A 142,545-nucleotide genomic window follows, 5' to 3' on the forward strand; every position below is an offset into this window, starting at 1 on the left:
CTGGCAAACAAATCCATTACATTAGCTAACTAAATGTGAAGTAAACTGAACTGAGTAATGGAGACTTTTAACTTGAAAACGTGCAGGATACCTCTTCCCGTCTACTCACAGGAGGATTCAGGAGCCTGCTCTCAATGAGTTTATACAGGCTGCTACTGCCTGCTGCCGCTCAGTTAATCGTCAGATGGGGAGGAGAAGAGGTGGTAGGGGGCACAAGTGGGTAAATCGGGGGCCCTGCATTGATTTGGTAACTACACTGAACAAAAATATAAACGCAACATGTAATGAATTGGTCCCGTGTTTCATGAGCTGAAATAAAAGATCCCAGAAATGTTCCATACGCACAAAAAGCTTATATCTCTCAAATTGTATGTACAAAAGTGTTTTCATCTCTGTTAGTGAGTATTTCTTCTTTGCCAAGATAATCCATCCACCTGACAGGTGTGGCATATCAAGAAGATGATTAAACAGCATGATCGTTACACAGGTGCACCTTGTGATAAGGACAATATAAGTAACTCTAAACTCTATAACTCTAAAAAGTTTTAAGGGAGCGTACAATTGGCATGCTGACTGCAGATATGTCGACCAGAGCTGTTGCCAGAGAATTTAATGTTACGCCTCCAGCATCATTTTAGAGAGTTTGGCAGTACGTCCAACCAGCCTCACAACCGCAGACCACGTGTCACCATACCAGCCCAGGATCTCCACATCCTGCTTCTTCATCTGTGGGATCGACTGAGACCAGCCACCTGGACAGTTGAGGAAACATGTGAGTTTGCACAACCAAAGAATTTCTGCGCAAACTATCAGAAACGGTCTAAGGGAAGCGCATCTGCGTGCTCGTCGACCTGACCAGGGTCTTGACCTGATCGCAGTTCGGTGTCCTAACTGACTTCAGTGGGCAAATGCTCACATTCGATGGCCACTGGCACGCTGGGGGAGTGTGCTCTTCACAGATTAATCCTCATTTCAACTGTATCGGGCAGATGACAGAGTGGTACTCGCGTGGGCGAGCAGTTTGCTGATGTCAACGTTGTGAACAGAGTGCCACATGGTGGCGATGAGGTTCTGTTATGGGCAGGCATAAACTAGGGTCAACAAACACAATTGCATTTTATCAAAGGCAATTTGAATGCAAAGAGTTAACCTAACGAGATCCTGAGGCCCATTGTCGTGCCCTTCATTCACCACCATCACCTCGTGTTTCAGCATGATAATGTATGGTGGAAAATAAGTATTTGGTCAATAACAAAAGTTTATCTCAATACTTTGTTATATTCCCTTTGTTGGCATTGACAGAGGTCACATGTTTTCTGTAAGTCTTCACAAGGTTTTCACACACTGTTGCTGGTATTTTGTCCCATTCCTCCATGCAGATCTCCTCTAGAGCAGTGATGTTTTGGGGCTGTTGCTGGGCAACACAGACTTTCAACTCATTCCAAAGATTTTCTATGGGGTTGAGATCTAGAGACTGGCTAGGCCACTCCAGGACCTTGAAATGCTTAAATACATAAATTAGCAAACATTTCTAAACCTGTTTTTGCTTTGTAATTATGGGGTATTGTGTGTAGATTGATGAGTGGGAAAAAAACAATTTATTCAATTTTAAAACAAGGCTGTACGTAACGAAATGTGGAAATAGTCAAGAGCTCTGAATTAAAATGCACTGTAAATGTCAATGGAAAACAGCTAAAACAAATTTAAAGGGACTGTTCGCTGTCATTTCAGAGTTTGATGTGACTGGGTTAGTTTTTGTTAGCTATTCAATTCTAAAATCCCTATTACACTCTGGGGTAGGGATTAGAACCCTCACGGTTCTTTGCCTTAACTGGATATATATAATAATAATAATAATAAATAATAATATATGCCATTTAGCAGACGCTTTTATCCAAAGCGACTTACAGTCATGTGTGCATACATTCTACGTATGGGTGGTCCCGGGGATCGAAACCACTACCCTGGCGTTACAAGCGCCATGCTCTACCAACTGAGCTACAGAAGGACCTCTGCAACTCAAAAGAGTAAGTTGCGGTCACCAAAAACCATCCCTTTCTCTCTCTCGCTCCATAACCTTGAAAAGATTAGTTTATTTGTGGGGGAAAAACATCACGTATGTCCAGAAAATGCTGAGGGAACCTGCCAAATGGGAAACGACTGGGATGAATCACCGTTAGAAGTCATTTCCAGTAATATGCAGAGGCCCTTTTTTTCTTCACAGAGTAAGGTCTCCTTGGAGACGTGTAAACAGTGCCCTCATTCCCTGGCACCATAAAACGTTTGGCAGTGAAGTGTTCCCTTGCTTCTTGTCCTCCCGGAGTTCACTGAGGGCAGCAACCAGCGTTCTGGAGGTGATGCTGTGGCAATGCGAAATATGTTGACTCTCTCACTCAATGTAGTGCATGATACATTTTTTTTCACTCTCAGGGGATACTGTACATGACTTGTGGGCTGACTTCATTACTTTTGCCCCGATAAAACCACATTATGTCTTTGGCGGAGGAGCTGGCAGCTGGATCCGAGGTGCCCAAAAGAAAAATGTATATACAAAACTGATGCAACGCTGGAAAAGTTGGCCAAAAGCCTCCAGAACCGGAAGATCAGGTCAATCCATGTCAGTACAGTAAGGAACAGTGTAACAGAAGCATAGTAAAAGCAGCGTACTAAATATCTACAGTACAAAAATAGAATAATAGACCTAATAACTGGGTGTGATAATGGTGGAGCGACAGGCGCAACAGGCAGGCATTTCTATGTCGAGAGTACCACCCCCCCCCCCATCTCAAATTGAAATTTTCCACATAGTGTATATATAGCCTTTTTTAGTAAATGGTCCTTTAATCTCGTCCAAAGAACCCAACGATTATATAGAACCCTAAAAAAAATGTGTAAGCACTTCACGATCAAGGGATACTACCGTGTGGAGTAGAGGATACTACAGAATTATATGGTAAACTAGTATTTGTGGGTAGTGATTCAGTTAAGTCTGTCCCTTATTTTAATGTCAACCCTGTTACGTGAACTGAAATCTCATTTTAATATGGTGAAACTTTAAAAATATATATTTTACAATGAAACATTGAACATCTAATAGTACAAATAATGTAAAAGCAGGTGAGCTGGTTCTACTATTTTCAGCTATTATCTGTTTTTTTTTGTGGTTGATAACTGAGCAGGTCGAACATAATCCTTTAGATAGACAGGCTAGAATGTTTTAACAATACAAATGTTTTGTGAAGCTTGCATTCAATTGCCGCTTCCTGTTGCACACAAGTTTCCATTCACCCTGTCACAATGGGATGTATGGCTGATTTAAGAATTGTCAACCCTGTTACCTTATATGGCACTTAATCGGCACTTACTATGGTATTTTTTTATTTTCAACCTCTTGAGATGGGAAAACATATTTTTTTATGAAGTTGAACATGTGCTTATGACAGAATGTTAAAATCCAACCACCCCCCAATCGAATTGGTGGAACGACCCATCACTGGAAGCATTTTCAGAGGTCCTCTATTCAATGATAATAAGTGCTGTCCTTCTGCTGAATACCCTTAATAGCATGGCTCAGTTAGAGCTCCTCTACACATTTGATATTTCAACAGTGATATCTGATGATTGGAGCTGCTTTACACAAGAAAGCAAAAAAGAGACCATCTTTATATGCGGCTTTATTAACTCAATGATAATGAGCTTTCATTGTCTTCTTATATGCCCCCTTTATTTATCCTACAGTTCAGACTTGGTGTACAGGGAGAATACTGTAAGAATGGCCCATTTTCTGAAATCTAGTACATATAGTTACAGTTGAAGTCGGAAGTTTACATACACCTTAGCCAAAGACAATGAAACTCAGTTTTCACAATTCTTGACATTTAATCCTAGTAAAAATTCCCTGTCTTAGGTCAGTTAGGATCACCACTTTATTTTACGAATGTGAAATGTCAGAATAATAGTAGAGAGAATTATTTATTTCAGCTTTTATTTCTTTATTCACATTCCCAGTGGGTCAGAAGTTTACATACATTCATTTAGTATTTGCCTTTAAATTGTTTACCTTGTGTTCATCGTTTCAGGTAGCCTTCCACAAGCGTCCTACAACAAGTTGGGTGCATTTTCGCCCATTCATCCTGACAGAGCTGGTGTAACTGAGTCAGGTTTGTAGGCCTCCTTGCTCGCACACGCTTTTTCAGTTCTGCCCACAAATTTTCTATAGGATTGAGGTCAGGGCTTTGTGATGGCCACTCCAATACCTTGACTGTGTTGTCTTTAAATCATTTTGCCACAACTTTGGAAGTATGCTTGGGGTCATTGTCCATTTGGAAGACCCATTTGCGACCAAGCTTTAACTTCCTGACTGATGTCTTGAGATGTTGCTTCAATATATCCACATAATTTCCCTACCTAATGATGGCATCTATTTTGTGAAGTGCACCAGTCCCATCCGTAGATACACCTCTAATTGACTCAAATTATGTCAATTATCCCAACAGAAGCTTCTAAAGCCATGACATCATTTTCTGTAATTTTCCAAGCTGTTTAAAGGCACAGTCAACTTAGTGTATGTACATTTATGACCCGCTGGAATTGTGATACAGTGAATTATAAGTGAAATAATCTGTCTGTAAACAATTGTTGGAAAAATGACTTGTGTCATGCAGAAAGTAGATGTCCTAACCGACTTGCCAAAACTATAGTTTGTTTAACAAGAAATGTGTGGAGTTGTTGAAAAACAAGTTTTAATGACTCCAACCTAAGTGTATGTAAACGTATGACTTCAACTGTATATTGACTACATCCGTCTTAGCTCGCTCATTAATGTCTTAATTGAAATGACAGATATTGCCTCTTATCTGCTCGTCTTCCCCTTATGTCATAGTCTGTACATCTCAATTGTCAGTAGAAACCACATTTTTAAGCAAGTCAGCCATATCAGCTATGTTTTTTTTAAAGGCAGTAATGTCTGAATGAACTGTTTTGCTACCAGACAAGTCTCCGCTGATAACCAGGTGTAGCGGTGGTAACAATTCACTCCATGGTGCTGAAAAGAAAGACAGCTTTATGTATTGCCCTAACAGTTTCTGTGCACCGTTATAGTGCAATTAATTTAATGTTTAGTGTTTTGTTGGGGCTTTGCTGGCATGCCTCTAAAAAAGAAATGATGAGTTTGTCCCACCAAGATTTACATGCTAAAATCGTCACTGTTGTGTTCACATTATTATTTTGCAAGTTCTGGGTTGGGGACTTCGGGTTGTCTGGCACCATGCCAATCAAAGGGCAGAAATGGACCCCACCCTTATCAGAGAGGGCCAGACTAAGGGCAAGATGCGTATTAAGATATTTTACCACCCCTGCGTTGCCTTCCAACCAATCAAACGGAAGCTCACTTTCTGTTATATTTATCCACCTTCAAATTAAGTGGATACCAATGGTGTGGAAAGAGAAGATATCAAATGTTTATGAAACCTCTGCCTAGTTGCTTTCTCTGGTATGACTGCAAAACCTACACCAACACCACATCGGACAATTAAACGGAATAAATTCTACTCACAAATCGGTGACTACTAAGGTGAGTTGTTGTTTTAATTGACTCAGATAAGATACTATATACTTTATTGGTACATTCTAGATGGAAAAGTGTCTTCTGCTTTTCCCCCAACTCCTCTGATATGACATACTGTAGATTATCTACCAATACACCAATATGTTAAATATTATAATCTATAAAAAATGTGTACTACAAAAAAAATTGAACCATAACCTTATAGAGAAAATTCAGGGACATACAGTAGGGAGGACAGAAGTGAGAAAGTTGTTCTTTGAAAAAAAGAAACAGTCGAAAAACGCAAGGTCTCTAAAGGTGTTATTTTTTGGCACATCAATATGTTTTGTAAATGTGAAATTTGAAACCTATTTCTCATCTTGTCATGATATTTTTGTGTGAATCATACTTATGTCTATATGAGTATAAATATTTGGGGTGTATGCACGCGCGCGCGTGAGCCTGCCTGCGTGCGTGTTCAAACTGAGTTTGATAACATAAAGCCACCTTATCCATTTCAACCAGGCCAGTGATCTCATGGACAGCAGCCCTCTAAGGAACATTGGAAGAGGCAAACATGGCAAAATCAAGAAACCACGGTACAATTTGCGTTCTGAAAAACAGTATATACACTTTTGCTCTTCAGGATTGAGTTTTTCTTCTTATTTATATATATATATATATATATATATATATATATATATATATATATATATTTTATATATATAAAATAATTCAGCCATCATTTTCTTTCTAGTGAGTGATAAATTATAGTATTATATTGTTTTAAATGATTCAAAATTAAACTATAATTCTATTTTGTGACATCTTTCGATATGTGTTTGTGATTGACAGTTCACCCTTGGCATGTGTGTGTGTGCATTGAATCATATAATAATGACATCTAGAGCAAGTAAAAATGACCATTTATTCAGTTTGTACTTATCAGGAGTCGCCTGTAACTATATAAAATTGTATAGAATCTTACAAAAATCTTAACCAGTTATACTTCAAATAAAGCTACATGATAATGAATTAATTAATACATTCAGCAACTCATTGAAATTAATTGATTTAATCCTAGTGGGGGACTTCTTGGAGGAGTTCAGAGAGCAGATCATTGCGCAGGTGAGATTATCTGGGCCCATAGTAGACGCTGTGATCTCACAACATCTTATCCCAGAAGAGCTGGCACACAGCGTCCGTGCAGCCCAGACCACACAAGACCAGATGAGGGCTCTGTTTGAAGCCGTAGAGAGAGAGACACCACAAACCAAACTTGCATTCCATCTGATATTGAGACAGAAAGAGCCTGAACTCATGGACAAGCTAGGTAAGATGAATTCATATTTCTAATCTTCGGTCCACTTTATTATAAAATTGTTGGAACATTCTAGGCATGCTCTTCACCATAAATGTATCCGCCATAAAGTTGTTATTAAACAAACAAACAACACTGTTTTTTTAAATGAAGACGAGTAAGATTTTGTTGACGGCGGTTTTAAACTTTTTATCATGAGGTGTAAAGAAAATATTGCTGTTTTAAAGAACGTTTCTGAAAATTCTGAAATGTTTATACAAATTTCATGCAATTCTACAAATTTTGCCATGGATCAGTGATCTTTTTGTTGTTGCTGTTTTACAGCTAATCTCCTGCAATTCTACCCATTTTGCCATAGGGTGTAGAGAAATCTTTGTAAATTTAAACAGGGGTTGGAACCGGTTCAGGGAACAAAACCTAAAACCGGAAAATAGTAAACATTTTCGAGGAACGAAACAGAAGCGGGCATGAAAGAGATCTCTAGTGTTCCGGAACAGAAACATTATTTTAAAAGCATAGGAACTGGTTAATAATGTTCCAAGCATTTTTTTTCAGTCCCTCAAAAAACTCAATCAAAGCACCTAAACAAGCACTCATTCTGTCACTCAGAAACGTCTCCTTCCAGTTTCTGCCTACTTGTTTTCTAGGCTAGCTAAGGATACTATAGTTATCACGTTTCACGTTGGATGTATTACCTACAAAAAGGTAAGACGTGTTTTAAATTCCAGCGTTGCTGGGAACACAAACCTGTTAGCTATCTCTGGTCCAGGGCGTTGATCTAGCCTTAGCGTTGAGCCAACTCGCAGACGTGCAAAGTTCCTCCATAATAGCTGCTCCTCCGTAGGTATCTAGCTAGTATTTAATTATAGAATTCAGTGAAGTAATGATAGGCCTACTAATATCGTAAACACATTATAATGCATGTGAAATCATGATGCCCAGCGCTTCAAACCAAGCCTCAACCATTTCAGTTACATCTCGCGCCCTACACTTGTCTGTCCATCAAGCATGTAAAGAACTACCTTGCTCGTCCATGGAAAGCTGCTCTATCTGCACTGATTGGTGGACTAATAATGAGCTAAATGTAAAAACAACGTCAATTTCACAAATACTGGTTCCTTGTCAGAATGAAACGATAAGGGAAATGATTTTGGTTCCAGCCCCTGGACAATTTCCTGCAATTCTACACATTTTTCCATGACTCATGCCATGTAATATTACATCTGAATTGGAGTGGCAAACAAAATCAATGACCTCCCCGGAGGTCAGGGTCCTTGGTCACCTGCCCTGCGTGCCTGGTCAGTATTTGGGGGGGGGGGGGCAATACAAAATCACATTCTAAAATGCAGAATTTGTATTTGACAAGATGGGAAAACTGCACTTTCCCTCTCTTCCATCGGCATCGCTAAGAGGCGTGGTGGTCATGTCCTCCTCGAGCACAACGAACAATGGCAGCCTGAGGAAAGTGGTCAATGTAGAAATAGTTTCCTGGTTGCAAAAAATGTCCTGCTTGCTAAAATTCTACACTCTTCACATACATACATTTCAGTTTATGTGAGAAGAGAAAACAATACACACTGTTCAATACATACCATCCAAGAAGGCTCAAGGTCATTACCCACTGATAAAATGATGTCAAATCACGTTATGTCTACAGTTGCTTTGATTGGACTCAAGATCATACTTTCAAAATCTTAGCTAGCTGTTATCATCATGAATCAAGCTAACAATCTACTGGCAAATCCTTTTCAATCCTTGTCATATGAAGAGAAATTGGACATAAACATACACAACAAGACGGAAATCGCAAATTCAACAATGAGTAGTTTGGAAGGAATCAGTGGCTAACTGCATGCATTGCAATGCAATCACTAGCCTTAACATTTTTTTTCCAAGCATAAATTATAAACATTCAACATTGGCCAGGCTCTCAAATCTGACTTCAGTGAGTTCAAGACAACTGGGAAATCGGGGGAAAAACGCAATCCGACTGGGAAAATACATTTCCAACTCGGAATTGTATGTCGGGAACTCGGGCCTCTTTCTAGAGCCAATACTTGTTTTCTCCCCAGTTCCCAGTGTCTTGAAAGCATCATAAATCCAGAGAATGCCAGACTTTGATGACAAAGTTTCATGACAAAATTTGTCCACGAAGGACCGTCGCGCCACCTTCCTGTTCAAGTGAGTCCAAAAATGTATTGTATGCTGCTGCTATAATGATGTAATATGCCAGAGAGATACTGTATGTATACTGTAGCTAAGAAAGTAATACTAAATGTATGTTGTGTAGTAAGCTGTTAGTAGCCCATGTGCCTCACCCTAATAATTTGGCCTATTATCCCCTCTTAATTTCGCCTACTGTTCTGACTTGGTGGTGCACATGTAGTCTAGAACCACTTTTAGAGAAATGTAATCATCAAATATTTTAAGAGCTTTCATTGTCTTCTTTTATACCCCCGTTATTTATCCTACGGTTCTGACTTGGTGTACAGGGAGAATACTATAAGACCGGCCCATGTTCTGAATTCTGTCACTGTATATTTCAAAAGTGCTGAACAAATACTTATATTGACTACATCCGTCCTAGCTCGCTCATTAATGTCTTAATCGATATTGCGTATTGCCTCTTATGCACTTGTCGTCCCCTTATGCCATAGTTTGTACATCTCAATTGTCAGTAGAAACAACATTTGTTTAAGAAAGTCAACCATATCAGATATGTTTTTTTAAGGCAGTAAATGAGGCTGAATGAACTGTTTCGCTGCCAGAAAAGGCTTGGCTGGTGTAGCAGTGGTATGGTATTGGGACTCCTGTTGGGGCTCTGCGGTTGGGACAGCTTAAGGCCCTAACAGTTTGTGGGCACCGTTTGCCACCGTTATAGTAGAATTAATGTATTGTTTAGTGTTGTGTGTGTGTGGGGGGGGGATAGTTGTTGTTGCAATTCATCTAGCTTCCACATGGGTGAGACATTCTGCATGTAGCACCTTTAAGATAGACTGCTTTAAAGAATGGCCAGGTGTTCTTTATCTGAAAAAGTGCTCACCTTTTTATGAATGCTCTGCTCACTGGTTTGCTTTGAGAAAACTCTGATGTATTGCTCTTCCTCACCCACAACAGAGCAGAGACAACGAAACAGTAAGATGACACAGACAGGATTGGATCAAAGGTATGGCGATACCACAACATTAGAGGATAAGACCACACCAAAACTTGGCATACAGACAAAAAAGGAATCTCTTAAGAGACGAAGACAAGAAACAATGCAAGCAATTGAGGAGATTGAAAAACTTTGGGAGGGGTCAAGAAGGGAGAGAAATGAAACTAACTACATGAAAGCAAAGATTAAGCAACAACAAGAGGAAATAGAAAGGCTAATGGCTGAGAAACAAGAACAAAACACAAAGATGGAGCTGATGAGGATGGAGATCCAGAATGTGAATGAAAAACTGAAACAGAACATGGAGGAAATAAATATAGAGAAAGACGGAATACGACAAATGTGGGCTGATGTCCAAATGGAGAAAGACATGCTGGAGAGAAGACACAATGAGATCATTAACGAGAGACGGAGTTTGGAATGGATCAAGTATGAGACGTTGAGAGCAAAAGAGGAGATGGAGCACTGCAAGGAAACAACAAAACAAGAGCAGGAGAAAATGGAACAGATTAAGGCTGACATTCAGGGACAGATAGAGGACATGGAAATAAGAATTGCAGAAACCAATCAAGTAAAAGAAAAAATGGAAGCGATGAAGGCCGATGTACACAGGGAGCAAGGTCAGCTGGAGACAAAAAGAGATGACATTAAAAGACAAAAAGAACAGTTTGAGCAGATTAAATGTGAGATAAACAAAGTAAAAGAAGAGATGGATCGAAGGTGGTATGAAACGGAGAAAGAAGAGCTTGAGCAGAGAGTTAGGATCCGGCAAGAGAAAGAGGAACTTGCCAACGTAAAAGCTGAGCTGCAGAGAGCTAAAGAGGAGGTTGATCAAAACAGGGAGAAGACGAAGCAAGAGAAGGACCTGGTCAACAAAATGAAAGCAGAGATTCTTCTCGAAAAGGATTCACTTGAGAAGGACAAACAAGAAACATTACGAAAACAAAAGGAGTTGGAGCAGATCAAGTATGCGATTCAAATGGACAAAGAGGAGATTGAGCAAAACAGAGAGGAAGCAAAGCGAGAGAATGATAAGATGGAACAGAGGGAAGCTGAACTGCAGAGACAAGTGGAAACGATTGAGAGAAACATTGAGGAGACAAAGCAAGAAAATGACAGAATGGAAAACGTAAAAGCAGAGATACAGAGAACGAAAGAAGCACTGGAGAAACAAAGAGATGACACCAGGCGAGTGAAGGAGGAAATGGAGAAAAGAAGGTATGAGACTGTCAAGGAGGAGCTGGAGCAGAGAGCTGAAATACAGAGACAGAGAGAAGAAGTGGAAATGCTCAAGTCTGAAATGCAGAAAGCCAAGGACGTTGAAAAAACAAGAGGAAACCGAGAGAGAGAGGAAGCCAAAAAGTGGAGTGAAGAAGCAAAGCGACAGAGAGATGGGATCAAACAATTGAGAGCTGAAGTTCAGAAGGAAAAAGACAACGTGGAGAGGAAAAAGCAAGAGACAATGAGAGAGAGACAAGAATTGGAGAGGATTCATTTTGAAACGCTGAGAATGAAAGAGGAGAATGAGCAAAGCAGGGAGATCACAAGAAGAGAAAAGGAGCAAATGGAGCAGATGAAAGTTAATATACAGAGACAGATAGAAGATATAGAAGAAAAAGTTACAGAGACAAAACAAGCAAAAGACAAAATGGAAGAAATGAAAGCGGAGATACAGAGACAACGTGAAGATTTGGAGAGTAGAAGGGAAAAGACAGAGAAAGAGCGAGAGCATTATGAAGAGGTTAAGTGTGAGATAATTCGATTGAAAGAGGAAATGGAAAGGAAATGGTGTGAAATGGAGAAAGACGAGGTGGAACAGAGAGCAAGAGCGCAGCAAGAGACGGAAACACTTGAGAGGTTGAATGAGGAAAAACAGAAAGTGCGAGAGGAAATAGAAAGAAACAAGGTGGAAACGCAACGAGAAAGAGAGAACCTAGAGAAAATGAAAGCCCGTGTGAAAGACGAGAAGAACACTGCAGAGAAAATATCAGAAGAGGCCAAAATAAAGAATGAGGACTTAACGGAAATGGAGCGTAACCTTCAGGAAGAAAGGGAAGAGATCGAGAGGAGCAAGCAAGTCACAAAGCAAGAGAAGGAAGAGATCGTAGAGATGAAGGCTGAACTCCAAAGACAGATGACAGAAATAGAGAACCGTGTGAAGGAGACAAACAGAGCAAAATATGAGGTGGATCAGGCAAAGCTGGTCGCACAAAAAGTGGAGTCCCAGCTGAAAAAGCGAAGAGACGAGGCTGGAAGAGTAAAAGATGAAATTGAGAAACAGAGATATGAAGCAGTGAAAGAAGAGCTTGAGCAACGAGCTGAAATCCAACGAGAAAGAGAAATGTTGGAGAAAGTAAGAGACGAGATACGGAGAGCCGAAGAAGACTCCGAAGAAACACAGCTTCAGAGCAAAAGAGGGGACTTACAAAAGAAGATGGATGAAACGAAGCAAGAGAGGGAGATGCTTGAGCAAATTAAAACAGAGGTTTTGTCAGAAAGGGCCATGTTGAAAAGACAAATCCATGAAACCGCAAGAGAAAGAGAGGACTTGGAATTGCTTCGGTGTGAGACCCTGAATAAAAAGCAGGAGCTTGAGAAAAAGAAGGAGGAAGCTGTCAAGGAAGAGCTTGAACTGAGAGCTGAAATGCAGAGAGATAGAGAGGAGATAGAGAGAACCAAGAAGACAATAGAGAGGGAGTTAAAACAAGGCAGGGATGCCACAAGTCTAGAGAGAGGCGAAGTGGAACGGATGAAGGTTGAAGTACAGAACCAGCATGAGGAAATGATTAGATCCATTGAGAGGACAAGGCAAGCCAGAGACGTGATGGAACAGATGAAGGATGAAATTCAGAGAGAAAAACAACTTTTGGAGAGAATAAGGGAAGAAACAATAAGAGAGAAAGAACCCTATGAAACGGTCAAGGATGAGCTAAACAGAGTAAAAGAAGAGATGGAAAAACTCTGGGACGAGGTACAGAGGGACGAGCAGGAAGAGAGAGCCAAGCTGCATCGAGAAAATGTGGAGCTGAATAAGAGAATGGAGGAAATTAAGACAGAGATTAACCAGATAGAAACAATTAAATTTGACCTAGAGAGACAGAGAGATGAGATTGAATCAAGGATGGAGAGGACAAAGAGAGAGATGGACAAGCTGGAACAAACAAAGGCTGAAATACAAAGACAGAAAGAGGACATTGAAAACAAGATGACAGAAACAAAGAGTGAGAAAGAGGAGATGGAAAGGATCAAATCTGAGATACAGGAGCAGAAAGAGGAAATTGAAAACAAAATGCAACAAGCAGAGACAGAAATGGATGAGCTGAAAAGTGTGAGGGAAGATATTCAGAGGCAGAGACAAGAGGTCGAGAACATGGTGCAGAAGGCCAAGAGAGAGGTTGGAGAGATGGAACTAGTGAAGGCTGAGATGCAAAGGAAGAAAAAGGACCTTGAACAGATGATGAGAAAGACTAAGAGAAAAAAGGAAGAAATGGAAAAGATGAAGGATGAAATAGAGAGAGCGGAAGAAGAGATGGAACAAAGAAGAGAAGAGACCAAAAGGGAGAGAGATGCAATTGAACAGGCGAAGGCTGAAATAGAAAGAGCAAAAGAGGAACTGGAGATTCGTCTGGAAGAGGGCTTTAGAGATATTGATGAGAAGGAACAGATGAACGCTGAGATACAGAGATTAATCCAAGAGGTAGAGCGAACCAGAGAAATGCTACGACAAACAAAAGTGGCAATGGAAAACAGGATGGAAGAAAGCAATATGGAGATGGGTGACAAAGACAGAGTGAATGCTGTAATCCAGAGGTTGATTCTAGAGGTGGAACAAACCAGAGAGGTGTTAAGAAGGGTGAAAGAAGAAATGGAACTGAGCAAGGGGGAGATAAAAGGGGAAAAGGACAAAATCAGACTGATGAAGACGGAGACACAAAAAAGAAAAAAAGAGCTGGAGCAAAGGATGGAGAAGATCATGCGAGAGAGGGATGAGTTGGAACTGGTGAAGTCAAAGATACAGAGACAACGGGAAGAGCTGAAACAGAAGATGGAAGATGGAAAGGCTGAGAGTGAAAAGATGGAACAGATGAAAGATGAAATTGAGAAACAGAGATATGAACAACGAGCTGAAATCCAAAGAGAAAGAGAAATGTTGGAGAAAGTAAGAGACGAGATACGGAGAGCCGAAGACGATTCTGAAGAAATACTGTTTCAGAGTGAAAAAGGGGACTTACAAAAGAAGATGGACGAAACAAAGCAAGAGAGGGAGATGCTTGAGCAAATTAAAACAGAGGTTTTGTCAGAAAGGGCCATGTTGAAAAGACAAATCCATGAAACCGCAAGAGAAAGAGAGGACTTGGAAGTGCTTCGGTGTGAAACCCTGAAGAAAAAGCTGGAGCTTGAGAAAAAGCAGGAGGAAGCTGTCAAGGAAGAGCTTGAACTGAGAGCTGAAATGCAGAGAGATAGAGAGGAGATTGAGAGAACCAAGAAGAAAATAGAGAGGGAGTTAAAACAAGGCAGGGATGCCACAAGTCTAGAGAGAGGCGAAGTAGAACGGATGAAGGTTGAAGTACAGAACCAGCATGAGGAAATGATTAGATCCATTGAGAGGACAAGGCAAGCCAGAGACGTGATGGAACAGATGAAGGATGAAATTCAGAGAGAAAAACAACTTTTGGAGAGAATAAGGGAAGAAACAATAAGAGAGAAAGAACCCTATGAAACGGTCAAGGATGAGCTAAGCAGAGTAAAAGAAGAGATGGAAAAACTCTGTGACGAGGTACAGAGGGACGAGCAGGAAGAGAGAGCCAAGCTGCATCGAGACAATGTGGAGCTGAATAAGAGAATGGAGGAAATTAAGACAGAGATTAACCAGATAGAAACAATTAAATTTGACCTAGAGAGACAGAGAGATGAGATTGAATCAAGGATGGAGAAGACAAAGAGAGAGATGGACAAGCTGGAACAAACAAAGGCTGAAATACAAAGACAGAAAGAGGACATTGAAAACAAGATGACAGAAACAAAGAGTGAGAAAGAGGAGATGGAAAGGATCAAATCTGAGATACAGGAGCAGAAAGAGGAAATTGAAAACAAAATGCAACAAGCAGAGACAGAAATGGATGAGCTGAAAAGTGTGAGGGAAGATATTCAGAGGCAGAGACAAGAGGTCGAGAACATGGTGCAGAAGGCCAAGAGAGAGGTTGGAGAGATGGAACTAGTGAAGGCTGAGATGCAAAGGAAGAAAAAGGACCTTGAACAGATGATGAGAAAGACTAAGAGAAAAAAGGAAGAAATGGAAAAGATGAAGGATGAAATAGAGAGAGCGGAAGAAGAGATGGAACAAAGAAGAGAAGAGACCAAAAGGGAGAGAGATGCAATTGAACAGGCGAAGGCTGAAATAGAAAGAGCAAAAGAGGAACTGGAGATTCGTCTGGAAGAGGGCTTTAGAGATATTGATGAGAAGGAACAGATGAACGCTGAGATACAGAGATTAATCCAAGAGGTAGAGCGAACCAGAGAAATGCTACGACAAACAAAAGTGGCAATGGAAAACAGGATGGAAGAAAGCAATATGGAGATGGGTGACAAAGACAGAGTGAATGCTGTAATCCAGAGGTTGATTCTAGAGGTGGAACAAACCAGAGAGGTGTTAAGAAGGGTGAAAGAAGAAATGGAACTGAGCAAGGGGGAGATAAAAGGGGAAAAGGACAAAATCAGACTGATGAAGACGGAGACACAAAAAAGAAAAAAAGAGCTGGAGCAAAGGATGGAGAAGATCATGCGAGAGAGGGATGAGTTGGAACTGGTGAAGTCAAAGATACAGAGACAACGGGAAGAGCTGAAACAGAAGATGGAAGATGGAAAGGCTGAGAGTGAAAAGATGGAACAGATGAAAGATGAAATACAGAGAGCGGTTGCAGAGATAGACCTGGCAAGGGAGGAGATACAAATGGAGAAAAGGAAGATTAAAGAGGACAATGCAAGGAAAGAGAAGGTATGTACCGAATTATTGTGTTACATATTTTTTACAAGATTTATAGGGCCAACATCCCAAAGATTGGTTGTCAAATTTGTTGAGGAAAAGTCTCTGATTCACACACAAAAATCTCTGATTTATGCACAAAAAATGCAGGCCTGCTAATTACACAAGTCCAACCTCAAAATAAATCAGAACAGGAATTGAAGTAAACAGAGACTTGCAATTTTTAGAATGCCATCAATAAAATATACTGGAAAAAAAATATGAACGCAACATGTGAAGTGTTGGACAAAAAACATATTTCTCTCAAATGTCGTTTCCCTGTTTGTGAGCATTTATCTTTTGCCAAGTTAATCCAATAAGTTGATTAAACAGCACGATCATTACATAGGTGCACCTTGTGCCGAGGACAATAAAAGGCCACTCTAAAATGTGCAGTTTTGTCACACAAGACAATGCCACAGATGTCTGAAGATTTGAGGGAGCATGCAATTGGCATGCTCACTGCACGAGTGTCCATCAGAGTTGTTGCCAGATAATTCCAATTTGTAAGTCGCTCTGGATAAGAGCGTCTGCTAAATGACTTAAATGTAAATGTAAATGTAATTTAATGTTAATATCTCATAAGCTGCATCCAACGTCATTTTAGAGAATTTGGCAGTACATCCAACCGGCCTCACAACCGCAGACCACATGTAACCACGCCACCACGTGTAATCCGACTATCCACCTGCGTGTTGGTCGGACAGCCATCCGGACAGCTGATGAAATTGTGGGTTTGCACAACCGAAGAATTTCTGCCCAAATTGTCAGAAACCGCATCAGGGAAGCTAATCTGCGTGCTCGTCATCCTCTCCAGGGTCTTGACTTGACTGCAATTTGGCGTCATAACCAACTTCAGTGTGCAAAGGCTCACCGTTGATGGACACTGGCACGCTGGAGAAGTGTGCTCTTTACGGATAATCCCGGTTTCAACTGTACCGGGCAGATGGCAGATGGCGTTGTGTGGGTGAGCGGTTTGCTGAGGTCAATGTTGTGAACAAAGTGGTCCATGGTGGCGATGGGGTTATGGTATGTGCAGGCAAACACAATTGCATTTTATCGATGGCCATTTGAATGCACAGAGATACCGTTCCAAAATCCTGAGGCCCATTGTCATGCCATTCATCCGCCACCATCACCTCATGTTTCAGCGTGATAATGCACGGCCCCATGTTGCAAGGATCTGTAAAAACAAATCCTGGAAGTTGAAAATGTCCCAGTTCTTCCATGGCCTGCATACTCACAAAATATGTCACCCATTGAAACATGTTTGGGATGCTCTGGATCGACGTGTACGACAGCGTTTTCCAGTTTATGCTAATATCCAGAAACTTTGCACAGCCATTAAATAGGAGCGGGACAACATTCCACAGGCCACAATCAACAGCCTGATCAAGTCTATGTGAAGGAGATGTGTCGCGCTGCATGAGACAAATGGTCACACCAGATACTGCCTGGTTTTCTGATCCACACCCCTACTTTTTTTAAGGTATCTTTGACCAACAGATGCAAATCTGTATTCCCAGTCATGTGAAATCCATAGATTAGGACCTAATGAATTGATTTAAATGGACTAATTTCCTAATATGAACTGAACTGAAATTGTTGCATGTTGCTTTTATATTTTTGTTCGGTGTATATTTCAAAATGAATCAGAGAAGAACTTTAAGTAACTATGTATATGGAGCTCTCCATCCTCATTACCGTTATCCACAGGGTCAAACTGTGAAATTGATTCATTAAGACATAATGTAGTTTCTATGTGAAGTGCCCAAAAGGCAAGTTTCTATGCTGAAATCAATTTTCTGCTTTGGAAAGGATATGATGGAGTCTATGAAAGCTGAGTTTGACAGACAGAAAGAGGGAAAAAACGGAAGGAAAAAAGAAATGCCAATGATGAAGACCCCGGTCCAGAGGCCACAGGATGAAACAGAGAAAACCTACCTTGGAGATACGACAACTGAGATACCATTTGAGTCACAAGAGCTAAGAACCGCCATTGAAAAAGAAAGAAGAGACTTGGAACGCAGAGAGAAAATGATTATGAGAGAGAAGTATGACCTGGAAAAGTCAAAAGCCGAGTTTGAGAAGGAAAAGGCGGAGATGGAGAACATGATCACAAAACAACGAGAGGAGGGCAGACAGATTATTGAGGACATAGAAAAGAAAAAAGAAAATCTCGAGCAAATGGATGCAGAGATGCAAAGGAAAAGACAGGTCATCGTAAGGGAAATGCAATATAAAACACAAAAGATGCGGGATTTAAAAAAAGCAAAAGATAAATTTAAACAAACGCAAGTTAAATTTAGCAAAGAGAAAATTGAAATGGGAAACATCAAAAAGGCTACCGTGGCGGAAAGAAATAAACTAGCAGTAGAGCAAGCTTACATAGAGAAACGTAAGGAGGAGATGGAAGCCATCCTGGAACTGACAAGGAAGGAGAATGAAGATCTGCTGAACTTAAAAGCTCAAATAGAGGGATGGAAAGAAGACAGAGACGAACAGGGTGAACGCCTGAACAGGGAAAGAAAGGAACTTGAATATCTGAAAAGTAAGATGCAAAAAGAGAAAGAGGATACGATAAGAAACAGGGACATTTCGGAAAAAGAGAAAAAGGACTTGGAGCTGATGAGATCTGAAACGCAGCAAGAAAAGGGGAAGATGGAACAAGAGAAGCTGAAGGTACAAGTTGAGAGAGAAAAGCTTGAACAAATGAAACTGGAGTTACAGAGAAAGTCCAACGACCTAGATATGATCATAGAAGACACAAAGAGGGAGAAAGTCAGTGCATCACAAATGCCTGTCCAAATACAACAACAAAAGAACCAAATTGATTGTTTTGTGGAAGAGACAAAGAAGAGTAAAATCGAAGAAGAATTGATGAGCGCTGAAATAAAAAGACAGAAAGAGGAGATAGACAGCAAACAAGACATTCTATCAAAGGAGAGAGAAGATCTGAATAAACTCAGAGCAGAGGTAAACAATCAGAGAGAAGAGATTGAAAAGATCACGCAAGAGCAAATTAAAGAAACATTTCTAATTAATCAGACAAAGACAGAGATGGAAAAAGAGAGATGTGAGATGGACAGAAAAAAGAAAATGATAGAGCAGAATATGGATGAGATAGAGCAGAGAAAGTGTGAGATGAGAAAAGTAGAAAACATAATTATCGAACTGAGAAAAGAAGAAGAGAGCATAACGAATGAGATGAACAGGATGAGAAAGAACACAGAGCAGAAAAGTTTTGAAATGCAGAGACGTTCTGAAGACATGAATCAGCTAATGGATGAGACAAGACGGGAGAGGGGGAAGGTTGAAGAACTGGCTATCCAAACTCAAAAACAACGAGAAGAAATGGTGGGTTTTATGGAAAAGAACAAACAAAAGCAGAACGAACTGGAACTCATGAATGACAAGATTGAAAGAGAGAAACAAGACATCGAAGAAAGGCAGGATGTGCTAACAAAGGAGAGAGAGGAGCTGGAACAAATGAGGAGTGAGATACAGCAACAGAGAGAGGAGACAGAATCTCACATGGAAGATCAAAGGAAAGAGAAAGAACATTTGGAACAAATGACGACGGACATGAAAAAACAGTTGCTAGAGGTGGACAATGACAAGGAAATGATAGAAATCTCAATGGGTGAACTGAGAGTGAAAGAGGCAGAAATGGTGAGAGAAAAAGACAACATGGATGACAAGATGGCTCGGCTCAAAGAGGAAGAGGATAGAATGCGGGAAGAAATAGGAAAGAAGATGGACATCTTAAAGCAGGAAAGTTGTGAAATCAAAAGACTGAGAGATGAAATTGACAGTGAAAAGGACCAGCTGAATGCAAAATTGCTTGAGTTGGAAAAAATGAGTGAAGAACTAGATAGAGAGAAGAAGGAAGTGAAAGACAGGAAGGATGAAACACTGAAAGAGAAAGATCAGTTGGAAGAGAGGCGATGTAAGATAAGTAAGGAGAAAGAGGAATTGGATATCAGTCTTGAACTGATGAAAAGACAAAGGGAAGACTTGACGAGCTTGAAGGCTGAAGCAGAAGCACAGACCGAGCCTATGGAAATAGTCTGGAAGGAAAAGCTCACGAGGGAAAGACAACAACTTGAAGATGTAAAGGAGGAGATACAGAAGGAAAAAGAAGCCTTTGAGAGAAAGAAGGGATTGACCATGAAAGAAAGAGATGAGTTTGATCTGATGAAGTCTGAAACACAGGGACAATTGGAGGAAATAGAACAAAACAAACAAGACATTCGTGTGGAGAAGGAAAAGCTGGATCAGATCAAAGCTGAGTTAGAAAGACGGTCTGAAGACGTAAATCAGATCATGGACGAGACAAGACGGGAGAGGGGGAAGGTTGAAGAACTGGCTTTCCAAACTCAAAAACAACGAGAAGAAATGGTGGGTTTTATGGAAAAGAACAAACAAAAGCAGAACGAACTGGAACTCATGAATGACAAGATTGAAAGAGAGAAACAAGACATCGAAGAAAGGCAGGATGTGCTAACAAAGGAGAGAGAGGAGCTGGAACAAATGAGGAGTGAGATACAGCAACAGAGAGAGGAGACAGAATCTCACATGGAAGATCAAAGGAAAGAGAAAGAACATTTGGAACAAATGACGACGGACATGAAAAAACAGTTGCTAGAGGTGGACAATGACAAGGAAATGATAGAAAGCTCAATGGGTGAACTGAGAGTGAAAGAGGCAGAAATGGTGAGAGAAAAAGACAACATGGATGACAAGATGGCTCGGCTCAAAGAGGAAGAGGATAGAATGCGGGAAGAAATAGGAAAGAAGATGGACATCTTAAAGCAGGAAAGTTGTGAAATCAAAAGACTGAGAGATGAAATTGACAGTGAAAAGGACCAGCTGAATGCAAAATTGCTTGAGTTGGAAAAAATGCGTGAAGAACTAGATAGAGAGAAGAAGGAAGTGAAAGACAGGAAGGATGAAACACTGAAAGAGAAAGATCAGTTGGAAGAGAGGCGATGTAAGATAAGTAAGGAGAAAGAGGAATTGGATATCAGTCTTGAACTGATGAAAAGACAAAGGGAAGAATTGACGAGCTTGAAGGCTGAAGCAGAAGCACAGACCGAGCCTATGGAAATAGACTGGAAGGAAAAGCTCACGAGGGAAAGACAACAACTTGAAGATGTAAAGGAGGAGATAGAGAAGGAAAAAGAAGCCTTTGAGAGAAAGAAGGGATTGACCATGAAAGAAAGAGATGAGTTTGATCTGATGAAGTCTGAAACACAGGGACAATTGGAGGAAATAGAACAAAACAAACAAGACATTCGTGTGGAGAAGGAAAAGCTGGATCAGATCAAAGCTGAGTTAGAAAGACGGTCTGAAGACGTAAATCAGATCATGGACGAGACAAGACGGGAGAAGGGGAAGGTTGAAGAACTGGCTATCCAAACTCAAAAACAACGAGAAGAAATGGTGGATTTTATGGAAAAGAACAAACAAAAGCAGAACGAACTGGAACTCATGAATGACAAGATTGAAAGAGAGAAACAAGACATCGAAGAAAGGCAGGATGTGCTAACAAAGGAGAGAGAGGAGCTGGAACAAATGAGGAGTGAGATACAGCAACAGAGAGAGGAGACAGAATCTCACATGGAAGATCAAAGGAAAGAGAAAGAACATTTGGAACAAATGACGACGGACATGAAAAAACAGTTGCTAGAGGTGGACAATGACAAGGAAATGATAGAAAGCTCAATGGGTGAACTGAGAGTGAAAGAGGCAGAAATGGTGAGAGAAAAAGACAACATGGATGACAAGATGGCTCGGCTCAAAGAGGAAGAGGATAGAATGCGGGAAGAAATAGGAAAGAAGATGAACATCTTAAAGCAGGAAAGTTGTGAAATCAAAAGACTGAGAGATGAAATTGACAGTGAAAAGGACCAGCTGAATGCAAAATTGCTTGAGTTGGAAAAAATGCGTGAAGAACTAGATAGAGAGAAGAAGGAAGTGAAAGACAGGAAGGATGAAACACTGAAAGAGAAAGATCAGTTGGAAGAGAGGCGATGTAAGATAAGTAAGGAGAAAGAGGAATTGGATATCAGTCTTGAACTGATGAAAAGACAAAGGGAAGACTTGACGAGCTTGAAGGCTGAAGCAGAAGCACAGACCGAGCCTATGGAAATAGACTGGAAGGAAAAGCTCACGAGGGAAAGACAACAACTTGAAGATGTAAAGGAGGAGATACAGAAGGAAAAAGAAGCCTTTGAGAGAAAGAAGGGATTGACCATGAAAGAAAGAGATGAGTTTGATCTGATGAAGTCTGAAACACAGGGACAATTGGAGGAAATAGAACAAAACAAACAAGACATTCGTGTGGAGAAGGAAAAGCTGGATCAGATCAAAGCTGAGTTAGAAAGACGGTCTGAAGACGTAAATCAGATCATGGACGAGACAAGACGGGAGAGGGGGAAGGTTGAAGAACTGGCTATCCAAACTCAAAAACAACGAGAAGAAATGGTGGGTTTTATGGAAAAGAACAAACAAAAGCAGAACGAACTGGAACTCATGAATGACAAGATTGAAAGAGAGAAACAAGACATCGAAGAAAGGCAGGATGTGCTAACAAAGGAGAGAGAGGAGCTGGAACAAATGAGGAGTGAGATACAGCAACAGAGAGAGGAGACAGAATCTCACATGGAAGATCAAAGGAAAGAGAAAGAACATTTGGAACAAATGACGACGGACATGAAAAAACAGTTGCTAGAGGTGGACAATGACAAGGAAATGATAGAAAGCTCAATGGGTGAACTGAGAGTGAAAGAGGCAGAAATGGTGAGAGAAAAAGACAACATGGATGACAAGATGGCTCGGCTCAAAGAGGAAGAGGATAGAATGCGGGAAGAAATAGGAAAGAAGATGGACATCTTAAAGCAGGAAAGTTGTGAAATCAAAAGACTGAGAGATGAAATTGACAGTGAAAAGGACCAGCTGAATGCAAAATTGCTTGAGTTGGAAAAAATGCGTGAAGAACTAGATAGAGAGAAGAAGGAAGTGAAAGACAGGAAGGATGAAACACTGAAAGAGAAAGATCAGTTGGAAGAGAGGCGATGTAAGATAAGTAAGGAGAAAGAGGAATTGGATATCAGTCTTGAACTGATGAAAAGACAAAGGGAAGACTTGACGAGCTTGAAGGCTGAAGCAGAAGCACAGACCGAGCCTATGGAAATAGACTGGAAGGAAAAGCTCACGAGGGAAAGACAACAACTTGAAGATGTAAAGGAGGAGATACAGAAGGAAAAAGAAGCCTTTGAGAGAAAGAAGGGATTGACCATGAAAGAAAGAGATGAGTTTGATCTGATGAAGTCTGAAACACAGGGACAATTGGAGGAAATAGAACAAAACAAACAAGACATTCGTGTGGAGAAGGAAAAGCTGGATCAGATCAAAGCTGAGTTAGAAAGACGGTCTGAAGACGTAAATCAGATCATGGACGAGACAAGACGGGAGAGGGGGAAGGTTGAAGAACTGGCTTTCCAAACTCAAAAACAACGAGAAGAAATGGTGGGTTTTATGGAAAAGAACAAACAAAAGCAGAACGAACTGGAACTCATGAATGACAAGATTGAAAGAGAGAAACAAGACATCGAAGAAAGGCAGGATGTGCTAACAAAGGAGAGAGAGGAGCTGGAACAAATGAGGAGTGAGATACAGCAACAGAGAGAGGAGACAGAATCTCACATGGAAGATCAAAGGAAAGAGAAAGAACATTTGGAACAAATGACGACGGACATGAAAAAACAGTTGCTAGAGGTGGACAATGACAAGGAAATGATAGAAAGCTCAATGGGTGAACTGAGAGTGAAAGAGGCAGAAATGGTGAGAGAAAAAGACAACATGGATGACAAGATGGCTCGGCTCAAAGAGGAAGAGGATAGAATGCGGGAAGAAATAGGAAAGAAGATGGACATCTTAAAGCAGGAAAGTTGTGAAATCAAAAGACTGAGAGATGAAATTGACAGTGAAAAGGACCAGCTGAATGCAAAATTGCTTGAGTTGGAAAAAATGCGTGAAGAACTAGATAGAGAGAAGAAGGAAGTGAAAGACAGGAAGGATGAAACACTGAAAGAGAAAGATCAGTTGGAAGAGAGGCGATGTAAGATAAGTAAGGAGAAAGAGGAATTGGATATCAGTCTTGAACTGATGAAAAGACAAAGGGAAGACTTGACGAGCTTGAAGGCTGAAGCAGAAGCACAGACCGAGCCTATGGAAATAGACTGGAAGGAAAAGCTCACGAGGGAAAGACAACAACTTGAAGATGTAAAGGAGGAGATACAGAAGGAAAAAGAAGCCTTTGAGAGAAAGAAGGGATTGACCATGAAAGAAAGAGATGAGTTTGATCTGATGAAGTCTGAAACACAGGGACAATTGGAGGAAATAGAACAAAACAAACAAGACATTCGTGTGGAGAAGGAAAAGCTGGATCAGATCAAAGCTGAGTTAGAAAGACGGTCTGAAGACGTAAATCCGATCATGGACGAGACAAGATGGGAGAGGGGGAAGGTTGAAGAACTGGCTTTCCAAACTCAAAAACAACGAGAAGAAATGGTGGGTTTTATGGAAAAGAACAAACAAAAGCAGAACGAACTGGAACTCATGAATGACAAGATTGAAAGAGAGAAACAAGACATCGAAGAAAGGCAGGATGTGCTAACAAAGGAGAGAGAGGAGCTGGAACAAATGAGGAGTGAGATACAGCAACAGAGAGAGGAGACAGAATCTCACATGGAAGATCAAAGGAAAGAGAAAGAACATTTGGAACAAATGACGACGGACATGAAAAAACAGTTGCTAGAGGTGGACAATGACAAGGAAATGATAGAAAGCTCAATGGGTGAACTGAGAGTGAAAGAGGCAGAAATGGTGAGAGAAAAAGACAACATGGATGACAAGATGGCTCGGCTCAAAGAGGAAGAGGATAGAATGCGGGAAGAAATAGGAAAGAAGATGGACATCTTAAAGCAGGAAAGTTGTGAAATCAAAAGACTGAGAGATGAAATTGACAGTGAAAAGGACCAGCTGAATGCAAAATTGCTTGAGTTGGAAAAAATGAGTGAAGAACTAGATAGAGAGAAGAAGGAAGTGAAAGACAGGAAGGATGAAACACTGAAAGAGAAAGATCAGTTGGAAGAGAGGCGATGTAAGATAAGTAAGGAGAAAGAGGAATTGGATATCAGTCTTGAACTGATGAAAAGACAAAGGGAAGACTTGACGAGCTTGAAGGCTGAAGCAGAAGCACAGACCGAGCCTATGGAAATAGACTGGAAGGAAAAGCTCACGAGGGAAAGACAACAACTTGAAGATGTAAAGGAGGAGATACAGAAGGAAAAAGAAGCCTTTGAGAGAAAGAAGGGATTGACCATGAAAGAAAGAGATGAGTTTGATCTGATGAAGTCTGAAACACAGGGACAATTGGAGGAAATAGAACAAAACAAACAAGACATTCGTGTGGAGAAGGAAAAGCTGGATCAGATCAAAGCTGAGTTAGAAAGACGGTCTGAAGACGTAAATCAGATCATGGACGAGACAAGACGGGAGAGGGGGAAGGTTGAAGAACTGGCTTTCCAAACTCAAAAACAACGAGAAGAAATGGTGGGTTTTATGGAAAAGAACAAACAAAAGCAGAACGAACTGGAACTCATGAATGACAAGATTGAAAGAGAGAAACAAGACATCGAAGAAAGGCAGGATGTGCTAACAAAGGAGAGAGAGGAGCTGGAACAAATGAGGAGTGAGATACAGCAACAGAGAGAGGAGACAGAATCTCACATGGAAGATCAAAGGAAAGAGAAAGAACATTTGGAACAAATGACGACGGACATGAAAAAACAGTTGCTAGAGGTGGACAATGACAAGGAAATGATAGAAAGCTCAATGGGTGAACTGAGAGTGAAAGAGGCAGAAATGGTGAGAGAAAAAGACAACATGGATGACAAGATGGCTCGGCTCAAAGAGGAAGAGGATAGAATGCGGGAAGAAATAGGAAAGAAGATGGACATCTTAAAGCAGGAAAGTTGTGAAATCAAAAGACTGAGAGATGAAATTGACAGTGAAAAGGACCAGCTGAATGCAAAATTGCTTGAGTTGGAAAAAATGCGTGAAGAACTAGATAGAGAGAAGAAGGAAGTGAAAGACAGGAAGGATGAAACACTGAAAGAGAAAGATCAGTTGGAAGAGAGGCGATGTAAGATAAGTAAGGAGAAAGAGGAATTGGATATCAGTCTTGAACTGATGAAAAGACAAAGGGAAGACTTGACGAGCTTGAAGGCTGAAGCAGAAGCACAGACCGAGCCTATGGAAATAGACTGGAAGGAAAAGCTCACGAGGGAAAGACAACAACTTGAAGATGTAAAGGAGGAGATACAGAAGGAAAAAGAAGCCTTTGAGAGAAAGAAGGGATTGACCATGAAAGAAAGAGATGAGTTTGATCTGATGAAGTCTGAAACACAGGGACAATTGGAGGAAATAGAACAAAACAAACAAGACATTCGTGTGGAGAAGGAAAAGCTGGATCAGATCAAAGCTGAGTTAGAAAGACGGTCTGAAGACGTAAATCCGATCATGGACGAGACAAGATGGGAGAGGGGGAAGGTTGAAGAACTGGCTTTCCAAACTCAAAAACAACGAGAAGAAATGGTGGGTTTTATGGAAAAGAACAAACAAAAGCAGAACGAACTGGAACTCATGAATGACAAGATTGAAAGAGAGAAACAAGACATCGAAGAAAGGCAGGATGTGCTAACAAAGGAGAGAGAGGAGCTGGAACAAATGAGGAGTGAGATACAGCAACAGAGAGAGGAGACAGAATCTCACATGGAAGATCAAAGGAAAGAGAAAGAACATTTGGAACAAATGACGACGGACATGAAAAAACAGTTGCTAGAGGTGGACAATGACAAGGAAATGATAGAAAGCTCAATGGGTGAACTGAGAGTGAAAGAGGCAGAAATGGTGAGAGAAAAAGACAACATGGATGACAAGATGGCTCGGCTCAAAGAGGAAGAGGATAGAATGCGGGAAGAAATAGGAAAGAAGATGGACATCTTAAAGCAGGAAAGTTGTGAAATCAAAAGACTGAGAGATGAAATTGACAGTGCGGACCAGCTGAATGCAAAATTGCTTGAGTTGGAAAAAATGCGTGAAGAACTAGATAGAGAGAAGAAGGAAGTGAAAGACAGGAAGGATGAAACACTGAAAGAGAAAGATCAGTTGGAAGAGAGGCGATGTAAGATAAGTAAGGAGAAAGAGGAATTGGATATCAGTCTTGAACTGATGAAAAGACAAAGGGAAGACTTGACGAGCTTGAAGGCTGAAGCAGAAGCACAGACCGAGCCTATGGAAATAGACTGGAAGGAAAAGCTCACGAGGGAAAGACAACAACTTGAAGATGTAAAGGAGGAGATACAGAAGGAAAAAGAAGCCTTTGAGAGAAAGAAGGGATTGACCATGAAAGAAAGAGATGAGTTTGATCTGATGAAGTCTGAAACACAGGGACAATTGGAGGAAATAGAACAAAACAAACAAGACATTCGTGTGGAGAAGGAAAAGCTGGATCAGATCAAAGCTGAGTTAGAAAGACGGTCTGAAGACGTAAATCAGATCATGGATGAGACAAGACGGGAGAGGGGGAAGGTTGAAGAACTGGCTTTCCAAACTCAAAAACAACGAGAAGAAATGGTGGGTTTTATGGAAAAGAACAAACAAAAGCAGAACGAACTGGAACTCATGAATGACAAGATTGAAAGAGAGAAACAAGACATCGAAGAAAGGCAGGATGTGCTAACAAAGGAGAGAGAGGAGCTGGAACAAATGAGGAGTGAGATACAGCAACAGAGAGAGGAGACAGAATCTCACATGGAAGATCAAAGGAAAGAGAAAGAACATTTGGAACAAATGACGACGGACATGAAAAAACAGTTGCTAGAGGTGGACAATGACAAGGAAATGATAGAAAGCTCAATGGGTGAACTGAGAGTGAAAGAGGCAGAAATGGTGAGAGAAAAAGACAACATGGATGACAAGATGGCTCGGCTCAAAGAGGAAGAGGATAGAATGCGGGAAGAAATAGGGAAGAAGATGGACATCTTAAAGCAGGAAAGTTGTGAAATCAAAAGACTGAGAGATGAAATTGACAGTGAAAAGGACCAGCTGAATGCAAAATTGCTTGAGTTGGAAAAAATGTGTGAAGAACTAGATAGAGAGAAGAAGGAAGTGAAAGACAGGAAGGATGAAACACTGAAAGAGAAAGATCAGTTGGAAGAGAGGCGATGTAAGATAAGTAAGGAGAAAGAGGAATTGGATATCAGTCTTGAACTGATGAAAAGACAAAGGGAAAACTTGACGAGCTTGAAGGCTGAAGCAGAAGCACAGACCGAGCCTATGGAAATAGACTGGAAGGAAAAGCTCACGAGGGAAAGACAACAACTTGAAGATGTAAAGGAGGAGATACAGAAGGAAAAAGAAGCCTTTGAGAGAAAGAAGGGATTGACCATGAAAGAAAGAGATGAGTTTGATCTGATGAAGTCTGAAACACAGGGACAATTGGAGGAAATAGAACAAAACAAACAAGACATTCGTGTGGAGAAGGAAAAGCTGGATCAGATCAAAGCTGAGTTAGAAAGACGGTCTGAAGACGTAAATCAGATCATGGACGAGACAAGACGGGAGAGGGGGAAGGTTGAAGAACTGGCTTTCCAAACTCAAAAACAACGAGAAGAAATGGTGGGTTTTATGGAAAAGAACAAACAAAAGCAGAACGAACTGGAACTCATGAATGACAAGATTGAAAGAGAGAAACAAGACATCGAAGAAAGGCAGGATGTGCTAACAAAGGAGAGAGAGGAGCTGGAACAAATGAGGAGTGAGATACAGCAACAGAGAGAGGAGACAGAATCTCACATGGAAGATCAAAGGAAAGAGAAAGAACATTTGGAACAAATGACGACGGACATGAAAAAACAGTTGCTAGAGGTGGACAATGACAAGGAAATGATAGAAAGCTCAATGGGTGAACTGAGAGTGAAAGAGGCAGAAATGGTGAGAGAAAAAGACAACATGGATGACAAGATGGCTCGGCTCAAAGAGGAAGAGGATAGAATGCGGGAAGAAATAGGAAGAAGATGGACATCTTAAAGCAGGAAAGTTGTGAAATCAAAAGACTGAGAGATGAAATTGACAGTGAAAAGGACCAGCTGAATGCAAAATTGCTTGAGTTGGAAAAAATGCGTGAAGAACTAGATAGAGAGAAGAAGGAAGTGAAAGACAGGAAGGATGAAACACTGAAAGAGAAAGATCAGTTGGAAGAGAGGCGATGTAAGATAAGTAAGGAGAAAGAGGAATTGGATATCAGTCTTGAACTGATGCAAAGACAAAGGGAAGAATTGACGAGCTTGAAGGCTGAAGCAGAAGCACAGACCGAGCCTATGGAAATAGACTGGAAGGAAAAGCTCACGAGGGAAAGACAACAACTTGAAGATGTAAAGGAGGAGATACAGAAGGAAAAAGAAGCCTTTGAGAGAAAGAAGGGATTGACCATGAAAGAAAGAGATGAGTTTGATCTGATGAAGTCTGAAACACAGGGACAATTGGAGGAAATAGAACAAAACAAACAAGACATTCGTGTGGAGAAGGAAAAGCTGGATCAGATCAAAGCTGAGTTAGAAAGACGGTCTGAAGACGTAAATCAGATCATGGACGAGACAAGACGGGAGAGGGGGAAGGTTGAAGAACTGGCTATCCAAACTCAAAAACAACGAGAAGAAATGGTGGGTTTTATGGAAAAGAACAAACAAAAGCAGAACGAACTGGAACTCATGAATGACAAGATTGAAAGAGAGAAACAAGACATCGAAGAAAGGCAGGATGTGCTAACAAAGGAGAGAGAGGAGCTGGAACAAATGAGGAGTGAGATACAGCAACAGAGAGAGGAGACAGAATCTCACATGGAAGATCAAAGGAAAGAGAAAGAACATTTGGAACAAATGACGACGGACATGAAAAAACAGTTGCTAGAGGTGGACAATGACAAGGAAATGATAGAAAGCTCAATGGGTGAACTGAGAGTGAAAGAGGCAGAAATGGTGAGAGAAAAAGACAACATGGATGACAAGATGGCTCGGCTCAAAGAGGAAGAGGATAGAATGCGGGAAGAAATAGGAAAGAAGATGGACATCTTAAAGCAGGAAAGTTGTGAAATCAAAAGACTGAGAGATGAAATTGACAGTGAAAAGGACCAGCTGAATGCAAAATTGCTTGAGTTGGAAAAAATGAGTGAAGAACTAGATAGAGAGAAGAAGGAAGTGAAAGACAGGAAGGATGAAACACTGAAAGAGAAAGATCAGTTGGAAGAGAGGCGATGTAAGATAAGTAAGGAGAAAGAGGAATTGGATATCAGTCTTGAACTGATGAAAATACAAAGGGAAGACTTGACGAGCTTGAAGGCTGAAGCAGAAGCACAGACCGAGCCTATGGAAATAGACTGGAAGGAAAAGCTCACGAGGGAAAGACAACAACTTGAAGATGTAAAGGAGGAGATACAGAAGGAAAAAGAAGCCTTTGAGAGAAAGAAGGGATTGACCATGAAAGAAAGAGATGAGTTTGATCTGATGAAGTCTGAAACACAGGGACAATTGGAGGAAATAGAACAAAACAAACAAGACATTCGTGTGGAGAAGGAAAAGCTGGATCAGATCAAAGCTGAGTTAGAAAGACGGTCTGAAGACGTAAATCAGATCATGGACGAGACAAGACGGGAGAGGGGGAAGGTTGAAGAACTGGCTATCCAAACTCAAAAACAACGAGAAGAAATGGTGGGTTTTATGGAAAAGAACAAACAAAAGCAGAACGAACTGGAACTCATGAATGACAAGATTGAAAGAGAGAAACAAGACATCGAAGAAAGGCAGGATGTGCTAACAAAGGAGAGAGAGGAGCTGGAACAAATGAGGAGTGAGATACAGCAACAGAGAGAGGAGACAGAATCTCACATGGAAGATCAAAGGAAAGAGAAAGAACATTTGGAACAAATGACGACGGACATGAAAAAACAGTTGCTAGAGGTGGACAATGACAAGGAAATGATAGAAAGCTCAATGGGTGAACTGAGAGTGAAAGAGGCAGAAATGGTGAGAGAAAAAGACAACATGGATGACAAGATGGCTCGGCTCAAAGAGGAAGAGGATAGAATGCGGGAAGAAATAGGAAAGAAGATGGACATCTTAAAGCAGGAAAGTTGTGAAATCAAAAGACTGAGAGATGAAATTGACAGTGAAAAGGACCAGCTGAATGCAAAATTGCTTGAGTTGGAAAAAATGCGTGAAGAACTAGATAGAGAGAAGAAGGAAGTGAAAGACAGGAAGGATGAAACACTGAAAGAGAAAGATCAGTTGGAAGAGAGGCGATGTAAGATAAGTAAGGAGAAAGAGGAATTGGATATCAGTCTTGAACTGATGAAAAGACAAAGGGAAGACTTGACGAGCTTGAAGGCTGAAGCAGAAGCACAGACCGAGCCTATGGAAATAGACTGGAAGGAAAAGCTCACGAGGGAAAGACAACAACTTGAAGATGTAAAGGAGGAGATACAGAAGGAAAAAGAAACCTTTGAGAGAAAGAAGGGATTGACCATGAAAGAAAGAGATGAGTTTGATCTGATGAAGTCTGAAACACAGGGACAATTGGAGGAAATAGAACAAAACAAACAAGACATTCGTGTGGAGAAGGAAAAGCTGGATCAGATCAAAGCTGAGTTAGAAAGACGGTCTGAAGACGTAAATCAGATCATGGACGAGACAAGACGGGAGAGGGGGAAGGTTGAAGAACTGGCTATCCAAACTCAAAAACAACGAGAAGAAATGGTGGGTTTTATGGAAAAGAACAAACAAAAGCAGAACGAACTGGAACTCATGAATGACAAGATTGAAAGAGAGAAACAAGACATCGAAGAAAGGCAGGATGTGCTAACAAAGGAGAGAGAGGAGCTGGAACAAATGAGGAGTGAGATACAGCAACAGAGAGAGGAGACAGAATCTCACATGGAAGATCAAAGGAAAGAGAAAGAACATTTGGAACAAATGACGACGGACATGAAAAAACAGTTGCTAGAGGTGGACAATGACAAGGAAATGATAGAAAGCTCAATGGGTGAACTGAGAGTGAAAGAGGCAGAAATGGTGAGAGAAAAAGACAACATGGATGACAAGATGGCTCGGCTCAAAGAGGAAGAGGATAGAATGCGGGAAGAAATAGGAAAGAAGATGGACATCTTAAAGCAGGAAAGTTGTGAAATCAAAAGACTGAGAGATGAAATTGACAGTGAAAAGGACCAGCTGAATGCAAAATTGCTTGAGTTGGAAAAAATGCGTGAAGAACTAGATAGAGAGAAGAAGGAAGTGAAAGACAGGAAGGATGAAACACTGAAAGAGAAAGATCAGTTGGAAGAGAGGCGATGTAAGATAAGTAAGGAGAAAGAGGAATTGGATATCAGTCTTGAACTGATGAAAAGACAAAGGGAAGACTTGACGAGCTTGAAGGCTGAAGCAGAAGCACAGACCGAGCCTATGGAAATAGACTGGAAGGAAAAGCTCACGAGGGAAAGACAACAACTTGAAGATGTAAAGGAGGAGATACAGAAGGAAAAAGAAGCCTTTGAGAGAAAGAAGGGATTGACCATGAAAGAAAGAGATGAGTTTGATCTGATGAAGTCTGAAACACAGGGACAATTGGAGGAAATAGAACAAAACAAACAAGACATTCGTGTGGAGAAGGAAAAGCTGGATCAGATCAAAGCTGAGTTAGAAAGACGGTCTGAAGACGTAAATCAGATCATGGACGAGACAAGACGGGAGAGGGGGAAGGTTGAAGAACTGGCTATCCAAACTCAAAAACAACGAGAAGAAATGGTGGGTTTTATGGAAAAGAACAAACAAAAGCAGAACGAACTGGAACTCATGAATGACAAGATTGAAAGAGAGAAACAAGACATCGAAGAAAGGCAGGATGTGCTAACAAAGGAGAGAGAGGAGCTGGAACAAATGAGGAGTGAGATACAGCAACAGAGAGAGGAGACAGAATCTCACATGGAAGATCAAAGGAAAGAGAAAGAACATTTGGAACAAATGACGACGGACATGAAAAAACAGTTGCTAGAGGTGGACAATGACAAGGAAATGATAGAAAGCTCAATGGGTGAACTGAGAGTGAAAGAGGCAGAAATGGTGAGAGAAAAAGACAACATGGATGACAAGATGGCTCGGCTCAAAGAGGAAGAGGATAGAATGCGGGAAGAAATAGGAAAGAAGATGGACATCTTAAAGCAGGAAAGTTGTGAAATCAAAAGACTGAGAGATGAAATTGACAGTGAAAAGGACCAGCTGAATGCAAAATTGCTTGAGTTGGAAAAAATGCGTGAAGAACTAGATAGAGAGAAGAAGGAAGTGAAAGACAGGAAGGATGAAACACTGAAAGAGAAAGATCAGTTGGAAGAGAGGCGATGTAAGATAAGTAAGGAGAAAGAGGAATTGGATATCAGTCTTGAACTGATGAAAAGACAAAGGGAAGACTTGACGAGCTTGAAGGCTGAAGCAGAAGCACAGACCGAGCCTATGGAAATAGACTGGAAGGAAAAGCTCACGAGGGAAAGACAACAACTTGAAGATGTAAAGGAGGAGATACAGAAGGAAAAAGAAGCCTTTGAGAGAAAGAAGGGATTGACCATGAAAGAAAGAGATGAGTTTGATCTGATGAAGTCTGAAACACAGGGACAATTGGAGGAAATAGAACAAAACAAACAAGACATTCGTGTGGAGAAGGAAAAGCTGGATCAGATCAAAGCTGAGTTAGAAAGACGGTCTGAAGACGTAAATCAGATCATGGACGAGACAAGACGGGAGAGGGGGAAGGTTGAAGAACTGGCTATCCAAACTCAAAAACAACGAGAAGAAATGGTGGGTTTTATGGAAAAGAACAAACAAAAGCAGAACGAACTGGAACTCATGAATGACAAGATTGAAAGAGAGAAACAAGACATCGAAGAAAGGCAGGATGTGCTAACAAAGGAGAGAGAGGAGCTGGAACAAATGAGGAGTGAGATACAGCAACAGAGAGAGGAGACAGAATCTCACATGGAAGATCAAAGGAAAGAGAAAGAACATTTGGAACAAATGACGACGGACATGAAAAAACAGTTGCTAGAGGTGGACAATGACAAGGAAATGATAGAAAGCTCAATGGGTGAACTGAGAGTGAAAGAGGCAGAAATGGTGAGAGAAAAAGACAACATGGATGACAAGATGGCTCGGCTCAAAGAGGAAGAGGATAGAATGCGGGAAGAAATAGGAAAGAAGATGGACATCTTAAAGCAGGAAAGTTGTGAAATCAAAAGACTGAGAGATGAAATTGACAGTGAAAAGGACCAGCTGAATGCAAAATTGCTTGAGTTGGAAAAAATGCGTGAAGAACTAGATAGAGAGAAGAAGGAAGTGAAAGACAGGAAGGATGAAACACTGAAAGAGAAAGATCAGTTGGAAGAGAGGCGATGTAAGATAAGTAAGGAGAAAGAGGAATTGGATATCAGTCTTGAACTGATGAAAAGACAAAGGGAAGACTTGACGAGCTTGAAGGCTGAAGCAGAAGCACAGACCGAGCCTATGGAAATAGACTGGAAGGAAAAGCTCACGAGGGAAAGACAACAACTTGAAGATGTAAAGGAGGAGATACAGAAGGAAAAAGAAGCCTTTGAGAGAAAGAAGGGATTGACCATGAAAGAAAGAGATGAGTTTGATCTGATGAAGTCTGAAACACAGGGACAATTGGAGGAAATAGAACAAAACAAACAAGACATTCGTGTGGAGAAGGAAAAGCTGGATCAGATCAAAGCTGAGTTAGAAAGACGGTCTGAAGACGTAAATCAGATCATGGACGAGACAAGACGGGAGAGGGGGAAGGTTGAAGAACTGGCTATCCAAACTCAAAAACAACGAGAAGAAATGGTGGATTTTATGGAAAAGAACAAACAAAAGCAGAACGAACTGGAACTCATGAATGACAAGATTGAAAGAGAGAAACAAGACATCGAAGAAAGGCAGGATGTGCTAACAAAGGAGAGAGAGGAGCTGGAACAAATGAGGAGTGAGATACAGCAACAGAGAGAGGAGACAGAATCTCACATGGAAGATCAAAGGAAAGAGAAAGAACATTTGGAACAAATGACGACGGACATGAAAAAACAGTTGCTAGAGGTGGACAATGACAAGGAAATGATAGAAAGCTCAATGGGTGAACTGAGAGTGAAAGAGGCAGAAATGGTGAGAGAAAAAGACAACATGGATGACAAGATGGCTCGGCTCAAAGAGGAAGAGGATAGAATGCGGGAAGAAATAGGAAAGAAGATGGACATCTTAAAGCAGGAAAGTTGTGAAATCAAAAGACTGAGAGATGAAATTGACAGTGAAAAGGACCAGCTGAATGCAAAATTGCTTGAGTTGGAAAAAATGCGTGAAGAACTAGATAGAGAGAAGAAGGAAGTGAAAGACAGGAAGGATGAAACACTGAAAGAGAAAGATCAGTTGGAAGAGAGGCGATGTAAGATAAGTAAGGAGAAAGAGGAATTGGATATCAGTCTTGAACTGATGAAAAGACAAAGGGAAGACTTGACGAGCTTGAAGGCTGAAGCAGAAGCACAGACCGAGCCTATGGAAATAGACTGGAAGGAAAAGCTCACGAGGGAAAGACAACAACTTGAAGATGTAAAGGAGGAGATACAGAAGGAAAAAGAAGCCTTTGAGAGAAAGAAGGGATTGACCATGAAAGAAAGAGATGAGTTTGATCTGATGAAGTCTGAAACACAGGGACAATTGGAGGAAATAGAACAAAACAAACAAGACATTCGTGTGGAGAAGGAAAAGCTGGATCAGATCAAAGCTGAGTTAGAAAGACGGTCTGAAGACGTAAATCAGATCATGGACGAGACAAGACGGGAGAGGGGGAAGGTTGAAGAACTGGCTTTCCAAACTCAAAAACAACGAGAAGAAATGGTGGGTTTTATGGAAAAGAACAAACAAAAGCAGAACGAACTGGAACTCATGAATGACAAGATTGAAAGAGAGAAACAAGACATCGAAGAAAGGCAGGATGTGCTAACAAAGGAGAGAGAGGAGCTGGAACAAATGAGGAGTGAGATACAGCAACAGAGAGAGGAGACAGAATCTCACATGGAAGATCAAAGGAAAGAGAAAGAACATTTGGAACAAATGACGACGGACATGAAAAAACAGTTGCTAGAGGTGGACAATGACAAGGAAATGATAGAAATCTCAATGGGTGAACTGAGAGTGAAAGAGGCAGAAATGGTGAGAGAAAAAGACAACATGGATGACAAGATGGCTCGGCTCAAAGAGGAAGAGGATAGAATGTGGGAAGAAATGGGAAAGAAGATGGACATCTTAAAGCAGGAAAGTTGTGAAATCAAAAGACTGAGAGATGAAATTGACAGTGAAAAGGACCAGCTGAATGCAAAATTGCTTGAGTTGGAAAAAATGAGTGAAGAACTAGATAGAGAGAAGAAGGAAGTGAAAGACAGGAAGGATGAAACACTGAAAGAGAAAGATCAGTTGGAAGAGAGGCGATGTAAGATAAGTAAGGAGAAAGAGGAATTGGATATCAGTCTTGAACTGATGAAAAGACAAAGGGAAGACTTGACGAGCTTGAAGGCTGAAGCAGAAGCACAGACCGAGCCTATGGAAATAGACTGGAAGGAAAAGCTCACGAGGGAAAGACAACAACTTGAAGATGTAAAGGAGGAGATACAGAAGGAAAAAGAAGCCTTTGAGAGAAAGAAGGGATTGACCATGAAAGAAAGAGATGAGTTTGATCTGATGAAGTCTGAAACACAGGGACAATTGGAGGAAATAGAACAAAACAAACAAGACATTCGTGTGGAGAAGGAAAAGCTGGATCAGATCAAAGCTGAGTTAGAAAGACGGTCTGAAGACGTAAATCAGATCATGGACGAGACAAGACGGGAGAGGGGGAAGGTTGAAGAACTGGCTTTCCAAACTCAAAAACAACGAGAAGAAATGGTGGGTTTTATGGAAAAGAACAAACAAAAGCAGAACGAACTGGAACTCATGAATGACAAGATTGAAAGAGAGAAACAAGACATCGAAGAAAGGCAGGATGTGCTAACAAAGGAGAGAGAGGAGCTGGAACAAATGAGGAGTGAGATACAGCAACAGAGAGAGGAGACAGAATCTCACATGGAAGATCAAAGGAAAGAGAAAGAACATTTGGAACAAATGACGACGGACATGAAAAAACAGTTGCTAGAGGTGGACAATGACAAGGAAATGATAGAAAGCTCAATGGGTGAACTGAGAGTGAAAGAGGCAGAAATGGTGAGAGAAAAAGACAACATGGATGACAAGATGGCTCGGCTCAAAGAGGAAGAGGATAGAATGTGGGAAGAAATAGGAAAGAAGATGGACATCTTAAAGCAGGAAAGTTGTGAAATCAAAAGACTGAGAGATGAAATTGACAGTGAAAAGGACCAGCTGAATGCAAAATTGCTTGAGTTGGAAAAAATGCGTGAAGAACTAGATAGAGAGAAGAAGGAAGTGAAAGACAGGAAGGATGAAACACTGAAAGAGAAAGATCAGTTGGAAGAGAGGCGATGTAAGATAAGTAAGGAGAAAGAGGAATTGGATATCAGTCTTGAACTGATGAAAAGACAAAGGGAAGACTTGACGAGCTTGAAGGCTGAAGCAGAAGCACAGACCGAGCCTATGGAAATAGACTGGAAGGAAAAGCTCACGAGGGAAAGACAACAACTTGAAGATGTAAAGGAGGAGATACAGAAGGAAAAAGAAGCCTTTGAGAGAAAGAAGGGATTGACCATGAAAGAAAGAGATGAGTTTGATCTGATGAAGTCTGAAACACAGGGACAATTGGAGGAAATAGAACAAAACAAACAAGACATTCGTGTGGAGAAGGAAAAGCTGGATCAGATCAAAGCTGAGTTAGAAAGACGGTCTGAAGACGTAAATCCGATCATGGACGAGACAAGATGGGAGAGGGGGAAGGTTGAAGAACTGGCTTTCCAAACTCAAAAACAACGAGAAGAAATGGTGGGTTTTATGGAAAAGAACAAACAAAAGCAGAACGAACTGGAACTCATGAATGACAAGATTGAAAGAGAGAAACAAGACATCGAAGAAAGGCAGGATGTGCTAACAAAGGAGAGAGAGGAGCTGGAACAAATGAGGAGTGAGATACAGCAACAGAGAGAGGAGACAGAATCTCACATGGAAGATCAAAGGAAAGAGAAAGAACATTTGGAACAAATGACGACGGACATGAAAAAACAGTTGCTAGAGGTGGACAATGACAAGGAAATGATAGAAATCTCAATGGGTGAACTGAGAGTGAAAGAGGCAGAAATGGTGAGAGAAAAAGACAACATGGATGACAAGATGGCTCGGCTCAAAGAGGAAGAGGATAGAATGTGGGAAGAAATGGGAAAGAAGATGGACATCTTAAAGCAGGAAAGTTGTGAAATCAAAAGACTGAGAGATGAAATTGACAGTGAAAAGGACCAGCTGAATGCAAAATTGCTTGAGTTGGAAAAAATGAGTGAAGAACTAGATAGAGAGAAGAAGGAAGTGAAAGACAGGAAGGATGAAACACTGAAAGAGAAAGATCAGTTGGAAGAGAGGCGATGTAAGATAAGTAAGGAGAAAGAGGAATTGGATATCAGTCTTGAACTGATGAAAAGACAAAGGGAAGACTTGACGAGCTTGAAGGCTGAAGCAGAAGCACAGACCGAGCCTATGGAAATAGACTGGAAGGAAAAGCTCACGAGGGAAAGACAACAACTTGAAGATGTAAAGGAGGAGATACAGAAGGAAAAAGAAGCCTTTGAGAGAAAGAAGGGATTGACCATGAAAGAAAGAGATGAGTTTGATCTGATGAAGTCTGAAACACAGGGACAATTGGAGGAAATAGAACAAAACAAACAAGACATTCGTGTGGAGAAGGAAAAGCTGGATCAGATCAAAGCTGAGTTAGAAAGACGGTCTGAAGACGTAAATCAGATCATGGATGAGACAAGACGGGAGAGGGGGAAGGTTGAAGAACTGGCTTTCCAAACTCAAAAACAACGAGAAGAAATGGTGGGTTTTATGGAAAAGAACAAACAAAAGCAGAACGAACTGGAACTCATGAATGACAAGATTGAAAGAGAGAAACAAGACATCGAAGAAAGGCAGGATGTGCTAACAAAGGAGAGAGAGGAGCTGGAACAAATGAGGAGTGAGATACAGCAACAGAGAGAGGAGACAGAATCTCACATGGAAGATCAAAGGAAAGAGAAAGAACATTTGGAACAAATGACGACGGACATGAAAAAACAGTTGCTAGAGGTGGACAATGACAAGGAAATGATAGAAAGCTCAATGGGTGAACTGAGAGTGAAAGAGGCAGAAATGGTGAGAGAAAAAGACAACATGGATGACAAGATGGCTCGGCTCAAAGAGGAAGAGGATAGAATGCGGGAAGAAATAGGAAAGAAGATGGACATCTTAAAGCAGGAAAGTTGTGAAATCAAAAGACTGAGAGATGAAATTGACAGTGAAAAGGACCAGCTGAATGCAAAATTGCTTGAGTTGGAAAAAATGCGTGAAGAACTAGATAGAGAGAAGAAGGAAGTGAAAGACAGGAAGGATGAAACACTGAAAGAGAAAGATCAGTTGGAAGAGAGGCGATGTAAGATAAGTAAGGAGAAAGAGGAATTGGATATCAGTCTTGAACTGATGAAAAGACAAAGGGAAGACTTGACGAGCTTGAAGGCTGAAGCAGAAGCACAGACCGAGCCTATGGAAATAGACTGGAAGGAAAAGCTCACGAGGGAAAGACAACAACTTGAAGATGTAAAGGAGGAGATACAGAAGGAAAAAGAAGCCTTTGAGAGAAAGAAGGGATTGACCATGAAAGAAAGAGATGAGTTTGATCTGATGAAGTCTGAAACACAGGGACAATTGGAGGAAATAGAACAAAACAAACAAGACATTCGTGTGGAGAAGGAAAAGCTGGATCAGATCAAAGCTGAGTTAGAAAGACGGTCTGAAGACGTAAATCAGATCATGGACGAGACAAGACGGGAGAGGGGGAAGGTTGAAGAACTGGCTTTCCAAACTCAAAAACAACGAGAAGAAATGGTGGGTTTTATGGAAAAGAACAAACAAAAGCAGAACGAACTGGAACTCATGAATGACAAGATTGAAAGAGAGAAACAAGACATCGAAGAAAGGCAGGATGTGCTAACAAAGGAGAGAGAGGAGCTGGAACAAATGAGGAGTGAGATACAGCAACAGAGAGAGGAGACAGAATCTCACATGGAAGATCAAAGGAAAGAGAAAGAACATTTGGAACAAATGACGACGGACATGAAAAAACAGTTGCTAGAGGTGGACAATGACAAGGAAATGATAGAAAGCTCAATGGGTGAACTGAGAGTGAAAGAGGCAGAAATGGTGAGAGAAAAAGACAACATGGATGACAAGATGGCTCGGCTCAAAGAGGAAGAGGATAGAATGCGGGAAGAAATAGGAAAGAAGATGGACATCTTAAAGCAGGAAAGTTGTGAAATCAAAAGACTGAGAGATGAAATTGACAGTGAAAAGGACCAGCTGAATGCAAAATTGCTTGAGTTGGAAAAAATGCGTGAAGAACTAGATAGAGAGAAGAAGGAAGTGAAAGACAGGAAGGATGAAACACTGAAAGAGAAAGATCAGTTGGAAGAGAGGCGATGTAAGATAAGTAAGGAGAAAGAGGAATTGGATATCAGTCTTGAACTGATGAAAAGACAAAGGGAAGACTTGACGAGCTTGAAGGCTGAAGCAGAAGCACAGACCGAGCCTATGGAAATAGACTGGAAGGAAAAGCTCACGAGGGAAAGACAACAACTTGAAGATGTAAAGGAGGAGATACAGAAGGAAAAAGAAGCCTTTGAGAGAAAGAAGGGATTGACCATGAAAGAAAGAGATGAGTTTGATCTGATGAAGTCTGAAACACAGGGACAATTGGAGGAAATAGAACAAAACAAACAAGACATTCGTGTGGAGAAGGAAAAGCTGGATCAGATCAAAGCTGAGTTAGAAAGACGGTCTGAAGACGTAAATCAGATCATGGACGAGACAAGACGGGAGAGGGGGAAGGTTGAAGAACTGGCTTTCCAAACTCAAAAACAACGAGAAGAAATGGTGGGTTTTATGGAAAAGAACAAACAAAAGCAGAACGAACTGGAACTCATGAATGACAAGATTGAAAGAGAGAAACAAGACATCGAAGAAAGGCAGGATGTGCTAACAAAGGAGAGAGAGGAGCTGGAACAAATGAGGAGTGAGATACAGCAACAGAGAGAGGAGACAGAATCTCACATGGAAGATCAAAGGAAAGAGAAAGAACATTTGGAACAAATGACGACGGACATGAAAAAACAGTTGCTAGAGGTGGACAATGACAAGGAAATGATAGAAATCTCAATGGGTGAACTGAGAGTGAAAGAGGCAGAAATGGTGAGAGAAAAAGACAACATGGATGACAAGATGGCTCGGCTCAAAGAGGAAGAGGATAGAATGTGGGAAGAAATGGGAAAGAAGATGGACATCTTAAAGCAGGAAAGTTGTGAAATCAAAAGACTGAGAGATGAAATTGACAGTGAAAAGGACCAGCTGAATGCAAAATTGCTTGAGTTGGAAAAAATGCGTGAAGAACTAGATAGAGAGAAGAAGGAAGTGAAAGACAGGAAGGATGAAACACTGAAAGAGAAAGATCAGTTGGAAGAGAGGCGATGTAAGATAAGTAAGGAGAAAGAGGAATTGGATATCAGTCTTGAACTGATGAAAAGACAAAGGGAAGACTTGACGAGCTTGAAGGCTGAAGCAGAAGCACAGACCGAGCCTATGGAAATAGACTGGAAGGAAAAGCTCACGAGGGAAAGACAACAACTTGAAGATGTAAAGGAGGAGATACAGAAGGAAAAAGAAGCCTTTGAGAGAAAGAAGGGATTGACCATGAAAGAAAGAGATGAGTTTGATCTGATGAAGTCTGAAACACAGGGACAATTGGAGGAAATAGAACAAAACAAACAAGACATTCGTGTGGAGAAGGAAAAGCTGGATCAGATCAAAGCTGAGTTAGAAAGACGGTCTGAAGACGTAAATCAGATCATGGACGAGACAAGACGGGAGAGGGGGAAGGTTGAAGAACTGGCTTTCCAAACTCAAAAACAACGAGAAGAAATGGTGGGTTTTATGGAAAAGAACAAACAAAAGCAGAACGAACTGGAACTCATGAATGACAAGATTGAAAGAGAGAAACAAGACATCGAAGAAAGGCAGGATGTGCTAACAAAGGAGAGAGAGGAGCTGGAACAAATGAGGAGTGAGATACAGCAACAGAGAGAGGAGACAGAATCTCACATGGAAGATCAAAGGAAAGAGAAAGAACATTTGGAACAAATGACGACGGACATGAAAAAACAGTTGCTAGAGGTGGACAATGACAAGGAAATGATAGAAATCTCAATGGGTGAACTGAGAGTGAAAGAGGCAGAAATGGTGAGAGAAAAAGACAACATGGATGACAAGATGGCTCGGCTCAAAGAGGAAGAGGATAGAATGCGGGAAGAAATAGGAAAGAAGATGGACATCTTAAAGCAGGAAAGTTGTGAAATCAAAAGACTGAGAGATGAAATTGACAGTGAAAAGGACCAGCTGAATGCAAAATTGCTTGAGTTGGAAAAAATGAGTGAAGAACTAGATAGAGAGAAGAAGGAAGTGAAAGACAGGAAGGATGAAACACTGAAAGAGAAAGATCAGTTGGAAGAGAGGCGATGTAAGATAAGTAAGGAGAAAGAGGAATTGGATATCAGTCTTGAACTGATGAAAAGACAAAGGGAAGACTTGACGAGCTTGAAGGCTGAAGCAGAAGCACAGACCGAGCCTATGGAAATAGACTGGAAGGAAAAGCTCACGAGGGAAAGACAACAACTTGAAGATGTAAAGGAGGAGATACAGAAGGAAAAAGAAGCCTTTGAGAGAAAGAAGGGATTGACCATGAAAGAAAGAGATGAGTTTGATCTGATGAAGTCTGAAACACAGGGACAATTGGAGGAAATAGAACAAAACAAACAAGACATTCGTGTGGAGAAGGAAAAGCTGGATCAGATCAAAGCTGAGTTAGAAAGACGGTCTGAAGACGTAAATCAGATCATGGACGAGACAAGACGGGAGAGGGGGAAGGTTGAAGAACTGGCTTTCCAAACTCAAAAACAACGAGAAGAAATGGTGGGTTTTATGGAAAAGAACAAACAAAAGCAGAACGAACTGGAACTCATGAATGACAAGATTGAAAGAGAGAAACAAGACATCGAAGAAAGGCAGGATGTGCTAACAAAGGAGAGAGAGGAGCTGGAACAAATGAGGAGTGAGATACAGCAACAGAGAGAGGAGACAGAATCTCACATGGAAGATCAAAGGAAAGAGAAAGAACATTTGGAACAAATGACGACGGACATGAAAAAACAGTTGCTAGAGGTGGACAATGACAAGGAAATGATAGAAAGCTCAATGGGTGAACTGAGAGTGAAAGAGGCAGAAATGGTGAGAGAAAAAGACAACATGGATGACAAGATGGCTCGCTCAAAGAGGAAGAGGATAGAATGCGGGAAGAAATAGGAAAGAAGATGGACATCTTAAAGCAGGAAAGTTGTGAAATCAAAAGACTGAGAGATGAAATTGACAGTGAAAAGGACCAGCTGAATGCAAAATTGCTTGAGTTGGAAAAAATGCGTGAAGAACTAGATAGAGAGAAGAAGGAAGTGAAAGACAGGAAGGATGAAACACTGAAAGAGAAAGATCAGTTGGAAGAGAGGCGATGTAAGATAAGTAAGGAGAAAGAGGAATTGGATATCAGTCTTGAACTGATGAAAAGACAAAGGGAAGACTTGACGAGCTTGAAGGCTGAAGCAGAAGCACAGACCGAGCCTATGGAAATAGACTGGAAGGAAAAGCTCACGAGGGAAAGACAACAACTTGAAGATGTAAAGGAGGAGATACAGAAGGAAAAAGAAGCCTTTGAGAGAAAGAAGGGATTGACCATGAAAGAAAGAGATGAGTTTGATCTGATGAAGTCTGAAACACAGGGACAATTGGAGGAAATAGAACAAAACAAACAAGACATTCGTGTGGAGAAGGAAAAGCTGGATCAGATCAAAGCTGAGTTAGAAAGACGGTCTGAAGACGTAAATCAGATCATGGACGAGACAAGACGGGAGAGGGGGAAGGTTGAAGAACTGGCTTTCCAAACTCAAAAACAACGAGAAGAAATGGTGGGTTTTATGGAAAAGAACAAACAAAAGCAGAACGAACTGGAACTCATGAATGACAAGATTGAAAGAGAGAAACAAGACATCGAAGAAAGGCAGGATGTGCTAACAAAGGAGAGAGAGGAGCTGGAACAAATGAGGAGTGAGATACAGCAACAGAGAGAGGAGACAGAATCTCACATGGAAGATCAAAGGAAAGAGAAAGAACATTTGGAACAAATGACGACGGACATGAAAAAACAGTTGCTAGAGGTGGACAATGACAAGGAAATGATAGAAAGCTCAATGGGTGAACTGAGAGTGAAAGAGGCAGAAATGGTGAGAGAAAAAGACAACATGGATGACAAGATGGCTCGGCTCAAAGAGGAAGAGGATAGAATGCGGGAAGAAATAGGAAGAAGATGGACATCTTAAAGCAGGAAAGTTGTGAAATCAAAAGACTGAGAGATGAAATTGACAGTGAAAAGGACCAGCTGAATGCAAAATTGCTTGAGTTGGAAAAAATGCGTGAAGAACTAGATAGAGAGAAGAAGGAAGTGAAAGACAGGAAGGATGAAACACTGAAAGAGAAAGATCAGTTGGAAGAGAGGCGATGTAAGATAAGTAAGGAGAAAGAGGAATTGGATATCAGTCTTGAACTGATGAAAAGACAAAGGGAAGACTTGACGAGCTTGAAGGCTGAAGCAGAAGCACAGACCGAGCCTATGGAAATAGACTGGAAGGAAAAGCTCACGAGGGAAAGACAACAACTTGAAGATGTAAAGGAGGAGATACAGAAGGAAAAAGAAGCCTTTGAGAGAAAGAAGGGATTGACCATGAAAGAAAGAGATGAGTTTGATCTGATGAAGTCTGAAACACAGGGACAATTGGAGGAAATAGAACAAAACAAACAAGACATTCGTGTGGAGAAGGAAAAGCTGGATCAGATCAAAGCTGAGTTAGAAAGACGGTCTGAAGACGTAAATCAGATCATGGACGAGACAAGACGGGAGAGGGGGAAGGTTGAAGAACTGGCTTTCCAAACTCAAAAACAACGAGAAGAAATGGTGGGTTTTATGGAAAAGAACAAACAAAAGCAGAACGAACTGGAACTCATGAATGACAAGATTGAAAGAGAGAAACAAGACATCGAAGAAAGGCAGGATGTGCTAACAAAGGAGAGAGAGGAGCTGGAACAAATGAGGAGTGAGATACAGCAACAGAGAGAGGAGACAGAATCTCACATGGAAGATCAAAGGAAAGAGAAAGAACATTTGGAACAAATGACGACGGACATGAAAAAACAGTTGCTAGAGGTGGACAATGACAAGGAAATGATAGAAAGCTCAATGGGTGAACTGAGAGTGAAAGAGGCAGAAATGGTGAGAGAAAAAGACAACATGGATGACAAGATGGCTCGCTCAAAGAGGAAGAGGATAGAATGCGGGAAGAAATAGGAAAGAAGATGGACATCTTAAAGCAGGAAAGTTGTGAAATCAAAAGACTGAGAGATGAAATTGACAGTGAAAAGGACCAGCTGAATGCAAAATTGCTTGAGTTGGAAAAAATGCGTGAAGAACTAGATAGAGAGAAGAAGGAAGTGAAAGACAGGAAGGATGAAACACTGAAAGAGAAAGATCAGTTGGAAGAGAGGCGATGTAAGATAAGTAAGGAGAAAGAGGAATTGGATATCAGTCTTGAACTGATGAAAAGACAAAGGGAAGACTTGACGAGCTTGAAGGCTGAAGCAGAAGCACAGACCGAGCCTATGGAAATAGACTGGAAGGAAAAGCTCACGAGGGAAAGACAACAACTTGAAGATGTAAAGGAGGAGATACAGAAGGAAAAAGAAGCCTTTGAGAGAAAGAAGGGATTGACCATGAAAGAAAGAGATGAGTTTGATCTGATGAAGTCTGAAACACAGGGACAATTGGAGGAAATAGAACAAAACAAACAAGACATTCGTGTGGAGAAGGAAAAGCTGGATCAGATCAAAGCTGAGTTAGAAAGACGGTCTGAAGACGTAAATCAGATCATGGACGAGACAAGACGGGAGAGGGGGAAGGTTGAAGAACTGGCTTTCCAAACTCAAAAACAACGAGAAGAAATGGTGGGTTTTATGGAAAAGAACAAACAAAAGCAGAACGAACTGGAACTCATGAATGACAAGATTGAAAGAGAGAAACAAGACATCGAAGAAAGGCAGGATGTGCTAACAAAGGAGAGAGAGGAGCTGGAACAAATGAGGAGTGAGATACAGCAACAGAGAGAGGAGACAGAATCTCACATGGAAGATCAAAGGAAAGAGAAAGAACATTTGGAACAAATGACGACGGACATGAAAAAACAGTTGCTAGAGGTGGACAATGACAAGGAAATGATAGAAAGCTCAATGGGTGAACTGAGAGTGAAAGAGGCAGAAATGGTGAGAGAAAAAGACAACATGGATGACAAGATGGCTCGGCTCAAAGAGGAAGAGGATAGAATGCGGGAAGAAATAGGAAAGAAGATGGACATCTTAAAGCAGGAAAGTTGTGAAATCAAAAGACTGAGAGATGAAATTGACAGTGAAAAGGACCAGCTGAATGCAAAATTGCTTGAGTTGGAAAAAATGCGTGAAGAACTAGATAGAGAGAAGAAGGAAGTGAAAGACAGGAAGGATGAAACACTGAAAGAGAAAGATCAGTTGGAAGAGAGGCGATGTAAGATAAGTAAGGAGAAAGAGGAATTGGATATCAGTCTTGAACTGATGAAAAGACAAAGGGAAGACTTGACGAGCTTGAAGGCTGAAGCAGAAGCACAGACCGAGCCTATGGAAATAGACTGGAAGGAAAAGCTCACGAGGGAAAGACAACAACTTGAAGATGTAAAGGAGGAGATACAGAAGGAAAAAGAAGCCTTTGAGAGAAAGAAGGGATTGACCATGAAAGAAAGAGATGAGTTTGATCTGATGAAGTCTGAAACACAGGGACAATTGGAGGAAATAGAACAAAACAAACAAGACATTCGTGTGGAGAAGGAAAAGCTGGATCAGATCAAAGCTGAGTTAGAAAGACGGTCTGAAGACGTAAATCAGATCATGGACGAGACAAGACGGGAGAGGGGGAAGGTTGAAGAACTGGCTATCCAAACTCAAAAACAACGAGAAGAAATGGTGGGTTTTATGGAAAAGAACAAACAAAAGCAGAACGAACTGGAACTCATGAATGACAAGATTGAAAGAGAGAAACAAGACATCGAAGAAAGGCAGGATGTGCTAACAAAGGAGAGAGAGGAGCTGGAACAAATGAGGAGTGAGATACAGCAACAGAGAGAGGAGACAGAATCTCACATGGAAGATCAAAGGAAAGAGAAAGAACATTTGGAACAAATGACGACGGACATGAAAAAACAGTTGCTAGAGGTGGACAATGACAAGGAAATGATAGAAAGCTCAATGGGTGAACTGAGAGTGAAAGAGGCAGAAATGGTGAGAGAAAAAGACAACATGGATGACAAGATGGCTCGGCTCAAAGAGGAAGAGGATAGAATGCGGGAAGAAATAGGAAAGAAGATGGACATCTTAAAGCAGGAAAGTTGTGAAATCAAAAGACTGAGAGATGAAATTGACAGTGAAAAGGACCAGCTGAATGCAAAATTGCTTGAGTTGGAAAAAATGCGTGAAGAACTAGATAGAGAGAAGAAGGAAGTGAAAGACAGGAAGGATGAAACACTGAAAGAGAAAGATCAGTTGGAAGAGAGGCGATGTAAGATAAGTAAGGAGAAAGAGGAATTGGATATCAGTCTTGAACTGATGAAAAGACAAAGGGAAGACTTGACGAGCTTGAAGGCTGAAGCAGAAGCACAGACCGAGCCTATGGAAATAGACTGGAAGGAAAAGCTCACGAGGGAAAGACAACAACTTGAAGATGTAAAGGAGGAGATACAGAAGGAAAAAGAAGCCTTTGAGAGAAAGAAGGGATTGACCATGAAAGAAAGAGATGAGTTTGATCTGATGAAGTCTGAAACACAGGGACAATTGGAGGAAATAGAACAAAACAAACAAGACATTCGTGTGGAGAAGGAAAAGCTGGATCAGATCAAAGCTGAGTTAGAAAGACGGTCTGAAGACGTAAATCAGATCATGGACGAGACAAGACGGGAGAGGGGGAAGGTTGAAGAACTGGCTTTCCAAACTCAAAAACAACGAGAAGAAATGGTGGGTTTTATGGAAAAGAACAAACAAAAGCAGAACGAACTGGAACTCATGAATGACAAGATTGAAAGAGAGAAACAAGACATCGAAGAAAGGCAGGATGTGCTAACAAAGGAGAGAGAGGAGCTGGAACAAATGAGGAGTGAGATACAGCAACAGAGAGAGGAGACAGAATCTCACATGGAAGATCAAAGGAAAGAGAAAGAACATTTGGAACAAATGACGACGGACATGAAAAAACAGTTGCTAGAGGTGGACAATGACAAGGAAATGATAGAAAGCTCAATGGGTGAACTGAGAGTGAAAGAGGCAGAAATGGTGAGAGAAAAAGACAACATGGATGACAAGATGGCTCGGCTCAAAGAGGAAGAGGATAGAATGCGGGAAGAAATAGGAAAGAAGATGGACATCTTAAAGCAGGAAAGTTGTGAAATCAAAAGACTGAGAGATGAAATTGACAGTGAAAAGGACCAGCTGAATGCAAAATTGCTTGAGTTGGAAAAAATGCGTGAAGAACTAGATAGAGAGAAGAAGGAAGTGAAAGACAGGAAGGATGAAACACTGAAAGAGAAAGATCAGTTGGAAGAGAGGCGATGTAAGATAAGTAAGGAGAAAGAGGAATTGGATATCAGTCTTGAACTGATGAAAAGACAAAGGGAAGACTTGACGAGCTTGAAGGCTGAAGCAGAAGCACAGACCGAGCCTATGGAAATAGACTGGAAGGAAAAGCTCACGAGGGAAAGACAACAACTTGAAGATGTAAAGGAGGAGATACAGAAGGAAAAAGAAGCCTTTGAGAGAAAGAAGGGATTGACCATGAAAGAAAGAGATGAGTTTGATCTGATGAAGTCTGAAACACATGGACAATTGGAGGAAAAAGAACAAAACAAACAAGACATTCGTGTGGAGAAGGAAAAGCTGGATCAGATCAAAGCTGAGTTAGAAAGACGGTCTGAAGACGTAAATCAGATCATGGACGAGACAAGACGGGAGAGGGGGAAGGTTGAAGAACTGGCTTTCCAAACTCAAAAACAACGAGAAGAAATGGTGGATTTTATGGAAAAGAACAAACAAAAGCAGAACGAACTGGAACTCATGAATGACAAGATTGAAAGAGAGAAACAAGACATCGAAGAAAGGCAGGATGTGCTAACAAAGGAGAGAGAGGAGCTGGAACAAATGAGGAGTGAGATACAGCAACAGAGAGAGGAGACAGAATCTCACATGGAAGATCAAAGGAAAGAGAAAGAACATTTGGAACAAATGACGACGGACATGAAAAAACAGTTGCTAGAGGTGGACAATGACAAGGAAATGATAGAAAGCTCAATGGGTGAACTGAGAGTGAAAGAGGCAGAAATGGTGAGAGAAAAAGACAACATGGATGACAAGATGGCTCGGCTCAAAGAGGAAGAGGATAGAATGCGGGAAGAAATAGGAAAGAAGATGGACATCTTAAAGCAGGAAAGTTGTGAAATCAAAAGACTGAGAGATGAAATTGACAGTGAAAAGGACCAGCTGAATGCAAAATTGCTTGAGTTGGAAAAAATGCGTGAAGAACTAGATAGAGAGAAGAAGGAAGTGAAAGACAGGAAGGATGAAACACTGAAAGAGAAAGATCAGTTGGAAGAGAGGCGATGTAAGATAAGTAAGGAGAAAGAGGAATTGGATATCAGTCTTGAACTGATGAAAAGACAAAGGAAGACTTGACGAGCTTGAAGGCTGAAGCAGAAGCACAGACCGAGCCTATGGAAATAGACTGGAAGGAAAAGCTCACGAGGGAAAGACAACAACTTGAAGATGTAAAGGAGGAGATACAGAAGGAAAAAGAAGCCTTTGAGAGAAAGAAGGGATTGACCATGAAAGAAAGAGATGAGTTTGATCTGATGAAGTCTGAAACACAGGGACAATTGGAGGAAATAGAACAAAACAAACAAGACATTCGTGTGGAGAAGGAAAAGCTGGATCAGATCAAAGCTGAGTTAGAAAGACGGTCTGAAGACGTAAATCAGATCATGGACGAGACAAGACGGGAGAGGGGGAAGGTTGAAGAACTGGCTTTCCAAACTCAAAAACAACGAGAAGAAATGGTGGGTTTTATGGAAAAGAACAAACAAAAGCAGAACGAACTGGAACTCATGAATGACAAGATTGAAAGAGAGAAACAAGACATCGAAGAAAGGCAGGATGTGCTAACAAAGGAGAGAGAGGAGCTGGAACAAATGAGGAGTGAGATACAGCAACAGAGAGAGGAGACAGAATCTCACATGGAAGATCAAAGGAAAGAGAAAGAACATTTGGAACAAATGACGACGGACATGAAAAAACAGTTGCTAGAGGTGGACAATGACAAGGAAATGATAGAAAGCTCAATGGGTGAACTGAGAGTGAAAGAGGCAGAAATGGTGAGAGAAAAAGACAACATGGATGACAAGATGGCTCGGCTCAAAGAGGAAGAGGATAGAATGTGGGAAGAAATAGGAAAGAAGATGGACATCTTAAAGCAGGAAAGTTGTGAAATCAAAAGACTGAGAGATGAAATTGACAGTGAAAAGGACCAGCTGAATGCAAAATTGCTTGAGTTGGAAAAAATGAGTGAAGAACTAGATAGAGAGAAGAAGGAAGTGAAAGACAGGAAGGATGAAACACTGAAAGAGAAAGATCAGTTGGAAGAGAGGCGATGTAAGATAAGTAAGGAGAAAGAGGAATTGGATATCAGTCTTGAACTGATGAAAAGACAAAGGGAAGACTTGACGAGCTTGAAGGCTGAAGCAGAAGCACAGACCGAGCCTATGGAAATAGACTGGAAGGAAAAGCTCACGAGGGAAAGACAACAACTTGAAGATGTAAAGGAGGAGATACAGAAGGAAAAAGAAACCTTTGAGAGAAAGAAGGGATTGACCATGAAAGAAAGAGATGAGTTTGATCTGATGAAGTCTGAAACACAGGGACAATTGGAGGAAATAGAACAAAACAAACAAGACATTCGTGTGGAGAAGGAAAAGCTGGATCAGATCAAAGCTGAGTTAGAAAGACGGTCTGAAGACGTAAATCAGATCATGGACGAGACAAGACGGGAGAGGGGGAAGGTTGAAGAACTGGCTTTCCAAACTCAAAAACAACGAGAAGAAATGGTGGGTTTTATGGAAAAGAACAAACAAAAGCAGAACGAACTGGAACTCATGAATGACAAGATTGAAAGAGAGAAACAAGACATCGAAGAAAGGCAGGATGTGCTAACAAAGGAGAGAGAGGAGCTGGAACAAATGAGGAGTGAGATACAGCAACAGAGAGAGGAGACAGAATCTCACATGGAAGATCAAAGGAAAGAGAAAGAACATTTGGAACAAATGACGACGGACATGAAAAAACAGTTGCTAGAGGTGGACAATGACAAGGAAATGATAGAAAGCTCAATGGGTGAACTGAGAGTGAAAGAGGCAGAAATGGTGAGAGAAAAAGACAACATGGATGACAAGATGGCTCGGCTCAAAGAGGAAGAGGATAGAATGTGGGAAGAAATAGGAAAGAAGATGGACATCTTAAAGCAGGAAAGTTGTGAAATCAAAAGACTGAGAGATGAAATTGACAGTGAAAAGGACCAGCTGAATGCAAAATTGCTTGAGTTGGAAAAAATGCGTGAAGAACTAGATAGAGAGAAGAAGGAAGTGAAAGACAGGAAGGATGAAACACTGAAAGAGAAAGATCAGTTGGAAGAGAGGCGATGTAAGATAAGTAAGGAGAAAGAGGAATTGGATATCAGTCTTGAACTGATGAAAAGACAAAGGAAGACTTGACGAGCTTGAAGGCTGAAGCAGAAGCACAGACCGAGCCTATGGAAATAGACTGGAAGGAAAAGCTCACGAGGGAAAGACAACAACTTGAAGATGTAAAGGAGGAGATACAGAAGGAAAAAGAAGCCTTTGAGAGAAAGAAGGGATTGACCATGAAAGAAAGAGATGAGTTTGATCTGATGAAGTCTGAAACACAGGGACAATTGGAGGAAATAGAACAAAACAAACAAGACATTCGTGTGGAGAAGGAAAAGCTGGATCAGATCAAAGCTGAGTTAGAAAGACGGTCTGAAGACGTAAATCAGATCATGGACGAGACAAGACGGGAGAAGGGGAAGGTTGAAGAACTGGCTTTCCAAACTCAAAAACAACGAGAAGAAATGGTGGGTTTTATGGAAAAGAACAAACAAAAGCAGAACGAACTGGAACTCATGAATGACAAGATTGAAAGAGAGAAACAAGACATCGAAGAAAGGCAGGATGTGCTAACAAAGGAGAGAGAGGAGCTGGAACAAATGAGGAGTGAGATACAGCAACAGAGAGAGGAGACAGAATCTCACATGGAAGATCAAAGGAAAGAGAAAGAACATTTGGAACAAATGACGACGGACATGAAAAAACAGTTGCTAGAGGTGGACAATGACAAGGAAATGATAGAAAGCTCAATGGGTGAACTGAGAGTGAAAGAGGCAGAAATGGTGAGAGAAAAAGACAACATGGATGACAAGATGGCTCGGCTCAAAGAGGAAGAGGATAGAATGCGGGAAGAAATAGGAAAGAAGATGGACATCTTAAAGCAGGAAAGTTGTGAAATCAAAAGACTGAGAGATGAAATTGACAGTGAAAAGGACCAGCTGAATGCAAAATTGCTTGAGTTGGAAAAAATGCGTGAAGAACTAGATAGAGAGAAGAAGGAAGTGAAAGACAGGAAGGATGAAACACTGAAAGAGAAAGATCAGTTGGAAGAGAGGCGATGTAAGATAAGTAAGGAGAAAGAGGAATTGGATATCAGTCTTGAACTGATGAAAAGACAAAGGGAAACTTGACGAGCTTGAAGGCTGAAGCAGAAGCACAGACCGAGCCTATGGAAATAGACTGGAAGGAAAAGCTCACGAGGGAAAGACAACAACTTGAAGATGTAAAGGAGGAGATACAGAAGGAAAAAGAAGCCTTTGAGAGAAAGAAGGGATTGACCATGAAAGAAAGAGATGAGTTTGATCTGATGAAGTCTGAAACACAGGGACAATTGGAGGAAATAGAACAAAACAAACAAGACATTCGTGTGGAGAAGGAAAAGCTGGATCAGATCAAAGCTGAGTTAGAAAGACGGTCTGAAGACGTAAATCAGATCATGGATGAGACAAGACGGGAGAGGGGGAAGGTTGAAGAACTGGCTTTCCAAACTCAAAAACAACGAGAAGAAATGGTGGGTTTTATGGAAAAGAACAAACAAAAGCAGAACGAACTGGAACTCATGAATGACAAGATTGAAAGAGAGAAACAAGACATCGAAGAAAGGCAGGATGTGCTAACAAAGGAGAGAGAGGAGCTGGAACAAATGAGGAGTGAGATACAGCAACAGAGAGAGGAGACAGAATCTCACATGGAAGATCAAAGGAAAGAGAAAGAACATTTGGAACAAATGACGACGGACATGAAAAAACAGTTGCTAGAGGTGGACAATGACAAGGAAATGATAGAAAGCTCAATGGGTGAACTGAGAGTGAAAGAGGCAGAAATGGTGAGAGAAAAAGACAACATGGATGACAAGATGGCTCGGCTCAAAGAGGAAGAGGATAGAATGCGGGAAGAAATAGGAAAGAAGATGGACATCTTAAAGCAGGAAAGTTGTGAAATCAAAAGACTGAGAGATGAAATTGACAGTGAAAAGGACCAGCTGAATGCAAAATTGCTTGAGTTGGAAAAAATGCGTGAAGAACTAGATAGAGAGAAGAAGGAAGTGAAAGACAGGAAGGATGAAACACTGAAAGAGAAAGATCAGTTGGAAGAGAGGCGATGTAAGATAAGTAAGGAGAAAGAGGAATTGGATATCAGTCTTGAACTGATGAAAAGACAAAGGGAAGACTTGACGAGCTTGAAGGCTGAAGCAGAAGCACAGACCGAGCCTATGGAAATAGACTGGAAGGAAAAGCTCACGAGGGAAAGACAACAACTTGAAGATGTAAAGGAGGAGATACAGAAGGAAAAAGAAACCTTTGAGAGAAAGAAGGGATTGACCATGAAAGAAAGAGATGAGTTTGATCTGATGAAGTCTGAAACACAGGGACAATTGGAGGAAATAGAACAAAACAAACAAGACATTCGTGTGGAGAAGGAAAAGCTGGATCAGATCAAAGCTGAGTTAGAAAGACGGTCTGAAGACGTAAATCAGATCATGGACGAGACAAGACGGGAGAGGGGGAAGGTTGAAGAACTGGCTTTCCAAACTCAAAAACAACGAGAAGAAATGGTGGGTTTTATGGAAAAGAACAAACAAAATCAGAACGAACTGGAACTCATGAATGACAAGATTGAAAGAGAGAAACAAGACATCGAAGAAAGGCAGGATGTGCTAACAAAGGAGAGAGAGGAGCTGGAACAAATGAGGAGTGAGTTACAGCAACAGAGAGAGGAGACAGAATCTCACATGGAAGATCAAAGGAAAGAGAAAGAACATTTGGAACAAATGACGACGGACATGAAAAAACAGTTGCTAGAGGTGGACAATGACAAGGAAATGATAGAAAGCTCAATGGGTGAACTGAGAGTGAAAGAGGCAGAAATGGTGAGAGAAAAAGACAACATGGATGACAAGATGGCTCGGCTCAAAGAGGAAGAGGATAGAATGTGGGAAGAAATAGGAAAGAAGATGGACATCTTAAAGCAGGAAAGTTGTGAAATCAAAAGACTGAGAGATGAAATTGACGGTGAAAAGGACTATCTGAATGCGAAATTGCTTGAGTTGGAAAAAATGCGTGAAGAACTAGATAGAGAGAAGAAGGAAGTGAAAGACAGGAAGGATGAAACACTGAAAGAGAAAGATCAGTTGGAAGAGAGGCGATGTACGATAAGTAAGGAGAAAGAGGAATTGGATATCAGTCTTGAACTGATGAAAAGACAAAGGGAAGACTTGACGAGCTTGAAGGCTGAAGCAGAAGCACAGACCGAGTCTATGGAAATAGACTGGAAGGAAAAGCTCACGAGGGAAAGACAACAACTTGAAGATGTAAAGGAGGAGATACAGAAGGAAAAAGAAGCCTTTGAGAGAAAGAAGGGATTGACCATGAAAGAAAGAGATGAGTTTGATCTGATGAAGTCTGAAACACAGGGACAATTGGAGGAAATAGAACAAAACAAACAAGACATTCGTGTGGAGAAGGAAAAGCTGGATCAGATCAAAGCTGAGTTAGAAAGACGGTCTGAAGACGTAAATCAGATCATGGACGAGACAAGACGGGAGAGGGGGAAGGTTGAAGAACTGGCTTTCCAAACTCAAAAACAACGAGAAGAAATGGTGGGTTTTATGGAAAAGAACAAACAAAAGCAGAACGAACTGGAACTCATGAATGACAAGATTGAAAGAGAGAAACAAGACATCGAAGAAAGGCAGGATGTGCTAACAAAGGAGAGAGAGGAGCTGGAACAAATGAGGAGTGAGATACAGCAACAGACAGAGGAGACAGAATCTCACATGGAAGATCAAAGGAAAGAGAAAGAACATTTGGAACAAATGACGACGGACATGAAAAAACAGTTGCTAGAGGTGGACAATGACAAGGAAATGATAGAAATCTCAATGGGTGAACTGAGAGTGAAAGAGGCAGAAATGGTGAGAGAAAAAGACAACATGGATGACAAGATGGCTCGGCTCAAAGAGGAAGAGGATAGAATGTGGGAAGAAATAGGAAAGAAGATGGACATCTTAAAGCAGGAAAGTTGTGAAATCAAAAGACTGAGAGATGAAATTGACGGTGAAAAGGACCATCTGAATGCGAAATTGCTTGAGTTGGAAAAAATGCGTGAAGAACTAGATAGAGAGAAGAAGGAAGTGAAAGACAGGAAGGATGAAACACTGAAAGAGAAAGATCAGTTGGAAGAGAGGCGATGTACGATTAGTAAGGAGAAAGAGGAATTGGATATCAGTCTTGAACTGATGAAAAGACAAAGGGAAGACTTGACGAGCTTGAAGGCTGAAGCAGAAGCACAGACCGAGCCTATGGAAATAGACTGGAAGGAAAAGCTCACGAGGGAAAGACAACAACTTGAAGATGTAAAGGAGGAGATACAGAAGGAAAAAGAAGCCTTTGAGAGAAAGAAGGGATTGACCATGAAAGAAAGAGATGAGTTTGATCTGATGAAGTCTGAAACACAGGGACAATTGGAGGAAATAGAACAAAACAAACAAGACATTCGTGTGGAGAAGGAAAAGCTGGATCAGATCAAAGCTGAGTTAGAAAGACGGTCTGAAGACGTAAATCAGATCATGGACGAGACAAGACGGGAGAAGGGGAAGGTTGAAGAACTGGCTTTCCAAACTCAAAAACAACGAGAAGAAATGGTGGATTTTATGGAAAAGAACAAACAAAAGCAGAACGAACTGGAACTCATGAATGACAAGATTGAAAGAGAGAAACAAGACATCGAAGAAAGGCAGGATGTGCTAACAAAGGAGAGAGAGGAGCTGGAACAAATGAGGAGTGAGATACAGCAACAGAGAGAGGAGACAGAATCTCACATGGAAGATCAAAGGAAAGAGAAAGAACATTTGGAACAAATGACGACGGACATGAAAAAACAGTTGCTAGAGGTGGACAATGACAAGGAAATGATAGAAATCTCAATGGGTGAACTGAGAGTGAAAGAGGCAGAAATGGTGAGAGAAAAAGACAACATGGATGACAAGATGGCTCGGCTCAAAGAGGAAGAGGATAGAATGTGGGAAGAAATAGGAAAGAAGATGGACATCTTAAAGCAGGAAAGTTGTGAAATCAAAAGACTGAGAGATGAAATTGACGGTGAAAAGGACTATCTGAATGCGAAATTGCTTGAGTTGGAAAAAATGCGTGAAGAACTAGATAGAGAGAAGAAGGAAGTGAAAGACAGGAAGGATGAAACACTGAAAGAGAAAGATCAGTTGGAAGAGAGGCGATGTACGATTAGTAAGGAGAAAGAGGAATTGGATATCAGTCTTGAACTGATGAAAAGACAAAGGGAAGACTTGACGAGCTTGAAGGCTGAAGCAGAAGCACAGACCGAGCCTATGGAAATAGACTGGAAGGAAAAGCTCACGAGGGAAAGACAACAACTTGAAGATGTAAAGGAGGAGATACAGAAGGAAAAAGAAGCCTTTGAGAGAAAGAAGGGATTGACCATGAAAGAAAGAGATGAGTTTGATCTGATGAAGTCTGAAACACAGGGACAATTGGAGGAAATAGAACAAAACAAACAAGACATTCGTGTGGAGAAGGAAAAGCTGGATCAGATCAAAGCTGAGTTAGAAAGACGGTCTGAAGACGTAAATCAGATCATGGACGAGACAAGACGGGAGAGGGGGAAGGTTGAAGAACTGGCTTTCCAAACTCAAAAACAACGAGAAGAAATGGTGGGTTTTATGGAAAAGAACAAACAAAAGCAGAACGAACTGGAACTCATGAATGACAAGATTGAAAGAGAGAAACAAGACATCGAAGAAAGGCAGGATGTGCTAACAAAGGAGAGAGAGGAGCTGGAACAAATGAGGAGTGAGATACAGCAACAGAGAGAGGAGACAGAATCTCACATGGAAGATCAAAGGAAAGAGAAAGAACATTTGGAACAAATGACGACGGACATGAAAAAACAGTTGCTAGAGGTGGACAATGACAAGGAAATGATAGAAATCTCAATGGGTGAACTGAGAGTGAAAGAGGCAGAAATGGTGAGAGAAAAAGACAACATGGATGACAAGATGGCTCGGCTCAAAGAGGAAGAGGATAGAATGTGGGAAGAAATAGGAAAGAAGATGGACATCTTAAAGCAGGAAAGTTGTGAAATCAAAAGACTGAGAGATGAAATTGACGGTGAAAAGGACTATCTGAATGCGAAATTGCTTGAGTTGGAAAAAATGCGTGAAGAACTAGATAGAGAGAAGAAGGAAGTGAAAGACAGGAAGGATGAAACACTGAAAGAGAAAGATCAGTTGGAAGAGAGGCGATGTAAGATTAGTAAGGAGAAAGAGGAATTGGATATCAGTCTTGAACTGATGAAAAGACAAAGGGAAGACTTGACGAGCTTGAAGGCTGAAGCAGAAGCACAGACCGAGCCTATGGAAATAGACTGGAAGGAAAAGCTCACGAGGGAAAGACAACAACTTGAAGATGTAAAGGAGGAGATACAGAAGGAAAAAGAAGCCTTTGAGAGAAAGAAGGGATTGACCATGAAAGAAAGAGATGAGTTTGATCTGATGAAGTCTGAAACACAGGGACAATTGGAGGAAATAGAACAAAACAAACAAGACATTCGTGTGGAGAAGGAAAAGCTGGATCAGATCAAAGCTGAGTTAGAAAGACGGTCTGAAGACGTAAATCAGATCATGGACGAGACAAGACGGGAGAGGGGGAAGGTTGAAGAACTGGCTTTCCAAACTCAAAAACAACGAGAAGAAATGGTGGGTTTTATGGAAAAGAACAAACAAAAGCAGAACGAACTGGAACTCATGAATGACAAGATTGAAAGAGAGAAACAAGACATCGAAGAAAGGCAGGATGTGCTAACAAAGGAGAGAGAGGAGCTGGAACAAATGAGGAGTGAGATACAGCAACAGAGAGAGGAGACAGAATCTCACATGGAAGATCAAAGGAAAGAGAAAGAACATTTGGAACAAATGACGACGGACATGAAAAAACAGTTGCTAGAGGTGGACAATGACAAGGAAATGATAGAAATCTCAATGGGTGAACTGAGAGTGAAAGAGGCAGAAATGGTGAGAGAAAAAGACAACATGGATGACAAGATGGCTCGGCTCAAAGAGGAAGAGGATAGAATGTGGGAAGAAATAGGAAAGAAGATGGACATCTTAAAGCAGGAAAGTTGTGAAATCAAAAGACTGAGAGATGAAATTGACGGTGAAAAGGACTATCTGAATGCGAAATTGCTTGAGTTGGAAAAAATGCGTGAAGAACTAGATAGAGAGAAGAAGGAAGTGAAAGACAGGAAGGATGAAACACTGAAAGAGAAAGATCAGTTGGAAGAGAGGCGATGTAAGATAAGTAAGGAGAAAGAGGAATTGGATATCAGTCTTGAACTGATGAAAAGACAAAGGGAAGACTTGACGAGCTTGAAGGCTGAAGCAGAAGCACAGACCGAGCCTATGGAAATAGACTGGAAGGAAAAGCTCACGAGGGAAAGACAACAACTTGAAGATGTAAAGGAGGAGATACAGAAGGAAAAAGAAGCCTTTGAGAGAAAGAAGGGATTGACCATGAAAGAAAGAGATGAGTTTGATCTGATGAAGTCTGAAACACAGGGACAATTGGAGGAAATAGAACAAAACAAACAAGACATTCGTGTGGAGAAGGAAAAGCTGGATCAGATCAAAGCTGAGTTAGAAAGACGGTCTGAAGACGTAAATCAGATCATGGACGAGACAAGACGGGAGAGGGGGAAGGTTGAAGAACTGGCTTTCCAAACTCAAAAACAACGAGAAGAAATGGTGGGTTTTATGGAAAAGAACAAACAAAAGCAGAACGAACTGGAACTCATGAATGACAAGATTGAAAGAGAGAAACAAGACATCGAAGAAAGGCAGGATGTGCTAACAAAGGAGAGAGAGGAGCTGGAACAAATGAGGAGTGAGATACAGCAACAGAGAGAGGAGACAGAATCTCACATGGAAGCTCAAAGGAAAGAGAAAGAACATTTGGAACAAATGACGACGGACATGAAAAAACAGTTGCTAGAGGTGGACAATGACAAGGAAATTATAGAAACCTCAATTGGTGAACTGAGAGTGAAAGAGGCAGAAATGGTGAGAGAAAAAGACAACATGGATGACAAGATGGCTCGGCTCAAAGAGGAAGAGTATAGAATGCGGGAAGAAATAGGAAAGAAGATGGACATCTTAAAGCAGGAAAGTTGTGAAATCAAAAGACTGAAAGATGAAATTGACAGTGAAAAGGACCAGCTGAATGCAAAATTGCTTGAGTTGGAAAAAATGCGTGAAGAACTAGATAGAGAGAAGAAGGAAGTGAAAGACAGGAAGGATGAAACACTGAAAGAGAAAGATCAGTTGGAAGAGAGGCGATGTAAGATAAGTAAGGAGAAAGAGGAATTGGATATCAGTCTTGAACTGATGAAAAGACAAAGGGAAGAATTGACGAGCTTGAAGGCTGAAGCAGAAGCACAGACCGAGCCTATGGAAATAGACTGGAAGGAAAAGCTCACGAGGGAAAGACAACAACTTGAAGATGTAAAGGAGGAGATACAGAAGGAAAAAGAAGCCTTTGAGAGAAAGAAGGGATTGACCATGAAAGAAAGAGATGAGTTTGATCTGATGAAGTCTGAAACACAGGGACAATTGGAGGAAATAGAACAAATCCAGAAAGAAAGGGAGGAAATGAAAAGTGTTATTGAAGATATCAAGAGAGCAAAAGCTAATCAGGAAGTGTTGGAATTTGAGATTGTGACAAAGAAACGAGAAACAGATAATATCATGGAAATGATCTCAAAAGAAAAAGACAACATGGACAAAATTAAGATTGAAATGGAAAGAGAGAGGGACGAATTTGAGATCACCAAGTGCAAGATGGTGACGGAGATGGATGAGCTGGGACAGAGAAAAGCTGAGATCGAGAATGATAAATATGAAGCAGAAATGTTCATGGCTGAACTGAAAGAGGAAGAGCAAAGAATGAAGGAAGTCATTTGCAAGATGAAAGACAGTCTCGAGCAGATCAAAGCTGAAATACAACCACAGAGTGAAGACATTGGAAGCAAGATGGAGGAGCTGAATGTCCAAAAGGCTGAGATGGAAAGTGCTATGACAGATATCGACAGACAAGAAAAGGACATGCAAAACCAAAGACAGCAAATTGAACAAGACAAACAAAAGATGATCAAGGAAAAGGATGATCTGGAAAGGATTAAGATTGAGATAGAAACACGATCAGCACATCTAGAAAACCTTTTGGAGAAAACAAAGAGGGAGAAAGAAGATGCTGAGATAATGACTATTCAAGTCCAGAAGGAAAGGAAGGAAATTGAACGTGTTGTCGAGGAGAACAACAAACGGACAGAGAAACTGGAATTCATGAAAACTGAGGTGGATAAAGAGAAACGAGAAACAGAAAACATCAAGGACATGGTAACAAAGGAGAAGATTGAATTGGAACAGATCAGGATGGAGTTAGAGGCACGATCTGAACATCTAGACAACATCATGGATGAGACAACGAGGGAGAAAGAGAATGTTGCTGATATGACTGTCCAAATGCAGAAAGAAAAAGAGGACATTGAAAACTTGATAGTCAACAACAACAGACAGAGAGAGGAACTGGAATTGATGAAAGCTGAACTAGAGGACGAGAGATCGGAGACTGAAAGTGTCAAGGATGTGCTATCAAAGCAAAAGAATGATCTTGAACAAACGAAGATTGAGATGGAGAGAGAGAGAGAAGAAATGGATAACACCAAGGACAATATTGCAGTTGATATGAATGAGCTGGAACAGAGAAAAGTTGAGATGGAGGATCGAAAATATGAAGCAGAAAATTGGGTGGCTGAACTAAAAGAGGAAGGGCAACGAGTGAAGGAGGAAATCTGCAAGATGACGGAGAACCTGGAACAGATCCACACAGGAATACAAGCACAGAGAGAAGACATTGAAAGCAAGATGGAGGAGCTGAATATAAAGCAGGCTGAGATGGATAAGGCTACGACAGATATCAACAGACATAAAGAGGAAATGCAAAGTCAAAGGGAAGGAATAAAACAAGACAAACAAAAGATGCAAGATGAAAAGGATGAACTGGAACAGATCAAGATGGAGTTACAAACACCATCAGATTTCCTGGAAAACCTCATTGAGGAGACAATGGGGAAGAAGGAGGACATTGAAAGTATGGCTTTCCAGAGTCAGAAGGAACGGGAGGAAGTTGAAAGTATTGTTGAGGATATCAAGACAAGGAAAGCTGATCTGGAATGGATGAAAGCAACGGCTGAAGTAGAGAAGCAAGAAACAGAAAAAATCAAGGAAATGATCTCCAGGGACAAAGACAAACTAGAACAAATGACGATTGAGATTGAAAGAGAGAAGGAAGAAATGGATATCACCAAGGGCAAAATTGAAATGGATATGGATGAGCTAGAAAGTAGAAAGGCTGAGGTAGAGAATGGAAAACATCAATCTGAAAAACGGATTGCTGAATTGAAGGAGGAACACCAAAGAATGAGGGAGGATATCGGGAAGATGAAAGAAAACCTAGACACTGAAATACAGCTGAAGAGAGATGATATTGAAAGCAAAATGGAAGAGTTGGATGTCAAAAAGAGAGAGCTGGAAAACATGTGGACCGATATTTACAGAGAAAAGGAGGAACTACAAAACCAGAGAAAGGAAATAGAAGAAGACAAACAAAATATACTAGATGGAAAGGGTGGGCTGGAACACATCAAGGCTGATTTACAGATGAAGAGCAAAAAGGAGAATGTCCAATTCCAGATGGAAAAGGAGGAAATTCAAAGTGTCATGGTAGAACCCGCGATAAGAAGACAAGTACTGGAATTGACAAAAGTGGAGGTAGAGAAGGAAGAAACAGAGAACATCAAGGACATTGCATTAAAGGATCAGAAACATCTGGAACAAATGAAGATTGAGATGGAAAGAGAAAGAGAAGAAATTGATAATACCAAGATCAAGATAGCGATCGATATGGAAAGGCTGGAAGCGACAAAGGTTGTAATAGAGAGACAACTGAAAGAAGAACAACGACAAATGAGGGAGGATATCGAGAAGATGAAGGACAACCAAGAGCAGATCAATGCTGAAATACAATTACAGCGAGAGGACATTGCAGCCCAAATGGCTGAGTTAAATGTCAAAAAAGCAGAGTTGGAAAACATTCAAGCTGATCTAGACAGACAGAAAGTAGAACATGATGACATGAGAAAATACATATTTGTGGGAAAGAATCAACTGGACGAGAGGAATGCTGCCTTGCAAAAACAAAGGGAGGAGATGGATAAAATCATGGAACCAACAGCTGTGATAAAGGCTGAAGTACAAACACAGACAGAGCCCATGGAAGACAGCTTGGAGGAACAGCTCAAAGGGGACATGGAAGAAGTTGAAGGTCATGACATAGACAAAGAGAAAGAGGACCTGGGACAAACCAACAGGCTGGCAATGATAGAGAGGGATGAGTTGGAATCCATGGAGTCTGAAATAGGAAAACAAAGACAGGAAATAGAGGAGAACAATCAAAAGATACAGGATGAGAAGGCTGAGATTGAAAAGATCAAGAATGATTTACAGAAACGGTCAGAGAATCTAGACAACCTCGTGGAAGAGACAAAGGGGGAAAAGGAGAATGTTAAGGACAGGACTGCTCAAATCCAGAAGGGCCAGGAGGGAATTGAACGTGTTATTGAGGATACCAAGACAAAGAGCCCTGAACTGGAAATGTTGAAAGCTGAGATAAAGACAGAGAAACAAGAAACATTCAACCTGAAGGACATGACATCAAAGGAGAAACGTGACTTGGAACAAATTAAGGTGAAAATGGAGAAAGAAATACAAGAACTGGAGAACACCAAGGACACGGCAGAAATTGATATTAGTCAGCTGGAACAAAGAAGGGTTCAGTTAGAAGGAGAAGAAGATGGAATGAAAAATCTGATGGCTTCGCTGAAAGAGGAAGAGCAGAGTATGAAAGAGAATATTGGGAAGATGAAAGACAATTTTGAGCAGATTAATGCTGAAATACAAGTACAGAGAGATGACGTTGCAACACAAATGGAAGAGTTAAATGTCAAGAAAGAAGAGCTGGAAAACATTCAAATGGACATCGACAGACAAATAGAACAGATGGGCAAAACACAAAATGCTATGATCATGGAAAAGAATGAACTGGAAGAGAAGCTTGCTGGCGTGCAAAAACAAACGGAGGAGGAGGTGGAAGCCATCATTGAAATGACAAAGAGGGGGAGGGAGGATGTGGCGAGGATAAAGGCTGAAACAGAGGAACAGAAAGATCAAATGGAAGACAACCTGATGGAAACTCTGAAACACGACAGGGAGGAACTTGAACGCCTGAAAGAAACAGAAAGAAAGGAGGAAACTAAGGGCATTAAAGAGAAGACAGGGAGGGAGACGGAGGGGTTCGAACGGGTTAACATAGAGGCCCAGAAAGTGCTGCAAGATCTGGAGAACGTTGTGGAGGAAACCATGGAGAACGAGGGTGCAGAGGAAATGGCTATCCAAATACAAAAGCAAATGGAGGACAATGTGAGAATCATTGAGGAGATGGAGCAAGAGAAGGCGTATTTAGAGCTGATGAACGTTAAGATGCAAAGTGAGAGAGAAGAAATAGACTCTAACAAGGCCATTATTGAAAGGGAGAAGGATGACCTGCAACAAATGAAGTCTATGATTACACGGCAGAGATGCGAAATTGAACAAATTACAGCCGTCTTAAGGGACGAGAGGGACACTCTTGAGCAATTTAAGACTGATATGGAAAGACAGCGACAAGAGATGATGAACAATATGGACTTGGTGGAAAGAGAGAGAGATGAACTGGGAAAGACGAGGTCGGAGATGGATGAGTTGGAACACATGCCAGCTGAAACAGAAAGACCGAAGGAGAAGATGGACAAAAGAAAGGGTGCAGCAATGATGGAGACGCCTCCGCTGGAGGAAAGAGAAGACAGCGTTCAGAAACAGAGTGTTGAAGTTCTCTTCATCTCAGATACAACACAGACAGAAAAAATAAAGGATGAACCCGAACAAAGCGTGGTTGAGACACTTCAGACACAGGGCGAAACGATGGACTCAGTCAAGAAGGACAGAGATGATATCGAACAAATGAGAGCAACAGATGAAAGGCTCCCAAAGAGAGATCATTTGGAGAAAATCCGTCAGGAGGCTCAGGCAGAAAAGGAGGAGATTGAGAAGATTAAGCACAGAGTTCATGAGATGAAAGAACATCTAGAGGGAAGACTGGCAGTGATTCAGAGACACGAGTTGGTACAGAGAACAAGGATACAAAGGGAGAAAGAAGAGCTAAAGAAGATGAAGGAAGAGTTGGAGAGAGACAGCCAAGCTCGGCAAACAGAGTGGGACAGAGGCAGGAGGAAACTTCAGGAGAAGGACCAGGAGCTTGAGATGCTAAAAGTGGAGATGTTCCGAGAGATCGAAAGACTGCAGGTTCATATGGAAAAAGAGATGGAGACACTGGAGACAAGTGACAAAGGTGTCCAAACCTCAGACGTGGTATTCACCATAGAAGAAGAGAGAATGTGGTTGATGGAGGACTCAATGACAGAGGAGTACAGTATGCTGGCAGAAATAAGTCAAGAAACAGAGCAAACCACAGTGGATATGACATTCGCCAGTTCATCACTGGAGCTCCAGGGTCAATCAGAGGAGCACACAGCGATAGAGGATGCTCAGATGAGCGTAGTAAGAGCAGAGGCTTCTCCATTCAGCAGGTTGCTACGGTGGCTTTGGCGCTACTGCTGTGGCTGCTGCCGCTGTTGTGACTGCTGCGGAAGGGAGTGTGAAGAAGAAGAGGAGGAGAACATAGTATAGTCCCAACTATATCAGTGGGGCTTAAAATAAATACATTTGCTATGTAAAGGCTGTGTGGGGAAAAAATATGGTTCAGTAATATGAATTGTGAAACAAAACCATCAGGTATCATTCATTCAGTTACATCACGTATGATCTCTATTCTACGATGCCCAAGTGATAAGAAATCATGTGGAGATGATGATATGCAACAACCTGATTTATATGCCGTGTTGTAAGGGTTGTGCAGTATTGCAGTGCTATGTATTTACAATGATGGTGAACTAAGTTTGCACTGAATATTAGATCTAGAGAGAGCAACATGTACCTTTATTTATTTGTTATATTTATAATGAAATATGTATTTATTATATCTCTTTACAGCTTTTGTTGAAGGTGCACTGGATGCTGAATGGACTCTTATCAAGATTTGTCAAAACAAATGATTTCTATTACATTTAGTTTTCTTATTTTTATACACACAGAATTTGCAGTAAAACAAAGCGCTATTCTTTCATTTTCTCAGGGACAGCTGTTGTTCTTTAAGCCAATATTTTGTAAGTGTAAAAGCCTTGTAAATTAATTTATAAGCGTGTCATTCTAATGTATTAAATTTGGTTATTTCTGCATCTCTTTCTCTATACATCCACAATTACAACAAACATGTGCAATTATGTTCTCAGATGGGATGAATTCACAGTGCAGTAATGGATACTAGCAGTGACTGAAGAAGTACAAAATACACTTGATTATTTTGATATGAGCAATGGTTCCTGGTTCATGAACTTCAGTGGGGTCTGGGATTCACTCAGTCAAGCATTTACATTGCAAGGTTGGGTCAATAATCAGCAATGACAGTAACCCAGACACAGAGGGTTAGGTTGGCCTCAGCAGACCTAAACCATTGTTGTCGGAGGCAGCTGAAAGGGGACACTAATAAAGTAGTCATTACCCAGGAAATTGCTTATAACCTGTTCCTTGTCGTGACTGGCAAGGAAAGTTACTCAAAGTTGGCACAGGAACTTGGCAGTTCACACTTGCCCAACAACAGTGGTCTATGAGAGCTGAGTTTGAATTTTTGAGAAAGCTTCATGTCAAAAGAATCAATGCACTATGGGCCGGTTTCCTGGACCTAAAAGGATACTCTATGGAGACTATCCATACTTTCGTTTTTTAGTTCAGGAACAGGTTTAACTAAATGATTTTCTCAAGAATAATTTTGACCCAAAGACTGATGGTGGAGATGCAGGAATAAAAAGCAATTCTCACTCACAATTTGACAGCCACTATTAAAAGTGCGGGAGTACGCCAATACAAAAAGTACGTTTCTGACATTGGATGGAACATTCATATTCCTGTGGAAAAGCCCTCATACTGGTCCCTCACAACATCATAGCTTATCAGTGAATTTATGCTTCGCATTATCGAATGTATTAAGCTCCCCATGTCTGGTAAAAGGACTAACAATTGCATCGGTGGCAAGAATGCATCTGTGGCAGGCTATCTCCTAGCCTACATATTATATTTTGAGAGATTTGCAGGCAGTGGTTAACTGTATGTGCCTGGTTAACTACAATGCAGTGCTGCAAACAGATGCCATTTCCTGAGTTTCTGAACTCACCTCACTCCTCTGGGGTACAGGTCGACCTTTGTTGACACAACTCAAAGGCAAAAAGAAAAAGGACATTCGAGAAGGCGAAGGAGAAACTATTATATAGCTAAACGTCTCAAGAAACATTACGTTTACCTTTCTGATGCCGTTACAGTAGTAGATCAATTCACGCAAGTCATTAGGCTACACTTAAGTGACAGACTCCTTTCAAACAGACTCGATCATTTCTATCCCTGAAACATTGATGTTATATGGCTTGTCCTGATCATTTAGCGTGGTAACTACCACTTAACTACCCAAAAACATACATTTCTTAGTCTGCAACATAGAAATAGAGGACTCAACTTTATATCGGTGCCATTATAGCGTCTGTGATAGCATGGGCAGCGGCTATTGAGGCTACAACCCATAGGAAGTCCCAACCAATTGGCTACTTTAAAAAGGGCAGAAGCATGGTGGAAGCCCTCAATGGCCCTTTGGGCCACTAGAGGCCTCTATCATTCTCTATGGTCTGCACTGCAGAAGTCTGCACAAGAGACGGACACATGCACGCTTTGGATGTCCCCAATTTCTTGAACGATACGATGTGATGCACAGTTCACAGGCCAGAATAATACTACCATAACCATTCCACAAAAACACTCAACTCAAATGCACTGTTGTTATTTGCATCATTTATTCCACACATACAGGTGTCTTGGGAAAAATCAAATAACCTGAGGGACAAACAGTCGCTCAACATGTTTTAGCCAGTCAAATTAACAGACAAAGATGAGATGACAAAGTGACCAAACACATTGAGACAAAATGACAGATCAAAATGAGTCACAACCGTAACAATTCAAACAAAGACAAAGTACAACTCAGGAGAACATATGAGACACTTTATCCAACCTTCTCCCACATGGAATTAGGTGATAGGATGGGACTAGAAGGCAAAAAAGGGATGGAAGACAAATAAAAGAGAAAGGAACAGAGAAAATACTAAATGTAGCCCACTTGTACAAGTGAAAAGTAACAACAGATGTGTTGGGTCAAGGAAGGTGACATGGGGAAAGATGTCATAAGAGACAAATTAGGGAATAAGAGACATTCATTAAATAGCAGAACAATCAATACATATTGTTTTATTCTCCAATGTCTACCCTTTTAAATGATGTTTCAGTAACACAGAATAGGTCATCATAAAGAGAGAAAACATTGACAAAAGGAAAAGACAGAACATCTTATTTTAGCACACTAACTCTGATAAGTCATACACCCAAGAGCCACAAGTTGTTCAAGATGAATGCTTTTTAAAAATCACCCTTCAATTAAAAGGAACAGCTTCTTTATATCAAAGCCTTCCCAGTGTATAACCATTTTCAGAGTTAACTCTGACCTTTTCACACTTTACCAGTGGGTGCCAGTAAGTTGTCAAATGAGTAAATGGTTTTGTTCCGACAGTAAAAATGACCTGTCAGCGTGAGAGCCGAGACTGATTTGTGCTGGACACATGGATGGAATGGAACTTGGCTCACTGGTCAAATGCTAGATGCTGAGAGGGAACAGCTAGGAAGAGCTGCAGTCAAATGAGTCCAGTTGTGTCTACTACACTTTACATCCTGGTCTGGTTCCATCTGGTGTGAGACATGAGCAATCTAGGTTTAGCTTTCATTTCTAGGATTTTTTAAAGCCCTAAGCCATTTAAGGTGCATGTAATTCAACATTTTAATCTTTATCTTTGTCAGTCAATACATTTTTATGAAATCCTGCCACTTCATTTTTGTTATCATTCATGTCAAACAAAATAAATCATAAAATGTACACTTTATCCACATCATCAATAGCCCTAAATTGCGGTAAAGAACAGAAGATGGTGGCAAAAGTAATGATCCATAGGTTTCCTTTATTTATTTATTTTAATAATAATGTCAGATATTTGAATCAGCACAAGTAGGGGCACCCAGGAGTAACAGGGACATCCCATGGGTAGCCGGGGTGTGACCACAACCCCACCAGTGGCCGTGAACCCGTTGGGAACAGCATGCAGAGCAGCGTGGCACCAGAGTCACTCCAGACGGCACCAGTCACTCCAGACGGCACCAGAGTCACTCCAGACGGCACCAGACCTCGGGGCCTAAGGACCAGAACCACAGGCTGCTGAACCTGAGCCAGGATCTCTGACACTGGGTGGCATCTAGCAACAGGGACACCTGCACACTAACTGCTTCACTGACTCACTGACACACACAGCATAGGAGGGAAACAGGAGTGGAGGTTGTGAAAGGAGGAGAGAGATTGAGAAAGAAAGAGGGGACAATGGCGGGTTGGATAAGAGAGAAAAGGATCCCAGGGGAATGTACTGTGCGAGTGTGTGATTCTCGCTCAAAAAGGTAAGACTTGTGTGTGCACTTCAGTGTGTTAACAAATGTGCGTTTATAAATGGTGTCCAGTATAATGTGCGTTGGTTGGATTTTTATGGAATGTATTGTGTGTATATGATGATGATGATATGTGAAAGTAAGTGTTACTGTGTGTGTATGGGGAGGGAGGGGGCAGTGCTCATGGCTGTTTCCAGTGGGAGAATGGCAGGTCAGAGGTGAGAAGTCAGTGTTTAAGGGTCACAGTGGGGTTGAGGTGAGGTCAGATTCGGGGCAACTGCTTCTCAATGAATTCCTTCACTGCTGCCATCTCCTGCAAAATCAAAATAAAGAGGCTTATAAGAAAGCGAACACCATGAATACTTCCACACCGATACTCATAGAAAAATATTAACACATATAGAACATTGATACTCATGCATGTTACAACCAAAATCCCCTTTTACCTGAGGACAGGAGCTGTGCATGAGTCCCGGGTAGGTCCGGAAGGTGATTTTCTGAGGGTTGACGATGACCTTGAGCTTCTCGGCCGTCATGGCCCCAAACTGCACTGGGATCATGGGGTCCATCTCCCCATGACACTGCAGTATGGGCATGTCTCTGTTCCCACTGGCGCTCGCCGCCTAATGGGAACAACAGACCATTACATCCAAATAATACAAGCAAAAAGTGAAGACCAAGACCAGGTTCTAACACCAAATCACATATTCAGTTCATTCATACCTACACAGCAAAATCATCAAGACAAACGGAGAGTAACTTTTCCAGTTTGTAATCCAGCCCAGTAATAAAAGAAACAGCTCTGTGGAATGTTCAGGGGCCCCGAGACAAACAAACCGTACAAACAAGTAAGCTGTGTAGCTGTACCTGTGGGAAACTCTTGTGAAGCGGTAACCAGCAACTGAGAGCGACCACGCCCGCCAATTGCTGCTGACAGGTGAGAGCGGTATACAAGGACAGAGCCCCACCCTGGGAGAAATGGAACAATAGAGGGAAAGAGAGGTAGAATGGGTTGAGAGCTATAGAGATGTTCACATGGTTTACACAGTTTAAACAGCAATGTTGACAAAAATAAATCACAGAGAATCAGGAACTCAAAAAAGAGGACTTCATTTGCACAACACCTCCATAGCGGTTCACATTGACGCTTACCTGAGAGAACCCTCCAAGCAGCACACGATTGGCGGGTATCCCATTCTTTGCCTCATGGTCGATTATGGCCTTGACTGTGGAATAGAGTGAAAACGGAAATTGAACATCTACAGTACATAGTGGGGCTGATAATGTCTAATAATGATGCATATTGTGCTTTAGCTAACATGGTTATGTGAATAGGGCTTGGTATGATACCTATATGCATCTACAATGCTATTTTATATATATATATATATATATGATGTATATTACTGGTGTCACACTGAATGACTTACTGTTCTCCGCTGCCCTCTTGATGCCAGCCTCGTCCTCTGGAGAATCTGGGCTGAGACCCATCAGGTCAAACCTACAGATCCATGGTCAGTCGATTTAATACGCATCTCATACAGTGACCTCCAAAAGTATTGGCACAGTGAAATGTTTTGTTGTTTTGGCTCTGTACTCAATCACTTTGGATTTGAAATGATTCAATGTCGATGAGGTGAAAGTGCAGACTGTCAGCTTTAAATGTGTTTTTTTTCATCCATATCGGATGAACCGCTTAGAAATTACAGCACTTTTTGTATATTTTAGGGGACCAAAAGCTCAAATTCCCTGAGATTAAAGCTGACAATCTGCACTTTTACCTCAATCATTGCATTATTTAAAATCCAAAATGCTGGAGTACAGAGCCAAAACAAGAAAAAAATATGTCACTGTCCCAATACTTTTGGAGCTCACTGTATATGTTATGTGCCCCTGGTATCCTGGTAGTGTGTGTGTGAATCAGTCTTTGAAGGAAATCCTTGTTCAACAAATATCTTACCAAAAGGAAATATTTTCCCACTGAAGTGTAGGTTAGAGTCAAGCCATTGGCCAATGACATATTTTTCAGATCAGGGCAAACATATGACTCACCATGAGGGCATGGTCATCTTCATATTGAGAGTGACGGGGATTCTGGGCCTGCGGACAAACAAGTGAGTCAATTTAAGTACACATGGGTGGAGGAATACAAAGTGGTTGTATGGAAAGATCAGAGATGAGACACTACCAAATATAAGACTCAACTCTCTTATTACATCCTACTCTGGAAATTGAGACAGAGGCACTTAAGCAAAGAAATAAACTTGTCAGAAAATGACAGATAATCATACAGACTTACGCGTGGGGGCAGATATACTTTACATGTGGCAGTTGGATAGCCGTCATGGCATCTGCCCAGCCATGCCTGACAACAGGAAGAAAAAGAGCAAATCAGAGAGAGAACGTTGTACTCTTTACAGATTAGGCTATAAAACACAACGATTTATACAGACTATAAAGGCGCCCGCATACTAGGTTCGGTTTCCTCATAGCAGAACTTGGCTAGGCAAAGTGAATGTCTGTGCCTCTCATACTCCGTTGCCGTAGCAACGACATAGTCAGTATACACCATGACCGTATATATGAAGGTGCACACTTGCTCAAAATAGTCTGAATTAATCTAACTGTAATAAATTATCTTGATTTTCACGTTTTTGCAGAGGATGTCTTAGTCGCGCAATTTTACATCTAACTAAGATGTTTGGTGCAGTATTTCTCAAGCAAAAACATTTGCATGAAAACTAGTCGTCTGTCATTGAATGACAAGCAACACTTTAATTGAAGAATCCCGTCCATAGTACCTAATCCTACTAGGAGTAGTACGGTTGATCAATCACTGACAAAGGGGCGCAGACTTCGGCTACCGAACTTCGACTTGCCTCAAGAAAAAAAAAAAAATGTGTGCAATGAACAGCCGGAAAAAAACCTGCCGAACACCAAAACGTCTCAAAACGTTGTTATAATATATGCAAAATGTTGACTGGGAAGCATGCAACAGGCTTCAGACAGGAAACTCACCCAGAGTCACCCAAACCATGAAGGAAGATCACCTGTGGTAGATTTGGGGAGATTGTAAAATGGTCAATGGTGCATTATGAACCACAAAGAACACCAATGGCTACTGCACTGTATTGCATATGAACACCATGTACAAGTGAATCAGGCCCAACAACAACAAAGGGCAAATTTCTACTCAGTTGATATTACTGCTTGCCAACGCTAAATTATATTATTTAATCAGAGGCAGCATAAGAGAAAGAAAATGAATTTGGCCAGCCAGATAGAACATAACGTAAAAAAAATAAAAAATATTTTTTTTTTAAATGAAAATGAATTTTAATTCTGTAAAAATCAAATATGAGCATTCACAAGTGAATTCAATAGAGTTGGTTTTGACCTTACAAGTGCTTACAGACCCAAATAACTGGTGTAATCAGTTTGTTATGCCTTCAAGCTGCAATATTTTAACATAGCACAGTTCTGATAGGGCTGTGCAACCATACAAAATCATTTCCCACAGGGCACAGACGGCAGTTCAACGTTTTTATGTTATTTACATTTGGTTGAATTGTTAACTAACGTCAAATCTAATTTTATTTGTCACATACACATGGTTAGCAGATGTTAATGCGAGTGTAGCGAAATGCTTGTGCTTCTAGTTCCGACCATGCAGTATTATCAAACAAGTAATCTAACCTAACAATTTCACAACAACTACCTTATACACACAAGTGTAAAGGAATGAATAAGAATATGTACATAAAAATATATGAATGAGCGAAGGCCGAACGGCATAGGCAAGATGCAGTAGATGGTATAGAGTACAGTAAATACATATGAGATGAGTAGTAAACATTATATAAAGTGGCATTGTTTAAAGTGGCTAGTGATACATTTATGTAATAAATGTTTCATTATTAAAGTGGCTAGAGATTTGAGTCAGTATGTTGGCAGCAGCCACTTAATGTTAGTGATGGCTGTTTAACAGTCTGATGGCTTTGAGATAGAAGCTGTTTTTCAGTCTCTCGGTCCCCGTTTTGATGCATCTGTACTAGAAGTCGACCGATTAATCGGAATGGCCGAATAATTAGGGCCGATTTCAATTTCAAGTTTTCATAACAATCGGAAATCAGTATTTTTGGTAGCCTATTTGCAGATTTTTTAAATATACCTTTATTTAACTAGGCAAGTCAGTTAAGAACACATTCTTATTTTCAATGACGGCCTAGGAATGGTGGGTTAACTGCCTCGTTCAGGGGCAGAACGACACATTTTCACCTTGTCAGCTCGGGGGGATCCAATCTGGCAACCTTACAGTTAACTAGTCCAACGCAATAACGACCTGCCTCGCTCTCGTTGCACTCCACAAGGAGACTGCCTGTTACGCGAATGCAGTAAGCCAAGGTAAGTTGCTAGCTAGTATTAAAAAACAATCATAATCACTAGTTAACTACACATGGTTGATGATATTACTAGATATTATCTGGCGTGTCCTGCGTTGCATATAATCTGACTGCATACAAGCATACAAGTATCTGACTGAGAGGTGGTAGGCAGAAGCAGGCGCGTAAACATTCATTCAAACAGCACTTTCGTGCGTTTTGCCAGAAGCTCTTCATTGTGCGTCAAGCATTGCGCTGTTTATGACTTCAAGCCCATCAACTCCCGAGGTGAGGCTGGAGTAACCGAAGTGAAATGGCTAGCTAGTTAGCGCACGCTAATAGCATTTCAAACATCACTCGCTCTGAGCCTTCTAGTAGTTGCCCTGCATGGATAACACTGCTTCGATGGAGGCTGTTGTCGTGTTGCTGGTTCGAGCCCAGGGAGGAGCGAGGAGAGGGACGGAAGCTATACTGTTACACTGGCAATTACTAAAGTGCCTATAAGAACATCTAATAGTCAAAGGTTAATGAAATACAAAATGGTATAGAGGGAAATAGTCCTATAATAACTACAACCTAAAACTTCTTACCTGGGAATATTGAAGACTCATGTTAAAAAGGACCACGAGCTTTCATATGTTCTCATGTTCTGTGCAAGGAGCTGAAACATTAGCTTTCTTACATAGCACATATTGCACTTTGCATTATTTAAACCAAATTGAACATGTTTCATTATTTACTGGAGACTAAATTGATTTTATTGATGTATTATATTAAGTTAAAATAAGTGTTCATTCAGTATTGTTGTAATTGTCATTACAAATAAATAAAAATATATAAAAACATTTTTTTTAATAAAAATTGAAAAAAATATATATAAAAAATTAATTAACTAATAAAAATATATATTTTTTTTTAAATGATAAAAAAAAAAAAAAACGTTTAAAAAACGACAGATTAATCGGTATCTGCTTTTTTTTGGTCCTCCAATAAATCGGTATCGGCGTTGAAAAATCATAATCGGTCGACCTCTAATCTGTACTGACCTCGCCTTCTGGATGATAGCGAGGCCTTCCTGTGACATCGGATGGTGTAGGTGTCCTGGAGGGTTGGTTGTTTGCCCCCGGTGATGCATTGTGCAAACCTCACTACCCTCTGGAGAGCCTTACTGTTGTGGGTGGAGCAGTATCCTACAAGGTGGTGATACAGCCTGACAGGATGCTCTCGATTGTGCATCTGTAGAAGTTTGTGAGTGCTTTTGGTGACAAGCCAAATTTCTTCAGCCTCCTGAGGTTGAAGAGGCCGCCCTTCACCACGCTGTCTGTGTGGGTAGACCATTTCAGTTTGTCCGTGATGTGTATGCAGAGGAATTTAAAACTTTACACCTTCTCCACTACTGTCCCATCGAAGTGGATAGGGGGCTGCTCCCTCTGCTGTTTCCTGAAGTCCACGATCATCTCCTTTGTTTTAATGACATTGAGTGAGGTTATTTTCCTGAAACCACACTCCGATGGCCCTCATCTCCACCCTGTAGGCCATATCGTCGTTGTTGGTAATCAAGCCTACCACTGTGGTGTTGTCTGCAAACTTGATGACTGAGTTGGAGGCGTGCATGGCCACACAGTCATGGGTGAACAGGGAGTACAGGAGAGGGCTGAGAACGCACCCTTGTAGGGCCCCAGTGTTGAGGATCAGCGGGGTGGAGTGTTATCTACCCTCACCACCTAGGGGCGGCCCATCAGGAAGTCCAGGACCCAGTTGCACAGGACAGTGTCAAGACCTAGGGTCTTGAGCTTAATGACGAGTTTGGAGGGTACTATGGTGTTAAATGCTGAGCTGTAGTCGATGAACAGCATTCTTACATAGGAATTCCTCTTGTCCAGATGGGTTAGGGCAGTTTGCAGTTTGCAGTGTGATTGCGTCATCTGTGGACCTATTGGGGCGGTAAGCAATTTGGAATGGGTCTAGGGTGTCAGGTAGGGTGGAGGTGATATGGTCCTTGATTAGTCTCTCAAAGCACTTCATGACGACGGAAGTGAGTGCTACGGGGCGATAGTCATTTAGCTCAGTTACCTTCGCTTTCTTGGGAACAGGAACAATGGTGGCCCTCTTGAAGCATGTGGGAACAGCAGACTGGGATAAGGATTGATTGAATATGTCTGTAAACACACCAGCCAGCTGGTCTGCGCATGCTCTGAGGATGCGGCTAGGGATGCCGTCTGGGCCAGCAGCCTTGCGAGGGTTAACACGTTTAAATGTTTTACTCACGTTGGCTGCAGTGAAGGAGAGCCCGCAGGTTTTGGGCCGTGTCAGTGGCACTGTGTTGTCCTCAAAGCGAGCAAAGAAGTTTAGTTTGTCTGGGAGCAACACATCGTGGTCCGCAACGCGGCTGGTTTTCCTTTTGTAGTCCGTGATTGACTGTAGACCCTGCCACATACCTCTCGTGTCTGAGCCGTTGAATTGCGACTCTACTTTGTCTCTATACTGACGCTTAGCTTGTTTGATTGCCTTGCGGAGGAAATAGATACACTGTATTCGATCACCTTGCCCTGATTAAAAGCAGTGGTTCGCGCTTTCAGTTTTGCGCGAATACTGCCATCAATCCACGGTTTCTGGTTGGGGAATGTTTTAATAGATGCTGTGGTGGGTACAACATCACCGATGCACTTGCTAATGAACTCGCTCACCGAATCAGCGTATTCATCAATGTTATTGTCCGACGCTATACGGAACATATCCCAGTGCACGTGATCGAAGCAATCTTGAAGCGTGGAATCCGATTGGTTGGACCAGCGTTGAACAGACCTGAGCACGGACGCTTCCTGTTTTAGTTTCGGTCTATAAGCTGGGAGCAACAAAATGGAGTTGTGGTCAGATTTTCCGAAACGAGGGCGGGAGAGGGCTTTATATGCGTCGCGGAAGTCAGAATAACAATGATCCAGGGTTTTGCCAGCCCGGGTCGCGCATTCGATATTATTTTCCAATTCAAAGAACCCGATATTTTACCTACAGCAGGTTTTTAAAGAACTAAAGACTTGTATAAAAATTGCCATTGAAAAAAAAAAAATACTGCAATACTAGTATCGTCCCAACCCTAGTTTACAGTGCCTCTGAACTACAAATTAGGTTTAGCAAGGCAACTCTTCCACTTCCTTTGATACTTTGCAACAAGTGGGCAAATTTGCTGATGGGTGCCATAAGTTACAGTATGGTGTTGGTGTGGTCTCTCACCGCAGCTGTCTCCTTCTCTGTCCCAGACACCGTCACAGCCTCGGCAAGCAGCGGCAGAGACATGTTGTTGCCACACATACACTGTAAGGGGTGCTAGAGAGAGGACAGGGGGGGAAAGGGCATATCAATGACGTTGGCTGGTTAGCAACGCAGCTATTCAGCATAGGGACAGACATGATGACAAAAGAACTGAACATCCCACAGATTATAGCTGCTTTGAACCAAAGAGACAGGCTGAATACTGAGAAGAATCTCTTCAGTCAGCAAGTTTTGAAACTTAACTAAATGTACTCCTAACTGTATTTATGTAATTAACCAAGATGCCAATAGGCTAGGACTGATGCCACTGCCTATCCACTGATAAGGGATATCGACTAGCTAGAGCATATTGTTTTCAAAGTCAACTTTTAATACCCTCAAAGTCAGGTTGAGTGACATATGACAACAAAAAGATGAGGCGGGCAAGAGAGAAAGAAACAATGGGAGGAGAAAATAAACGGAAAAGTAAGGAGGATTAATCTTCAGGGAGATCATACACAGAGTTATAGTTACAATTCCACCCACCTAATGACCGGCAGTTAGTGAAAGCAAAGGGAGAGACAGAAAAGAGCCAAATCAGGGGAATGATAATGACAGGCTCAATAGGGAGAAAGAACAGGGCCGTGCATCACAATAACTTTCTGAACTGCAGTGACATGCATGCTCATTGTGCCTTTGCCTCATTTCCTTGCGACCGTGTCAGCTATTGCAAGCTTTAATAGAACAAACTATACGATTCCCCCAGGCAGGTAGGCCTACAGCACTTGGTCCATTGCTATCCAGGATCCTCGGGACATCCATACCAAATTGAAGTTGACATTTAAAATGGTTAAGGTTAGGTATAAGTTATGGTTACGGTAGGGACGTACCAAGGACCCCAGATTGCATTAACCAGAGATGTGCTCTCTGATAGGCCTGTTCTGAAGCAATTGGATAGTAGCATCTAGCATCAATGACACAGAGGCTTTGTTCCAGCATGCCAATGTTGTCCTTTGACTTTATACCACCAATTAATGTTAGGCAGACTATAATTGTGTTTTCAAGGCAAACATTCTCAGTCCCTTCAGAGATAACAGAAAGACCACAAATAGCTAATCGGGTGGAAATACACTGATTTCAGTCACCCCTCTCTCCCTCTGCGCAAGGCTTCTGCTTGTGATACAAACAATGCCGTCCATGCACGGCTACACCATCACGAGTTCCCATCTGACTTGCATTAAACTGTCTAGGACAAACTAAACGTTGACTGGTTCAGTGGTTGGCGTAAGAAAATGTCCCGCCTTGGCTCATTATTCACTTGCATTTACAGCAGCTAATGGCTCGATTTCCTCAGTAGTCAAGAGCAATAATTACTGGGATAAAGGCCCTGTAAGGTAAACCCGGTGCATAAATTATCCACCTGGCAAGCATCAAGTCATATGCGGCAGTCAGTATAGCAGTCTTTCACCAGCAACACCTGGGTGTATTCATTCCGACGATTATGTTGCAAAACGGTTCTTAAACGGAACAGGGACCTACCTGAATTTTTCCAATAGAAAATGTAGTTGCAAAACGGAACTGTTTGGACTAATGATTTACACCCCCTAATTTTAAAAGCCAGCTTGGTTATGCAGGCTAGCTAGTTGGTGTGGCTACTTGCAACATAAGTCAGTTATCTTTTTACATGACTTTATTTCGATAATTTGAAGTAGACATGTGTGGCTATACATAGACAACCTGCGATTCAGGTTACGGATATTTTGTTCATTCGCTAGCTAAAGGAAAGGAAGGGGGTGGGGATGAAGAAACAATGGGGCTGAGAAGCAGCTTAGCTCACTAACCCAGTCGTTGAGCGACCCGGTGGGAGAATTCGGGAGAGGATTAGTGCAAAGCCACTAGCTAGATTGTTTCAAACACGGAATAGTTAGTTTAGCGGGCTATAAATCCTCGCAATGACTAGTTTAGAAAGCTAACCACACAGCAGCAATCTGTATCGTCTCAGTACACTGCCTTCCGCTGCCATTCGAGCTTGTTTCGATTGACATGTGGCCTAAATTCGACCAGGTATTTGAATACATCGTTTTCCCATGACCTTGAACCCTAGTGGTAACCGAAGGCCCATGTGGGTTCGGTACGGACGGGGTAAATGATTATTGTAAAACCGCGGCCCGCTAATACAAATTCATACACTCACCAATTGCTGTCCAAGAATATCAACAGAACTTCCGCTACTGGTGTCGAGGGGCGGGGATTCTTCGACGTGATGTCATGATGACGTCCAAACCCTTTCTCGAGCTCGCGCTTACCGTACACCCCTCCATCAATTGATAGGCAATATATTCTAGTCCAATTTACACTAAACAAATAAATTAAACCAAATGCAAAGACCATATTTTTACACAAATAACAATACTGCCTTTTATTAATCCAAAATCTACATTTCAAATAAATTCTATACTAATTAAAAAATATATTATGTAACGCATCTTTATTCTTCAAATAATTACATTTCACACAACAGTCGAGGACATTTTCTATTTCTCAGCCTACGCATACAGCAAATTCCCAACTCCAATGTGTCGCACCAAGCTATCACATTCAGCCACTGGCGGTCATAGACCGCAATGTGACACCACATTAATAATGCAATGAAATCATGAGTGAAATAGCTTTTGTGTTTGGTGGGTGTCAAAGAAAGCTGTGTGGTAATAGTAAGCAACTCACCCCTAAAGTAAGTGTGTGTATATGAGTCTAATCAAATGAAAACCTTATGCTGATCTACTTTGGTTGTGTCAAAATGTCTACATAGTCACATTATTGCCATGCCATTCAGAGCTTGGCTGAAATAATGTGAGTGAGCTCCCACTGCAGGGGACTTGAGTCATTCCAATTTTGCTGAGACAAGTTGTCATATTACAACAAACCACTAGGTGGGAGACAGCGACCAGATATAGTTTTAGATTAAATCACCGTGATGCTTCATCACAGGGTTACCAGCAACTGACATTAAATGTATTAATTTACCAAACAAAAACGTACTTCTTTCAGGCTCCACCCGGTGGTACAATAAGTGTAACTGAGAAAATCCAGATTAGACACTTATGTTTAGTATTAGGCATACCTGACCTCCAATGAGAAAGTTCACCCACCAGGCCTAAGTATCCATCACACTTCCTTTTGACCCATCTCTGTCAATGCAACTATCCCGCCCCTCCTTTCTCTCAGGAGATGACATTTGTTTGTGGGATGATGCTGTCGACTTTATGGTCTGCGGGGTTAGCCAAACCCTCGTAGTTGCAGATGGTCAGTTGATGCCTATTTTTGATTTATTTCACCTTTATTTAAACAGGTAGGCTAGTTGAGAACAAGTTCTCATTTGCAACTGCGACCTGGCCAAGATAAAGCATAGCAGTGTGAACAGACAACACAGAGTTGAGGTGGGAGGAAGAAAACAGATGAGACAGAGGTGAGGTGTTTTGCCATTTTAAAAAAATGGACAACATATAAGTCAGAGTAAAGCCTGATACATAAGTGAAACAATTCTGGAAATCCTTAGAGCAATAAGAAAAATAAACTCAGCTGAGGCATACACTGTCTGAGCTGTATAAGATCATTTACTGAACGTTGGTCTCATGTTTGTTCTCACCTGGGAGTACTCCCCTCTCAGCCCAATGTAGTAGACCCATGTGTACTCTGTCCCAAAGTTCCATGATATGTGAATTGACAAGTGATTAACGTTGGAAAAACAGGCAATTCTGGAAAGAATGTCAATTTAGGATTGATTCGTTTGGTGTGTTTTAGATTTGGTGGGTACTTAGGCATAATGGTTTTGTTATTTTGTCTCAGAAATAGTCTATGGGTGAGCAATGACCATAAACCCCATGGTTTTCTTGGAAAACAATACTACTACGTTCTGTTATAATCTCCACCCGGCACAGCCAGAAGAGGACTGGCCACCCCACATATGCTCTCTCTAATTCTCTCTTTCTTTCTCTCTCTCGGAGGACCTGAGCCCTAGGACCGTGCCCCAGGACTACCTGACATGATGGCTCCTTGCTGTCCCCAGTCCACCTGACTGTGCTGCTGCTCCAGTTTCAACTGTTCTGCCTTATTATTATTTGACCATGCTGGTCATTTATGAACATTTGAACATCTTGGTCATGTTCTGTTATAATCTCTACCCGGCACAGCCAGAAGAGGACTGGCCACCCCACATAGCCCGGTTCCTCTCTAGGTTTCTTCCTAGGTTTTGGCCTTTCTAGGGAGTTTTTCCTAGCCACCGTGCTTTTACACCTGCATTGTTTGCTGTTTGGGGTTTTAGGCTGGGTTTCTGTACAGCACTTTGAGATATCAGCTGATGTACGAAGGGCTATATAAATAAATTTGATTTGATTTGATTTACTTTTAGTGTGTTTGCGCACTTCTGTTGCTCTTACTTAGTTAGGTATTCCAGCTGAGCCAGTGGATCTCTATTGAGACGGAAGACTTACTCAGGTTCTCTGCATGTGTCAAAGGACATGTGGGGTATGTTCTTGTATCTACAGGTAGAATGCAACAACAACACAGATATCAAAACCACACACGCTGACAATAAATAAAATGCAGTTCCATGCCGATGTAGCAGAAGCTATCTAATTTGTCACTAGCCGTCTTGATCTCACGGTGTGAAGAATGAGTCAAATGTCACTCACGGAGCAATAAGCTAACTACAATACTTGCTCTTTCAGTTTGCACAACAGTCTCAGAGCTGGGGGTGTATTCACTATGAACCAAACGAAAGCAAACAGAATTAAAACGGGGAGGGACCTACCGGAATATGTCCAATAGAAACTTGTTGTAAAACATTTCCCGTTTTAACCCCTTTTGCACAAATTAATACACATCTGTTGAGTTGTTGTGAGTAATAACCATCAAATCTCAAAGAGTTGATACATGCTAGACTGGCTCAAGGAGAAACAGTACTCACTCACAGTCTCATTTCAGCAGGATGCGATTCACAGTCTTCACCGGCGATGACGATCCCTTTCAGCTTGACCCGTCCAGTGAACTTGAGAAAAATATGATTTGTGAAAGATAATGCATAAACATAATATGATGAAACAAGTTTAAAGTTAAAATGACGGAATAAGAAAGGGTGAAAAAGGGGTTGAAGGGGGGGGGGGGTTCTTACGGGATGTTGACCAGGAGCTCTTCATCAGCATCACTCTCAACAAACTGCCGAAGATAGAGACCGTTTCAAGATAATTCATTCAAGATAATTCCAACTGCTCTTAAATGCAAATAAAACTAAATGCATGCTATTCAACCAATCATTGCCCGCACCTGCCCGCCCATCCAGCATCACTACTCTGGACGGCTCTGACTTAGAATACATGGATAACTACAAATACCTAGGTGTCTGGCTAGACTGTAAACTCTCCTTCCAGACTCACATTAAGCATCTCCAATCAAAAATGAAATCTCGAATCAGCTTCCTATTTTGCAACAAAGCTTCCTTCACTCATGCTGCCAAACATACCCTCGTAAAACTGACCATCCTACCGATCCTTGACTTCGGCAATGTCATCTATAAAATAGCCTCCAACACTCTACTCAGCAAACTGGATGTAGTCTATCACAGTGCCATCCGTTTTTTCACCAAAGCCCCATATACTACCCACCACTGCGACCTGTACGCTCTCGTTGGCTGGCCCTCGCTTCATACTCGTCGCCAAACCCACTGGCTACAGGTTATCTACAAGTCTCTGCTAGGTAAAGCCCCGCCCTATCTCAGCTCGCTGGTCACCATAGCAGCACCCACCCGTAGCACAAGCTCCAGCAGGAATATCTCACTGGTCACCCCCAAAGCCAATTCCTCCTTTGGTCGTCTTTCCTTCCAGTTCTCTGCTGCCACTGACGAACTGCAAAAATCACTGAAGCTGGAGATTCCCATCTCCCTCACTAGCTTTAAGAACCAGCTGTCAGAGCAGCTCACAGATCACTGCACCTGTTCATAGCCCATCTGTATATAGCCCATCTATCTACCTCATTCCCATACTGTATTTATTTATTTTGCTCCTTTTTGCACCTCAGTATCTCTACTTGCACATCCATCTTTTGCACATCTACCATTCCAGTGTTTAATTTCCATATTGTAATTACTTCGCCACCATGGCCTATTTAATGCCTTAATTAACTCCCTTATTTGCACTCACTGTATATAGGCTTTTTTTCCTACTGTATTATTGACTATGTTTTGTTCATTCCATGTGTAACTCTGTGTTGTCGTATGTGTCGAACTACTATGCTTTATATTGGCCAGGTCGCAGTTGCAAATGAGAACTTGTTCTCAACTAGCTTACCTGGTTAAATAAAGGTGAAATAATAAATAAATAAAAAATAATTAAATCATTAGTATCACATAACAGTTATGATAAAGTTAACCAACAGTGAGTGAGTGACCCTTCATCACATTAGAAAGGTTATAAGAAATTGGCCTTCAATGGAAGAAGAGGACATTTGACTTCATCAATGGAAGAGGTCCAGATCAGCTTTAAGGAAAGGCTCATTGACACTAAAATATTGCACCACCTGTGTACATATTTCGTTCAGTGTACAAAATGAGTTCATTTTTTAAATATTTGATTTAACGCAGAGCCACGTAATGTTAGTGGGGGATTCCTTGATTCTACACCAAAATTGTTAATTTAAGATGATGTACTTACTATACGTTCAATGAGTTGATAACATTACCTTCTCCCTGTCTGTCCGTTGATCCCATGGTTTAAGTACGAGTTTTCCATCGCCTTCTCTTGCTTCGTTGAGGCACTGCAGTTTCTTGATGTCAATGCGCCGATAATGTGCATACTCCAGGCCCCGTTCCGCTGGCTCGTGCTCGTCTTCACAGCAGCCGTGACCAGACATTGCGGGTACTAACTATATATCGCACTTTAGGGAAATGTAAGTCCTAGCTAGTGATGATACCGGCTGTCTAACTAGCTAAGTTATTTGTTTCAGACTGACTTGACTGGTTTCACTTTTCCACAACATTCAGTAGAGGAAACATTTTAAAATAACACTTACGTTAATAGCCAATCAAGATGGACGTACAGACGCACAACGCCAAAGTGCTCTCTGATTGACCTGGCCAACACCAATGAACAAGCACAAGGTTTCACTAGATTTTTGACCAATAAGTTATAAATCATTTATATATACAGTAGAAATACTAATTGATTGGGGACGCCGTGTTGAAGCCACTGTGCCTCCATTTTGGCACTACCCTAACATTGTAAAACATAGTTTGGAAGCTATTGAAATGCATTTATTGATGTCAATCTACATTCCTTTTTGCGACGTTTATTCTATTAGACACTTTAATGCAGGGGTTTCAAACTCATTCCATGGAGGGCCAGGTGTATGCTGGTTTTCGTTATTTCCCGTCAGTTTGTATCGAATTAAGACCTAGACAACGAGGTGAGGAGAGTTCCTACTCCCCTCAATCAAGTACAAAGAAGAAGCGAAAATCCGCAGACACTTGGCCCTCCATGGAGTTTGACACGTGCCTTAATCCATACTTTAAATTATACTAGGTGAGTAAACATAAAAAAATATATTAAAATTCTTTAAAGTATAACCTTTAGAGATCACTAATGTTACCGTCCCCACTACCACAAAACATTTAATTGAAATACCGTAGAATTCCATTAATTCCTGTGGAGAACTGCTCCTACTGGCGTGGCTTCAAAGCCAATACAATAGCCAATACATAGCATCTGCAAACCAGGGTTTGTATACATAATTGTTTTATGCAGTCAGATTGCACAGCCACAAAGTCAAAATTGGTTACAGAAATGAGCTTTTTGGTCTTGATTTAAGGTCAGGGTTAGGCATAAGGTTGGCAGTGTGGTTAAAGTTCAGTTTAAAATCTAAATTGAAAGATAAATTGTAAAAATGGGCAGGGTTTATGACTTTGTGAGTATACAAAGTAGTACCAACCCAAGCACACACACATGTAAAATCAATAACTGAGCTTAGATCAGTGTCTAGTGGAATGCTACTGCCATTTGTTTTGCATTCATTGCATATTTCTTTCAGTAGTCATTATTACACTGATACAATATAAAGCTGAACAATGACATTCTCTGTTCTCAGTGTGGGGCATACAGAATATACCCTATTACAACAATTTATTCAGTGCACTATTGCTTGGTTCCATTGCTAGATTTGAGCTGTGTTTTTCAACATCAACACAGACTGAAGAAAATAGACCATTAACATATGAGGGCAAAAAGTCAATTTTATTAAAAATGTCCATATAACATTTATTAAAATCTATTAAAATTACTATTTCATCCACTTCCATTTGGGTCTGGGTTCAGGGTGACCCGGGGGTCCCAGAGTTGAAAATAAATACATACGAGTGAAGCTGCAGGGTCCTATCACTTGCTCTTTTACTCTCTCCCTTTTTGTGTTTTCCTCTTCCCGCAGTCACTTCATTCCTCACTCATCACAGTGAACCAGATAAAAGTAGGGATGCACATGTGGTTCAACACTGAACACAGTAGGAAAAGAAAGTGGGAATACACTGGAGTAAAAGGAGGTCTACTCAATTGTATTTTTAAAAACATGACTGACTAACAGCACTATGTAGTTTGATGTCTTAACTTATGAGTACCATAATAAAGAATAGTTCTGTCTGTCAGAGTCCCTCTGTAGTGTGATACTGCTTGTATGAACTTGTAACAAATGACTAGTTTCACCTTTGAAATGTTATTTTGTCTGTGTGTGTACAAGTGTGTGTTTGCCAGGGTCAAACTGGGAACAGTTAAAAAATAGGACATAATTGTGTGTGTATTTAAGAAATGCTAAAATAATGGAATAAATCTGTGTGTGTGTCTGTGTGTGTACACATGTCTGGTCGGGGTTTGTAGATCTTCCATAATTCATTGAATTTAAAAAAAAAGAGCTTAGCTCACTTAGCTCCTACAATCGCTCTTCCTCTCAATAACTCCATACATTCACCTCTCTCCAACTCTATCGGCGGGAGAATCTGTTCTTGAAAGCTTTGATAGTTTTAGCCATCATGGGGGCGATTTCTGCAAGACAAACAGACGTGACATTGTAACAGCAGAAAAGTTAGCCAAGCAGACATGTTCTCAACACAGATTAAAGTCAACATTTTTTAAAACAGAAAAAAAACATATATATTATTTATTTTTTACATGAATGTTGGGTCCAATTGTTTTTGAAAGAAAAGCAAATTTTTTGTCCATTAATATAACTTCAAATTGATCAGAAATACAGTGTAGACATTGTTAATGTTGTAAATGACTACTGTAGCTGGAAACGGCAGGTTTTTATTGGAATATCTACATAAGCGTACAGAGGCCCATTATCAGCAACCATCACTCCTGTGTTCCAATGGCGCGTTGTGTTAGCTAATCCAAATTTATAATTTTAAAAGGCTAATTGATGATTAGAAAACCATTTTGCAATTATGTTAGCATAGCTGAAAACTGTTGTGTTGATTAAAGAAGCAATAAAACTGGCCTTCTTTAGACTAGTTGTGTATCTGAAGCATCATTTGTGGGTTGGATTACAGGCTCAAAAATGTCCAGAAACAAATAACTTTCGTCTGAAACTCGTCAGTCTATTCTTGTTCTGGGAAATGAAGGCTATTCTATGTGAGAAATTGCCAAGAAACTGAAGATCTCGTACAACACTGTGTACTACTCCCTTCACAGAACAGCGCAAACTACCTCTAACCAGAATAGAAATAGGAGTGAGAGGCCCCTGTGCACCACTGAGCAAGAGGACAAGTACATTCGTCTGTCTAGTTTGAGAAACAGACAGCTCACAAGTCCTCAACTGGCAGCTTCATTAAACAGCACCCACAAAACACCAGTCTCAACAGCAACAGTGAAGAGGCGACTCTGGGATGCTGGCCTTCTAGGCAGAATTGCAAAGAAAAAGCATAATCTCAGACTGGCCAATAAAAAGAAAAGATTAAGATGAGCAAAATAACACAGACACTGGACAGAAGAACTTGGCCTAGAAGGCCAGCATTCCAGAGTCACCTCTTCACTGTTGAGACGGGTGTTTTGCGGGTACTATTTAATGAAGCTGCCAGTTGAGGACTTGTGAGGCGTCTGTTTCTCAAACTAGACACTCTAATGTACTTGTCCTCTTGCTCAGTAGTGCACCAGGGCCTCCCACTCCTCTTTCTACAGATTTTGCTGTTCTGTGAAGGAAGTAGTCATCTACAACATTAACAAAAGTCTACACTGTATTTCTGATCAATTTTGACATTTTAAAATGGATAAAAACTGTGCTTTTATTTAAAAAACAAGGACATTTCTAAGTGACCCCAAACGTTTGAACGCGAGTGTACATTTCTGCACCCATTTTCTCACACACACGATACTCACTTTTGACCTGTGGCTTGTTGTCTCTTGCGCTGGGGCAACCCCCCACTGCTGGGGCCTGAGGAGCGAGAGGTCTCAGGGGGACTGTCGTGAGAGGAGGAGAAGCTGGGTTCAGCCAACTGAGAGCTATAAGACATGGCTGGCCTTATTCTGAAGAAGAAAAAAAAACACAGGAAGGACGATCCAATCAGTGTACAGGAATATACAAAACAATATAGATAATAGTATGTTTTCAAGCCTGGGGGGGCATTATAAGCACCATCTACATCACTTAATAGTTCTCAAAATCAGCATTTCAAGAAAGTTTCTATTTGCTCTTCTTTACTCATGTAGTCTAGCTGCTATATCCTCAACCCGTCGTCAGATTGAACAACTGTCTCGCTTTCTTTTCCTATCAAGCTTTCACAATGTCTCTGAAGCTTGCCGTCTCCCTGCATGTTCGGGGACGGCCAGAAAACGTCAGAATGTCTGCCTCTATTCCATTTCATTCAGTGTGTTGAAACTTTATGATATCTTATGACTACTCATTCATTCTTCAAAACAGGACATATTTTCCATCAAATTTTGGATACAAATATGCTGAAGTGCATATTATATTAAGTTATACACAGAAATGATTGGCTGAATGCTATGAATATGTAAGTGCCAGCATATCAGAATGTTTGATGGTGGTGGAGAGATTAAAGGAATTCTGGAATGTTTGTATGTGCTCTTCTCTTTCAGCCTCTCCATCCTCACCCTGACACCAGATTGAACACTGGGAAATCTTTCGCTTTAGTCTTTTGCTTTTCCTGTTTAACATATGGTCCTCTGGCTACTCTGGCATCCCTGAAGCTGTGTGTCCTCCTGCAAGTTCAGAACAGCTAGAAAATGTCAGGGGGAGTTTCAGCATTTTATTTAAATGTAAGGAATCGTAATCCCTGTGTGAACTTGATAACCTTTATAACTTCCCATGATGACGTTGCAACAATTCACATAGAATCATAACGGTCGGCCTCCCGAGTGGCACAGCGGTCTAAGGCACTGCAGTGCAGAGGTGTCAATACAGACCCGGGTTCAATCCCGGAATCTTTTTGAACGGGAGTCCCATAGGGCAGCAGACAATTGGCCCACGTCGTTAGGGGAGGGTGTGGCCGGGGGGGGGCTTTACTTGGCTCATCGCGATCTAGCGACTCCTTGTGGCAGGCCGAGCGCCTACAGGCTGACCTCGGTTTTCAGTTGAACTGTGTTTCCTCCGACACATTGGTGCAGCTGCCTTCCGGGTTAAGCGGGTGGGTGTTAAGAAGCACGGTTTGGTGGGTCATGTTTCTGAGGACGCATGACTTGACCTTCACCTCCCGACCCAGTTGGGGAGTTGCAGAGATGAGACAAGATAAAAATTGGGATGGAAATCATAACGGTCAACTTGTTGATGAAAATATGATCTAGTGAACCTTTGAGAATACGTTTGAGAGTCTGAATTACATGTTAGCATACAAAGTTACCATTCAGCCAATCATATCTTCAGATAAGGAAATTAAGTAGGAAAAAATAAACACAGAAGTGCATGCAGTACTATGCAGTGTTTGATAGTGGTATGCACACTAGTGTCCACATACTTGATCGGAGCAGCAGCTGCGGTGGAGCTGGCAGTGGAGGTACTTGTGGTGCCAAACTTCTCCTGTCGCCGGCGGACATCACGTGGAGGTTTTGCGACCGAGTTCACAAATGCCATTTTAACCTGTCGACCTGCGAGGAAAAAACACACACACACACAGTACCAGTTAAAGAATAATATCTAAGACATCAAAACTATGAAATAACACATATGGAATCATGTAGTAACCAAACAACAAATCAAAATATATTTTATATTCTTCAAAGTAGCCACCCTTTGCCTTTGACAGCTTTGCACACTCTGGAATTTTCTCAACCCGCTTCACCTGGAATCCTTTTCCGACAGTCTGGAAGGAGTCCCCACATTTGGTAAGCACTTGTTGGCTGCTTTTCCTTCACTCTGCGGTCCAACTCATCCCAAATCATCTCAATTGGGTTGAGGTCGTGCGATTGTGGAGGACAGGTCATCTGATGCAGCACTCAATCACTCTCCTTCTTGGTCAAATAGCCCTTACACAACCTGGAGGAGTGTTGGGTCATTGTCCTGTTGAAAAACAAATGATATCCAATCTGGTTTGCACTTAGTGGGACTGGCGTATCACTGCAGAATGCTGGCGTAGCCATGCTGGTTAAGTGTGCCTTGAATTCTAAATAAATCACAGACAGTGTTACCAGCAAAACATCTCCACACCATCACACCTCCTCCTCCATACTTCACGGACGGAACCACACATGTGGAGATCAAAGGTTATGTATGTAACCACGGTTATGTGAGCTATATGGATCACTCCAATTTATTGGTATTACTCCGCGGCAGAGGGATACATCCGAGATGAGGATTTACAGATTTACTCCCGTGTACACATGTATCACGGCTGGAGTCTGCCCCTATATATAGACCCCATGGCTGCAATACATGTTCTCCAAATGATTTTTGAAGCACGTCTAGCACTGTCGAGGATTGTAGTACATTAGTATACCCGTACCAGATTTAGCTGGTGGTAGAGGGAACTGGCCAGCCAGCAGTGAAATCCCAGCGCAGGACCGAGATGTAGGGGCCGCCAATGTGGAAGGGGGGGGGTCTCGGCACAGTCCCTGGAAGGGGAGGCGACGCCCATGACTGCTGAACCAACCGCAGAGGGAGGTGCCACATTTACCCGATAGTACCTAGCAAAGGTGCAAGAGGAATCCCAGCTGGCCGCAGCACAGAAAGCATGATTGGCACTCCTCTCAGTAGAGCCCAGGACGCAGCCACACCTCGTGTTGAATGTGCCACCACAGATCCCAGCACTGGCCTGCATTGAGCGGGTCCTAGCTGGACGCAGGCAACGAACCCACTTCATAAGCCTGGAGACCAAGGGATGGCACCCCACTGGCCTGTCCATCCACCCCACAAGGCAGGCAGATATAGCAGCCAAATACCTTCTCAGTGTAGAGGCTGCAAAGCCCTCATCCAAGCGAGACTGCAGGTATTGGAGGACACTCTGCACCCCACGAGGCACAACCTCAATAACAGTGCGCTAAAAGCAGAACAACCACCAGCGCAACTGGCATGCCGCGGTTGTAGCCGCTGCCCTTGCGCTCTGCATGGTGTTCATTACACCCTCCTGTAGCCCTTATGTGGACCATTGGTGCCGTTCAGTGGCCAAGCCCACAGACTGAGGCGGTGGGGTCTCGGATACCCCAGAGTTCCCCCACGGCAGCTTCTCCCAGGTCCAAGGCGACGGTCAGTGACCTATGGCCTGAGGCGGCAGCATGAACCGTCTCAGGGTCTCTCAATCCCTACGAACCTTATCGGTCTGTTCCAGAATGTCATCAGCCCCTAAGCCAAAAGTCAGCGCTGGGGTGATGGGGAGAGTGGCACTGGGAGAGTGGCTCTGGAGAGCAGCTGGCAGACGGGATTGGGCCAGCCAGAGATGGCGACAGGAGGTAACCACTTGCGCCATGGCCCGTCTGTTGGCACGGGCCACATCCCTCCTGGAGCAGGGAAATCAGGCAAGACACCTCCATCGCTTCCCGGAGGAGCTCCTCTGTGCCCTTCTACAGCCGGAGCAACAGAGTATGCAGGTAGGCCTGCAGCTGCATGGTAAGGCAGCTGGGTAAGGCAGCCAAGAAAGCAGAGGGATCCATGTGTGGCTTTCAAGTCTGCATCAAAGACTCTGGGGGTCCCGGCTTCAGTGGCAGGTTCCGTCCTATAATCTCCTGGTGCAGGAGGACCATGGCAGCTATCATGGTGTCTTTGAGCGGGTACTCCCAGAGGCCAAATGACTCTGTGCCTGCAAACATAACTCCATGGTCCAGTCTCTGCTGCAACACCTCGCAGAACTCAGCAGAGATGGAGAGTCATCACTATCCACTAGTTTGATGTCCAGGGCAGTGGCTACCCAAGTGAGTAGGTTCCTCATAGCCTCTCGAGCCGCCGGGGGTGATGCATCCCCGCTGCCGGCTTCTGATGGCCTGTCAGCCCCGCTCACGGTGATGAACAGTGCCAGCATCGTCCTCCAGGAACAGCCTATCAACCTCCTACCGCAGGACGGAATCGTATGCATACGGAATCGTAGTGTAACGCTAATGAAACAAGTACGACAAACCACGGGCGGAAGATACAGATCAAATGAGTGCAGCGAGTGGAGCACCTCCATGAAAGATATTACACTTACAAGTGACTTAACAGAGCAAACCGCAGAAAGTTTGTACCTCAAACCACACGGACATCCACCGAGAAAATGAAAGAAAACGTGTGTCGCGGCCATGGGGTCTATATATAGGGGCGGACCCCAGCCGTGATACAGGTGTACACAGGAGTAAATCTGCAAATCCTCAACTCGCATGTATCCCTCCGCCGCAGAGTGATACCAAGATAATGGAGTGATCCAATATAGTGAAACATAACATCCGTTCACCTACTCTGCGTCTCACAAAGACACGGAGGTTAGAACAAAAAATCTCAAAATCAGGACACAGACCAAAGGACAGATTTCCACCGGTCTCATGTCCATTGCTCGTATTTCTTGGCCCAATCAAGTCTCTTCTTATTATTGGTGTCCTTTAGTAGTGGTTTCTTTGCAGTAATTTAACCATGAGGACCTGATTACCGCAATCTCCTCTGAACAGTTGATTTTGATGTGTCTGTTACGTGAATTCTGTCAAGCATTTATGTGGGCTACAATTTCTGAGGCAGATAACTCTAATGAACTTATCCTCTGTAGCAGAGGTAACTCTGGGTCTTCCTTTCCTGTGGCAGTCCTCATGAAAGCCAGTTTCATCATAGAGCTTGATGGTTTTTGCGACTGCACCTGAAGAAACTTTCTGGATTGACTGACCTTCATGTCTTAAAGTAATGATGGACTGTTGTTTTTCTTTGCTTATTTGAGCTGTTCTTGCCATAATATGGACTTGGTATTTTACCAAATAGGGCTATCTTCTGTATTCCACCCCTACTGATAGGCTCAAACCCATTAAGAAGGAAAGACATTCCACAAATTAACAAGGCACACCTGTTAATTGAAATGCATTCCATGTGACTACCTCATGAAGCTGGTTGAGGGAATGCCAAGTGTACAAGGCTGTCAAAGGAAAAGGGTGGCTACTTTGAAAAATCTCAAATATATTTTGATTTGTTTAACACTTTTTTGGTTACTACATGACTCCATATGTGTTATTTAATAGTTTTGATGTAGAAAATAGTAAAAATAAAATAAAAACCCTGGAATGAGTAGGTGTGTCCAAACCTTTGACTGGTACTGTATATACACATATGCTCACTCAAAATAAACACCCTCAGTACACTTTCATGGATGAAATAACTCCTAGTAATAAGTACTGTATAGTAGGATCCAGTTCATAGATAGGACATAGAAAACCTTTGGGCTTGTTGGCATGGGCAGAGCTGATGTTTTGGGTGAGCTTGAGCAGGCGCTCCTCCCGCTCGTCGTGTTTCCGCAGGTACATCTCCCGCCATGATTCGTACTCCTGGGGCGTCTCACGCTTGAAGTCACGCTGGCAGTGGCGTTGCCAAAGCTCATCAGAGTCCTCCATAAAACACTGAGAGGAAAATTTGGGGTTAAAATTATAAAATACAATACAATTTACAAGAGTGTTGACAGGAAATACAGTGCCTTCAGAAAGTATTCATATCCCTTGAATTATTCCACATTTTGTTGTGTTACAGCCTGAATTCAAAATTGATTGAATATATATTTTTTCCCCTCACCCATCTACCCAAACCAAATGTGACGACCCTCCCACTCTGTCTGCCGAAGTCTCTCTCTTTGCTCTTGTTTTCCTTAATAGGATGTCAGTGGGCGGAGCCAGGAGGGTCATCATTGAAGTGGGACACACCTGGGTTCGGGTGTGTCCCAGCATAAATGCATCTCATTCCCCATTCATTGAGGAGACTCTCTCCACGCAGACACAGATTTTGGTTGTTTGCGTTGGCAACTTTCAACACCCATCATTATCACATTTATGCACGCAACCACTCACACCATTGTTAATTATATTTAGTTTACTTTTGTTAATAAATATTTTGTTATTCCTTATCTCCACGTTGTCTCCCTTTTTGTTACGCACTTTGAGCCGTTTGTGATAAGTGGGGGCTCGTCCGGGATCATAAGGTTGGTTCCTAGACATTTTGGCATATAGCACTTTATTGTATTATGAAGGACTAATACTAGTGTGGTGTGGCTTGCTAGTATGTGTGTTGTGTTTGGGAAAAAATGTGGAATTAATGTTAAACTCTGTAGGGGCATTGTTTGCATCTTTTGTTACAGCTTGTTTGAGTTGTAATGTTTGGTGGCCAGTACTAGTTGCCTTTTGTTTGGTAAACTTGCCACTGCGGTGGATAGTTTGTGTGCTGCGTTGGAAAAAGTACATTGGTTAGTTTCCTGGCCCCTGCCAAGGCTGGAGACTTGTTCTACTCGCTGTTGGTTAATTGGTCTGAGGTGAGTACAATCGTCTGTGTACCTCCAGTGGGAGATTTGGGAGTGTAGTGACACTAGCTACCCAGAGCTAGAGCCTTTTAAACTCTGCTAGGCTTAGCGACATGTTTCACTTTGGAATACGTTGGGCATGCTTATTGTGTTGTCTGGACTGAACAGTTGTCTCGGGCACATCCGTGGCTTGGGACTCTGCCAGTGTGGCTTATTTCCTTGCCAGTGGGCTACAGTGCCTAACTACCCACTGCAAATCCACATGAAGATTAGGGTTGAGTTACTGTAGGTTTTGGGGAAGCTCCATATCTCATCTCTTCCGTGATGCCCAGTATGATTGTCATTTCTCTGTGTGGTCTGTGTTCAGCAGAGGGGAAGAATGAGATTATTTGTATTTTTTCTTGTGACTATGGTGTCTTAGATGCGTTCATTCGCTTTTCATCAGAGGAACTGTTAGAATTATGTACTAAAGAACAGTTGAGGTTGCTGAACACTACAAGGTTGAAATTGGTGATAAACGTCTAAAATTCTATTAGGTTAATCTGATGGAGTGCTATTCTTGAAGTTACCACTGGGGCAGCCTCTGAGGACTCTCTGTCTCCCTGTAACGTCAATGGCCACGCCATCGGTTAGTCCTAGTAGTGTCCCTTTTGAACTGCAGAAACCTGCTTCTGTTACAGCTAGAGCATGATTGTGTAAAATATGAAAATGAATTGGAATTTAAAAAGGTTTTGGAGCGTGCTAAAAATCAAGCTGCAGCTAGAGCCTGTTAGGGAAGGAAAACTCAGGGGAGAGTTTGCTCTGGGAAGGTGACCCAGATGTACCTAGGGGTCGCTCCTCTTTTGGTCGTGCCCCGGACACATTTGATGTTGCATTCCATCTCAATGTGCGGCACATCCGGGGGACTTATGTCGTTGCGCTACAGGTCGGTAGTTTACCGCAGTGTTCTTGGGCACAGGGACTATGGTGGTCTGCTTAACTTGTTGGTATTACAGACTCAGACAGGTTGAAAATATCAGTGAAGACACTTGCCAGTTGGTCAGCGCATGTACACGCCTTCGTAATCTGTCTGGCCCGAGGGCCTTGTGAATGTTGACCTGTTTAAAGGTCTCACTCACATCGGCTGGAGAGTGATCACACAGTCATCCGGAACAGATGGTCTCCTGCATGTTTGTTATTTGCCTCGAAGCAAGCATAGAATTAGTTTAGCTTGTCTGGTAGGCTTGCGTCACTGTGCAGCTCTTTGTAGTCTAATGTTTTGCAAGCCCTGCCACATCTGTCAGAGCCGGTGTAGTACGATTCAATCTTAGGCCTGTATTGACGCTATGCCTGTTTGAAGGTTCATCATAGGGCATAGCGGGACTTAGAAGCTTCCGGGTTATATTCCCGCTCCTTGAAAGTGGCAGCTCTACCCTTTAGCTCATGATGCCTGTAATCCATGGCATGTACACTGTTTTATTGACTGAGTCACTGGTGCTTCCTGCTTATTCTTAGACAAATACATTTAATCCTAGTAAAAAATCCCTGTCTCAGGTCAGTTAGGATCACCAATTATTTTTTTTAAGAATGAAATGTCAAGTGATTTTATTTCAGCTTTAAGTTCTTTCATCACATTCCCAGTGGGTTAGAAGTTTACATACACTCAATTAGTAGTTGTGTAGCCTTCCACAAGCTTCCCACAATAAGTTGGGTGAATTTTGGTCATGACAGAGCTGGTGTAACTGAGTCAGGTTTGTCATGCTTTTTCAGTTCTGCCCACAAATGTTCTATAGGATTTGGCCACTCCAATACCTTGACTGTTGTCCTTAAGCCATTTTGCCACACCTTTGGAAGTATGCTTGGGGTCATTGTCCATTTGGAAGACCCATTTGCAACCAAGCTTTAACTTCCTGACTGATGTCTGAGATATTGCTTCAATATATCCACAATTCTCCTACCTCATGAAGTGTACCAGTCCCTCCTGCAGCAAAGCACCCCCACAACATGCTGCCACCCATGCTTTAAATACATCCACAGGTATCCCTCCAATTGACTCAAATTGTCAATTAGCTTTTAAAGAAGCAATTGGATTTTTCCAACTTGTTTAAAGGCACAGTCAACGTTGGCCACTAGGCTACCTGCCGCCCCTAGAGCGTTGGACTAGTAACTGAAATCTGTCATTCTGCCCCTGAACAAGGCCGTTATTGAAAATAAGATTTGTTTCTTAACTGACTTGTCTATGTAAACTTCTGACCCAAAATCTGTCTAATCAATTGATGGGGACATTACTTATCATGCACAAAGTAGATGCCAAAACTCTAGTTAACAAGAAATGAGTTTTAATAAACTTTTGACTTCAACTGACCATTTCATACCGGCTGAGGGGTTGTGCATTCATACTTTCATTGTGTCTGTTACCTGATTGCACTGCTCAATGCGGTAAAGCTGTTCTGGGGTGCATCGCTCTAGTACTGGTTCCAGTATCTCAAAAGGCACGCCTCCCACCTCATCAATTGCTGGACAAACATACAGTATCTCATTATACAATGACACAATCGGCAGGGTGTCAAGCACCTAAGTAAACAATGATAGTGTGATTTGAAAATTGTCAGGAACACATTTCCTGGATTTAGACTATATAACAAGTCCTAGAGGAGTAAGACACTAACAGTCAATGTTTTGTGGGAGTGTAATGTTAACAAAGAGCAACACGTGACGTTCTGGTTTTAATGATTTTGAGAGTGTGGATAAAAGTTGGCAAGCAGCCATAAAACCACACAATTAAGTTGGTGTTTGAACAATAGACCATTATAAATGAGGTAAATTGTCCTTACCTTCTGGGAGATGTTAGGTGTAGGACATTAACATGTACATGTGATAAGACACTGAAATAAAACTTAAGCATTATAATTACATGGCATTCACAGTGTCACTAGGAGACAACACTCACAGTCAATGTTGTTTTGTAGCACCCTGATGCACTGCTCGTACAGACTCATCATCTTGGGCAGATAAGACGTCTTCGAACCCGAGTAGACGGTCATTTTAGAGTTAAAGCGTCTCCCAGTGAAGCCAGTGTCCTCCTCGGCTTCATTTGACACAGGACCTGCCGGAAAGAGGTGAAAAGTTAAGCATGACATATTGCTGACAATCAGAACTAACTGGTTTAGGGCTAGAGAGTAATACATACTTATATTAACACATTTACACAAAATCTACTACCAATATCCACACTATCATAACACAGAATGAATCAATGTATTGGGAATGCAATCTGTTGTACAGTATTATGGATATTGGGAAGTACACACACACAGTGTGAAGGAGGAACCAACTTTTTTTTAAAGTACCTTTACGCCGCTGAGGGGACAATGGTGTGAGATCAATGGAAGGCAGAGGTCTGTAGTAAGGCTGGATGGCCGGCAGAGGGATATCAGGCAGTGTGGACACAACCTCGACCACCTGGGGTGAAAGAGGAAGAGTTCAGTCAAGAAGCTGAGAACATTTATGGGAAAATCAGGGTCAGGGCAACTGGTTAATAAAAACATACACGATCGGAAGGACTTACTGTCCAGTACCAAAAATTAATTTGCAGCAAATATAACATACGCATGATCGAGTGAGGAAAAGTTCAGTGAAAGTCTTCTTACCCTCCTGCGTTTCTCAGGCACCGGGGGTCGTTGCCGTTGGGGTCTGGGCTGGATCAGCCCTCTTGCTGCGGTTCCCGTTTGCCTTGCTGGGCTTGGACTCCTTGGAGGAGGAAGGGGCAGCAGGCGAAGGCTGGACAGGAGGACGAGGTGTGTGGTGGTGGGAGGAGGGCCGACTGCTGCTGCTGGGCTTCTTCTTCTTCTTAGTGGGCGTAGGGGCGTCATATGTGAGGAAGGATTCAAACGACACGGTGGGGGTATCAAATGCCTCTTCTGCCTGCTCCTCAGGTGTCTGGGCTAATATAGGAGAGTCCCTAGGTTCACGTGACCTCCCTAAAGAGTAAGGAGAACAGGGAAGGATGTTATGGGATGTATATTTTTATTTGTGGGGGGGGGGGTAGACGTGTGAGACAACCAACACCTTTAAGGGTCAAATTAATGGAGAAATGCTAACAATCACTACTATCATCACCTATTTTAATCACCCATAGCAGTACCGTTACAGAGTTCTGATGAAAAACACCATGGGTCACCATATCCACAATACAGTAAAGTTCTTATTATCCCACATATATAAATATAATACAAAATTGGAAAAACATCTATTAGCAGACCAATACTGACTCAAAGATTGAAAGAGGCATCTATGGAATAGGATGACATTTGAGAACCAGCCTCTCTGTAAATGTCACAATGACACAGAAGTCACAACGAACTTGTCTCAGCAAACACATTCGGCAGCACACTCACCTTCACTTCCCCCTCTCTTGTCCTTCTTGCTCTCGTGCTGCGTGGAGTGCCGACTGTGCTTGGAGGCCTTGCCACTGTGCTGCGGTTCCTTCCCCACGCTGCTCTTCTTTCCTTCGCCACCACGGCTGCTCGCCTGGGCGTGACGTTGCCGTCTCTCCTCGCCCCGGTCGCCGTGGGAACCGTGATGCTCCCTCCCAGGCTCTTTTTGCGGTTTGGCATGTCGGACCTCTTTGCGAGGGGGGCTGGGCGCGGGCTCTGGCTCTTCCTCCGTGGGGCTCTCGTAGCCCTCCGACTGGTACCCCCCTCGTTGGCCACCGTGGCCAACCTGTGGGGGGCTGTAGTGGTGCTGAGGGGGGGAGGGGGAGTAGTTTGTGCTGTAGCCTCTTTCCTCCTCCTCTTCGTCGTCCTCCTCTACATGAGGAGGCGGCTCCTCCGGGGATAGTTCCCGGACACGTTCGCGCCTCCCGTCCTTTCCCTCGGAGCTGCGAGGGTGCACGTGTGTCCGTACATCCTTCGCGTTGCCGGGTCTGTGAGGAAGAAGAAAAACATTAAAGCTACACTTCAGTAGAATCCAGATGAAAATACGAAAATGAAGACGAAGAATCAGAAGAAATCCCCTCAGTAATAACGTACCTTTCAGCAGACGGGGTGGGAACCAGTTTCTTCCACTTGGCCACAAGGCTCTTCGCAAGATCTCCAGCAAGATCATGTTTCCGGAACGAATTCACAGTTTTTCCTACTCCAGTTTCCTGCACCGGAGAGAACAAAATATAAGCGGGACACAGATAGTAGTAGGGTGTCCTCCTCATCAGAACATTGTTTTGACACTAGTGTCATTGAGAGAAACATGGGTGGTTTGTATAGATTCAGGAGCTCTAATGGTTAAGTGAGCAGGCCAACACTCTTAGTATTGCACATAAAATGGGCCACATTAGCATTATTGCCCATGGTAAAAGGAAGTGAGCATGCTCTGAAGGTTGCTTGACAATAATAAAAAGCACATCAACTCCTATAGGGAAACTGGCTACACAGGGCCACATCATCCGGTTGCATAACCGAAGACTGTATTTGGCTTCCTCTTCTAAAGAGCACTTTGCAGTGACTGAGGAACTAGGGCGCAATGCAATCAATGTGGGGCTTTTGAGACTAAAGAAAGAGATACTATCAAAATCGTGACATGAGCATTTTTACATTTGTCATTTAGCAGACGCTCTTATCCAGAGCAACTTACAGTAGTGAGCGTGCACTGATTTATAAAAATACAAATTAGAACCCACTATCTGGCGTTGCAAGCACCATGCTCTACCAACAGCCACACAGGACCATGCATTATTTCAAAATCTTACCACAAGGATATCCACAGTCATAGGCACCTCCCCCAGCCTTTTGAGGTTCTTCAGGAGCTAAATAGTGCAAATACAGAAGATTTACACTGTGCTCACTACATCATTGGTACTGATTGACCTAACTAGCCTGATTCTTGAGAAAAACAGTCTGCAAAGTGCACAAAATTCAGGTATGCCAAAAGGGAGGACAGAGCTGGTTAAAGGTAATGGTCAGGTGAATTCAAGGCTGCTGAGCATTGAATGAATGAAAACATAGCGACATAACAATATTTACAAAATCACAGCATTGACATGGGTATACTGCGTGAAAGCGTACGCTAGCGTTATCTGTGTAAAAGTGTAGGCCTACTGGTAGTTGACTTTGTAGGCTATATATGACAAACTGTGTCGTACTTTGAGGATGTATTTGAGTCAGAAATTGACAAATGTGCCCGAATTGCGCACTGTCATGGCTCATCAAGATGTGTCCGTTGTCGTGGCCTATGGGGGTTGTGAGGTAGGCTAGTTACGCATATCCGGAGAGGTTGTGTTTACTAAAGTCGATCAGCTGATAAAAATCCACCCCGACACGGCAGTGTGTGCAGGGATTGCGTTGTTCAATGAGACACAATCAAGAAACTGCCGACATCACAATAACGCAGCACAACCCAAATGTATTGTTGTTGCCCTTCAAATTTGGACTGGTCCATGAGTGAAGTGCAACAATCTACCAACAAGGCCCGTGCTGATGTTGCTGTCACTCGATCGTGGAGCTTATACAATCGGTGTCGTTTCTTGAACACTAGCTAGATGGCTACATTATTAGCATTTGAAAGTGGCAATGTCCGTTGGCTCCAAAGCATAAAGAACAGTTCTGCGGACTTGGCAGGTAGCTCGGGGACTCGGTTAAACTTAACATGAACTATGGTTAAGAAACACAGTTAGTTGGCTAAGTTACGCATCGTGATCTTAGAAAAATCAGTCGCTAACGACATTCGCGGAACTACCTGCCACGCTACAATATCTGAAAACATTCTAGCGAGCCGAAGCCATCCGCTACAGCCTTGCCATTTCATTCTGGGCCTTACGACTATTACCTTGCGAGGCTCTAGGTTTTCGGAGAGCCGAGACTGAAGTCTCTCCACCACTTCCAACAGCTCCTCCGCCATGTTTAGTGCTGGTGTCCTGTGACCCGGAAGCTGCTTCATTACAGCAGAAATGGGTCCGCACTGTCCTATCCGCTGCTTCAGTCAGCCTGCAGTTGACATGGAGATTGACGGAACTACGCAATAATAACAGCTGACAAAGGATAAACCTGTTTGACGATGAAAGGTCCAATGCAGACGTTTTTTTATATATTTTTTTTATCTCAATGTAAAATCATTTCTGGGTAACAATTAAGTACCTTACTGTGATTGAGTTAAATTAAAATGGTCAAAAAGAAAAAAAATCCCTTTGAGTCCAGAACCAGAACTCCGACACAGTGGCCCATTAATGTGTTGTCTGCAGCATTTGGTCACATGACAGCTCGATCAGCGGTTTGATTTGATTTACCAGCATGTCAACACAGCCAGGATCATAGTCTAACGTATTTCGTAGAATTTTGGTGTATTTCACCCTGCATGTTTGCGTTTAGTTCGTTCAGTTTCCCAAATATGTTTGTTACATAGCCACATTTTATTTTGTTATACAGAAAGTCAACAAAGTATTTTTTGTTTGTTTCACAGACATTGTGATTGACAGCAGTTTCTTTCTCAATTATTTTTTCCCCCCAACACTCCCCCTCGATAACCACCAAGCCTCAGTGTGCAATAGAACATTGTCATGCTCTGATCCCATATCTCCACATAGTTTTGCCAACAGGCGTGCGCGATTTAGGTTACAGTCGAAGTTACCTGCTGCATATCCCCCGAGTTGTGCGCTCAGGTCTTTTGCCGACAGTTGCTGCGGTGTATCCATCACAGCTCAGAGGGTGTATCATACAGTGCGTCCACATAGCAGAGGGAGACACATTCATAACTAGAGTACAGAGGCTTTCTGCCATCCCTTAATAGATGTAGCCCCATCTGTACAATAGCCCACCATTCGATCTCATGGAACCTGTTTTTCGTCAATATAGCCACGCAGCACACGGAATATCCCCTTCTTCATTTTATGCTTGGGAATCGTGAGACAGAACAATGTTTACTTGTGAATAGCATGCCCCTAGAAAGCAAAAGTCAATGCATGGGCATCTCGGCCCTCACAGCTAATAGAGCATAGTGTGGGGAGTTTTTGAGTCTCAGTCAGTTTCCTCTTAATAGTTAGCGATAGCATCAATTCTTAGTTTCACAGTGTTATCTGACAAAGGTATTGATGTGAGTTTATCTGCCTCCCCACACTTTTTTTTCACATATTAATTGTGGCTGGTGATATCAAAGTATCTGGAATAGTATGGGGTTTCATAGCATAGCAAGCTTACACATTCACGGTGGGAATGATTCAAGTACAACGGTCAAGTTCGGCCGTTCCCACGATCTCAGGGGCTCTCTGGTTGAATTTGAACTTTTAAAGTGAAATCATTTTCATTTAGATTTTTCATGTTAACCACATTATAATGATTTTGAGAGACAAAGACAGCATTTTCAGGGTGGCAGGTAAGCCCAACAGTTAAGAGCGTTCGCCCAGTTACCCCCGAGCCCACTAGGTTAAAACTCTGTCTATGTGCCCTTGAACAAGGCACTTAACACCAATTGTTCATGTAAGTCAATCTGTATAAGATCATCTACTATAATGTTACATTCTTTTCCGGATTTTGGAAATTCTCCCACGACCCCATTTTCCTATCAGGCAACCCCACATGGGTTTGCAAACCCTAGTTTGCGAACCACTGTTTTACACTAAAGGGGATTATCATCATTTTCACAGATTCACAGCGTTATTCCAACCTCATAATGTTGAAATATATATAAAACACAGGAGAATTACGTATTTACTGCACTGGGCCTTTAAGGCCAGCTTCTTCAGGCAGAAGTTTGCATCCTGTAGCTCCAACTCCAAAAAGTTCTGGGACACTGTGAAGTCCATGGAGAACAAGAGCACCTCCTCCCAGCTGCCCACTGCACTGAGGCTAGGTAACACGGTCAAAACCGATAAACCCATGATTATCGAAAACTTCAACAAGCATTTCACAACGGCTGGCCATGCCTTCCGCCTGGCTACTCCAACCTCGGCCAACAGCTCCACCCCCCCCCCCCCCGCAGCTACTCGCCCAAGCCTCTCCAGGTTCACCTTTACCCAAATCCAGATAGCAGATGTTCTGAAAGAGCTGCAAAACCTGGACCTGTACAAATCAGATGGGCTTGACAATCTGGACCCTCTATTTCTGAAACTATCCGCCGCCATTGTCGCAACCCCTATTACCAGCCTGTTCAACCTCTCTTTCATATCGTCTGAGATCCCCAAGGATTGGAAAGCTGCCACAGTCATCCCCCTCTTCAAAGGGGGAGACACCCTGGACACAAACTGTTACAGACCTATATCCATCCTGCCCTGCCTATCTAAGGTCTTCGAAAGCCAAGTCAACAAACAGGTCACTGACCATCTCGAATCCCACCCTACCTTCTCCGCTGTGCAACTGGTTTCCGAGCCAGTCACGGGTGCACCTCAGCCACGCTCAAGGTACTAAACGATATCATAACCGCCATCGATAAAAGACAGTACTGTGCAGCCGTCTTCATCGACCTTGCCAAGGCTTTCGACTCTGTCAATCACCATATTCTTATCGGCAGACTCAGTAGCCTCGGTTTTTCGGATGACTGCCTTGCCTGGTTCACCAATTACTTTGCAGACAGAGTTCAGTGTGTCAAATCGGAGGGCATGCTGTCCGGTCCTCTGGCAGTCTCTATGGGGGTGCCACAGGGTTCAATTCTCGGGCCGACTCTTTTCTCTGTATATATCAATGATGTTGCTCTTGCTGCGGGCGATTCCCTGATCCACCTCTACGCAGACGACACCATTCTATATACTTCCGGCCCGTCCTTGGACACTGTGCTATCTAACCTCCAAACGAGCTTCAATGCCATTCAACACTCCTTCCGTGGCCTCCAACTGCTCTTAAACGCTAGTAAAACCAAATGCATGCTTTTCAACCGTTCGCTGCCTGCACCCGCACGCCTGACCAGCATCACCACCCTGGATGGTTCCGACCTTGAATATGTGGACATCTATAAGTACCTAGGTGTCTGGCTAGACTGCAAACTTTCCTTCCAGACTCATATCAAACATCTCCAATCAAAAATCAAATCAAGAGTAGAATGTATGCACACATGACTGTAAGTCGCTTTGGATAAAAGCGTCTGCTAAATGGCATATATTATTATTATTATAAGAGTTGGCTTTCTATTCCGCAACAAAGCCTCCTTCACTCACGCTGACAAACTTACCCTAGTAAAACTGACTATCCTACCGATCCTCAACTTCGGCGATGTCATCTACAAAATTGCTTCCAACACTCTACTCAGCAAACTGGATGCAGTTTATCACAGTGCCATCCGTTTTGTCATTAAAGCACCTTATACCACCCACCACTGCGACTTGTATGCTCTAGTCAGCTGGCCCTCCCTACATATTCGTCGCCAGACCCACCGGCTCCAGGTCATCTACAAGTCCATGCTAGGTAAAGCTCTGCGTTATCTCAGTTCACTGGTCACGATGGCACGCGCTTCAGCAGGTGTATCTCACTGATCATCCCTAAAGCCAACACCTCATTTGGCCGCCTTTCGTTCCAGTTCTCTGCTGCCTGTGACTGGAACGAATTGCAAAAATCGCTGAAGTTGGAGACTTTTATCTCTCTCACCAACTTCAAACATCTGCTATCTGAGCAGCTAACCGATCGCTGCAGCTGTACATAGTCTATCGGTAAATAGCCCACCCATTTTTACCTACCTCATCCCCATACTGTTTTTATTTATTTAATTTTCACACCAATATCTCTACCTGTACATGACCATCTGATCATTTATCACTCCAGTGTTAATCTGCAAAACTGTAATTATTTGCCTACCTCTTCATGCCTTTTGCACACAATGTATATAGACTCCCCTTTTTTTCTACTGTGTTATTGACTTGTTAATTGTTTACTCCATGTGTAACTCTGTGTTGTCTGTTCACACTGCTATGCTTTATCTTGGCCAGGTCGCAGTTGCAAATGAGAACTTGTTCTCAACTAGCCTACCTGGTTAAATAAAGGTGAAATAAAAACATAAAAAATAAAAAAAATCCTTTTTGACCTCAATGATATTGGTGATAATATACTGATATGGCCCTATATAAATGTTACATCTTACAGTTTTTATCATATATTTTTGCCATCATTAGTTATTGCCTTTACAATACTGATATTCAGATGCTAATGTATTAATAAGCAATACAATTATGTTGTTGTCAGTATCATAGTGCATGCCTCCTTTCTTGTTGATAGAATCTCTACAACATCCGGTGCATCAACAACCCCATCAAGTTTATCCACTACTTTGTTAAAATAGCGCACACACACACACACACACACACACACACACACACACACACACACACACACACACACACACACACACACACACACACACGCGCACGCACGCACGCACGCACGCACACACACACACACACACACACACACACACACACACACACACACACACACACACACACACACACACACACACAACACAGAGAGATAGACTGTGAGACAACAGAAACTTGAGCACAGCATATTGGCATAGTCTGCTCAGCCTAGTGGCTGAAGGGGGTGGATGGCAGAGGGCTGGCCACATATGGAGTATTTTTGGTGGGGAGGGAGGGGGTGCCTGCATTTGGAGTTGTAGGTGGTGTGAGCTGGAAATTAGGGAGGGAGGGGGTCTCATTTCATAGACTTGGTTGGACCCCGACTCGCTCAAACACTAAACCACAGTGCACTGAAAGACAGACAGAGGACGGAGGGACAGAGGAAGAGAGAACAACCTGTGAGAGAAAATCAACCAAGTGAAAGAAAGCCAAGAAACAAAGAAAGAAAAGGAAGAAGAGTGAGAGGAAAGTGGGTGGAGAGACAGGTAAAACATATTGACTGTATTTTTCTATAACTATTTGCATGATTCTTCGACTCATGATTTATCTGACTTGATGAGATAGCCTATCCTAATCATAAAGCATTTATATATATATATTAAGTAATATGTTGACATTAGAAGTTGCACTGCTGCGCTCTTGTATTTCACCAGAACCTTACAACTTAACCATTGCCAATAATACAAACTACAAGTGTGCAGACATTGGCATGAAAGACATACCCAAATAAGAACCTTATCAAACATTTCATCACCTAAAATAATGGATGTAATCACATTGACTATAGCATCAATTACACACTATGTAGAATCTGAAGTTGCATTTTATTTCACCCACACTCACAAACAGTTCATGTGAGGCCAAGTTGATAGCAGGATGCATACGAGCTATAGCCTCAAAGGCACAGTGTTGCTCAGCATCTATAAATAATCTCTGGCGATAGGCAAAGGAATTCTGACACTGGGGGAGGTGGGAGTCGGACGCATGATGGCATTGTGTACCGCACAGAGTTCTGGGCTTTGAGATTTTATTTAACCAGGCAAGACACTTAAGAACAAATTCATATTTACAATGACGGCCTACCCCGGCCAAACCCTAACCCGGAGGACACAGGGCCAAATGTGCGCCGCACAATAGGACTCCAAATCACGTCCGGTTGTGATATAGCCCAGGATCGAACCAGGGTCTGTAGTGAAACCTCTAGCACTGAGATGCAGTGCCTTAGGCCACTGCGCCACTCAGGAGCCCAATTTTGCATCAACACTGTTAAACAGCAGGTGGTGTTAGTGCTAATGATCCTTCTTTCAGGCTTTGTTTTTGTTTTGTCACGGTGTCACTTACTCAGCTACCTCTACCACGTTCCTAAATCTTTCCTGTCGATTTTGATCCATCTCTGCTATTTTCCTTATGTTCATGCCCCCTTTTCATTTCTGTCCTTCTTTTTCTTTAGCTTCATAAGATGTTCTATAAGATGTTCTGTCTGTTCCTAGCCTATCCCATATGATGTTTTTCATAGGATCTGGTAGTTCATCTTTCCTTCACATTATTGTCCTGTTTTCCTACCAACTCTGACCCTCATCATCCTCGACAAAGACATCTTTTCCGTACGGAGGTTATGGCACACTCGGTCACTCCAATACACATTTGAGAAGTACACTCAATCAATCAATCACATTTATTTATAAGGCCCTTTTTACATCAGCAGATGTCACAAAGTGCTATACAGAAACCCAGGCTAAACCCCCAAACAGCAACCAATGAAAATGTACACCATAACCTCCCAACATTAAGCTCTGCCTCAGACCTCAACTAGCTTACATACTTTTTTCACAAAGATTCACATGCATACTGTATTAGATTCTCTGCCTCTCTCACTCCCCTCCTACTCATTCTCTCTGAACTTGATGTTTTCAAATATCCCCGGTCAGTGCATTGGATGATGCTTGTGACTGGGCTGTGTCCCCGTCCCCCCCCCATATGGAGAGGGGGACAGGACAGCAGCTGTTGTCGGTGTCATATGAGAGAGAGCTGACACTGGGAGATAGTTAGTTACATGCCAAAGGGCGGGTGTGAGTAGCCACCTAGTTGGATGTCGCAACTCACCGCAAAAGAGATGAAACAGCAGTGACCAGTGATGTACTGTACCACTAATAATATCTTTTGACAGACTTGCCAAAATCAAGTAGATGGCCAGAGGCCACCGCCTACTCAAGATTTGTTCTGGGTGCCAAAATTATAACCTACCATTACTGACCTATAGCTGGTCTGCACCAGAGATTCCACTGGGCACAGACATCAATTCTATTCCAAGTTGGTTCCAGTGTGTGCCCAGTGGGATGATAACTATCGGAATGATGCGGGAAAGAGATCCCTGACAATTTGACCTAAATTGTTGCCTAGCCAGACCTTCTTGAGAAGTGCAAGTGAAGATAAGCATCCACTGAAACGTCAGCAACACAAGTAGAGGCTGCTTATGTAAGAAAGAACCTGATATTTCTGAGACCACTTTCTTAAAACTTCTCCGCTGGTGGGCAAGAACCTGACCACCAAAGGAAGACATTTGCAAAGGTCTTAGAATATTCAGCAAGGTTCTAGAAATGTAGCTAACAATGTGACATGATTACATCAAATGAAAATAACCTTCACATAGCACATTAACCCTCTACAAATAGCTGTAACAACGGTTGGTGGGAGTCACAGTTGCTACGTCATCTCCCATACTGGACACCCCCTGGCAAATAGACACAACAATAGAACAACATCAGACTTTGTCACAGGAACCAGAAATAGCAGCACATCTATTTATTCAATGAAATGACTTTCTCTTAAAACGGGTACTTCATATATTGAGGAGATGTACACCCCTTTGATAGGTCAAGGATGATTGGTGACCCATATCCACTGCTTCTGTAGGTGATCTGTAAACAACAGTCTGGACATAAATAACCTTGGCTGAGGGTCAATCTCCGACAGGATCTCCATGTATTTATTTTCATGGCACACGTGGTGGAAAGCACCTGCACTTTGACATGTTGTTTACTCTGACTTTGGCCATGGAAAGGTATAACGTTTACCGAGAACATCAGCAGCATGGAGTGAAAAATCTCCATGGTTTTTTGAGAGAGAAACAAATGTCCTTTCACACAAAACATATACACATTATCTCCTTTCTTGACACTTCATTTTTTTTATGAATCTGCAGAGGAATATCACAAGGTAAAAAAAGCATATTATCTCCTTTCTTGACACTTCATTTTTTTTATGAATCTGCAGAGGAATATCACAAGGTAAAAAAAAAGCATGTTGAATTTCTGTTTCTATTTGTACATGTCAAAACAGACATGAAGCAAAATGAGACTCTTTGCCAGAGTAGAACACCCAGGGGTCAATTCCATTACAACAAATTACCGTGAAATACTTACGAGTCCTTTCCCAACAATGCAGAGTTAAAAATAAGAACAATTTAAATAATAACAGGAGGATTAGAATAAACAAGAATGAGGCTATATACAGGGAGGAGCAGTACCAGATCAATGTGCAGAGGTACGAGGTACTTGAGGTAGATATTTACATGAAGGCAGGGTAAAGGGACTAGGAATCAGGATAGATAATAAGAGTAAAAAAAAACAGAGTAGCAGCAGTATTTCCAGGTTTTGGTCCTCTGTTGATGATAATGACACTGTACCCTTGTACAAAGGGTTAGTCATGATTAGGTTGTCCCACTATGATCATTTTCATTTAGTCACACCTTGGTCATTGTATTTTGTGTTTTTGTTATATGTTTGGGTAGGCCAGGGTGTGACATGGGTTTGTATGTTGTGTTTCGTATTGGGGTTTGTATTATTTGGGATCGCGGCTGATTAGGGGTGTGGTATAGGCTTGGCTGCCTGAGGCGATTCTCAATTAGAGTCAGGTGCTTATCGTTGTCTCTGATTGGGAACCGTATTTAGGCAGCCTGAGTTCGCTTTGTATTTCGTGGGTGTTTGTTCCTGTCTCTGTGTTGTAGTCACCAGATAGGCTGTAATTAGTTTCACGTTCCATTCTGTTGTTTTTGTATTTAGTATTCAGTTATTTTCATGTACCGCGATTTATTTCATTAAAGTCAAGAGTAACCTACACGCTGCATTTCGGTCCGACTCTCTTCTTTCAACAGACGAACGCCGTTACACATTTGTATTTTATATCTATAAAGGCCACAGTCCCAGCTTGTACTTCTGTGTTTATTTACAAAGTGATAAGCACTGAATGAAAGTAATTTAGGTATAGTGTGTCAAATCACTGGGAGGATATGATGAGGGGCAGGTATGGGGTGTGGAACCAGAGAAGTGGTTTACTGGGTAGTAATCCAAAGCTATACTCGCTTTGCCCTTAGTGTATTTTTAGGTGACATGAGCGCGCCTGTGCATCTGTAATTGAAGTTGCCATGGATGTTGAGCTAGTGAGATGTGTGTATTTTTCCAAGTATGTGTTACAAGTGTGTGCTTAGTTTGTCGTAATGATTGAGACACTTTGAAACTTGAATAACCAGCATGTGTATAAGCAACGTTTATACTTCATTCCTAATTTAAAACTAAGAGACTATACAGGACCATACTGTATATTTTTCAAGTGTCCTTCTAAAACTCCCCTCAAGTTTCTCACATTTTTATATAGGACCATTTAAAACATGAATAAGATTCACAGTTTTTCTGTTGCTGAAATATAGTGGGAGTCTGTATTTGAGTATGAATACAAGCAGCTGTGTGTCTGGCTGCTATAAACCATAAACCTGACCCGAAGCACCCTCAGAAACCTGCAGCTGTCAATCACACACCCCTCTTTTTTTAGACTCTGTCTGTGATAGAGAGCGAGATAAAGAGTTTTTGTCGTTACTTTCTTGCCATGGCCTTTTTCTCTGATGTTGTGGTACTTAGTACTTCTCTTTTTCAGGTCCTGTGTGCTGTCGCACTGAAACTGACCAACCCCACCTACCCACCATCCTTACACACCGGTGTCTGTCAATCTGTTCCCCTTCTGTTAGCAGTAGAGAACACATAGCTAGTCCAACAGTCACTCAGTGTTTCAGTGGTTGTTTATCAATGAAGAAAGTCCACCTTACCACACTCAGTAAAAAATCTGCTTTGTCAATTTGTTGATTAGTTGGTCTGTCCTCATCCCTCAGTGCTTCAGTCAGAACTCGAGAGCCAAAATCTTTAACCCAACTGTTAAAGTAGCCGTCGCCATGGCCCCCAAGAGGAAGGTCAATCGTACAAAGGAGATTGCCATGGAGCCAGTTGTCACCCAGGTGAGCACTGTTACTACTCAGATGACAGGAGGAGGAGTGGTGGTGGTGGAGGGCGTGAAGAAGATCGAGGAGATGGCTGCACTGGATATCGTGCAGCTCAACCACCTCAATCTCCCCCTGCCCCCTCCCATCATCAAGCCCGGAGAAAAGGGCCTGGGCCTGGGCTGTGAAGTGACCCGCCCCCCTCCACGGCAACGCCCTGCTGGAGGAGCTGAGCCGCATGCGCCAGGAGCGCTTCCTCACTGACCTGGAGCTGGCCTGTAAGACCAAGGCTTTCGACGTGCACAAGCTGGTCATTTCTTCTGTCAGCCAGTACCTCCGGGAGATCCTGGCCAAGGACCCCGGAATGAAGCGTCTAGAGCTGTCGTCGCTCTCCCCGCTCGGTAGGTTTCAAACTTAACCGCCTAGCATCTACAGCTGACATTTATTAAAGGCAGGAACAGTCTTCTTGTTTGGAAACGTATCTGTCAAAGTCCACATGAATAGACAAAAACACATGAATAAAGCGATGATGTTTTCCACCTATTCTCAGGCCTGGCCAACGTGATCACCTTTGCCTACCTGGGCCGCGTCCACATGTCCCTGTACACCATCGGCTGCACTGTGTCCGCCGCTGCCACCCTCCAGATCCCCCAGCTGCTCCAGATGTGCATGGACTTCCTGCTGGCCGAGATGAACGTGCAGACGTGCGTGTACGTGTGGAACATCGGCGCCGCCTACGGCCTGATTCCCGTGCGCGATGCGGCCCGCCGCTTTGTGCTGGAGAACTTTGTCGCGTTCACCGAGACGCCCCTGTTCAACCAGCTGACCCTGGAACAGATCACAGCCTTCCTCCAGGAGGACAGCCTGCTGCTGCCATCTGAAGTCACCGCCTTCCAGGTCAGCTCCGCTCACCTTGCTTTACCCTACTTTTCTGCATGTAATAACTGACTTGGGATCAGGTCTCCTCATTCCCTACCCCCAACTACAGCCATTTTGAGCGAAACCTAAATCAATCCTCAGACCAGCTGTTAAGGACATGATATAGCCACATGACCATAGTACACAGACACTTGCCAGGCTATTTGACATCCTACTGTGAATAGTCAGTATAACTCTCTGTATGTATGGTTATTAATACACAATACCAGTAGGAATGAGAGACATAGCAAGGAAGCAGAGAGGGAGCGGTATTTATAAGCCGAATCGAATAGGATTTTAAGTATATTTCTGGTTTCATTCAACCACAGTTGGCCATGAAGTGGCTGGACTTCGACCCCAAGCGCCAGGTGCACGCCGCCGAGCTGCTGTCCCACGTGCGCTTCGAGACCATTCCTGCCAGCGAGCTGGTCAGCGAGATCCAGCCCGTGGCGAGGATGATGATGGACCCTCACTGCCACCGCCTGCTAGTGGATGCCATGAACTACCACCTGCTGCCCCACCAACAGAACACGCTGCAGTCTCGTCGCACACAGGTGCGAGGAGGACAGGCCACCCTGCTGACTGTTGGGGGGCGTCCCTCCATCACCGAGCGGGCACTGAGCAGAGTGGTGAGTGTGGCGGATCTTGTGGTGGGCTAAACATTAGGCAGAGGTCAAAGACATGATGAAGAAGTTAACCAACATTTTAGAATACTACTGTTTCACCAATCACCATGATTCAACCGTATTATCCGAAATGAGAAGTGCTACGTTGTTGACGTTTTTCCCTTCCAGGTGCTGTGGAGAGATCCACGTGAGGGTGCGGCCACCTGGCGCCACCTGTCCCAGCTGCCCGCTAAGAGCTTCAACCAGTGTGTGGCTGTGATGGACGGCTTCCTGTACGTGGCAGGAGGAGAGGACCAGAACGATGCACGCAACCAGGCCAAGCATGCTGTCAGCACCCTCAGCAGGTATATGGATATCCTGTATAACAACAGCAAAAAAAGAAACGTCCTCTCGCTGTCAACTGTGTTTATTTTCAGCAAACTTAACATGTGTAAATATTTGTATGAACAGAAGTTTCAACAACTGAGACATAAACTGAACAAGTGCCACAGACACGTGACTAACAGAAATGGAATAACTTGTCCCTGTACAAAGGGGGGGTCAAAAGTAACAGTCAGTATCTGGTGTGGCCACCAGCTGCATTAAGTACTGCAGTGCATCTCCTCCTCATGGACTGCACCATATTTGCCAGTTCTTGCTGTGAGATGTTACCCCACTCTTCCACCAAGGCACCTGCAAGTTCCCTGACATTTCTGGGGGGAATAGCAATCACCCTCCGATCCAACAGGTCCCAGACGTGCTCAATGGGACTGAGATCCATTGATGCTGTGACACACCGCCCCAGACCATGACGGACCCTCCACCTCCAAATCGATTCCGCTCCAGATTACAGGCCTCGGTGTAACGCCCATTCCTTCGACGATAAACTAAAATCTGACCATCACCCCTGGTGAGACGAAACCACGACTCGTCAGTGAAGAGCATTTTTGCCAGTCCTGTCTGGTCCAGCGACGATGGGTTTGTGCCCATAGGCAACGTTGTTGCCGGTGATATCTGGTGAAGACCTGCCTTATAACAGGCCTACAAGCCCTCAGTCCAGCCTCTCTCAGGCTATTGTGGACAGTCTGAGCACTGATGGAGGGATTGTGCGTTCCTGGTGTAACTCGGGCAGTTGTTGTTGCCATCCAGGATCTGTCCCGCAGGTGTGATGTTCGGATGTACCGATCCTATGCAGGTGTTGTTACACGTGGTCTGCCACTGCGTGGACGATCAGCTGTCTGTTCTGTCTCCTTGTAGCGCTGTCTTAGGCGTCTCACGATACGGACATTGCAATTTATTGCCCTGGCCACATCTGCAGTCCTCATGCCTCCGTGCAGCATGCCCAAGGCACATTCACTCAGATGAGCAGGGACCCAGACATCTTTCTTTTGGTGTTTTTCAGAGTCAGTAGAATGGCCTCTTTAGTGTCCTAGTTTTGGTAACTGTGACCTTTATTGCCTACCGTCTGTAAGCTGTTAGTGTCTTAACGACTGTTCCACAGGTGCACGTTCATTAATTGTTTATTGTTCATTGAACAAGCATGGGAAACAGTGTTCAAACCCTTTACAAAGAAGATCTGTGAAGCTATTTCGATTTTTATGAATTATCTTTGAAAGACAGGGTCCTGAAAAAGGGACGTTTCTTTTTTTGCTGAGTTTATGTATTAGCAAACACCCACACATGAGAAAAGTCACTGACTAGGTCCAGACCTTAACATACAGTAAATATTATAAGGCAGCAAAGCACACTTGAGTGTTCATTGATTATGTGTAGATTTCATTTCAATTTAGACAACTTCATATTCTGACTCATCACTGTTTATCTCTTCCTCCTCAGGTACGACCCTCGCTTCAACACCTGGCTGCATCTGGCTAGCATGCGCCAGCGCCGCACCCACTTCAGCCTGGTAGCCACCGGCGGGCGCCTGTACGCTGTTGGCGGCCGCAACGTGGAGGGCCTGCTGGCCACCATCGAGAGCTACCTGCCTTCCTCCAACATCTGGCAGCTCAAGACGCCCATGGAGATGCCACGCTGCTGCCACGCCAGTGCCGTGCTGCCCTCCGGAGACATCCTGGTGACCGGCGGCTACATCAACTGCGCCTACTCGCGCTCCGTGGCCTGCTACAACATTGAGACGGACACCTGGAGTGAGAAGGCCAGCCTGGTGACCCCCCGAGGCTGGCACTGCTCCTCCACCCTGGGAGGGAAGGTGTACGTGGTGGGTGGTAGCCAGCTGGGCCCCAGCGGAGACCGCATGGACGTCCTGTCCATGGAGGTGTTCTCCCCAGAGAACGGTGAGTGGAGCCGGGCTTCCCCCCTGCCCCTCGGCGTGAGCACGGCAGGCCTGTCGCTCCTTGGGGAACAGCTGTACCTGCTGGGTGGCTGGAACGAGGCCGAGAAGCGCTACAAGGCGGCCGTGCAGAAGTACACCCCGGCAACTGACAGCTGGTCCATGGAGGAGAATCTGCCCGAGGCCACTGTGGGCGTGTCCTGCTGCACCCTGACCCTCCCACCCCGCCACACCCCCCGCAGGCAACAGCACCGCAACACCCCAACAACCAAAGAGGAGCAGCAACTGCCACAGAGAGAGAGCAGTGTGGCCCCACAGTCCATCACTGCCTAAGAGCGAGATTAAAAAAAAAAAAAAATAAAAGAGAGAGGAAGATGGAAGGGAGGAGTGATAGAGGTGGAGGAGAGAAGAGAGCTGTAGATAGAGGAACAGAGCAGTAAAGAAAGGAAAATGAAAGATGGAAGGCAGAGTGAATTAACTCCTATACTGGTATGACAACAGCACATTAGGGAGTTCAATGGAATGGGGCCTATGTGGTTGTTGAATGTGAATATGACTGTAAATTAAATCAATTTGCAGTATGTGTACAATATCTATTGCAGTTAGTAAGGTGGAACATGTAACGACTGTGGTGATTACGTGTGTGTGTTTTTGTGTGTGTGTGTGAACATCCTGGAGTGAATGATAGTGTCTGGGTGTTCTACATTAAGTCATACAATCTTATGACAAATATTGCAATATGATTTTCAGCAAAACGTTAAACATTTCTCATTTAAAAGAAACAGTGAATATATGTATTTATAATACTATATGTATAACAGTACTGTAAAGTATGCTTGTCTGAAGTAGTTTAGCTCAGAAAAGTTTTATTATACATAATTACATTTTTTAAAAGTGCAATGAAGTGAGAGTTGCAGTGACTGCTGTAGTATAGGTGGACAAGGTTAGAGGTCAAAATAACATGATTACAATGTCACCCACTGACGAACACAGGTAGAGAATGTCTGTCAGGGCGATAGCCCAGCAAACTGTGACCCTTACCTATTCACAGGCCTCAGAATTTCCACCTACCAAAAACAAAACAGCAGACCTTTGATTCGGAAATGAAATGGGTGACCATTTAGAGATTTGGCTCAGGTCATGTTTTGTATTTAGGCCATGGGTTCCAGCTCACCTGTGTTTGTTATAGAGTTTGTCGACCTCCATCTCCATCCACTAGGGTAGTCTAGTGGTTAGAGCATTGGACTAGTAACCGAAAGGTTGCAAGTTCTTATCCCTGAGCTGACAAGGTACAAATCTGTTGTTCTGCCCCTGAACAGGCAGTTAAACCACTGTTCCTAGGCCGTCATTGAAAATAAGAATTTGTTCTTAACTGACTTGCCTAGTTAAATAAAGCTACCAGGAATCAGTAAAACTCCCATAGATGGAAATAGCAGGGGTCAAGTAAATGAGGACACAACTATAATGTCATTGGATGCTTATTTGATTGGAGGAATCACTCTGTATTCATCTTACTGAGAGTTGCTGGCACAGGGTAAGTGTGTGTTGGTGCTTTTGGCATTTACATAAGCAGCCCAATTCATATCTTTGACCAATTAGTAGAAGAATATCTGAAAAGGGCTGCCTGTGTAAACAGCCATTGTCTGTCCAGACAAGCAATTCCAGAGGCAACGTAACCCTGGTGTTTCACAGAATAAAGCCAAACTGACCTAAGAGGATCTTTTTTATTTCACCTTCAACTGCGACCTGGCCAAGATAAAGCGTAACAATTCGACACATACAGTTGGAATAATACACATGGAATAAACAAAACATAGTCAATACAGTAGAACAAAAGAAAAGTCTATATACAGTGAGTGCAAATGAGGTAAGTTAAGGAAATAAATAGGCCTTGGTGATGAAGTAATTACAATATAGCAATTAAACACTGGAATGGTAGATCGGCAGAAGATGAATGTGCAGGTAGAGATACTGGGGTGCAAAGGAGCAAAATAAATACAGTATGGGATTGAGGTAGATAGATGGGCTATATACAGATGGGCTATGAACAGGTGCAGTGATCTGTAAACTGCTCTGACAGCTGGTGCTTAAAGCTAGTGAGGGAGATGTGAGTCTCCAGCTTCAGAGATTTTTGCAATTCGTTCCAGTCATGGGCAGCAGAGAACTGGATGGAAAGACGACCAAAGGAGGAATTGGCTTTGGGGGTGACCAGTGAGATATACCTGCTGGAGCTCGTGCTGCGAGTGGGTGCTGCTATGGTGACCAGTGAGCCGAGTTAAGACGGGGCTTTACCTAGCAGAGACTTGTAGATAACCTGTAGCCAGTGGGTTTGGCGGCGAGTATGAAGCGAGGGCCAGCCAACGAGAACGTACAGGTCACAATGGTGGGTAGTGTATGGGGCTTGTGGATCAGTTTATTTCAAACTTCAGAGGTAACGTGGTCACATTTTCCAGGAGACGATTGCTGCATTGTCTATTGCCACTTTCTCTAAAATGGCATGAAATAGCTGCATTTGGAAGCATAAAATCCTCCATGCCTGCACCAACTCGTATCCGACACTCTCCCAAAGGCATTCTGAAGAGCTAGGAGACAGCTGCTTAAATTCATGATTTCAAGAGCCATGTGACCTCCAAAAATAGTATCAAACTCGATTCAACCAGACTACTCAATTTAAGAGCCAATACTGCCATCATGTGCCAGAATAATGAAACACAAAGTATTACATACACAAACTGTTCAATACAACTGGCTGCACTTAGGAAAGTAGACGTCAGGCAAATCACTCAACCAGTCTCCATCATGCTTTCTGATTTTATATTAATTTCCCCTTTAATAGCTTCTTCTGGTCTAATTACAATTTGAGCTTCAGAGGCAAAAGCTTCTCAACAGACCCCTAGTATTCTGATTTTGAGAGCAGACTAAGAGAACATACTAACATGTGCTTGTAAGGAGCAAGCTCCATTCTTTAAAAATCTAGACCCATTAGCGCAGTCTGTCCTTTGAGTCATGTTACTGCCAACAGTTTCCTATTATGCAGAATTATAAATGTGGATTACTCAACATAAAATTCAGCATATGATTCATATCACTTCAATGACCACAGAACCAAACACTGGTATTTTTCCATTTTATTAGTTATAAACATGGTCAACGATGGTTCTTTACTTCCCGGGGAGGATGATACCGTCATACTAAAGAAAGGGAAAAAAAGGAAACCATTAGATGCTTAGCAAGGAAGTCTACTCAAGCTGCACACAAAAGAAAATCCATCAATTTTATATTACACAGGTCATTCAGCCTTACTATACAATACGAGTCAGAGTTCTTACCAACAGCACTCAAGCAACAGAAGGCAATCACTTGCATGGGGGCACTGAGGCTTTTATTTCAGCCAAACGGCAACCACCAATTCAAAATGATCAATGTCAACATTGAAGACCAAATTGTTGATTAGTAGACTCAGGAGTGCGTTACTGCTTAGTTGGCAACACACAGCAAATAATCTGCAGGCGTGACTGCCCACCCTGTATAAGAGAACCCACACACCTTCTGCTGGAACCAGCGCATGGCTTCCTCTTTGCGGATGCGGTGCCTGAAACCAATGCGGCCCGTTTTCTGCTTCTTGTCAGCAATGCTGAAACCGGGTCTGCCCAAAACCTGAAAACAAAGAGTGAAAGAGAGAGTGTGGTTCAGATTAGAAGACATGTAAAAACCTATCGTATCCCAACTGGCAGGTAAAATCAACTTTAAAAAATAATTCTAAAATATGTGAAGCCACTCACGACGTAGAAGTCCAGTCCGTAGATACCGATGCTGGGGTCGTACTTTATTCCCAGATCAATGTGTTCCTGGATGCCAAAGCCAAAGTTGCCAGTGTCTGAGAAGTTGTTCTTCCTCAACTCATACTCACGCACCTTTGAAAGAAACAAGGTATTCCATTTAGCAGGGGAAACATGTTGCAACATTAGGCAATATGCCTAAATACATTGCTAATGTGGACAATGGTCAAAGTTGACACCTTGCCAAATCAAAATCACCATTGGCTGAGGATGAACACAAGTGATTCAACTTAACCATAAGTATACAGAACTCTAGGAAAATACAAATAGGGGTAAATGTTACAACTATACTAAGCCCTAGCCTAAAGGGTGTCAGAAAGAAACATTCCCATGGCAAATTAATGGTGATTAAGAGTTCTGCATAGTCAACAAACCCACATCCCAAAACACTCATGCAGTGGTTGTAATAAATAGGTGTAGTAAATGGACAGTGTATAAAATATTGAAAACTCACCTTGAGTCCCTTTTCCAGGATCTCCTCAGCCTTAGCTCCACGGACAGTACAGTGGACAGCAATCTTTTCATTTCTGCGGATGCCGAACGATCGCACAGTGTAGCGGGCTGAGGGGTACAGGGGGAGGAAGACTTCAGCACAAACATTTTCCACTAACAGGTCAATCAACAGGGTAACCATCAAACACACAGCCACAGATGTTCATAAACAAAACAGGCATAGGATACCTACCCTTGGAGAAGACAGGGGTCTGGCCTGTGAGCTGCTCAAGCACCTTAGCAGCACGGGTCAGTCTGTCACCACTCTCCCCAACACAGATGTTCATACAAAGCTTGCGGATGCGAAGCTCACGCATGGGGTTCTCCTTTTTCTCGCTCTGTTCCTGTTGAAATCAAACGTTGGCATTAGGTGGCTGGGAGATTAACAGTTACGTTTCGTATGTTTCGCTAGCTACATCAGCTGTCCGCTATGCAGCCAGGCTGGATAGCTAGCTAGTTGCCAACATAGCAACATGTGGATATTAACTAGCTATTAAATCCTGGTCAATGTCAATAGATACCCAACTGGCGATCTTTAGGCCGTTTCCAAGCAGCCACACATGTTTACACTGACAAATATATTCAAAAACGTGATTCAATGCGTTTAACTTCCTGGCTAAATAACCAGATTCCTGCCAACAGGACATGCCGGTGCATATCCTATGGCTCATCGTCGGCTGCTACTAGCCACCTCGCTATGGTATCATGTTTACAATGTTGCAGTCAATTGTACAATTTCATGAATGTTCATACTTTCACTGTTCGCATGTTAACGTTCTACCGATGTCGCGTCAACTGTAACAAAGTACTGAGAAACATATTCGGAGAGAAACCTCGACTTCCAACAGCCATGTCACTTTCCCCGACATACGCTTCAATAAAAAGCAAGGACGCATATTTTTTGCGTAATACAACTCTGTTTCAATAGTGCACATTAACCTACTCATGTATGGTTATAAAAACAATGGGTTTTTGGCCGTATAACGCTGATGATTGTGGATTTAAAAGGTAACCCGCGAAATCTTGCCTCCTTATACGTAAAACCTGCACTCACCGCCATGTTTGATCACTTGAAGAGGACGACACATTTCCGGGCCAGCGCATTTATAGGGAAGTGTTTAACTAAATGAGCCCTACGTAAAATCACGCATTTGAAGAAAGGTTCCATAGGCGCACAAATTCAATAATAATGTACAGTAAAACAGTATATATCATTATTAAATTGCGCTTATATAAGACTGTTTAGATTCAAGAACACAATAAAATGGTTTATTTAAAGCAAAATTACAAGTGGAAAATATCATCCCTATTTTTTTGCCTGATTTGCATGTTATTTTGGCATTAATTAATATGTGTCACATATCAGTTTTCAAACAATGTAAAAAATAAAAATTATAATTGAGTTAATAAAGCTGCATGCAAACGTGGTCTCTTTTTTGGACTAAGGCTGCTCCAAAATGCAGGTGTTTCTGCCTAGCTCAGTGCTTTCTGTGGTGGTGGGGCAGAAGTGGAAAATATGGAGCTTAGGGGTTGGTAATGTCCTCTAGTCACGCCGTGATTGGCTCAGTGTACTGTCACTCATGGGGACACTACGTCACCGCAAAATCTAAGGGGACAGCTCGAAAATTCAAGCCCTTGGGTGCTGCCTAGAGTTACATTAGAAGTGCCCATCCAAGAAGGCTCAAGGTCATTGGCCACAGATAAAATGAAATCAAATCACATTATATCTACCGTGGCTTTGATTGGACTGATCATGTCAACATCATACTTTCTAAATCTTAGCTAGTAAGCTAGACAAGCAGTCATCATCTTGAATCACATCTACAATCTACTGGAAAATCCTTTTCAATCCTTGTTTTATGAAGATAAATTATAGATAAATGTATTGATGCTCATCTGCCATTGGACATAAACATTACACAACAAGTTTGAAATCGCAAATTCAACAATGAGTGGTTTGGAAGGAATCAGTGGCTAGCTGCAAGCGTTGCAAGCAATCACTAGCCTGCTATTCAGTGGAGTGGGTGTGTGGTCCAAGTCTGGGTTTAAGAGTCTCTTTACCAAGCTTAAAAGGATAAACATTCATGCTGTCAATCCAGCATTACTTCTGCCATGTTTAAAACAACTGGAAACTCGGAACTGGGAAATCTCAGACTTCAGTGAGTTCAAGACAATGGGTAACTCTGAAAAAAAGAGCTCCGACTGGGAAAATGGTCATCCAACTCGGAATTCCAAGTTGGGAACTCAGGCGTCCTTCTAGAGCTCTAGAAATCACACTGATGTTGTGATTCTACCTTGTTTCTTTCCAGTTCCCAGTTGTCTTGAAAGCACAATAAATCCATGCCATATGTTGATGAGACAATTTGCCCACAAGGACCGCTGCGCCACCTTCTTTTTCAAGTGATCACAGCACAACAAGGTGAGTCCAAAAATGTATTGTATGCTGCTGCATAAATTATATAAAATGCCAGCTAAGAACGTAATAATAAGAGTATGTTGTTTAGTAAGCTGTTAGTAGCCCATGTGCCTCACCCTAATAATTTGGTCCCTTTCCCCCTCATAACTTAGCCTACTGTTCTGACTTTGTGGTGCACATGTAGCCTCAAATCAAATGTTATTGGTCACATACATATATTTAGCAGATGTTATTGCGGGTGTAGCGAAATGCTTGTGTTCCTAGCTCCAACAGTGCAGTAGTATCTAAAGCAATTCACAACAATACACACAAATCTAAAAGTAAAATAATGGAATTAAGAAATATATAAATATTAAATTGAGCAATGTCGGAGTGGCATTCATTACAGTAGAATAGAATACAATATATACATATGAGATGAGTAAAGCAGTATGTAAACATTATTTGAAAATTATTAAAGTGACTAGTGTTCCATTATTAAGTGGCCAGTAGCCTATTTCAGAGAAATGTAAGCACTAAATATTATAAAACCTTTCATTGTCTGCTTACAGTGCATTTGGAAAATGTATTAAATAGTTTTTTTCCTCATCAATCTACACACAATACCCCATAATGACAAAGCAAAAACAGTTTTTTAGAAATATTTGCAAATGTATTCAAAATAAAAAATGGAAAAACCTGTTTTCGCTTTGTCATTATGGGGTATTGATGAGGACAATTAAAAACAAAATACATTTGAGAAGAAGGCTGTAACGTAACAAAATGTGAAAAAAGGGAAGGGGTCTGAATACAATTTCAGAATGCACTCTATATACCCCCTTTATTTATCCTACAGTTCTGACTTGGTGTACAGGGAGAATAATGTAAGAACGGCCCATGTTCTGAATTCTGTTGCTGTACGTTTCTAAAGTGATGAAGAAATAGTTATATTGACTACGTCCGTCCTCGTTAATGTCTTAATTGAAATGACAGATTGCCCCGTATCTGCTCGTCGTCCCCTTATAGTCTGTACATCTCAATTGTCAGTAGAAACCACATTTTTAAGAAAGTCACCCATATCAGCTATGTTTTCTTTAAAGGAAGTAAATTAGGCTGAATGAACTGTTTCGTGCCAGACAAGACTTCGCTGATAGCCAAATGTAATAGTGGTAAGGTTTCACTCCATGGTGGTGAAAAGAAAGCTCTGCTGTTGGGATAGCTTTATTTAAACAGTTTGTGGGCACTGTTTGTCACCGTTATAGTACAATTCATGTATTGTTTAGTGTTGTGTTGTTGCTTTGCTGGCATGCGTTTTTTTTTTGCCCCACCAAGATTTACATGCTAAAATCACCACTGCAGATCACACTTTAGTTTTTGTTGTCCTAGGCTACCTGGTTAAAATGCTTCCTCGCTAGCCTAACTTCCTTTCATGGGCAACAACGTGACAGGCTAGTTTCTTAACATTAGCCTACTACATCTAGCTACATATTGAACTTCCATCCTCTCAGGCCAGGGGCACAATGTATGAATTTATGGTTAGATCAGAATCACCATTATATAATCATTGGCCAGTACAGAGAATTAAGTAAAACCACAAGTCCAAATCCCTATCTCCATCCATGGCTAATTTAAGAAAGGGATCATTTTAGCATGCTAGCTAGCCACCGGAGGACAACGACACAAGAAGATGCAACAAGTTTTTTCTGTAAATGATATTTGGCTTGTGATTGGTGTAAAGCCAAATCCAAACTGGCTTCCCTTGACACTTTGTTTTGGTGCACCGGGACCATATACAGTTGAGCTTAATCAGTTTAGCTCAACGCTAATTGGCTATTATGTTATAAAAAAGATATAAAGGGAAGTCAAACGCTCTCTGGTTTCCCTTGCATTCAATGCTATGGGCTGCAACAATGTCATACTCTTTCTGACCAGACAGTATCAGATAGATGGCCTACAGATACAGAGGGGCACTGTTTCGCTCGCTCTGATGTTTTCTCTGGTAAAATATTTAGCCTCTTGCGAATTGGAGGAAAATAATGAAAGATTTAAAAATATATATATTTCTTGGTAAAATAATTTGAGAAGCCTGGCTGCCCTTGGCATCCATGAATGAATGCACACCACTGAAAATAAATGGTGGGGAAATTATTGGAACCATTATTGGAACCATTTCCAGACCAGCAACTCTCTTATAGCACTGTAAGAAAACAAGGAATTAATTTACACACACCATATTATAAAATATAAGATCATACATGCAGGACAAGTGACACTTAATCATGTTTATTTAAATGTTTGTTATGAAGTACAAGTACAAAGAAAGTATGAAAATGTATGCACTACTGTAAGTCGCTCTGGATAAGAGTGTCTGTTAAATTACTAAAATGTAAATGTACATTGGGAGTAGTAGTTAACAATACATTGCGTAGCTACTATACTCGTGGTAATCTGCATAACTGTCAGTGCATTCGGAAAGTATTCATTTTGACATTTTCCACAATTTGTTACATTACAGCCTTATTCTAAAATGGATGAAAATGGATTAAAATGACAAAGCAATAAAACAGGTTTGTAGAAAATTTGGTACATCTTTTTTTTCTGAATTCAAAAATCGAATACAATTTTATTTGTCACATGCGCCGAACATAACAGGTGTAGTAGACCTTACCATGAAATGCTTACCTACAAGCCTTTAACCAACAATGCCGTTTTAAGAAAATAGAGTTAAGAAAAGATTGACTAAATAAGATTTTTTTTAAATGCATTATGACACAATTATAATAATGAGGCTATATACAGGGGGTACAGGGTCAATGTGCAGAGGTACAGGTTAGTCAAGGTAATTTGCACATGTAGGTAGGGGTGAAGTGACAATGCATAGATAATAAACAGCGAGTAGCAGCAGTGTAAAAACAAAGGGGGGGGGGTGTCAATGCAAATAGTCTGGGTGGCCATTTGATTAATTGTTCAGCAGTCTTATGGCTTGAGGTTAGAAGCTGTTAAGGAGCCTTTTGGACCTAAACTTGGAGAGAACAGTCTATGACTTGGGTGACTGGAGTCTTTGACAATTTTTTGGAACTTCCTCTGACACCCCCTAGTATATAGGTCCTGGATGGTAGGAACCTTGGCCCCAGTAATGTATGGCGCCGTATGCACTACCCTCTGCAGTACCTTACGGTCGGACACCGAGCAGTTGCCATACCAGGCGGTGTTGCAACCGGTCAGGATGCTCTCGATGGTGCAGCTGTGGAACTTTTTGATGGTCTGGGGACCCTTGCCAAATCTTTTCAATCTCTTGAGGGCGAAAAAGCATTGTCGTGGTCTCTTCACCACTTTCTTGGTGTATTTGGACCATGATAGTTTGTTGGTGACGTGAACACCAAGGAAATTGAAGTTCTCAACCTACTCCACTACAGCCCCGTCGATGTGGATGGGGGCCTGTTCAGCCCTCCTTTTCCTGTCGTCCACGATCATCTCCTTTGTCTTGCTCACATTGAGAGGTTGTTATCCTGTCACCACACTGCCAGGTCTCTGACCTCCTCCCTATAGGCTGTCTCATCGTTGTCGGTGATCAGGCCTACCACTGTTGTGTGGTCAGCAAACTTAATGATGGTGTTGGAGTCGTGCTTGGCCACACAGTCGTGGTTGAACAGGGAGTACAGGAGAGGACTAAGCACGCACCCCTGAGGGTCCCCCCGTGTTGAGGATCAGCGTGGCAAATGTGTTGTTGCCTACCCTTACAGCTTAGAGGCGGCCTGTCAGGAAGTCCAGGATCCAGTTGCAGAGGGAGGTGTTATGTCCCAGGGTCCTTAGCTTGGTGATGAGCTTGTGGGCACTACAGTGGTGAACGCTGAGCTGTAGTCAATGAACAGCATTCTCACATAGGTATTCATTTTGTCCAGGTGGAATAGGGCAGTGTGGAGTGCGATTGAGATTAAGTCATCTGTGGATCTGTTGGGGCGGTATGCAAATTGGAGTGGGTCTAGGGTTTCCAGGATGATGGTGTTGATGTGAGCCATGACCAGCCTTTCAAAGCACTTCATGGTTACCGACGTGAGTGCTATGGGGCAGTAGTCATTTAGGCAGGTTACCTTCGCTTTCTTGTGCACAGGAACTATGGCGGTCTGCTTGAAACATGTAGGTACTACAGACTCGGTCAGGGAGAGATTAAAAATATCAGTGAAGACACTTGCCAGTTGGTCCGCGCACGCTCTGAGTACACGTCCTGGTAACCCGTCTGGCCCTGTGGCCTTGTAAATGTTGACCTGTTTAAAGGTCTTGCTCACACAGTCATCCGGAACAGCTGGTGCTCTCATGCATGCTTCAGTGTTGCTTTCCTCAAAGCGAGCATAACAGGCATTTAGACTGTCTGGTAGGCTCGCATCACTGGGCAGCTTGCGGCTAAGTTTCCCTTTGTAGTCCATAATAGTTTGCAAGCCTTGCCACATCTGACGAGTGTCAGAGCCAGTGAAGTAGGATCCAATCGTAGTTCTGTATTGACACTTTGCCTGTTTGATGGTTCATCTGAGTGCATAGCAGGATTTCTTATAAGTGTCCGGATTAGTGTCCCGCTCCTTGAAAGCGGCAGCTCTAGTCTTTAGATTGGTTGGCACTTAAGTATTCAGACCCTTGAAGCACCTTTGGCAGCGATTACAGCCTCAAGTCTTCTTGGGTATGACACTACTAGCTGGGCACAACAGTCTTTGGAGAGTTTCTCCCAGATCCTCTCAATCTCCGTCAGGTTGGATGGGGAGCTTCGCTGCACAGCTATTTTCAGGTCTCTGTGCAGATGTTAGATCGGGTTCAAGTCCGGGCTCTGGCTGGGCCACTCAATGACCTTCCCAAATCCACTCCTGCGTTGTCTTGGCTGTGTGCTCAGGGTCGTTGTCCTGTTGGAAGCTGAACCTTCGCCACAGTCAGGTCCTGAGCGCTCTGGAGCAGGTTTTCATCAAGCATCGCATTGTATTTTGCTCTCTTGATCTTTCCCTCAATCCTGACTAGTCACCCAGTCTCTGGTGCTGAAAAACATCCCACAGCATGATGCTGCCACCACTATGCTCTCCCGTAGGGAAGGGACCAAGTTATCTTCCAGATGTGACACTTGGCATTCAGGCCAAAGAGTTCAATCTTGGTTTCATCAGACCAGAGAATCATGTGCCTTTTACTGAAGAGTGGCTTCCATCTGGCCACTCTACCATAAAAGCCTGATTGGGGCAGTGCTGCAGAGATGGTTTTCTTTCTGGAAGGTTCTCCCATCGCCACAGTGGAACTCTGGAGCTCTGTCGGAGTGACCATCGGGTTATTGGTCACCTCCCTGACCAAGGCCCTTCTCCCTCGATTGCTCAGTTTGGCCTGGCGGCCAGCTCTAGGAAGAGTCTTGGTGGTTCCAAACTACTTCCATTTAAGAATGATGGAGGCCACTGTGTTTTTGGAGACATTCAAAGCTGCAGACATTTTTTGGTACCTGTCTCGGTGCTCCTTGGACAATTATTTTGACCTCATGGCTTGGTTTTTGCTCTAACATGCACTGTCAACTGTGGGACCTTATATAAACAGGTGTGTTACTTTCCAAATCATGTCCAATCAACTGAATTTACCACAGGTGGACTCCAATCAAGTTGTAGAAACATATAAAGGATGATCAACGGAAACAGGATGCACCTGAGCTCAATTTCGAGAATCATAGCAAAAGGTCTGAATACTTATATAAATATGGTATTTTTGTTTGTTATTTTTTTATACATTTCTAAAAACCTGTTTTCGCTTCTTTCATTGTGGGGTATTGTGTCTAGATTAATGAGGAACAGTTTAGAATAAGGCTGCAACATAACAAAATGTGGGAAAAGGAAGGGGTCTGAATACTTTCCGAATGCACGGTATATACAAATACAACATTTTTACTTTTGGGCTAAATGTTTCATTGTGTTTGTCTAGAGCAAAGACATGATTTAGAGAGAAATACAAATCTGGAATCCTATCCTATGTTATACTGTTTCAAAATGGCATACCATTTTCTACAGCTGCATGTCATTTTACCACCATCTGCTGTAGATAGACTGTCTCTGCCACCTTCCTACCACCGATGGGCAGGACAGACACCTCTACAGGAGGTAACAAACATAGACAAGAACCACAACCAAAGCCACAATTTTGAACATTTGCTCAAAGGATTTCATCTCAACAACTTGGGGTGGCAGGATAACAGGATACTGGATAACAGGAGTCTGCTGTACAACAGGGGAAAGCTGGGGCTGGGAGTCACTGTGGGAGTGCACTGCCAGTGGTGGGGCAGGAGCCGGGGGCATTAAAAGGGGAAGCCCCTGTCTCCTCTGCTCCTCCAGAGCCTCAATCAGAAACACCAAAGCTTTGCGCGGGAAGGTTGGTGGGGCAAAGAGGTTGGAGGTGGGGACAAAGAAGTGGGGGAGCAGACCACTGCTTGCGTGGCCCTCCAGGGCCCTTAGGAGGTACATGAAGCAGGCAGGCAGCTGACGGGGCGTCCACAGGGAGTCCTGGGCCCTGATCGAGAGGGTGTGTAGGAAGGCTGTCTTCCCGTGGTAGGAGCACAGAGCATCCAGCTCTTGAGGGTAGCGTTGCTTCAGTCCCTCGATCAGGATCTTGAAGCACTGCTTACTAAACGAGAGGAGGAGAGAAAGAGAGGTTCATAATATCGATCACTTCACATAAAGGTGTTTGTTCAGTATTAGGGCTAAATGAGTCACAGGTGATAGTAAACAGTGTTGTAGAGTGAATTCTGACCGGCAGCACTTGGTGGCAGAGGTCTCACAGCAGGTCCTCTTGTTCCCATGAGCCTTGATCAGTTCCTTTTCTATGTGAGAAAAGGAAATCCTCCAACTCTCTGCAGGAGACAAAGCAGCAACATTTCAATCAAAGGGAAAATATCATTCACATTCAGTGTATCAATCATGTATCAGTCACAAAAACTATACACATCCAGAGTCCTGCACATCTGGCTCTGGCACAAAACAACAATGTTCCGCACACCTTTAGCTGCCTCACTAAGGTTTCGTCCTGGGGGTTTCTTGGGCACAAAGAAGCAAGTTTGGTGGGTGAGAGAGCGCCGGGTCTTCTTCCCCAGCCAGTTGTCCACATCTGGGCCGGCGCGGGCAGCCAGAGGCCAGCCCTGTGAGGAAGGCACTTCCAGGGCGGGCACCACATCCACAGAAAGTAGTTCCTGTTTCCCATTATCCACCTCCAACAGGGAAAGGGTCACCGCTGGTGAGTTTGGACGCTTCCTATTCATCACCCAACGCCAGCTATTTCCAGGCACTGGTGATCAGAACACACAAAAGCATACAAGCAACGTCATGTCATATTTAGACAAAACAATGCCCCAGGTGGTTGGAGATGTGGACTACGACCACTGACCTCAAAGGCTCAAATAATCATATTGACCCCTCAACAACATAGCATCTACAGACAAACCAGTTGTACAAGATATACAGTATGGGTATGTGAGCATTTATATGACTGCATTCGTATACTCTCAGGTGAATATAGACCAGTTACCACACCTCTGTAGGTGCTGATGAACTTGCGGACCAGACGGTGCATTTCACTTATGATCTTGCTGGCTGAGATGGTGAGCCCATCGTCCAAAAGGAAAGACCGTATGTGGGAACGCGTTGAACGGGATAGGGCGACTTCGTAGAAGAGGCCATGGTATTGGTCCAGCTCAGTCATTTTGAGGCGGGAAGGAGACTGGAGCTTCAGCATCATGTCAAACTCATTTGGGTTGAGTATCTGTTGGCACACAATGGCAATAAGTACAATTGACTATTTATATACTATTTAGTTTCATTCACAGGATTATAATAAAAGTAAAGTATAGTCACTGAATGCAAAGGGCAGGTTTGACTGACCCAGATGAACTCACAAACAGCAACTTGACATTCAACACAAGAAGAACAAGGACCTCCATGTTTGCATGTCATATTTCCCTATTATGTACAGTATGTGATACTAGAGTTGAAGTCGGAAATGTACATACACTTAGATTGGAGTCATTAAAACTCGTTTTCCAAACTATAGTTTTGGCAAGTCGGTTAGGACTTTGTGCATGACACAAGTCATTTTTCCAAAAATTGTTTACAGACAGATTACTTCACTTATAATTCACTGTATCACAATTCCAGTGGGTCAGAAGTTTACATACACTAAGTTGACTATGCCTTTAAACAGCTTGTAAAATTCCCAAAAATTATGTCTTGGCTTTAGAAGCTTCTGATAGGCTAATTGACATCATTTGAGCCAATTGGAGGTGTACCTGTGGATGTATTTCAAGGCCTACCTTCAAACTCAGTGCCTCTTTGCTTGAGATCATGGGAAAATCAAATGAAATCACCCAAGACCTCAGAAAAAAATGTAGACCTCCACAAGTCTGGTTCATCCTTGGGAGAAATTTCCAAATGGCTGAAGGTACCACGTTCATCAGTACAAACAATAGTACGCAAGTATAAACACCATGGGACCACAGCAGTCATACCGCTCAGGAAGGAGACGCGGTCTGTCTCCTAGAGATGAATGTACTTTGGTGCGAAAAGTGCAATTCAATCGCAGAACAACAGCAACGGACCTTGTGAATATGCTGGAGGAAACAGGTACAAAAGTTTTTTTTAAAGAAGCGTCCTCTCACTGTCAACTGTGTTTATTTTCAGCAAACTTAACATGTGTAAATATTTGTATGAACCTAAGATTCAACAACTGAGACAAACTGAAACAGTTCCACAGACATGTAACGAACAGAAATTGAGCAATGTGTCCCTGAACAAAGGGGGGGGGGTCAAAATCAAAAGTAGCAGTCAGTATCTGGTGCGGCCACCAGCTGCATTACGCACTGCAGTGCATCTCCTCCTCATGGACTGCACCAGATTTGCCAGTTCTTGCTGTGAGATGTTACCCCACTCTTCCACCAAAGCACCTGCAAGTTCCATGACATTTCTGGGGGGAATGGCCCTAGCAATCACCCTCCGATCCAACAGGTCCCAGACGTGCTCAATGGGATTGAGATCCAGGCTCTTCGCTGGCCATGGCAGAACACTGACATTTCTGTCTTGCAGCAAATCACACACAGAACGAGCAGTATGGCTGGTGGCATTGTCATGCTGGAGGGTCATCTCAGGATGAGCCTGCAGGAAGGGTACCACATGAGGGAGGAGGATGTCTTCCCTGTAATGCACAGCGTTGAGATTGCCTGCAATGACAACAAGCTCCGTCCGATGATGCTATGATACACCGCCCCAGACCATGACAGATCCTCCACCTCCAAATCGATGCCGCTCCAGAGTACAGGCCTCGGTGTAACGCTCATTGATTCGACGATAAACGCAAATCTGACCATCACCCCTGGTGAGACAAAACCGCGACTCGTCAATGAAGAGCACTTTTTACCAGTCCTGTCTGGTCCAGCGACGGTGGGTTTGTGCCCATAGGCAACGTTGTTGCCGGTGATGTCTGGTGAGGACCTGCCTTACAACTGGCCTACAAGCCCTCTGTCCAGCAAGGAAGAAGCCACTGATCCAAAACGGACATAAAAAAGCCAGATTACGGTTTGCAACTGCATATGGGGACAAAGATCATACTTTTTTGAGAAAGGTCCTGTGGTCTGATGAAACAAAAATAGAACTGTTTGGTCATAATGACCATTGTTACGTTTGGAAGAAAAAGGGGGAGGCTTGCAAGCCAAATAACACCATCCCAACCGTGAAGCACAGGGGTGACAGCATCATGTTGTGGGGATGCTTTGCTGCAGGAGGGACTGGTGCACTTCACAAAATAGATGGCATCATGAGGTAGGAAAATTATGTGGATATATTGAAGCAACATCTCAAGACATCAGTCAGGAAGTTAAAGCTGGGTCGAAAATGGGTCTTCCAAATGGACAATGACCCCAAGCATACTTCCAAAGTTGTGGCAAAATGGCTTAAGGACAACAAAGTCAAGGTATTGGCCATCACAAAGCCCTGACCTCAATCCTATAGAAAAGTTGTGGGCAGAACTGAAAAAGCGTGTGCAAGCAAGGAGGCCTACAAACCTGACTCAGTTACACCAGTCCTGTCAGGAGGAATGGGCCAAAATTCAGCCAACTTATTGTGGAAGGCTGTCCAAAACATTTAACCCAAGGTAAACAATTTAAAGGCAATTTTTACTAGGATTAAATGTCAGGAATTGTGAAAAACTGAGTTTAAATGTATTTGGCTAAGGTGTATTTGTAAGTCGCTCTGGATAAGAGCGTCTGCTAAATGACTTAAATGTAAATGTAATGTGTATGTAAACTTTTGACTTCAACTGTATATGTTTGGGGGTGAGGATTTGTTTTTGCTGTAGATGTTTGTGGAAAGAATTTGATGACGGACAGTAAACATTCCTATCAGTGTTAAGGTGGGGTATTGTTGAGGGGGTAAGAGATTTACCGGTAATGCAGGACAGGCAGCCATATTGCAGTATTGGCTCATCGAAACTGTCTAATCAGTCACTCAGGGTTAATCCATGTTTTTTTTAAACACACCTTAAGTGTAAATGTGGATCATTTGCTGTTGGGTTATTCTCTTGTGTTCATGTGTTTTAAATGAGCTGCCAGCTAGAGACATAATCCCGTCTCATGGTGTGAGTTACCTTGACCATCTCGTAGTATGAGCCACTGCTGAGCACAGAGGCTGACTGGAAGTAGGGCTGCTCGTCACTGTTCTTGAGGAAGACCAGCAGGCTTTCCCGGAGATGGTTGACCAGGTCCACGGCCCACTGCCGGTCACTCTGGCGGAGCTTAAGGTCCTGGGCCCGAAGCCTGATCCAACGAGCCAGCTCTGGGGAGATCGGGGCCAGCTCGTCCCCTGGTTTGTTCCGGAGTTCTAAATTGAGCAGCTGCTGAAAAATGAGCTCCTGTATATATTGAGATTTAAATGGTTTTTTAGAGTGAAGTACATCAAAAAAATCAAGAGAAAACTGCAAGACTCAATAGAAGACAAAACAAGGAACAAACCAAAAAGACAGGCTTTTGAAAAATTAACTATTTTTCATAAAATTGTACAGTTATCTTAGCTAGCTGAATTGCTAGCAGAATTGTTTACTTGTTGCTAAGCAGTTGCTAGGGACTCTCCTGGAAGAAGCTAGCTAGCTTACAAAGAATAACAACAAAATATCTAGTTAACAGAAGAAAGGAAGACAAAATAAGGACAAAAGAAGGACAGAAGAAAAAGGAAAAGAAAGAGGACAACATAGTGAAACAGTCAGCACTTCTATTGCAACTTGTATTTCGTCGTCCTAACGTAGTCTACACTGCTATCTGCCCAGCAGCTAGCCAGCTAGCATACGTCCACCGTCTACCGAATAGCAGCACTGTAAAAACTATTACACTCAACTGAACGACTTGATTAGTGTAGTGTTAGCTAGCTACATAGTTGTCTTTGCTGTCTTCGTATCCAAGATAATTGTGTAGTTTAGAGCGTGTAGTCTTAGAGTGATTATCTTAATTTACTGAGGTTAGCTAGCCAGCTATTTGTCGTCCTTAACGTAGGAGACACTGCTAGCTAGCCAACAGCTAGCCAACGTCTACTGAATAGAACTTCCGCACTCAACAACCCGGTCGCATTCCGCTTCGCTCCACAGGTAGTATCACATTTTTCATTTCATTTCATTACAGCACAACGGTTTGATTTGTTTGATCGTAGCTAGCTACATAGCTAGCTACATAGCCGTCTGTGTATCAAAGATAATTGTTGTCGTTCTTTTAACGCAACGTAACGTAATCAACACTGCTAGCTAGCCAGCTAGCCCCCGAATAGCAGCACTGTAGAAACTATTACACTCAACGGAACAACTTGATTAGTGTAGTGTCAACAACGCAGCCACTGCCAGCTAGCCTACAAAGTCAACAACGCAGCCACTGCCAGCTAGCCTACTTCAGCAGTACTGTATCATTTTAATCATTTTAGTCAATAAGATTCTTGCTACGTAAGCTTAACTTTCTGAACATTTGAGACGTGTAGTCCACTTGTCATTCCAATCTCCTTGCATTAGCGTAGCCTCTTCTGTAGCCTGTCAACTATGTGTCTGTCTATCCCTGTTCTCTCCTCTCTGCACAGACCATACAAACGCTCCACACCGCGTGGCCGCTGCCACCCTAATCTGGTGATCCCAGCGCGCACGACCCACGTGGAGTTCCAGGTCTCCGGTAGCCTCTGGAACTGCCGATCTGCAGCCAACAAGGCAGAGTTCATCTCAGCCTATGCCTCCCTCCAGTCCCTCGACTTCTTGGCACTGACAGAAACATGGATCACCACAGATAACACTGCTACTCCTACTGCTCTCTCTTCGTCCGCCCACGTGTTCTCGCACACCCCGAGAGCTTCTGGTCAGCGGGGTGGTGGCATCGGGATCCTTATCTCTCCCAAGTGGTCATTCTCTCTTTCTCCCCTTACCCATCTGTCTATCGCCTCCTTTGAATTTCATGCTGTCACAGTTACCAGCCCTTTCAAGCTTAACATCCTTATCATTTATCGCCCTCCAGGTCCCCTCGGAGAGTTCATCAATGAGCTTGATGCCTTGATAAGCTCCTTTCCTGAGGATGGCTCACCTCTCACAGTTCTGGGCGACTTTAACCTCCCCACGTCTACCTTTGACTCATTCCTCTCTGCCTCCTTCTTTCCACTCCTCTTCTCTTTTGACCTCACCCTCTCACCTTCCCCCTACTCACAAGGCAGGCAATACGCTCGACCTCATCTTTACTAGATGCTGTTTTTCCACTAACCTCATTGCAACTCCCCCAAGTCTCCGACCACTACCTTGTATCCTTTTCCCTCTCGCTCTCATCCAACACTTCCCACACTGCCCCTACTCGGATGGTATCGCGCCGTCCCAACCTTCGCTCTCTCTCCCCCCGCTACTCTCTCCTCTTCCATCCTATCATCTCTTCCCACTGCTCAAACCTTCTCCAACCTATCTCCTGATTCTGCCTCCTCAACCCTCCTCTCTTCCCTTTCTGCATCCTTTGACTCTCTATGTCCCCTATCTTCCAGGCCGGCTCGGTCCTCCCCTCCCGCTCCGTGGCTTGACGACTCATTGCGAGCTCACAGAACAGGGCTCCGGGCAGCCGAGCGGAAATGGAGGAAAACTCGCCTCCCTGCGGACCTGGCATCCTTTCACTCCCTCCTCTCTACATTTTCCTCCTCTGTCTCTGCTGCTAAAGCCACTTTCTACCACTCTAAATTCCAAGCATCTGCCTCTAACCCTAGGAAGTTCTTTGCCACCTTCTCCTCCCTCCTGAATCCTCCTCCCCCTCCCCCCTCCTCCCTCTCTGCAGATGACTTCGTCAACCATTTTGAAAAGAAGGTCGACGACATCCGATCCTCGTTTGCTAAGTCAAACGACACCGCTGGTTCTGCTCACAGTGCCCTACCCTGTGCTCTGACCTCTTTCTCCCCTCTCTCTCCAGATGAAATCTCGCGTCTTGTGACGGCCGGCCGCCCAACAACCTGCCCGCTTGACCCTATCCCCTCCTCTCTTCTCCAGACCATTTCCGGAGACCTTCTCCCTTACCTCACCTCGCTCATCAACTTATCCCTGACCGCTGGCTACGTCCCTTCCGTCTTCAAGAGAGCGAGAGTTGCACCCCTTCTGAAAAAACCTACACTCGATCCCTCCGATGTCAACAACTACAGACCAGTATCCCTTCTTTCTTTTCTCTCCAAAACTCTTGAACGTGCCGTCCTTGGTCAGCTCTCCCGCTATCTCTCTCAGAATGACCTTCTTGATCCAAATCAGTCAGGTTTCAAGACTAGTCATTCAACTGAGACTGCTCTTCTCTGTATCACGGAGGCGCTCCGCACCGCTAAAGCTAACTCTCTCTCCTCTGCTCTCATCCTTCTAGACCTATCGGCTGCCTTCGATACTGTGAACCATCAGATACTCCTCTCCACCCTCTCCGAGTTGGGCATCTCCGGCGTGGCCCACGCTTGGATTGCGTCCTACCTGACAGGTCGCTCCTACCAGGTGGCGTGGCGCGAATCTGTCTCCTCACCATGCGCTCTCACCACTGGTGTCCCCAGGGCTCTGTTCTAGGCCCTCTCCTATTCTCGCTATACACCAAGTCACTTGGCTCTGTCATAACCTCACATGGTCTCTCCTATCATTGCTATGCAGACGACACACAATTAATCTTCTCCTTTCCCCCTTCTGATGACCAGGTGGCGAATCGCATCTCTGCATGTCTGGCAGGCATATCAGTGTGGATGACGGATCACCACCTCAAGCTGAACTTCGGCAAGACGGAGCTGCTCTTCCTCCCGGGAAGGACTGCCCGTTCCATGATCTCGCCATCACGGTTGACAACTCCATTGTGTCCTCCTCCCAGAGCGCTAAGAACCTTGGCGTGATCCTGGACAACACCCTGTCGTTCTCAACTAACATCAAGGCGGTGGCCCGTTCCTGTAGGTTCATGCTCTACAACATCCGCAGAGTACGACCCTGCCTCACACAGGAAGCGGCACAGGTCCTAATCCAGGCACTTGTCATCTCCCGTCTGGATTACTGCAACTCGCTGTTGGCTGGGCTCCCTGCCTGTGCCATTAAACCCCTACAACTCATCCAGAACGCCGCAGCCCGTCTGGTGTTCAACCTTCCCAAGTTCTCTCACGTCACCCCGCTCCTCCGCTCTCTCCACTGGCTTCCAGTTGAAGCTCGCATCCGCTACAAGACCATGGTGCTTGCCTACGGAGCTGTGAGGGGAACGGCACCTCAGTACCTCCAGGCTCTGATCAGGCCCTACACCCAAATAAGGGCACTGCGTTCATCCACCTCTGGCCTGCTCGCCTCCCTACCACTGAGGAAGTACAGTTCCCGCTCAGCCCAGTCAAAACTGTTCGCTGCTCTGGCTCCCCAATGGTGGAACAAACTCCCTCACGACGCCAGGACAGCGGAGTCAATCACCACCTTCCGGAGACACCTGAAACCCCACCTCTTTAAGGAATACCTAGGATAGGATAAAGTAATCCTTCTCACCCCCCCTTAAAATATGTAGATGCACTATTGTAAAGTGGCTGTTCCACTGGATGTCATAAGGTGAATGCACCAATTTGTAAGTCGCTCTGGATAAGAGCGTCTGCTAAATGACTTAAATGTAAATGTAATGTTTGGGGATCTTGGCTGTGGGCAGATTGATGTATTGGCTGGACTGTCTCAGATGAGCATTGTGTTGAAGCATGAATGGTGTAATTTTCAACCTGTTTTACAGGATTATACACACATGAACTTCATCTACAAAACATCTTTCTGTCTCAGAGGCAAAAACTCACTCAACTCAGAATGTCAATTCTAGCTAGATTAATGAATGTAACATGTTACTGATTGTCTCAGCATCTTTGACATACACTGATACACACTTCAGATGAGGACAATCAACAATAGCATTGAAGCGAGTAGGTCTAACATGCTATTACCTGCCAGGTGTGGTCTCTGCCTAGGGAGGTGTGAGGTGAGTGTGGCTGGGGTACTGGCATTTCCATCATCCTGACCCAGCAATTCCCCAGTCTGAGAGTCCTCTATAGGGCTACCTTCATCTCCGTCCAGAAACCCACCCTCCTCTGCCTCTCTGCCCAGGCTAGGTTGGAGGTGGATGGGGGTGGATGGGGTTGTCTGGTGCTCCAGAAGGTGTGGATGGAACTGAGCTCTGTCTCCTGGAGGATGATCCCCTCTGAGGTGTGCTTCTGTTCATCTTTCTACTTTGATCAATGCACACAAACACAAATCAATTCAGAGAAACTATATCTGCAAGTATGACATAAATATCATTTGAATATCCTCTTCCTTATAGGTTGAATGTATATAGGATAGGACTGCTCAATAATAAAAAACTACCTCACTCAACGTTTAGTGGGTGCTTATAAACATAGCACCACAGAAATCATAATAAATTACTAAATTTGATGTAATTTTAGTACAATGAAAGTAATGCTGAGGTCCTGCCATGAGGAATTAACATAATTGTTGTTTCCAAGACCTTACACAAACCACAATGACCCCAGCCCAGGCTACATGTTACTCAAGACAACCTGGTTTGTGACATTTTATTCATAATCCCAGACCGATTGTTAAATAATCATTCAACCATTGTGAAATGTTACACGGGTTGTGAAGATTTACCTGCTATTGCCGTCTTTGTCACAAATATCAGCTTGGTAGGGTGACAGACTGAGACGTCGCTATTGCCCTTCTCCGTGTCGGCTCACTTACTGTGTTCTTTCTCTCTGTGACAGCATATCCCCCTTTCCTGCCACTATTCCCATTTTCGCTTTCTATTTCCCAAGTATGATGTCACATAAATGAAAGATAAAAGAGCATTGCCCCTCCTTTGTCTTTTTAGCAGTGGATGACGGGTTGATACTGAACGTAAAACTGTAAGAGAGGTTTTCACCAGAGGATTGTATAGGTACCGTCATAAACATATTTTGCTCTACTAGGTTCGTGAAAGCTTGCCATTTTGTGCGAAAGCTTTAATATTGGGGGGAAAAAACCACTGGCAATTAGTTTATCTTTCAGTAACAACCCCATAATTTAACAGTAGCCGAAATGTACTGATGTACAATGTCCTACAGGGCAGACACTTTTCTGAAAGTATGCATCTACAGTATTGACATGTTTAGCAACAGCACTTACATTTATAAAGTAACTCAAATGAGAAAAACCGAGGCAGTGAATCATATCTATCAAATATTCCCCAAAGAAATTGATAGGTATTATTTTCTGTTTGTAGTCAATAGTGTAAACCAATGGAACGTTTTCAGCAAATCAATCCAAAATCTGACAACTAGCTCAATGTTTCACAGCAACAGAAATCAGACTTTATTTTCATATTCTAACACAACATATAATTTCATGATAGATACCAGTATGTATCCAACAGTAACCGATTCAGCGTTTGGCTTATGAGAAACAAGAAACAGCAGCGTTTTGGCAGTTAATGTTCATGGTTTTTTATTTTTGGTTTGATCATAATTTCCCCTAAAGCATTATTCTTCGAACATTTGCTTTCCTTTCCTGCGAAAACTTTTGCGATGGGTTTTTATTAGCATTAGCCAGTCCTTGAGTAGAGAGCTCAGGTTCTGAGACACTGCAGGATGGGATGCCGGTGACACGCCTTGTTGTTGCTGGATGTCTGGAGCAGGAATTCATTTGGCTTTGGTGGCCTTAATGGCAGACTTGGTCACCTTGCCAGTGCTGGCAGCCTTCTTGTCAACGGCCTTGATGACACCAACGGCAACGGTCTGTCTCATGTCGCGCACAGCAAAACGACCTGCAACAGTTAAGAGAAATGGTTACTGGACGGGTCTGAACGATTTTTTGTGTGGTTTTGCTAAATGGAGTGTCAGCATATTCCAGAAGTCATTGAAGTTCCTACTTCACTGTTTTTGTAAGTGACATTGTAAGGTTGAGACTAGTAAGATGTCTTCACCATCTTACAAGCAATGCAACAGTAAATGTGTGGAGAATTCTTTCAATAACAAAAGGCTGCATTACCCAGATGTGTCCTATACAGTTATGGGAACCCCCACGTAACACGTAACCCATAATCGTCATCATTAGGTGTTCGTGTGTGACTCACCAAGGGGAGGGTAGGCAGCGAAGCTCTCCACACACATGGGCTTTCCTGGCACCATGACAATGATGGCGGCGTCTCCAGATTTCAGGGCTTTGGGGTTGTCCTCAAGCTTCTTGCCGGAACGACGGTCGATCTTCTCCTTGAGCTCGCTGAACTTGCAGGCGATGTGAGCAGTGTGGCAATCCAGTACAGGGGCATAGCCCTGGGAGATGGTGCCGGGGTGGTTCAGGATGATGACCTGAAGATTGGGGTAAAGTTTGGGTAAGGATGGGTGGGACTCTAGACCTACAGTGAAAGGGGGTTGGTACATGGCAAAACTGAATTTAAAAAGTGCACTTTAAAAAAAATTTGTTTATGAAAGTGCTAATTTGTGGCCAGAAACGAGATATGTAGTAAAGTAGACTTAGAATATTAGTATTTTGTGTTATCTTTCCCAAAACTACATTGAAAATCAGTTCCATCTCTCACCTGAGCTGTGAAGTTGCCGGCCTCCATTGGGGGGTCATTCTTGCTGTCTCCAGCCACGTTGCCACGACGGATATCCTTGACGGACACGTTCTTGACGTTGAAGCCGACATTGTCACCGGGTAGAGCCGCTTCCAGGGTCTCGTGGTGCATCTCCACAGACTTCACCTCAGTGGTGACATTAGCGGGGGCGAAGGTGACGATCATACCGGCCTTCAGGGTGCCAGTCTCCACGCGGCCCACGGGTACTGTTCCAATACCTGATGGGAAACAAGTATTTAACCACAAGACACATACCCATTCATGTCTAAAGAAATTAACCAGCACATTCAAACATATTGATCTATGATTGGTTCTTACCGCCGATTTTGTAGACGTCCTGCAGGGGCAGACGGAGGGGCTTGTCAGTGGGGCGGGAAGGGGCCAGGATAGAGTCCAGAGCCTCCAGAAGGGTCACACCGCTAGCGCCACCCTCCTTACGTTCGACCTTCCATCCCTTGAACCAGCCCATCTGCAATGGCCAACAGAAGAAACAAGATCAATATTACACAGACTTACTTACCTGTCAAGAGTTAATCCTACTTTAAAGTTCTAGCCCTAATAATTTACACATATAACCACCTAGACCTACAATGCTGTGGTTTAGTTTATCATGTGTGGATGGGCTACTCACGTTGGGGCTAGCCTCCAGCATGTTGTCCCCATGCCATCCAGAGATGGGCACAAAGGCGACAGTGGCAGGGTTGTAGCCAATCTTCTTGATGTAGGTGCTGACCTCCTTCTGGATCTCCTCAAACCGCTTCTGGCTGTAGGGGGGCTCAGTAGAGTCCATCTTGTTGACGCCAACAATGAGCTGTTTCACTCCCAGAGTGTAGGCGAGGAGAGCGTGCTCACGGGTCTGGCCGTTCTTGGAGATACCAGCCTCAAACTCACCCACACCACCAGCAACAATCAGCACAGCGCAATCAGCCTGAGAAAATGAAGTCATAGATATTGACACTCCAAACCTAGTGGTAAAATGCCACTACTGATTTGTTCAGTTAGGACATTAAAGCTCATCTTTACCTGAGAGGTACCAGTGATCATGTTCTTGATAAAGTCTCTGTGTCCAGGGGCATCAATGATTGTGACGTAGTACTTGGCAGTCTCAAACTTCCACAGGGAAATGTCGATGGTGATACCACGCTCCCGCTCAGCCTTCAGCTTGTCCAGCACCCAGGCATACTTGAAAGAGCCCTTGCCCATCTACACACGCAAAGAAAAGTTTGCTTTTATTGCACTTATGTCTACAGTTCAAATCGATCCAATTACACCTACTGCAAAGGTCTGATAATTTTTTTACTAGTTTGTCAGTAAATGAAATGCAAACACAAATTTACAACAGTATTACTCATGAATTGCCAATTGACGATCCATCCCAACCAAATTACTCCAAAAATGTCTGCCTAATCAGAAACTTCTGCTAGCTGAGCAATAAATCTGTCCCATCAAAGATAATCCATATGTCTCAACTAAAGACGAACTGGTCACTCAATCCCATTTGCCAACATTCATTTGTTTGTTCCCCAATACTAGTCATAATGCACTGACAAAACAGATTAGATTTAAATAAGATTTTAATCAGTTAAACATCAATATATGCCATTTGCAACTAGTGCACAATGGCCACAACTGACAATACATTTGGTACAGTAGATGGCGCTCGTGTCAAAGTAATATGTTGAAGGATTCTCTTCTAACCACACCCGTTATTGAACGTCGCAATTCATAGCAGCATTAGCAAACTCAGAATTCCTAGAAAATGCCAGGGCTCCCAAACATACCTCAGCGGCTTCCTTCTCGAACTTTTCAATGGTTCTCTTGTCAATGCCTCCGCATTTGTAGATCAGATGACCTGTGGTGGTTGACTTTCCGGAGTCGACATGGCCAATGACCACAATGTTGATGTGGATCTTTTCCTTTCCCATGATTTACTGATGAAAAGGAGACTGACATAACTACCGATGTAAAATTTTATTTACACAAAATACACATATGGCCGACATGGCTGCAGGAGTAGAAATTCATGGTGTAATCAAGTGATGAATTCGACAGATTGCCGATAGGCGCCCCTGACTCATGCACCATGTGCTAGCCCACAAATCATTCCCCTCCCACTGCCCTCCATGTTCAGTCATAAGACTAGGAAGCCGGCCATGTTGAGGCTAATCAACGACACCCGCTTTATGGCGGTGAAGGCAGTCGTGCACAGCCGACTACCCAAAATTCTATCTAGGCTGTATTACAGCAATTCAGTTAAACTTCGTTAACCATGAACGAAAATAAATTACCCACTAAACTTGAAGTTGTCTGCAATGAGACTGACCCCAAATTTTAAAAAGCAGTTAGTCATCTTGTACAAATCAGACCGGTCCTAAAATCATGCACCCCAAAAGAGGCTGCCACACTTTCATAACCATGCTGCAATAAGTGTAGCAGTATTGAGGTAATTAGTGTAGCTACATAACAATTACATACTGAAATGAACATTTTCTTCACTAACCTGAAACAATACAGATAACGGGTATTCCTGCTTTAGACCGGAGAAAAAGGACGGAATATGAGCCCACATCTCTTTTTATACCGGTGTAGTGGGAGGCGGGC

General features: G+C 42.7%; 10 protein-coding genes and 1 pseudogene across 13 annotated transcripts in view; 6 read left to right on the top strand and 5 right to left on the bottom strand.

Moving 5' to 3' along the window:
• Nucleotides 1–5,433: 5,433 nt before the first annotated feature.
• LOC124044380 (A-kinase anchor protein 9-like) lies at nt 5,434–27,181 on the top strand (the record flags this gene model as incomplete). Its single annotated transcript, XM_046364032.1, has 5 exons — nt 5,434–5,572; nt 6,071–6,144; nt 6,630–6,878; nt 9,984–16,018; nt 17,864–27,181. Coding segments are annotated over exons 2-5 (15,624 nt in total), but the record flags the coding sequence as incomplete, so codon positions are not given.
• LOC124043581 (trichohyalin-like) lies at nt 27,176–29,435 on the top strand. The gene has a single exon (XM_046362310.1). It carries the CDS (start codon nt 27,209–27,211, stop codon nt 29,204–29,206), a length of 1,998 nt encoding a protein of 665 aa, XP_046218266.1. The 5' UTR covers nt 27,176–27,208; the 3' UTR covers nt 29,207–29,435.
• On the top strand, nt 29,194–44,636 carry LOC124043566 (golgin subfamily B member 1-like). Its single transcript, XM_046362278.1, has one exon. It carries the CDS (start codon nt 29,194–29,196, stop codon nt 43,798–43,800), a length of 14,607 nt encoding a protein of 4,868 aa, XP_046218234.1. The 3' UTR covers nt 43,801–44,636.
• A 5,736-nt stretch (nt 44,637–50,372) lies between these two features.
• LOC124043578 (trichohyalin-like) lies at nt 50,373–52,984 on the top strand. The gene has a single exon (XM_046362301.1). It carries the CDS (start codon nt 50,373–50,375, stop codon nt 52,419–52,421), a length of 2,049 nt encoding a protein of 682 aa, XP_046218257.1. The 3' UTR covers nt 52,422–52,984.
• Nucleotides 52,985–53,498: 514 nt separating this feature from the next.
• Nucleotides 53,499–66,812, top strand: LOC124043567 (centrosomal protein of 290 kDa-like). The gene has a single exon (XM_046362280.1). It carries the CDS (start codon nt 53,503–53,505, stop codon nt 66,202–66,204), a length of 12,702 nt encoding a protein of 4,233 aa, XP_046218236.1. The 5' UTR covers nt 53,499–53,502; the 3' UTR covers nt 66,205–66,812.
• Nucleotides 66,813–68,449: 1,637 nt separating this feature from the next.
• LOC124043604 (acyl-protein thioesterase 2-like) lies at nt 68,450–84,758 on the bottom strand. Of its 2 annotated transcripts, none has more exons than XM_046362365.1 (10): nt 84,522–84,758; nt 77,772–77,864; nt 73,177–73,208; nt 72,458–72,523; nt 72,211–72,258; nt 71,589–71,659; nt 71,311–71,384; nt 71,026–71,127; nt 70,605–70,781; nt 68,450–70,471 (listed from the first exon to the last, which is right to left on the bottom strand). In XM_046362365.1, exons 1-10 carry the CDS (start codon nt 84,690–84,692, stop codon nt 70,421–70,423), a joined length of 885 nt encoding a protein of 294 aa, XP_046218321.1. In that variant the 5' UTR covers nt 84,693–84,758; the 3' UTR covers nt 68,450–70,420. The 2 variants fall into 2 exon arrangements, with proteins under 2 accessions (XP_046218321.1, XP_046218322.1); XM_046362366.1 differs by lacking the exon at nt 84,522–84,758 and adding an exon at nt 79,984–80,100.
• Nucleotides 84,759–86,049: 1,291 nt separating this feature from the next.
• LOC124043617 lies at nt 86,050–101,707 on the bottom strand (annotated as a pseudogene). Its single transcript, XR_006840354.1, has 12 exons — nt 101,521–101,707; nt 100,445–100,501; nt 99,732–99,847; nt 99,099–99,625; nt 98,352–98,681; nt 98,052–98,163; nt 97,652–97,807; nt 97,120–97,217; nt 93,655–93,835; nt 89,794–89,923; nt 88,199–88,345; nt 86,050–86,866 (listed from the first exon to the last, which is right to left on the bottom strand). The product of XR_006840354.1 is annotated as an elongin-A-like (transcript).
• A 4,615-nt stretch (nt 101,708–106,322) lies between these two features.
• LOC124043618 (kelch-like protein 31) lies at nt 106,323–116,816 on the top strand. Its single transcript, XM_046362388.1, has 6 exons — nt 106,323–106,509; nt 111,186–111,691; nt 111,841–112,187; nt 112,538–112,837; nt 113,003–113,178; nt 114,650–116,816. Exons 2-6 carry the CDS (start codon nt 111,529–111,531, stop codon nt 115,434–115,436), a joined length of 1,773 nt encoding a protein of 590 aa, XP_046218344.1. The 5' UTR covers nt 106,323–106,509; nt 111,186–111,528; the 3' UTR covers nt 115,437–116,816.
• Nucleotides 116,817–118,216: 1,400 nt separating this feature from the next.
• Nucleotides 118,217–120,551, bottom strand: LOC124042811 (60S ribosomal protein L11-like). The gene is made up of 6 exons (XM_046360931.1): nt 120,489–120,551; nt 119,628–119,778; nt 119,397–119,503; nt 118,886–119,017; nt 118,650–118,760; nt 118,217–118,294 (listed from the first exon to the last, which is right to left on the bottom strand). The coding sequence occupies exons 1-6, from the start codon at nt 120,492–120,494 to the stop codon at nt 118,265–118,267; spliced, it is 537 nt and encodes a 178-aa protein (XP_046216887.1). The 5' UTR covers nt 120,495–120,551; the 3' UTR covers nt 118,217–118,264.
• A 7,058-nt stretch (nt 120,552–127,609) lies between these two features.
• LOC124043619 (cyclic GMP-AMP synthase-like) lies at nt 127,610–138,505 on the bottom strand. Of its 2 annotated transcripts, none has more exons than XM_046362391.1 (7): nt 137,982–138,505; nt 137,279–137,557; nt 132,462–132,725; nt 129,362–129,590; nt 128,832–129,116; nt 128,586–128,685; nt 127,610–128,459 (listed from the first exon to the last, which is right to left on the bottom strand). In XM_046362391.1, exons 2-7 carry the CDS (start codon nt 137,345–137,347, stop codon nt 127,931–127,933), a joined length of 1,476 nt encoding a protein of 491 aa, XP_046218347.1. In that variant the 5' UTR covers nt 137,348–137,557; nt 137,982–138,505; the 3' UTR covers nt 127,610–127,930. The 2 variants fall into 2 exon arrangements, with proteins under 2 accessions (XP_046218347.1, XP_046218346.1); XM_046362390.1 differs by having other exon boundaries at nt 137,279–137,560.
• Nucleotides 138,506–138,650: 145 nt separating this feature from the next.
• LOC124043620 (elongation factor 1-alpha-like) overlaps nt 138,651–142,545 on the bottom strand; it is a 4,003-nt gene continuing 108 nt past the window's right edge. Inside the window, exons 1-8 of the mRNA XM_046362392.1 lie at nt 142,445–142,545; nt 141,726–141,875; nt 140,968–141,147; nt 140,576–140,872; nt 140,263–140,413; nt 139,906–140,162; nt 139,441–139,675; nt 138,651–139,131 (exon numbers count right to left, since the gene is read on the bottom strand). The exon at nt 142,445–142,545 is cut by the window's right edge and continues 108 nt beyond it. Of these exons, the coding sequence (XP_046218348.1) occupies nt 139,007–139,131; nt 139,441–139,675; nt 139,906–140,162; nt 140,263–140,413; nt 140,576–140,872; nt 140,968–141,147; nt 141,726–141,869 (1,389 nt within the window). The 5' untranslated portion in view covers nt 141,870–141,875; nt 142,445–142,545 and the 3' untranslated portion in view covers nt 138,651–139,006. The remainder of the gene's footprint in view (nt 139,132–139,440; nt 139,676–139,905; nt 140,163–140,262; nt 140,414–140,575; nt 140,873–140,967; nt 141,148–141,725; nt 141,876–142,444) is intronic.

The sequence above is a fragment of the Oncorhynchus gorbuscha genome, linkage group LG09 (genome assembly GCF_021184085.1).
Source record: "Oncorhynchus gorbuscha isolate QuinsamMale2020 ecotype Even-year linkage group LG09, OgorEven_v1.0, whole genome shotgun sequence".
Taxonomy (NCBI): Eukaryota; Metazoa; Chordata; class Actinopteri; order Salmoniformes; family Salmonidae; genus Oncorhynchus; species Oncorhynchus gorbuscha.

Bases quoted from the DNA above. Each gene is read 5' to 3' on its own strand.
- LOC124043581 (XM_046362310.1), top strand. From the start codon at position 27,209: ATGCGTGAAGAACTAGATAGAGAGAAGAAGGAAGTGAAAGACAGGAAG.
- LOC124043566 (XM_046362278.1), top strand. From the start codon at position 29,194: ATGGACATCTTAAAGCAGGAAAGTTGTGAAATCAAAAGACTGAGAGAT.
- LOC124043578 (XM_046362301.1), top strand. From the start codon at position 50,373: ATGGAAATAGACTGGAAGGAAAAGCTCACGAGGGAAAGACAACAACTT.
- LOC124043567 (XM_046362280.1), top strand. From the start codon at position 53,503: ATGGAAATAGACTGGAAGGAAAAGCTCACGAGGGAAAGACAACAACTT.
- LOC124043604 (XM_046362365.1), bottom strand. From the start codon at position 84,692: ATGTCTGGTCACGGCTGCTGTGAAGACGAGCACGAGCCAGCGGAACGG. The intron at 77,865-84,521 runs GTAATGTTATCA...TCCTCTCTCTAG, and splicing joins AACGGACAGACAGGGAGAAG to CACCCCTTACAGTGTATGTG. The intron at 72,259-72,457 runs GTAAGTCTGTAT...GTTTGTCCGCAG, and splicing joins AAGTATATCTGCCCCCACGC to GCCCAGAATCCCCGTCACTC.
- LOC124043618 (XM_046362388.1), top strand. From the start codon at position 111,529: ATGCGCCAGGAGCGCTTCCTCACTGACCTGGAGCTGGCCTGTAAGACC. The intron at 112,838-113,002 runs GTGAGTGTGGCG...TTTCCCTTCCAG, and splicing joins AGCGGGCACTGAGCAGAGTG to GTGCTGTGGAGAGATCCACG. The intron at 113,179-114,649 runs GTATATGGATAT...CTTCCTCCTCAG, and splicing joins GCTGTCAGCACCCTCAGCAG to GTACGACCCTCGCTTCAACA.
- LOC124042811 (XM_046360931.1), bottom strand. The intron at 119,504-119,627 runs GTAGGTATCCTA...TGTACCCCTCAG, and splicing joins GACCCCTGTCTTCTCCAAGG to CCCGCTACACTGTGCGATCG. The intron at 118,295-118,649 runs GTGTGTGGGTTC...CCCTTTCTTTAG, and splicing joins TGCGCTGGTTCCAGCAGAAG to TATGACGGTATCATCCTCCC.
- LOC124043619 (XM_046362391.1), bottom strand. From the start codon at position 137,347: ATGATGGAAATGCCAGTACCCCAGCCACACTCACCTCACACCTCCCTA. The intron at 132,726-137,278 runs GTAATAGCATGT...CAATATATACAG, and splicing joins GCAGAGACCACACCTGGCAG to GAGCTCATTTTTCAGCAGCT. The intron at 128,686-128,831 runs GTGTGCGGAACA...TGTCTCCTGCAG, and splicing joins CCTTAGTGAGGCAGCTAAAG to AGAGTTGGAGGATTTCCTTT.